Here is a 128,953-nt window from a genome sequence, read left to right on the forward strand (position 1 = left end):
AAGTATGGAGCAGTGTCCCCTGCTTTTTCCTCATTCTGCGGTGTATCGGGGGGCGGGGGATAGGAAGAGAGCAGTGTCTCAGCTGTTATTCCCCATTCTGCGCTGTTTGGGGGCGTTGCTGTTGGGAGCAGTGTCTCTGGTGTTATTCCCCATTCTATGCTGTCTGGGGGCGTTGCTGCAGGAGCAGTGTCTTTGGTGTTATTCCCCATTCTGTGCTGTCTGGGGGTTACTGTGAGAGCAGTGTCTCCGGTGTTACTCCCCATTCTGTGCTGTTGCGGGGGTTGCTGTAGCAGTGTCTCCTGTGTTATTCCCCATTCTGTGCTGTCTGGGGGGGTTGCTGTGAGAGCAGTGTCTCCGGTGTTACTCCCCATTCTGTGCTGTCTCGGGGGGGTTGCTGGAGCAGTGTCTCCTGTGTTATTCCCCATTCTGTGCTGTCGGGGGGGGTTGCTGTGGGGAGCAGTGTCTCCGGTGTTAGTCCCTATTCCTTGTTCACTACCCTCGGGCGCCTGCGGGCTGTGGACGCTCTCGGCCGCCGCTGTTATTCCTCATTCCTTCCATCCGTGGCCGCGCCGGCAGCAGGTGAAGGCAGGTAGGGCAGGGGTGGGGGCGGACGGACCCTACAACAAGGGGGGGGAGGGGGGCTCCACATCTGGAAGGGGCTACAAATCCCGGGGCGGGCGGGGGGGGGTGCAGAGGGACTCTACTTCCAGGGCAGTGGAGGTTAAGGGGTCGATGCTCTTCACGTGTTCTTATATGTTCTTAACATGTTCATCGCATGTTCTTCATTCTTGCACCGGTTCCTGCGCTCGTGCCCGAGGGCCCCTGCTCGGTATTTAGAAGTTCCCCTGCTGACGTCACCGGTGTCTTCAAAGGCCCCGGGCCCTGCAGCCAACACGTTCGGCCTCTGTCAGGCGCTGGCCCTGGGCACCGGCAGGACCCGGCCCACATAATGCCCTGCGCGGGCCTGTGTCAGGGATGGAGAGGAGTGAAGCCCCCCTCCTGGGGAGACCCGGAAGTCCTGCAGTGAGGCAGTTGCAGGTAGTGCCTAGTCATATACCGAGATGGGGCCCCCAGGGGCCCCACCTTCACTCTCATTAGCTGCTCTTGTGATGTGCTGTGGTGTTTGCATAGCGCCAGGGCTTCAGGGCGCTGTACTGGCAGGAGAGGGGGAGCCAGAGCTCCCACCCTCGAGTACAGACCACCTACCAACCAACCAATCAATCAATCAGGTGTTTGTTAAGCACGACTACTCACCTATAGGGGTCTCAAGGCGCTATGAGTGGAGGGTCTGTCGAAGAGCCCAGTTTTGACGTTTCTCGTGAAGATGGTGAGCGATGTTTTCTGTCTGAGGTGGAGCGGAAGGGTGTTCGAGGCTCGGGCCGTGCGGAAGGAGGAGCGGCCTCCCTGGTGCGGAAGAGCTGGCCTGATCATAGGGTCCTTTGGGGTGCGTGGAATTGGAGTCGGCTGTTCAGGTGTCGTGGAGGGCCGTGTGAGCGTGGGTTAGCATCTTGAAGGTGACTCTAGCTTCGATGTGGAGCCAGTGGAGTGTGCGCAGGTGCTGGGTTTGTTGGATAAGGAGAGGATGAGTTGGGTGTCGTCTTCGTATGACACAATGTTGAGTCAGTAGGTTTTGACGATGGGGGCGAGCGGAGCCATGTAGGCGTTGAAGAGCCTAGGGCTGAGGTAGGACCCCTGGGGGACTCCGCAGGTGGTAGGTGTAGGGTCTGAGAGGAAAAGCAGGGAGTCTGACCCGCTGCGTTCTGACGGAGAGGAAGGAGCGGATCCAGTCGAGGGCCTTGTATTGGATCACTCCGTCGTGGAGTCTGCATATTAGGGTATGGTGAGCGACTGTGTCGTACGCCACTGGGAGGCGTACGACACAGTCCAGTAAGGTACGGAAATCGTCTGTTGCGGCGAAGAGGGTGGTTTCCGTACTGTGTTTTTTTCTGAAGCTGGATTGGAAGGAGCCGAGGATGTTGTGCTCTTCGAGGAATGTGGCGAGTTGCCTGTTGACACCTTCCTCAACGACCTGCGCTGGCAACGGGAGCAGGGAGATGGGTCTGTAGTTTTTTAGGTCAGTGGGTTCCGCCGAGGGTTTTTCCGGGAGGGGGTTGACCTCAGCGTGTTTCCAGTCGTCAGGGAAGAGGCGATTGCCAGGGAGTGGTTGATGGTGTGGCAGAGCATGGGTGTGATGGTGTCGGCGGCTCTGTTGCAAATGTGGTGGGGGCAGGGGTCCGTGGGGGCCCCGGAGTGGTTTGACTTCATCATCTTCAGTGTGTCTTTGGTGGTGGGGGCTGTCCAATTGTCGATCGCTGGCTTCAGGGTGTCGGGGTGGTTGGTAAGGGTTCAGTGTGTTGGTTGTCTACGTCGAAGTTGTCGTATATGCTCTTGATTTTGTCGTGAAAGAGAGTGCTGAGTTTGTCGTAGAGGTCTTGTGAGGGAGGGATGTCAGTGGACTCGCTGGTGGGTTGGGCGAACTCCTTGATGATGTTGAAGAGTTCTTTGCTGTTGTGTGCATGAGTGGAGATTCTGTCTTCGGTCGCTTTTTTCCTCGTTTTTCTGATGAGTTGATGGTGGGTGTTGGTGGCGGCTCTAAAGTTGTTGTGGGCTTCTGTGGATTGGTGTTCCTCCAGGCCTTTCCGAGGCAGAGGCAAGTGCGTCTGGACTCTCGAAGTTCGGTGGTGAACCATCTAGCTTTCTTGGTGTAGGTGTTGTTGTTTTTCTTGAGGGAGGCTATGGTATTGGCGCTGTCGGAGATCCATCTGTGCAGGGTTCTGGCTGCGGTGTTGGGGTCGTCGTTTTCCGTGATGATTGGGGTGGAGTTGCTGGGTGATGAGGTTAGCTGGTTGTCAGTGATTCTGGTCCAGTTTCTTCATGCGAGCAGGTACTGGTGTGTGTGGATGGTGGTGTTCTGAAGGTGAAGTGGTCACATCGATGGTCAGTCCAAGGGAGTTCGGAGGTGTGGCTGAAGGTGATGGAGTTTTCTGTTGTGAAGAGGGGGTCCAGGGTGCGTCCTGCTGAGTGCGTGGGTTCGGTCACGATCTGGTTCCCTATGGAACTGAAGCGAAAATAGCTCTGCCATTCCAGGCGCCCATGTGCTCCATCTACCAATTCATCTCTGTCTTGACCTCCTCTGCCAGATGAACCAGCCAATCGCCTTCCTGGAGTAGGTCTCGTAATAAGTGTATGCCCTCCATTTGGAAGTGGCGATACACGATCCAGGCATTGAATACTTTTAGATTGAGTACGAGTTGGTAACCTTGATCTTTTTTTGGGAACCAAAAATATTGTAATGGAGAAGTGTGGCTCACTGGTTAGAGCAGACCCTGAAGCAGAGGTCAGACCCGGGACCAGGGTTCAATTCCCGACGCGGCAGGGTCTTGAGCTCAAATGTCCACGGACTCGATAATTCTCGCTTCGGTGCCTGACCTAATCATGGGTTCACACTCTGCAACTCTGGGCATTAAGCTTGCTTAATCTCCACAACGGCCCCCCACGGCGGGATGCCTGGCTTTTACCTTGGGGATGCCCTGTAGGGGCTATCTCACAGGGGAAAGCCAGGACGGGTTCCCAAGGCAGGCGCTTAGAGACCCCTGGGTGATAAGCGCTATATAAATCCAATATACAATACAATACAATACAATAATGGTGAATCTCTTGGGGTGTAAAGATGTCGAGGTCACTGCTCCTTTGGTTATAAGTGACTGAACCTCGTCGTCTATAAAAGACATCAAAGCATGGGAAAAATGAAGAGGGAACAGTTGGCGTTTCTGGTAGGGAGTTGAATAAAACTCCAGGTGAAATCCCTGAACCATCTGTAAAACGCAAGGATAGTGAAAAATCATCGCCCAATTGTGCAAAAACAATGGAATCCGCCCACTACCGTGACATCTGATTGAGGCAGAAGGATTACCTTCATAAGTGCTGTCAGCGCTGTTGTCTCCGCCTCGGTAGCCTCCACGGCGGCCACGACCCCTGCCACCTCGATTCCTGGTAGGGTAGAAGTTTGACTGTCTTTGGGGGACTCCTCCTTCCCTGGGAGCCTATCACTTGCGGCCTGTTGAAAGCCATGGACTGGCTCTCGGCCACATTAGTGTCCGGTCCTAACAAAAAGACTCCTGTTAGAGACTTTTTGCAGAGATGTTTGCGCCTTGTCTAAGGGTGCAAATGTCGACACATACTTTCCCAATCCATTGACAAATTTATAGCCAAAAAGTAGGCCTTTGGCCAAAGTACCTGCTTCACTGGAGGCCAGATCTGCCAGTCAAGGGTCTATGCGCATCAAAACGGACTTACGGCATTCAGTAGATAGAGCGCAGTTGGCGTTGCCTAGGAGGCAAAGGGCCCTCTGTGCCACTCCAATATGTCCCGTTGGGTTTCCGCATCTTTAGCTTGCACTGCCAAATCAAGTATTTCCGTAAGGGGACCGTAAATATCTAGCACCTTGTCGTGACAGCCCCTCCATGCTCTGTCTTGACGCTTCTTGGGGTCTTTAGAAAGTTTCTCCATGAATGTGGTCATGTCCGGATCGAGTTTCTGAGTGTCTGCCAACTTCCCTAGTAGTGAGGGGCGTGGACATTCAGAGTGCAATGTGTTGTGCACTTCCTTCTTGAAGCCTTGGCGCAGGTTAGCTTGTACACAGTGCGCCACCTCCATACACGGAACTCATTCCCTAGATCTTAGGTGGATGATTAGTTTTTGCTCAAATAAGAGATTCTTATTAAGTGGTAAATCCAGTTGAGAATTACACACAATGCTCTCACGCTTGGTGGTCCATCCTGAATTTCCTGGGCCTACCCCTTGATCTGAAGGAGAATCCGACGATGACGTAAAAGGATCCATCGTGGCGGTGAAGCTCCTGGAACACTCAAATTGTCCTGTCTCTTTTGTACTCCCGTATTGGTAGAACTGAAGGACCGATTGCGCCAGTTATGAGAGCACCTCGGCCGAGGGTCCTCTAAAGTACAGCAGGCAAATCCTGCATCATGCCAAGCCATGTCATGTTTCGAAAAGCAGCGTTGGCGCGAGCGCACACATCGATGTCCTCCTGAGGCTTAGCCAGGAGAGACCACCGTTTTTAGGTTATTCCTGTAAATCCTGTTGTTTTACTCTGCTGATTTATTGTTCCCAGCACGACGCTGGTTTTAAAAACAATTTGTTTTGCGATTTTGCACAGTGCTGAATGCCGGACTCCCGGTGTCAACTTTCCACATGAGACCGCACCCAGAGCAACACCCATGGAGCGCCCGTTCAACGCAAAGTTCTGTGTGTGAAGGGGCCATATTTACGAGGAGAAGAAAAGTCATGCAGAGTGACTTTTCCTCTCCTTGTAAATATGGAGGAGCCCCCTGTACCACCAGTACGTCACGAAAAGTGGCGTTGGGGTGGCGCAGGGGGCTTGTAAGTCGGCCCTAATTTGTTTTGCAATTTTACACAGTGCTTAGGGCCGGACTCCCGGGGTCAGCTTTACACACGCGACCGCCATCTTGGGGAGGAGGCAAAGTTAGCGCGCTAGTCGCTCCCCTCAATAGCACTTCAAAAACAGAGCTGGCGCGAGCACGCCGCTGGCAGCCGAAGGCATGCCTAAGGCAAGTCCGTCTGCGCCCATCCTCACGCGGCCCACGCACAGTGCCAGCACCCCTGCCCGTTCAGATGTAGGGTTCTCCAGGCTGGAGCCCTATTCAAGTGATAAGCTTCCTAGCCTTAACACTTTCAAGCCCAATCAGAACTGTATATGTATCATGCCCACCACAGAGGTCCCTCTGGGTGTTACAGTTTGCCAGGGGTGCAAAACTAAATTACCTGAATACCTCTTCCAGAGAAGGATAGATGTATCTAATAATCATAAAGCTCAGAAACAAGTAGGAATTAAAGAGATTAAATGTGTCCTGCTAAATGCAAGATCCCTGGTGAAACATTGCATTGATTGCGCCTCCTTAAAAGAGGAAGAGGAAATCAACATTGCTTTCATCACAGAGTCTTGGACGGACCATGCATCCGGGCCAGACTTGGTTAAAGCCACACCGCCTGGTTATCTTGTTCATACTTTAAATAGACCTCATAAGAAGGGAGGTGGGCTAGCAGTTATTTATTTAATGTCACTAAGCGCATTTTTTGTTAACCCTTCTATGGAGGATTGTCCTCCGTAGAAGAACTCTGCTCTATTCTATGGCAGGACGGAGGCGAGAATTATGCATATCTTCCTCCACTTTATTATGCATAGCAGTTTTTGAAGAACATTGTAAAACACACAAAAATACAGTAAAACATGATAGACTACACATCCCATGAACACAGGGGAGTAGTCTCTATGGTCATTACAGTCCCAAGACAGTCCATAATATATATTCCGATGACGTCCCTTCCTCTTCCTCTTTCTTCCCTGCTCTTCAGTTAAGTGTCATTCATTCTTTCCTCGCTTTTCTGACGTGTTAATTGCTGTATGCGTAGAGGTTTTCAGGCACGTTTATCGGGATTACTTGTGCTTTTGCTTTGTTTGTTTAGCGCAGTAGGCTGTTGCCCGAGCGCTTTTCTTTCCGTTTTTCGCGGACCTCGAGGTGCCCTGCGTGCACTGAGGGGATCCCGTGAGGCGCGTCATTGCCGTGTGTGGTAGCTTTGGTGATAGCGCTAGCCAAGGCTTTGAAATGCGATTTGGACCGCGGGGGGGGGGCTGAGCTGATTGCAGACCCACGTCCCAACCAACCCTCACCTTGACACCGCTTTGTGGTGATTTCTGGCCCATTACACGGTCTGGCAGCGCTACCTAGTGGCGTCTGTGTTTATTCCTTGTCGTTTCCAAGGAGTTTGACAGCTCGGGTTTCCCTTGCTGTCTGAGCACCGGAGAGGTGGCTGCCTGGTAGATTTCAAGGGTGATTTCTTGTGCTCTCACCCTCAGGAATATGACTTCTTCTGAAGACCATTTTTACTCCTCCACACAGGAGGCATGTTGGACTTGGCCCTTCTGGCAGGTTCACCCCTAAACTTTTTGCTTATGAATGTGACTTGGTGTTAGTTATTTTTAGGCTTCTGCGCACTTTCACTGTGTCCCAGTGTAAAGTGCGTGCGCACTCTGAGTGCATGTGGTGAGATTGGCCTGCCATCCCATAGGAATGCATGGGGAATGTATGTGTCCATGTTAGTTCCTGATGCATGGGGAGTGCAAGCTCGAGTTTGGTATGTGCGTACTCGTGTGATTAAATGCTGCGCGATGATGTGTGCGGCGTGAATGTGTCTAGTGTGGAAGTGCCACTTCTAGAAGTTGGTGTGCCTGTGCAGTGAATGTGCTGGCTTGTGATTGGCTGGAGCTGGCTGGTGTGCCTGGCTCCAGGAGTCAGGATGGCTGTTTCCCGGTGGTGAGTGGAGAGATCTGCATGTTGATGGTTGGGGAGGAGTGTACCTGGGACCTGAATAGAGCTGGGCTTTCCCCCACACAATGCTGGCTCAGCCCCCTGTTGAGCGACTGATGACCCTAGCCATCCTGTGAATAGGCAGAGGGGCTGAGCAAAACAAAGTGCTCAGGAACCAGTTGGATCTGGTTCGCCCCTTGCCTGCACCATGTAGACAAAGGGATTTACTGTATAAGAAGGGGCTGTGTCCCCATGAAAGTTGTTCTCTTCCTGGATCCTTTTCTTAAGGGGGGCTGCTGCTGCTGGGCGCCAGGAGGACCGCTACTGGGGACTGCCTCCCTGCCTGGAGGACCCTGTGAGCTGGATCCTGGGTCCAGCCTTGCCCCCCTGCCTGCCCAAAGACTTTCCTGGACTTTTAGATTCCTGCCTACCAGCCCCTGGGAAGCGCTAGCCTCCCCCTGCTGAAAATAGTGCATTTGCGCCGCTGGAGCGGTGATCCCTGGCCTAAGGGATTCCCCAGTGTGTGGGGTGATTCCCCCCCTGTCAGCTGATTTACGGCGCGGGTGCCCACCCCGCTTATTTGCCGTTTTTGTGCCCCCTAGCGCTTATTAGCACTTACTTTTAATTTGCTAAGCCCCGTTCTTTTCTTTTCACGGGTGCCACCCCGTTTTAGCCTTTATTCCGCTGGTGCCCACCCCTCATTACTGGCCGCTTGTGGTGCCGATCGAAATCGGTGGCTGTCCCCGTAAGTGTGCCCAGTTCGAGGGAGCCTACCCCTCCTCGTGACCGAAACCTCGCTGCAGTACCTGAAAGGGGCCGCCGCGCTGCCCGCGGCGACCCGGAAGTGCTCTATCCCGAACCGGAAGTCGACGAGAGCCCACCCGCGCTCCGGTGTCAGGAGAAGAAGTGCTGCGGTGCAGAAGGCTCCGTGAGTAAGAAGAGCCTCTGCGACCCCAAGAGAGGAAGTGGCCGGTGAGTGGGAGCACGGGAGCCTACCCCGCCACCCAGGACGTCTCGGCAGCCAGAACAGCCCTGCAGCCTCAGGAGAGGAGCCGCCGCCTGGAGGAACAGGCGGGGCTCCGGTGTGAGGAGCAGAGAGCCTCCGTGTGTAGCCGCCGTCCCAGGAGCAGACCGGTGAGTCCGGGGGCAGTTTCCTTTTTGTTCCTAGAGCGGCCCCAGTTGTCAGAGGGCCGCTCCAATGAGTGGGGCATTTGTTGAGAGCCCTGAGAGGCTCCGGGGACATTGGCGTATTTCGAGTCCCCCGAGTGGGACTCCAACGAAGGCCCAGCATTGTTGAGAGCCCACAAGGACTTCGGGGCATTCTTGTGACTCCGAGTGCCCCGAGAGGGACTCCAGCGAAACAGGCATTTCTTGAGAGCCCATGAGAGGCTCTTGGGGGCATTTTTGGGTGGTAGAACAGCCCCAGCTGGCAGCGGGCCACTCCCCCCCAGTGAGGTGACAGTGTTCAGAGCCCACGAGGCTCCTTTGGCCACAGTTGTTTAGTCAGAGCCCACAAGGCTCCAGGGCCCACAGTTCTCTCAAAGCCCACGAGGCTCACATGTTGTTTTGGGGCCCTATTGTTTCCCTAGAGCCTACAGAGAGCCAGGGGGCACGCTGGTGCCAGGCTCAGTTCTTACAGCTGCCCAGCACTTAGTGGGCAGCTGCCACGTTTAGGCTTTACGCAATCTCCTTGGCTGCCTGCGCAGCCTGCCCTGACTTTCTGGACCAATGGCGTTTCAGACCCTGAGAGGTCAGTTGGCCTGGGGACAGTTCTGGTGTTGTGCCCTTGCGTGGGGTACATGTTTTTGGCCTTATGTGATCTTTTGCGCAATTGTGAGTACCTGCCTAATGTCATTTCTGCATCATGTGTAATGTCTTTGTGCCTATACCTCTGAATGCATGTGATGCTTAGGAGGTTGTCTTTCCTAGTATAGTTATGCTAGTGAGCTCATGATTCCCTGCGTGATATTTTCCTAAGGTGGTTAGGGTTGCGTAGGTGGTACTTACCTCTCGCCAGTGGTTACTGGTTGTGTGCTCTATTTTCTATTTCTGTGCTACAGTTATTATTGTTCTATGTGCTAAGTGATATTCCAACAAGTATCCTAGCTCTAAAAGTGCTTCTTCCTGACAGTGGTCCATGTGGCCCTGTCCTGTACATAATCCCCTGTAAATTCTGCCCGTGCCTGTTGGCACATTGTAAAGTGTGTGTTTTTATCTAATGTGTTTTGGTGTAATACAAAGGCTATTTTTATATATAACCTTGTGAGGAGTTTCCTTTGTGGTGGGCCTTGGGTTTTGTCGCTGGGTGCGCGCGCAAACACTTAACCTACATTGCCTCCAAGATTAGCCTTGCTGCTCGCGCCACGTTACCTAGAGGATGAGCAGGGCTTATCTTTGGCGTGTAACTTCCTTGCCCTGGCTAGAGTGGTGGTTTCTGCCTGACTTTGGCGCAAGCCTCAGCCAACCGGAAAGTGCCATTTCTAACAGAGCAGAAGTGGAATGGCCGCCACAGAGCCTCCCTCCTGCAGTGGGCCACGTCCTCTCGCGAGCTATCTCTAGGGCGCTAAGAAGGCCATGAAGTGTCACGCAGGGCACTTGGAAGGGTTTGACAGATTGAGGGAATCCTTCCTTAAGAGTGCGCATACGCTCAAACACGCAACTGCCGGGAGGAGGAGGAGCCTGGAGAAACTGGTGACACTGTCGCCCCTAATGCGGACCCCGATGGCGGTCTTTCCCTGGAAGGGGAGGGTTTATCGGAGGGTGATTTTTTCGCCGACAAGGACTCGGGTCGTCCCTGGCGCCCGGGTTCTCGGTCCTCTGATTCCCAAGATGGGGACGGGGGACATTCTGACATGTTTGAACCCACTCAGATCTATCATCCTAGGTTGTCCGAGTGGTTCCCTGATACCAAAGTGGCAGACTATGTGGCCTCTAAGATTCGCCAGCCTCTGGAGAGGGAGGTCGGAACTAGGATGAGAAGCGAATGCCCCCGTCCTTCACTCAAACGGAAGGTGGTGCACACTCCAGAGATTGATGACAAACTTTGTACTTTTTTTGCAAAATATATGCGAGACCCTAAAAAAGGTATAGACAGATCCTGGAGGAATTGTCAGGATAAACTCCTTGACGCAGTGGGGCCCTTGACTCAGATCATTCAACTGACGGAGCGATCGAATTAATCGGGAAACCCTTTGTCTACGGACATAGTCGCGGGTTGGGCACAGCGAGCGATATGCCTTCTCGGCAACACAAATTGTGCCCTTGCAGCAGAAAGGAGGAGATTCCTTCTCATAGAGATTGACCCGAAACTAGGGGATTTGGCTACTTCTGAAGCGGGACCCGTGGCTCAGGGTAAACTTTTGGGTGAACCGTTCATCAAAGAGTTGAACTAATTTGTCACCACTTTCTTCGGCACTGGATAAGGCTCGGGCCTCTACAAAAAAGATTTTTCCGGGGCATGTGTTTGCCAGAGCCGGAAGAGGCAGGGGTCGCTCCTCCAGCCGCTCCCAGCAGCAAGACTCCTCCAATAGAGGTTAACAACGAAGGAACAATGGCTGGAACGTTGGTCGCCAGGGAACCTTCTACCCCAGCAGAGGTTCTGGAAGAGGGAAAGGCCAGAACAACAGAGGATGCGTGAACGCCCCTGGAGGTCCCTCTGGTAAGGATTACCCTTTCTTCCCCTCGAGATTTGGGGGGGAGGCTCTCTCTCTTTGCTCACAGTTGGGGAAGGATAACTTCAGACCCGTGGGTATTGCAGACAGTAAGGGGCTTTCACATAGAGTTTTACGGCACCCCAGTTCAATTGGTGCGCCCAAGACCCTTACATTTCTTGGCAGATTTCGGAACTTCTACGGAAGGGTGCTGTTTGCAGGTCAGTACTTCATCCGAATGGTTTTCTCAGCAACCGCTTCCTAGTAGAGAAGAAGGACAAGGGCTTCAGGCCGGTTATCAATTTAGGAGAGTTCAACGAGTGGCTGGTTTACTGCCACTTCAAAATGAAGGGGATACACTTACTTCGGGATATCCTCCTTCCAGGGAATTGGAAGGTACGAATCGACCTGAAGGATGCTTACTTGACGGTTCCCATCTTTTCCCCTCTCAGGCAATTTCTCCAGTTTGCTTGGAAGGGGCAGGTTTTTGAATTTCGAGCACTGCCCTTTGGCCTTTCATCCGATGCGTGGTGCTTCACAAAGCTGTTGCGCTTGGTGGTGGAGATTTTCCGTCAAAGGGGGGTGAGAATGATTATCTACCTGGACGATATCCTGATTTTGTATCAGTCTCTGGTTCATCTTACCCGCAACGTGACCATGACTATTGCGTTACTCCAAGACCTGGGTTTTGTAATCAACGCTCAGAAGTCGGAAGTACGCCCAGCACAACAGATGGTCTTTCTGGGTTTTCTCATAGACTCGGTCGCGGCATCCTTGAGTTTACCAGAAACGAAGGTGACCAAGATACAGAAGGAGCTTTCACATGTTCTACGGAGGGACAAGATTTCACTCTGCAAGCTCGCCAGAATAGTGAGATTACTCTCCTCGTCCATACAAGCCATATTTCCCGGCCTGTTGCATTACAGGGCTCTTCAGAGATTGAAGGCCCAGCATCATCGGAGGGGCCTGACCTACTCGGAGATCATCTCATTGTCAGAGGAGGCCAGGACCGAACTTCAATGGTGGATTGACCACATGTCTGCCTGGAACGGTCGGGCGATTTTCGTGTCGGCCCCGGATTTGGTGATCGAGTTGGACGCCAACAGATCGGGCTGGGGAGCCCGGTGCGGGAACATCTCCATGGGAGGCAGATGGTCGGAGGAGGAACTCCGGTTACACATCAACTGTCTGGAACTGCTGGCGTGATCCTTTGCGGTGAAGTCTCTGACCAAGGACACAATCTCTTGTTGCATCCTTTTGCAGATGGACAACATTTTGGCGGTGCAGTACATCAATCGCCTAGGCTGTCCTTGATCACAGGCCTTATCCATCCTAGCAAAGGATTTCTGGCAATATTGTCTTCAGAAGCAGATCTCAGTCACGGCGGAGTAACTTCCCTGTCTGCAGAACACAGTGGCAGATTGGAACTCCAGACATTTTTCCGATACCAGCGACTGGAGACTCGATCGTGCAGTCTTCCTGGCTTTGATGACCAGATGGGGCCCTTGCAGTCTGGATCTTTTCGCCTCGCGGTTGAACCATCAACTTCCACGCTTTGTCAGCTGGAGACCGGCTCTGGAGCCTATAGCGGTGGATGGTTTTCTTCAGGCCTGGTCGACGGAATATCCTTATGTGTTTCCACCTTTCATGATGATACCAAGAGTGGCAGCTCAGGTTCGTCGTTAAGCAGCGTCCATAGTGTTAGTCACAACATCTGGAGGGCACAGGCCTGGTTCCCGACACTGTTGGAAGTTGTCGTGGGATTGCCCGATTCTACTGCCCTCATTCCCTTCAATTCTAAAGGATCCCCAAGGGGGCCTTCATCCTCTGGTGCTTCAGGGCCATTTGCAACTCATGGCGTGGAAGATTTCAGGGGACGTTGGAAAGACGACCAACTTTCTTCGGACGCTGCACACCTCATCCAGCAGGCATGGGCTTCAGGAACGATCAAGAGGTATCGCTCGGCTTGGCGACAATTGCATTGTTGGTGTCTGGAGAGACACGTGGATTCCATGGGGGCACGAGTTACCCATATTTAAATTTTTGGGGCGGAATTGTACCAGCAGGGCCTGGCTTATCGGACGGTTAACTCTTTTCGGTCTGGCAATTCTGCGGGCCATGGTGAGATTGATGGCAGACCAGTCGGGGAACATCCCTGGGTTTGTAAACTGATGTGCGGCATCCGGTTATCCAAACCTCCGGAGCCTAGATATTCGGGCCTGTGGGATGTCAACCGGGTCCTGAGGCTCTTGTTGGGCTGGCAAGATAATCAACATCTCTCCCACAAGGAATTGTCAGCTAAGTTAGCCATTCTCCTCTGTCTCATTTCATGTAACGAGTGTCAGATGTCAGAGCTCTGGACATTACGGCTAGGGTTTTTACTCCGGAAGTAGTTACATTTACCATTTCTCGGAGGACAAAAACCACACCAGCTCAGTATCCTATCCTTCTTTTCCGGATCATCCTAAGTTGTGTGGTGAGGTGCATTAAAGCTTACGAGGAAATGACGTTGGAACTCCGGCCCCACGGGGAGAAGCAGTAGCTTATTGCCCCGCAGAAACCTTTCAAAGTGGTTTCTTCCCCTGCCATCGCCAGGTGGGTACGAAGGGTTATGTCTGAGGCAGGTGTGGATGTGAGTAGGTTTGGTGCACATTCTACGAGGGGGGCCATGGCATCTAAGGCTGTCCAGGTGGGTGGTAGGTTGGAAGACATTATGAATGCAGCCAATTGGTCTTCTAATTCTACCTTCAAGAGGTTTTACTTTAAACCTTTCTCTGAGGCAGCATCGCTAGTTGTAAGTAAGCTTTGAACTTGCATAAATCTCGCCTCTGTCCTGACATAGAATGAAAAATGTCCTAGCTTACGAGAAGGAAAGTTTCAATTCTATTAAGGACTAGGAGGCGAGGATTATCCCTCCTTAGGACTAATTTCATTATCTTCCCACCCTGGAAGTTTAGTCGTTATTAGTAAGTAATCCTTAAGTTTTGTTGTTGATCAAAGTATTTACATGTGTTGTTATTACTCTGCCGCCTATGTCATTGCATTTGTTGCTTTGCCATGTTATTTTCCGTATTAATTCTGTTCTGGCGTATTGTGATGATTTCATTATGCAAGAGCTGGATATTGGAATTGTTTCTTTATTTCAGGGAATGACCAAAATTCAAGCTATTCTGGCTGAAGACGGCTGATAGCCAGAAACCGGTCCTAGGATGCTTGATTCCGGTCCAGGAAAGACATGGCTTGGCAGTTCGGGCTGGACTGTTCCCATGAAGCACAGGGTCAAGGCTGATTTGCATATGGCCATGTCTGAACTGGGGTGGTGTGGAGTGCAAAAAAACGATGGATTTAGGCCCAGATCTCTGTACTGGGGTGTATGACATTGTTCTGCATTCTGTCCATCAATTGTGTTTTTTGCAAAAGTTCGAATGCAACAGTAATGCCAGCTTAACATCCTCCAGTGAAGAAGAGGAAGAGGAAGGGACGTCCTCGGAATATATATTATGGACAGTCTTGGGACTGTAATGACCATAGAGACTATTCCTCTGTGTTCATGGGATGTGTAGTCTATCATGTTTTACTGTATTTTTGTGTGTTTTACAATGTTCTTCAAAACCTGCTATGCATAATAAAGTGGAGGAAGATATTTATAATCCTCGCCTCCTAGTCCTTAATAGAATTGAAACTTTCCTTCTTGTAAGCTAGGACATTTTTCATTATCAGTGTAATCAGCCATGTTTGAATCAGGCGAAGAGCTGCTGTATTATCAGTGTAATCAGCCATGTTTGAATCAGGCAAGGAACTGCTGTATTATCAGGGTAATCTGCCAAGTTTGAATCAGGTGAAGAGCTGCTGCATTATCAGGGTAATCAGCCATGTTTGAATCAGGCGAACAATTGCTGTAATATCAGTGTGATCAGCCATGTTTGAATCAGGCGAAGAGCTGCTGTATTGTCGGTGTAATAAGCCAAGTTTGAATCAGGCGAAGAGCTGCTGTATTATCAGGGTAATCAGCCATGTTTGAATCAGGCGAACAATTGCTGTAATATCAGTGTGATCAGCCATGTTTGAATCTGGCGAAGAATTGCTGTATTGTCAGTGTGATCAGCCATGTTTTTATCAGACTAAGAGCTGCTGTATTATCAGTGTGATTTTTTGGAAGAATTCTGCCTACTCCTATCCTACAACATATATAAAATAGAGATCATTTGATTAAACTTATTTTCCAGCACACATGCTACTGCTTTCACCCAGGCATGTGCATTCTCGTGTCTAGCAGCATCTCCCTGGCCACATATAGATTCCCAACAGCTTAGATTTATAGCCTGTGGTTACATATGATAGAGCAGAGCGCTCCATTAACCTAATTAGTTGTAGTTCTCACCCTGTAGAAAAGACACAATATATTTCCATGGTGAGAAAATGCAAAAAGAATTTTCTTGATCCATATTTGATAGCCTGTAACCTATTTCTGTTTTTTTTTCAGGTGCCGAGGTCAGGTTAACTCTGCTCAAAGACAGCAGCTTCCTGGACGATTCAGTGTCTCTGCAGAGACCTACCTATTTCCCAGCCCTCTCCAGCCACTATCGACGTTTGTGCCCCCCTGTGAATCAGAGTAGAATCTTTGTGACTATGGCCATGGGAGAGCCACTTAAAAAAGAAAGGCTGAGGTGGTGTCAAGAGCAGTATAAAAGCATCAAACCAGTCCAAGGCACCAAGGCTCCTCGAGGAATCAATCTTGCAAGGATGGAACACAAGGATGACCCAGAAACCTTCTTGGAGGCCTTTGAGCACGAAGCCAAGTGTGCTCGGTGGCCTAAAGAGGTGTGGCCAATGTGTCTGGCTCCCTTTCTGTCAGCTGAAGCCCAGTCGGTTTATCAAGCCCTGCCAATCAGCATAGCTGAGGACTATGACCAGTTAAAACAGACCCTCCTCGACCATCTGGGCTTGGATGAAGAAAGGTACCAAAAGCAGTTCCGCAGTCTGACCCTCAGAGCGGGCGTGCGACCACTGAGCGTGGCCTCCCAGCTGCAAGACCTGGGCCACCGGTGGCTGAAACCAGACACCCGCAGTGCCACAGAAATTGTGGAACTCATCATCGTTGAGCAGTTTGTCCAGATCCTGCCAGCAGGGGCCAGGGAATGGCTGAGCCGTCACCACGTCAAGTCCCTTGCCAGAGCCGTCCGACTCATTGAGGGCTACTTGGCTCAGGAGGATGTCCATCCAGTATCGCGTCCACCAGACTGTGCACAAGAACTCCTGAGTGACGGTACGTAAAACCCCTTATGAGGTTACAGGTCGAGGTGGGCAGTGGCATCAAGGCAAGGAGCAGAGATAAACAACATCTGTTATATTCAATAAAATAGGATGAAGGGTCCTTGTTGTAATGTTCATGTAGTATATTTATTCTTGAGATTAGATAGAAGGTACAGTATTCAGGTAGGAATGTAATATGGTAAGAAACCCCACCAGGAGCAGATAACTTCCTGCTCAGCCCCCAGGGAACTGATAAATCCCTTGAATAGCAACAGGTAGAATCATGGATGACATCACAGAGACATGACATAGACAAGCAGACACTAACACTAAGGAGGGACAAAGAGAGAGGAAGAGCAGGATATAACACACCTCCCTCCTTTAATTGAAAAAATGAATAAGATGAAAGAAAGAACATAAATGCACCAGAAATAAACACCCTCTTCAACATGATGGAAAGAATAGGTAATATCAAAGGGGCAAAAGTACAAAGGTTGTACAAGCACCGTAAGCTAACAAAACAATGTAAGCTTAAATGAAATTTAAAACTGAACATCTCAATTCAAATGAGCAAAGGTACAGTATGGCTCAGTACCGTAGATAGAAAATTAAATATCAACTCCTCAAATTCGAATATTTTCGATTCCTCTAAAATAAAGCACAATAAAAATGAGCCCGACTTCTCAAAGTAAATACATGAACTCCTCTAAACATAGAGCACAGTAAAAGTGGTTCATGACAAAACGGCTCTTCACAGAAAATGCACAACTTCTCTATCAATAGAATAAAACTGAGCCCATGCAGCTCCTCACAGTAGGTAACAGAAAATCAGCAATAAAACTGAGCCCTGCGGCTCCTGACAGTAAATAGATGAACTTCTCTAACCATAGAGCACTATAAGTGGTTCATCTGAAATGACAATAAAATTGAGCCCCTATGGCTTTTAATAGCAAGCACATGAACACCTCTAACAATAGAGCACTATAAAGTGGTTCATAACCGAAATAAACATCAAAATTGAGCATCACTCTAGGTCATCATCACTAAGAATGAAAACAAACTGGAGCACCTCAACATAGTCGAGCACATAAATGACCCCAATAAGCATAACGCCTACAAATCATCTCCAAAATTAAAGCAAATGAGCACCTCAACAAAGGTTGAGCACAAACGTGGCTCCAATAAAGTAGGCAATAATAGAATAAATTATTTCAAAATGCATCACTTGCAAATCCACACGTAAAAGAACATGTAACAGCATACATATAGTCATAGTCATACATTCTTATATAGCGCGCAGTTCACCGCAAGGTCTCATGACACTAGCAGCTAAAGGATGGAGGACATCATATGTAACCTAGAACCAGAATTATAAGCATAGAGCATATAATCAATATTTAGCACAACACAGTACTTAAAAGAAACATCATGACTGACACACACACACTGTAAATTAAAACAATAATAATAAAGCAGGCAAATCCTTCACGCAAAGTTCTTGAATAATGCACTCAAGGATAAATTACAGCGCAAACAACACATTGCATAACTTAGGAAATATGCTAAATTGTTTACAACATCTTAAACATAACAAATCAAAATAATAAAAGTAGTCACCGTTGCCATTTGAATGAAGGGAGACACAAACAGCTCTGTAGAAATCTCCATGGGAAAATGTAAAGAAAATCAAACAGTACCTTGATGGAAAACACCCTTTTTCCCCCAGGAAAATAAATAAATAAATAAATAAATCATGAAGCAGCAAACACCGGTGAGCGATTTCTCACCCGGGTTGTAGAACCAAAAACGTAGTGTAATGTCAGAAGTTAATGGTGTGCAGATCAAGTTCCAATTCTCGAAGTCAGGAATGTAGACAGACTCCCAAATGGTGTAGAGCCATCAATTTATTACAATTTGGCGACGAGGTACAGAACCTGTGCGTGGAAAAAGACTGGTCTAATGGAGTAATGGAGATCTGCAACTAAGGAACTTAAAGAATAAGGAACTAAGGAACTTAAAGACTATTGGAACTACTGCAACTGAAGAATTTTTCAAGCCAAGAGGAGGAAAAGGTATTTTATGAGAGCACCCTGATTAACCCCACCAGTGTCCTGTGTGATCTGGACAGCCTGTTTCCCTTGGGTGTTAGAATTTTTGCTGTGTGATTTGGCTTAAATCTAAAGGAATTACAACTGCATGATCTGAAAAGAACTTAAAGATAGATTTGCTGCACGTTTTATGATTTGGCCTGAATCTCAAGAGAACTTAAAAGATTTACATTTTGAATTTAAGGAGACCTCTTGCAAGAACTGTGTTCATACAAAGCTTTTAACGGTCTGACCAGTAACACACATGGTTTGGATTTATACAAGAAAACACGCATCTACCAACTGTAGGGAAGTGCATGCGCTGTGTTTGCTTGTTCTTCGATATCTCAGAGGATGAGAAGCGTTTTGGCCCTGCGAGAGAGACAGGGATGCTGGCGGTTGTGAGCAAACGCACAAGGTACAGTCTACTGTTGCATCGGAAGAAAAATTTACTATTTTGTTGTGGGGTGCAACATTAGCGGAATTTCTGTGTTTCTAGCACATTTAAAGCAGTGATTTTTTACATGTCAACGTTTTGCTTTTGAGGCAATTTTTGAAATAAAAACGAACGACTCACTTGGGCAATCGCTCGAGCACCGGCATTTTCTGAGCGTTTACTGTGACGTCTGCATTTTCATTCTTGCTGCTCATAGACGTTTTCTAGCTTTGGCGTAAGGAGAGCCACCCGGTGCAGCGTCCGTGTACGTGCCGCCATTTTGCAAGCAGTTCCTGTAAAGTGTTGATCCAAGTTTATGTCCAAGACATCGTTGCATCTGACTACTCATCTCATGGCGGAGCGGAGTCCTGGGGTGAGTTTAATTATCTTTGTACACCAGCGGATATGTACAGCAGCGGATGTTTAACACAAATGAATTTTCGTCAGCTTTGGAGTCAGTTTTATTTGAGGTCATGGACTATTGTCAACAGTGAAGAGAATTGCATGGGTGATGCTTATGAAGTCTTCAGCTGTGAACTTCCTGTCCCAGTGATTTACAATCGTGACCTCTAAACTGTGTTCAAAGAAGAAATTTCAGCGTCTTGCTTTGAACTGCAAATCTTTCTACTTGCTTAAAGGAAGCCATTTGTGAGAGGTCCTCGGGTGAGGGATCGCTCACCGGTGTTATAGATTCATCGTTTGTGGAAAATTAAGACCTTTATTGTAACTTATTTTTAGAGGGAGGTGGTGGATGCTTCATATATGTATTTTTGGGGAGAACTGCGCATTATTTTATTGCCATGTATTGCTTTTCATATGATTTGCTTGCATGTGTGTACTTTGCATGTGTGTACTTTGTATGTGTGTTCTGGAACTTATAGAACACACATGTTCTAAGATGGTTGAGGTGTTTAGTTATACTACAGTGAGATAGTATCGTTTTAATTTTGCAAGGTGTTTAGTTATACTACAGTCAGATAGTATCGTCCTTAATGTGAGAGCCATGTTTATGCTCAACGTATGTTGAGGTGCTCTGTAATTTCTATTCAGACTTCTGGTGTGTTAGTTATTCGATGGAGTGAGCCATTTTTATGCTCAACGTTGTTTGAGGTGCTCAGTTATTTTATTTAAATCCGTCGTGGATTGCATGTTTGACATGTGCATGGGATGTGTACATGTGTATTTTGAAGGGGGGCCACATTTTGTGCTCATTTATTGAGGTGCTCCATTTTTTCATTGTATTTTTATGTGTTTACGGCTTGCATCTTAGGATGAGCCATGTTCATGAGATTGGATAATTTTGAAGAGTTTCCATTTTTTTCATTGTATTTTATGTGTTTACGGCTTGCATCTTGGGATGAGCCATGTTCATGAGATTTCAATATTTTGAGGAGTTCTAGTTTCTTTTGCTGAACCACAATGTGCTCTAACTTTGTTAGAGGTGTTCAGGTATTCGGAATTTGTGAGAGTGAAAGTTGCTCTGTACTAGGATGTGTACCGCTTTAGCGCTCTATTGTATTAGAGGAGTTTCATTTATTTTCAATGTGAAGAGCCGCAGGTTGCTCATTTGTAGAATAGCTAGTGTTTGCTATCTTTGATGTTTAAAGAGCCGCTGGTGCTCTTTTGTAGAATTTATTGTGTTCGCTATTTGTTACCTAGTTATTGAACCACTTTTAAGTGCTCTAAGTTTAGAGGTGTTCATTTTGTTGTGTGTTTTAAGAGCTTTGTTTTTGCTCTGTGATATGGATTCTGTACCATGAGGGTTACAGTATTTTATATAGTACTTTCGCTTTTTGTTGTTCTATCTCTTTCTTTTACTTTACCATAATTCTTCCTGTGTATATGCTATATGTTCTATTGTCAATGTTTTATTCTCTTTTGTTTTCTTATCTTATTTTATTTTGTCAAGGGGGGAGATGTGTTACATCCTGCATCCTGTGTTACATCCTGCTTCTTTGTCCTTCCTTTGTGTTTCTCATTTCTATCTCTGCATGTCTCTATGATGTCATCTGTATTCCAATTGTATTTGCTTGAAAGCTGGAACAGTTACATCTGGAGGCTGAGCTGAAGTCCATCTGCTCCTGGTGGGGTCTTTTCTATCATTATACAAATTGAATATAACACTGGCGACGAGGTAAAAAAGGACCCATTTAAAAGAAAAAGGACTTCATTGAATTTAAAAAGGACATCATTGCAACCAAAGACAAGAAGAGAAACGTTTAATGTTACTTTCCTGCTTCTGGGTACCCCACCGGTGTCTGGTTCCAACGGACAGTCTCAACCCAGAGCATTGGAATAACCTTTGCTGAAGTAATACTACTACTAAATCATCTGGCACTAGAGCAAACTTAAAGGTCTCCCTGTTTTCATCTAGTGAGTCAGCGTTTTACGTGAGTAACGTTGCTGCTGCTGTCAGTCCTATGTGTGCCTGTGCTATTTCAGGAATCTGCTGTTCAAAAGATTGTCAGCTCACTTTGTGACTTCAGTTTATTGCCTGCGCAACTTGTGCCAACCTGCTGTTTAAAGGTCTCCTGTTTACAAAAGCGCTACTTACTGGGACCGTTACAACCTGCACTTAAAATTAAAGTCTGCCTGCATCAATCTGTGTGAACTCCGTGTTTCGGTACCTTGGAGGTTGTGCACTGGCAGTTTGAGTGAAGAGAGGGCTATTCTACTTTGTTATTTGGCTTGCCTTGTGGCCTACGCTGAGACCTGATGCCTATTTCTTGACAACTTTCTTTTTTCAAAAATTAAAAATAAAGATGTAGCTCGAGCTCAAGGGCACACTCACCTTACTTCTAGCGTCGCATGGAGGCAGAGTGCTTCTGTTATGTCTTTCTCTCCTCGTTCCTCCATGACGCCTGTTCAGCTGCCTATCGACGCCTGCATGTTTCTGCGTGCCTTGAGCCACCCAGCTTGTCGTCAAGAAACGTACCGCCATGTTGTGGTTGGTACTGTCATTGCAGTTTGCCTTCTTGCCAACCACGTCCTGCGCATACTCTGCAGCAGTACTGCGTGTTCTTCTGGTGTGTACTTTTGTCAATTTCTCTGTCATGCAGCACTACGGCGTTACTTCTTTAACTTCCAATCTTCGATATTTGTGCTCTGTCATCTGGAATTCACATGCCAGCGCTTGGCTTTACAGCATTTGGGAGTCTGTCTACATTCCTGACTTCGAGAACTTGATTTGCAGACCATTTCACTACGTTTGAATCTACAACCCGGGTGGGAGATCGCTCACCGGTGTTTGCTGTTTCATGAATTATTTATTTATTTATTTATTTATTTATTTTCCTTAAACAAAAGGGTGTTCTCCAACAAGGTACTGTTTGATTTTCTTTAAATTTTCCCATGGAGATTTCTACAGAGCTGTTTGTGTCTCCCTTCATTCAAATGACAACGGTGACTACTTTTATTATTTTGATTTGTTATGTTTAAGATGTTGTGTACAATTTTGCATTTTTCCTAATTTATGCAATGTGTAGTTTGCGCTGTACTTTACCCTTGGGTGCATTTCTTCCAAGTACTGTGGTGTGCTAAATATCAATTTATATGCTCAATGCTTAGAATTCTGTTTCTAGGTTATGTATGTATGCTGTTACATGTTCTTTTCTGTGTGGATTTGCAAGTGATGCATTTTGAAAAAATGTATTCTATTATTGCCTACTTTACTGGAGCCACGTTTGTGCTCAACCTTTGTTGAGGTGCTCATTTGCTTTCAATTTGGTGATGATTTGTAGGTGTTATGCTTATTGGGGTCATTTATGTGCTCAACTATGTTGAGGTACTCCAGTTTGTTTTCATTCTTAGTGATGATGAGCTAGAGTGATGCTCAATTTTGATGTTTATTTCTGTTATGAACCACTTATAGTGCTCTATTGTTAGAGGTGTTCATGTGCTTGCTATTAGAAGCCAAAGGGGCTTAATTGTATTGTCATTTCAGATGAACCACTTATAGTGCTCTATGGTTAGAGGAGTTCATCTATTTACTGTCAGGAGCCGCAGGGCTCTGTTTTATTGCTGATTTTCTGTTACTTACTGTGAGGAGCTGCATGGGCTCAGTTTTATTCTATTGATAGAGAAGTTGTGCATTTTCTGTGAAGAGCCGTTTTGTCATGAACCACTTTTACTGTGCTCTATGTTTAGAGGAGTTCATGTATTTACTTTGAGAAGTTGAGCTCATTTTTATTGTGCTTTATTTTAGAGCAGTTTTATTCTATTGATAGAGAAGTTGTGCATTTTCTGTGAAGAGCCGTTTTGTCATGAACCACTTTTACTGTGCTCTATGTTTAGAGGAGTTCATGTGTTTACTTTGAGGAGTTGGGCTCATTTTTATTGTGCTTTATTTTAGAGGAATCGAAAATATTCGAATTTGAGGAGTTGATATTTCATTTTCTATCCACGGTACTGAGCCATATACTGTACCTTTGCTCATTTGTATTGAGATGTGCAGTTTTCATTTAATTTAAGCTTACATTCTTTTGTTAGCTTACGGTGCTTGTACAACCTTTGTACCTGCTCCCCTTTGATACTCTTATTTCCATCATGTTGAAGAGGGTGTTTATTTCTGGTGCATTTATGTTCTTTCTTTCTTCTGCCTTTCTGCTTCTGCCTTCTTTAGTTTCATCTTATTCATTATTTCAATTAAAGGAGGGACAGTCTGTTATATCCTGCTCTTCCTCTCTCTTTGTGCTCTTCCTCTCTCTTTGTCCCTCCTTAGTGTTAGTGTCTGCTTGTCTATGTCATGTCTCTGTGATGTCATCCAGGATTCTACCTGTTGCTGTTCAAGGGATTTATCAGTTACCTGGAGGCTGAGCAGGAAGTTATCTGCTCCCGGTGGAGTTTCTTACCATATTACATTCCTACCTGAATGCTGTACCTTCTATCTAATCTCAAGAATAAATATACTACATGTACATTACAACAAGGACCCTTCATCATTATTTTACTGAATTTAACAACATCCGTGGGAGTTTATCATTGGTCCAGGAGTAGCGCATCCATGCCAGATCTTCAGGACATCCACTCCGAATATAGTACACTTACATACTGTTCCTCCAATTAGAACTAATTTACATAGTCAGTGTTTATCCTAAAGATCAGTTATGGATCCAGCTCTCCCGGATCTATGTTGGACACCCCTTTCCTAAAACCTGCAGGTTTTTAATAGAAAAAAGTGAGCACATTCTTTATTTTTCTATCTGTCTTCAGTCATTGAGCAACAGGATTGTCCAGCCTACTGCTGAAACTGGAATTTTCCCCTTAATTTTATTTTTAAAGTATTGTATTTTACTGTATATACAGTTTATAAGAACCTCATTGTGAGAAAGTGGCTCCATATATACTGGACTAGAAGGAAGTACAGTGTGTATAGAGTCCACCAACCCCAGAGGTATAACAGAGGTTAAAGTCAGGGTTGACCTTACTCTCCAAAGTGGTAGCTTGGTCGAGCAGGAAGGCAGCACCAGAGGACAGTGTAAAGTATTTGTTGTACACACTCAGTCAGCAAAAGGTTTCACACACTCGGACTGAACTCCAGGCCAATTGTTTGTATTTCCAAAGATATGGTTGTTTCATTTTTAGAACCAACAGTTATAAAAATATACTTTTCAGGGCACGAGTACTCTCATGTAAATACTTTGCAGAGGAGCAATACGTTTGTACACACAATAATCACAGGTAAGCTATTAAGCAACACAGTTCTGAGCCACACTCTAGCATTGAGCTCAATGGGTTTTCATAGGAAAGTACAATTGATTACTTAATGGATGACTTTGGTAGTTCCAGGACTAGATCTTGGATTCAGTCCTGGGGTCTAAGCTGAAACCTGATTAGCAAAAACGTTTTAGTTACAGTGATGATTTTCCCTGAATATAAAGCTGTTTTAAAAGTTCACACTTAGAAACGTTTCGAGGTGATCCTCACAATGTTATTCAAAGGGAGGAAATTCAGGTTACAGGTAAAGTACGATTGCGTTACTTTTGTAACCCAGCACTAGTCTCCTAGGGCCAGCACTGGGGGCTTAACTCAAAACAGGTAGGTAATTGCGTTTCAGTGTTTCGTACGATTTTTAAAGAATATTTGCAGTTTTCAAAAGTAGACACTTAAAATAAATTTCATAGAAAAGCAGACAGTGGGTTCCTATGGAGAAAATACAGATTACTAGTAAACCCGCTAGGGATTACTTTTGTGGTTCAGTACTGGGCTGAAAGGTACAGTACTGGCTTCTCTCCTGATTACAGGTGAGTATTTTAGAATTCGGACTTTGGCTGATTTTATAGGAATATTTTCAGTTTTCAAAACTTCACACTTTTTCGAGTCAAAAATGGATCAATGTTATCCAATGGCAGGTAAGTGAATTACCGATTTCCAGGTGAGTACTTGGTTGGTGAAGTTAGGGCTCTGGGCACAGACTCAGGGGTCCCCCAGGGTCAGGTGAGTACAGTTAGGTCAATCCCAGCGGCGCAGGGGCGGCCGGGTGCAGAGGTAGGTAGGCCCAATGTTATCCAATGAGGGAAACGGTGAAGTTAGGGCTCTGGGCACAGACTCGGGGGTCCCCCAGGGTCAGGTGAGTACAGTTAGGTCAATCCCAGCGGCGCAGGGGCGGCCGGGTGCAGCGGTAGGTAGGCCCAATGTTATCCAATGAGGGAAACGGGGCCTTCGGTTGGTGGCTGCTGGCGAGCAGGCTACGTGGCTCTGGGAGCTGGGCTCCTGGTCACTTGCTCAGGGCAAGAGGGAAAGTAGGATAGGGTAAAGAGGTCACAGCCAGCGGCACTCAGGCGGCTGGGTGCAGGGTGCTTTTGAGCCGTCAGGCGCTCAATGTTATCCAATGAGGATCTTGAAAAAGGAACAAAGGCTGCAGGCTCGGGGACGGTGACTCTCCAGGGGCGACCAGCACTTCGAGAGGTAAGTTGAGATGATGGAGCACAGGTAGGTACCCCAAAGGGTGGCACAGGGGGCCGCGGGGCTCCGGGTGCAGGGGTGTCCTTGGGTGTCGGTAAAGCTTACCCTCGGCTGGTCGCGGTTGGGGTGGCCCCTGGTTCTGAGTCTGCAGGCGTCGGCTGGTTCGTCGAGTGGGTCTTTGGGCACTGGACTTCGGGTCCCAGCCGATGGGGGGACGTCATCGTGGTCTTGGTTTGGTTTGGGTTGGCCCGGCCCGGGCTCGGCTGGTGCAGAGTGGGCTGGTCCGGAGCTTCCTGGCTGGCACCAGGTGGGTTGTTGCAGCAGAGCCTCTGCTGATAGGAGTCCCAATCGTCGAGAGGGTCAAGGCAGGCAGGTCCTCTGGGTGTCCCAAGGTTGCTGTCCGCTGAGGTCGCCGGGTTTAAGCAGGAGCAGGTTCAAGGATCAACAGGCCGGTAGGGCTGAGGCCAAGTCAGTTGTTGTTGTCCTGTTGTTAGAAGCTGCACGGCGGGTCTGAGGAAGGAAGGTTCTGGGAGCCCCTAAATACTAAATTTAGTGGCTTTTCAGGTAGGGCAAGGGCAGGGACCAATAGGTCCCTGTCCTGTGGTGGGTACACCCCCTATCCTGCTCCTCTCCTGTGGGAGGGGGGCAGGAGCCTAGCTGGGATTGGGCAGGACTCCCCATCTACAAGATGGCCGGGGCCCGGGGTCGTGCTTCACCTCGCCTCCTCCTCCTGAGGGATGGAGTTGGAACAGGTTGGCACACCCCCCCTTGCTGACGTAATTTTTCCCGCCAAACTTCCCGACAGAGTGATGGTAGGACTGGTGGGGGGCTGGTTGCTGGGTACAGCAAATGGTCTAGAGAAGCTCTCAGAGGCGGTATGCCTTTAAAGCTTCCCCCTGTGCATCCTTGGGGAGGAGACATAGCACCTCGCCCAGGATGTGCTTTGTTGCAGACCCAGGAGAGCGGGGGGCTCTCCACCCAGGGGTCCAGCAACATGTCTTGCTGTGAAGCAGCCTCTGCAGCCACTCACCCCAGACATAGATTGTACGTTCGGGTTTTTGGAGAGCATCTCTAAGATGCCCTCTCGCGCATTTTACATTAAATCCCGCACTGGTATCAGTGCAGGTTTAATGTGCTGAGAAGTTTGGTACCAAACGTGTCAGTCTTCAGTAAAGCCATTATGGTGCTGTGGAGTTCGTGAATGACAATCTCCCAGCACCATATACTCTTAAATGGCAACACTGCACTTACAGTGCCCAGAAATGGTCCTGGGTACTGTAGGGGCACAGGGGTCATGCACCTGGGCCCTCACCTCTGGCATAGGGCACCCAGCTAGAGGGGTGACTGAAGTATGCCATGGCAGTGGGTTCTGGGGGGCATGGCACACAGGGATGTGTGCCATGTCTTCTCTTGCTTTAGTTTTGTACTTAGGCACTCAGCCTACAAAGGCAGTGTGTGAGTGTCAGGGTACAGGGCCCCTGAGGGTGGCACAATAAGTGCTGCAGCCCTCAGGGGTCTTCTCTGGTCACCATGCCCGGGGTACCTTGGGTACCATTTACTAGGGGCTGACAGGGGCCAGAGATGCCAATTGGGTATTTTGTTTCAGCATAGCTTTTCTTTGTAGGGAAGGAACACAGGCTCTGGGTACCTGATTGGCAGGGACCCAGGGCACACTCAGTCAAAGCACATCAGCAGTTCAGAAAAAAGTGGGGGCATACCAATGCAAGAAAGATGGCACTTTCTCACAATCATCAATTCAAACACCTCTACTTCAGTCCCATGCATCACTTTTCATCCTAACTTTACAACTGAGATACTGTTTGTGGTTTTCATTAAAATAAAATGTCAGTATGAACTGTTGCACACCTGCCTGCTGAGCTGCCTTAACCGTCCCCTAAATTCATCCACCAAGGCTCATCGCATCCTACTCCTTCAATGGAGCTAAACGTTTACTTCTTGTAATCCACATAACATACTCTTTACATTTGCCTCCACTCCCACAATCTCCACCAAATCTGTACATTTGCCTCCTTTTCCTGAGTCCATATACAACACTCCTTCAACATTCAACACTCCGAGTGGCTCGGTTGGAAGCACCCAAAATGCCCCCACTCATGACTTGGTACCAGCGCGACTAGTGCTCACTCGATGTGCTGTATGGCTGCAACGAAAAGTGATTGTTGATCACACATCGCAAGATTCCGCTGCAAAGAAAAGTGTTCATTGACCACTCATTGCGTGCTACTGCTGCGACTAAAAGTCAATCAATCAATCAATCAATCATAGCATTTGTAAAGCCTGTGAGGGTCTCAAGGTGCTAGGGGCGGGGGGTGCTGCTACTGTTCGAAGAACCGGGTCTTGAGGAGTCTCCTGAAGGTTAGAAGGTCTTCGGTCTGCTGTAGGCGGATGGAGAGGGTGTTCCACATATTGACAGCGATGTGGGAGAATGATCTGCTGCCGGCGGTCACTCTTCGGATGCGTGGGATGGTGGCGATGGCGTGGTCTCCAGGGCAGAGCTTTTGGGCGGGGTTGTAGAGACTGAGCCGTCTTTGGAAGTACGCTGGTCCGGTGTTGTGGAGTGCCTTGTGTGCGTGGGTGAGAAATTTGAAGGATATTCTTCTGTGGATGGGGAGCCAATGCAGGTCTTTCAGGTGGGGTGTGATGTGGCTGCTGCGGGGGGTTGTCCAGGATCAGGCCAGTGGAGGCGTTCTGGATGCGTTGGAGTAGTTTCAGGAGTTTGGCCGGGGCACCTGCGTAGAGTGCGTTGCCGTAGTCCAGTCTGCTGCTGACGAGGGCGTGGGTGACCGTCCTTCTAGTTTCGGTGGGGATCCACTTGAAGATCCTGTTAAGCATGCGGAGGGTGTTGAAGCAGGAGGAGGAGACGGTGTTGACCTGCTTTGTCATGGAGAGTGTGGAGTCGAGGATGTCCGCTAGGTTTCGTACTTAGTTTGTGGGTGTAGGCGGTGCTCCTAGTGCCGTCGGCCACCAGGAGTCGTCCCAGGCCGAGGGGGTGGAGCCGAGGATGATGACCTCAATCTTGTCTGAGTTCAGCTTCAGTCAGCTGTTCCTCATCCAGTAGGCGACAGCCTTCATTCCTTCGTGGAGGTTGGTTTTGGCGGTGTGGGGGTTCATGGTGAGCGAGAGGATCAGCTGGGTGTCGTTGGCGTAGGAGATGATGTTTAGGTTGTGCTGTCTGGCGGTGTGGGCGAGGGGTGCCATGTAGATGTTGAACAAGGTTGGGCTGAGAGATGAGCCTTGGGGTACGCTGCAGATGATCTTGGTCGCTTCGGAGCATAAGGGGGGGGAGGCGGACGCTCTGCGTTCTGCCGGAGAGGAAAGAGGTGGTCCAGTCCAGGGCCTTCTCTTGGATTCCGGCGTCGTGGAGGTGTACTTTTAGTGTGCGGTGGCAGACTGTGTTGAAAGCGGCTGACAGGTCCAGGAGGATGAGGGCCGCGGTTTCTCTGTTGTCGAGTATGATCCTCATGTAGTCGGTGGCGGTGATGAGGGCAGTTTCGGTGCTGTGGCTGCTGCGGAACCCTGACTAGGATGGTATTCTCTTTGAGGAAGCTGGTCAGTTGTTTGACAAACTTTTCGATGACCTTCACCAGGAACGGGGCAGGGAGATGGGTCGGAAGTTCTTGAGGTCCGCCTTGGGTTTCTTGAGTAAGGCGTTGAGCTCTTCGGGCTTCCAGCTCTCTGGGAAGGTCGCTGCCTCAAAGGAGATGTTGATGGTTTTCCGGAGGTGTGGTGCGATGGTGCTGCTGGCTTTTTTGAAAATGTGGTGTGGGCAGGGGTCTTCCGGGGATCTGGAGTGGACGGTGTTCATGATCTTGATGGTGTTGCCGTTGTTGATCCTGGTCCAGGCGAGCAGGCAGTTGGTGCGGGTGGTGGTCGTGGGAGCGGGGTGTCAGCTGTTGCCGGGGTGGTGACTGGGTCAAAGCTCTTGTGACGGTGGGATGTCGTTGGTGTTGGAGCTGGGGTTTGAGAATTCCTCCACGATGCTGAACAGCTCTTTGCTGTTGTGTGCGTTGTTGTCTAGGCGGTCTCTGAAGGCGGTCCTTTTGGCGGATCTGACGAGTTGGTAGTCTCGGCTGGTAGCGTTCCTGTGGGCTGTGTAGTTTTCCGGTGTTCTTTTGCGGGTCCAGTTTTTTTCTAGTTTTCTGAAGGTTCGCTTGGATGCCTGGAGGTCTTCAGTGCACCAGCTGGCTCTCTTGCTGGTGTGGGTGTTGTTTATTTTTTTTAGCGGGCGGGATTGTTGGCGCAATATTGATCCATTGTTTGAGGTTGTGGGCTGCAGCGTCGGATCGGTTAGGTCTGAGGGCGGCGGTTAGCTGGTCCTCTGTGATCTTGCCCCAGCTGTGGCGAGGCATATGCAGGGTGCGGTGGTATGTGGTGGGTTTCCGGAAAGTGAAGTGGATGCAGCATGGTTGGTCCAGTGGAGTTCGGTGGTGCGGTCGAAGAAGACGTGGGTGCTCGCTGAGAAGATGGGGTCAATCGTGTGGCCGGCGGAGTGTGTCGGTGCTGTGACGAGTTGTCTGAGTACGAGGTTGTCGATCAGGGGGGAGGAGTTGGCGTTGTTGTTGTTCTGAGGTGGCAGTTCAGGTCCCTGAGGAGGATATAGTCCGTGGAGGCGAGGGCGTGTGTTCTGAATAGGTCAGTGATTGAGTAGCTGAACTGCGGTCGGGGTCCAGGGGGTCTGTAGATGAGGTTACCTCTGAGGGTGGTGTTGGGGGTCAGTGTGGATCTGGAAGTGCAGGTGTTCGGCGGTGCAGAGGGTGTCGTCGGCGTGTGTGGAGTGTTTCTATGGACGATGGCAATTCCTCCCCTTATTCCGTTGGTGCGGTCCTTGCGGGTATTGTTGTAGCCTTCCGGTATGGCTATGGCGATGTCAGGTGCCGAGGAGGGAGTCAGCCAGGTCTCTGTCAGGAAAGCGACGTCTGGGGCATTGGGGTCGAGTAGGTCCCAGAGTTCTACTGCGTGTTTGCGGGCGGAGGGGGTGTTGAGCAGGATACATCTGAGGAAGTTGGTTTCCATGTTGGGCAGGTTGGCGAGCCGGATGCTGGTGAAGCTGCAGTTCCGGCAGAAGAAGGGTCCTTGGGTGCGTTTCGGGGTGGCCTGGCAGCAGGTGCGAGATCGTCCGGTGTTGAGTGCGTGGAGTGTGCTGGGGTCTTAGCGGAGGTGGGCGTCGTGGTGTGTGCGGGGGCCAGGGTTCCTGGTGCTGGGTGTGGTTCAAGCGCGGACGGGTGCAGACGGGCTTGCCTTAGGCGCGCGCGCGCAGTGTCCGGCATATATGGCGAGATGGGAGGGAGGAGCAGCTGGGAGGCGCGGGGTACTAGTGCAAATACAGATGATCTTTGATCACTCATTGTGTGGTACCAGCACAACTAAAGATGATCGTTGATAACTGTTCGCGTGGTACTGGTGCAACTACAGATGATTGTTGATCATTCCTCGCGTGGTATAGGGACAAGTAAAGATGATCGTTGATCACTCATCGCATAGTACTAATGCAACTAAAGATGATCGTTGATCACTTATTACGTTGTAGTGGTGCAGCTAAAGATGATCATTGTCCACTCATCGCATGGTACTGGACCGACTTAAGATTATCGTTCATCACTCTTCGCGTGGTACTGGTGCAACTAAAGATGATAAGTGATTGATCTCTCATTGCATGGTACAGGTGTAAACTAAAGATGATCGTTCATCGCTTATTTTGTGGCATCAGTGCAACTAAATTTGATTGTTGATTACACATCACATGGCACCAGTTCAACTAAAGGTGATCATTGTGTGGTACTGGTGTACCTAAAGATGATCAATGATCACTCATTGTGTTTTACAAGTGTAACTAAATATTATTGTTGATCACTCATCACGTGGTACAGGTTCAACTAAAGAGGATTGTTGATCACTTATTGCGTGGTACCAGTGCTAAAGATGATCGTTAAGCTCTCATTTTGTGGTACCGGTACAACTAAAGAGGATCGGTAATCACTCGTATGGTAACAGTGCAACTAAACGTGTTCTTTGATCACTCATCGTGTTGTACCGGTGTAACCACAGATAATCATTGATCACTCGTCACGTGTCACCAAGGCAACTAAAGATGATCTTTGATCACTTATTGATTGGTACTCGGGCAACTAAAGATTATTATTCATCACTCCTTGTGTGGTACGGGTGCAACTAAAGATGATCATTGTTCACTCATTGCGTGATACCAGTGCAACTAAATATGATCGTTGATCAATCGTTGCGTGGTACAGGTGCAACTAAAGATGATTGTTGATCACCCGTTGCGTGGTACCAAGGCAACTAAAGATGGCCATTGATCACTCTTTGTGTGGTGCAGGTACAACTACAGATGATCGTTGATCACTCTGTGCGTAGAACCAAGGCAGCTAAAGAGGATTGTTGATCACTCATTACCTGGTACCAAGGCAACTAAAGATTATTGTTGATTAGTCATTGTGTGGTACAGCTACAGATGATCACTGACCACTCATCCTGTGGTTGTTCACTCATTGCATGGTACAGGTGCAACTAAAGATGATCGTTGACATAGGCGACTGCATAACATGGCATGGAACAACATCTCCTCATTGTGCTCATTGTTGACCTAACTGCAAATCTAGTGTACCTGGAGCAGAACCATCTCTTACTCTTGGATTTTTTTTTTAACACTTACTTGGAGATTATTCTCTCCAAAAAGATATCACCAGCTCTAGCTTGGGGAGCCATCTCGGGTAAACACAGCATTACATTTGTTGATTGTATTAATCTCATTCCAAACCCAACGTGATTTGTCGCCTTCTCATCATCAGTTTGTGGTGCCAGGTTAGCAGAGATTAAGAGAATTATGCCAGCAGAACACATACCCACTTTCAGTCTGATGGCTTCCACCAGGGCAGCATTCTGAAGCCCTCCACAGAGTGACTTCATCAGAACCCAGACGCACTATCGTAGGAAAACCAAGATGTATCTGTGAGATTCTCTTTGTGTCTATGACTTCTTCAGTGGTGCAGTAGGCACCCCAGGAACTTTAAATCTGCCTCCCACCTTGTATCGCCACTATGGCTGCTCTCTTCATCTGACATACCAGTTTACCGACCTTTGTTAACTCAGAGAACTGGGCAGCAGTACCAAGTAACTTCCAATGTACCCCTATAATTGGCACCTAATTGATTACTTTCCCACTTGATCTTCGTCAGACTCACTATTGGTTTAATTTTTGCAGCATGGATTTTAATTGCATTTATTAAGCCCTGTAGGCAAAGACCACCTGGTTAGAATCATAGAATATGGGAGAGCGGTCTTCGTTATCCAACTGAGGCTCCTCCCCATATATCCAACAAAAAAACTCTTTTGAAGATAACAGCCGAACAGGCAAATGACCCAGGCATTTTCCACGCACGTAGTGCCTCTCGCGTCACTTTGTAATTATTTGTCAGTCTCACTGAAAAAGTTTGCAGATTTTTCCAGTCAGTTACCAAAGTGAGTGCCCGATCAGTCCTCTCAAATGCAGTGTTGAATTTGCACTAGATCACAACCCTCATAAGAACACAACGCACCTTGACAGTGTGGACATACCCCCTGAATCTCGTTTGAGTTTTCACACAGTTATCAGACATCTCCACCCATTCCACTAAATGGTCATTCATGGCTCTTAAACAGACTCGAATACACCGACAACCAGTAAACACTGGAGTTGAACAGAAACACCTTTTGAAGACCTGGACCAATATAGTACCTTCCATTTATCTGGGACTTCACATAGGTTTAATATGAGATAACTTGCTATAACCAAGCTGGATGCCTGATTGGTTGGCTGTGCCCTCGTGGGAATATTAAACTCTGTATCTTTGCCCACTGCCTTGAGGTAATTGAAATTTTTATGGTCAGGTATGTCCCCTAACGTGTACCCCAACGTCTCCATGTACGAGTTTAAAGTGCATGTAACTTCCCTCCGCAACCGAATCTGAAGACGCAAATACATTTGCGTCCAACGTTAACATGTCCTTTATCAGATCCACCATGAATGGATTGATAATTCAGTTCCTAACCATGCCTTGCCAACGTCTTTACATGGTGCACTTTCACGTTTTTCCTGGCTCTGCAGAGCTAGGCCCTGATTTCTGCCTCGAACCACTTTTGTCTCTGTCTCTGAAAGCTGCAGCCTGGAGATGCATCCCTGACCTCTGCCTTACTTCCTGCCAAGCGAAGCGGTGCCTGGCTCGGCCTGGCCTGCCTGCCAAAACAGTATTTTGCCTTCAAGTTATCAGCGTAGCCAGTTCAGCCTTCTCGAAAACACATTCCAGTCTAGTGAAATAGGTAAACATATCCCCGGCTGCAGAGCAAAGGGCCAAGCCTTTCCTGTCTCCTTCATGTAATTCATTGCTCCCGTTACCATGGTAGGCCCATGGCCCCGCGCATTGCACTTAGACACATATGCATTTTAGTATAGAATAGCCTCTGCCCGAGAGACCTTTTACTTCAGATTAAACATCCCCCAAACACCAGATATCAGACATGTTACAGGAATAGGTCAATCTGACATGCCAGACTTTTGTCTCCCCTACTAGTGCTGAAGTCAAGCCCTCAGTTTTCTCCAGATACACGTCAATCACACGTCATACCAGCTGCGCGCGCACCCAGGTCATAGGTTTCAGCTGACTCTGCAGAATCCTCTATGCATCCACCCACTTATGACACGTTTCTGTGACGTTTCCAGCACACACCTCCGTGCACGCCTTTGTACACGCCTTTTTGCTACGCACATGTGTTCTTATCATATTCTTTTCACTTGTCACGCCTACTGTATTCATTGCTATTGCACAGTTTTACTACATATGTCATGTACTGTTAATAAATCGTTGACATCTTTTTGTCATCATTGCATATACCCCCGAACCCTTGTATTGATGGAATTGATTTCCATGGCTCGAGCCATCCCGAATTAAAGCCCGTATGACTCAGACACCCCGGACTCTGCCTCTCATTTGATTGAGCTATTCTTTTACTTGTCAGTAATTATACGGAAAAATAGACCGGTAAATTATATTTACCACATAATTTGGCGCCCGAATAGGGACCCCTCCCCCACCCCACGCGCCGGCGATGCGTCGCAGGCCTTGCCCCCTACCACAGCCGTGACGGACTCCTATGCGCATCTGCAGGTTTTCCTGTATCTCCCTCAGGCCTACGGAGGTGACGGAGACTGCGGTCGACATCCAGACGAGGCGGTGAGGAGTGCGGAGGATCCCGACCAGAGCCCAGCCGAGAGAACAGTGTCCGATGTGTCCAGAGGCCCACCTGTCCGAAGCGTCGAGGCGCATGCGTAGTGCGCAGCAGCAGTGACGTCGTAGCGGTCCAGTCCAGTCGAGTTTCCGAGGCCTTCCGTTCCGTGCTACCCGGTGAGTACCGTTGCTGGGGACGCATCAAGACGGGTGCATTGATTTGTATCCGGTCAAGACGGGTTTGGGTACACAGATCCGGTCTGCACTGTTTTAGCAGTGTATCTGTGCTGTTTAGCAGTACATCTAGTAATTCAGTTATTCGGCGATTCAGTATTGTTTTCGTTATAGAACTCGTTAATAGTCAGTATCTGTTCGAAATGTTTCAATGTGTTTAATGTCGTGGTATGAGTGATTGTTTGCATTTCTTTACTGTGTTTATTGTGTTCACGTCCAGAGTAAGGTAGCGATGCCTTTGTTCTCGAAATTACGACAGATAGGAACTAGGAAAGGGATACTTGAAGAAGCAGTTCCCATCCCACCTAGGGACACTCCAGGACATTTTATGTACCATAAGCATGGCTTAGATGCCATACTGTACTTAGACTTATGGGTGGACTATACGAAAGACTTGGCAGAGAATCAGAGATGGCCCGTTACAGGGACATGGGATGCCGAGTGCATCATGAGAGTAGAAGAAGCGTTATGGAAAAAGAAAGCCAGACAATCACAGAAAGATGCCATAGAATTGTGGCGCAAAGAATCGCATAGACGGACAGAGAAGTCACTCAGAAAAGCAGAAAAGAGTGGAGAGGATTCCGAAAAAGCTAGAGAAAAAGAACTACTAGAAGAAGGACAGCGAGTCAGAATGGAACAACATGATAGACAGAGTAATACTCTTATAACAGGACTGTATCCAGTTCTGGCCGAGGGCCTGCCCAAGGCGACCCCGGAAATACCAAATGATCTGCCTACTCCATTGGTTCCGACTAAAGTACGTCATAAACAGACCGCAGCAGATATTTTTCTTTCTTCCTATTTAGATGATGTAGCTCCCGCATATACCAATGTACCTCGACAACCTGCTAATAATAATCTGCCACAGCATATTCCTGCTGATCAAGCCACGACCCCTCCACGTCACCAACTTCCCGCACCTGTTGTCACTTCCCCTACTGTTCCCCCTACTACTAATCCACTTAATCCTTTTGGGTCCGCTGCTACTCAGGGATCAATCCCGTTACATATACCTGCCACACAGTCAGCCTATGCTCATGCTTCCGTCTCAGGAGACGCCGTGGGTGGCCTCCCCCACACCCCGCCACAATTACACCGAGTGACAATGAGAGAATTAGCAATGCAGCGTACACCTAAAGCAAGCCCAGCCGAAAAACTTAAACAGTACCTTACAGATTGTAGATATGATCCAGTACCTGGCAAGACAGGACCCATGATGTTAGCCTCATTACGTCTACGCCGTGTTACAGATTATCTGCTGTTATTACCAGAAATGCCAGAACATCTAGACAATATATATCATTTTATTAGAACAGGAGAGAGGCCAGGTTGTGTTCGTGAAGCCATGGCACATCAGAAAGTTGAGACACAAGGTTTGATATTGCGATTTCTGATTAATTGTTTGATAAGGGAACAAGACCAGCCAGGCTTTTCGCAAGAAGAGATGGAGGGATTGTCGAAGTGGAGTCAGAATATTGCAGATTGTAAGCATGATAAAGAGAAATGTATAGAGGCCATGACTAGAAAGATCCGTAAAGAAATAGTAGCAATACATGCCAGACGGGAGGCTGAAAGGCCTCTCGAGTCAGACGATAAAGACACCTCAGAGGAGGAAGAACCAGAGAATGCCGCAGAGACTCAAGACCTGATAGCGTACGTAGGTAGAGAAAAACTCCCTAGACAGTATCCTCTTGATAGGCCCTTCGACAGACCCATTCGTTTAGAAAACAAGAAACGTTACCTTTGTCCGATACCAGAACGATGTTCCCTTGAGCATATTTTCCAAGTTACCGATAAAATCCTGAAAGAAAGAGTAGGATATCATGAACTCAATACTTTACGTGATCAGGAACTAGCCCGGTCCGCTGTCCAATGGGCCGGGGATGACAGTATATATAAAGATGATTTAGTAGTGCAAACATTTTTAAGTCTTACTCCAGAAGAACAGCGACTAGCTGGTATATACATGACCCAACATCTTATTGTACAGTACGAGAATCAACAATCTGATCCAGGTCCGTTGTATAATCTATTGCAAGACTTACTCCTGAATAGATGGAGAGGCCTAGGTACTGATTTAATTAATGTAATTCTCGAACAACGTCATAAATACAGAACGTTCTTGACTCCACGTTTTGTACCTGTTCCACCCCCAGTAAGCAATCCTTTTCACCTAGATAGACAGAATCCTTTACGAGAAGTACACCCCATCCGGAAACCAGATGATACACTTGAACGCGTATTTGTATACACGCCCATAACTAAAATGGAATTATTAGAAATGAAGAAAATAGTGCCAAGTCATGATAAAGATCCAGCAGGGTTTCACCGAGAAATAAAAGACATGTTACTCATGGGAGATTACACATATCCCGACATTATGAAAATACTGAAAGTATTATTGCCTGCCGGTATTTACGAGAAACTCAAAGAAAAGGAATGGGAGGTGGGAGATAAAAAGATTAATTGGACTGAATTGGAAGACGAAGAAAAGGGTTGAACCCCAGGTTTGGGTCTTGGGGATAAGACCAACGCATTACCAGGATTATTAGTTTAGGTTTTGCCAAGACTGTTGACAACTAAAAAGGAGGACTGGGATGCAATCTCAGCCTGCAAACAGAAACACGATGAAGACACTAGTGATTTTTATTCTAGATTCGAGAAATGTTTTATTATCAATAGTGGTCTGAAAACTAGTAGCGAGTCTTACCCACACCTATTTGTGACCAAATTAGTCGAGAATTCCTTACCCCAGGTTAAGAACCGTGTATTGAAAGTCGAGAGTACATGGCAAGCAAATACGCCTTCCCAAATGTTACAAATGTTACAGTATCACTATAACAGAATTAGGGAGGAACATGACCACGAACACAGACGTATGAAAGACACGAAAATGAAAATGCTAGTTGCTCAGTCAGTTCCAGCTGATGGTCAGAAAAAGGGTACGACACAGTCCAATAATTCGACGGCTCCCGTTAAAGGGACATGCAACTATTGTAAACAGCCAGGTCACTATGTAAACGATTGTGCAGTTCTGAAACACAATATAGCCACAGGTAAAACTAAAGAGAGACCACGTCCACCTAGACAGGACCAGGTCCAACAACATATTCCACAGAATGTGCAGCCTATGCATGTTCCACAACAGACCGTAGCGGTACCACAGCCCCAGCCCATTGCCGCGACACAGCATGTCACACAGCAGATGTACCAGTATGCACAATCCGATTACCCCGATTATCAGCAGTACACATGAAACAGCCTAGAGAGGGAGGTTGGCTTGCCTCCTATTGAGGTTCCTGTAGATCAAGAGGGTCCTTATGTACATAGTCGGGTATTAGGAAAGGATAGAAAGTTTTTGATTGACACAGGGGCAAGCAGAACTACCATTAGTCATGACGAGGTTCCAGGGGCACCCCTCTCAGGCTCACAGAATGTTTCCCTTGGATTTTCAGGAAAGCCTATTGTTAATGAAGTATCGAAACCTGTTCCCCTTGCAGGTGGTCCATTATCCCGTACTACAGATGTATTGCTCACGAAATCATGTCCAGAAAACTTGCTTGGTATCAAGACTCTGAAAGCTCTAGGAGCTGTAATTTGTTGTTCTCCGGAAGGAGTAAGGCTGTTCCTTCGTGATTTCAAGGGTCATTATGTGTTGAGAGATTTTGATCCCAGGTTACAGAATGTCCCTGCACATTTATGGGCACAAGGCCCCACTGATGTAGATTGTATGCACATTACACCATACCGTGTTACACTCAAGCCAGGAGTTGTACTGCCCTGAATCCGACAATACAAGTTACCACCTGATGCTGTAGTGGCTTTACTGAAAATCATTGACGAGCTCATTGCACAAGGAGTGGTTGTAGAAACCGACTCCAATGTTTGTAATTCCCCTATCATTCCGATTCTTAAACGCACTGATCCGAATGCACCTCCAGTTTATCGACTGGTGATTGATTTACGAGAATTGAATAAATGCATTGTACCACAGTATCCTGTGGTCCCAGACATCTCTTCATTATTGACAGCTATTGATTCAGAGGCGACGTTCTTTACTGTAATCGATCTCAAGAACGCCTTCTTTAGTGTCCCCATTGATCCGGAAAGCCAATACCTTTTCGGATTCTGTTTAAATGGCCGTAGCTTCAAATTTGCACGCGCCCCTCAAGGATTCACAGAAAGCCCCAGCATCTACAGCCAAGCATTGAAACGACAACTTGACAGTATTCACATGCCTCCCAACACTGCCCTACTCCAATATGTCGATGATCTATTGATCACCGCCCGAAGTGAGCAAGAGTGTGAACAAGCATCACTGACAGTTTTGTATTTCCTGGCAGACAAGGGACACAAGGTGTCTCCTTCGAAGTTACAATTCTGTGCCCAGCAAGTTGTGTACCTTGGGCACTTGCTGTCCAAGGAGGGGAGACAGTTGACACCTGATCGTATCCAGTTAATTGCACATCTCCCGCAACCCAAGACACAGAAAGAAGTACGAGCCTTTATTGGACTCACTTCCTATTGCAGACAATGGATTCCCCAATACGCATTTCTAGCTAAACCACTTATACAGTTGACAACACAAGAGGCAGCGTCTTCGTCTGTCCTCCCATGGACTCAGGAACATACACAAGCTTTTGACGAATTAAAGAAAGCCTTATGTCAAGCACCTGTTTTAGCGACACCATGTTACAGCAAACCTTTTACACTTTTTGTCACAGAACGCGATGGCACAGCGCTATCAGTTCTCACTCAGGTTCAAGCAGACAAACACAGACCGTGTGCTTATTTTTCAAGTACATTGGATCCAGTAGCACAGGCCTTGCCTGCATGCTTGAAATCAGTTGCAGCAACAGCTCTAGCAATCAGACAAAGTGATTCCATTGTATTAGGACACCAATTGACAGTACAGGTTCCACACTCTGTGGAAGTCCTCCTAAACAGAACACAGACTCAGCACTTGACCATAGCACGACTGTCAGGTTATGAATTGACATTATTCCAACCACACATAGAAATCAGACGCTGCAATACACTGAATCCTGCTACACTTTTACCATCGAGCACAACAGATCCTACTCCACATGACTGCGTGGATGTCATTAACACAATCACGAAGCCCAGACAAGACTTGACAGATGTTGCATTACCCAATCCAGACCTGACACTTTATGTGGATGGTTCATGTATGAGAACAAAAGAGGAGAGCTAGTGGCCGCATATGCAGTGACCACTGAAACCGAAGTCTTAGAAACACATCGCATTAACACTCTGTCAGCTCAAGCAGCAGAGCTCATTGCTCTGACCCAAGCCTGTATACGAGCCAAGAACCTTAAAGTAAACATATACACAGATTCACGTTATGCATTTGGAGTCGTACACGACTTCGGTGTCCTCTGGCAAGAAAGAGGTTTCCTGACCTCTCACGGAGCCAAAATTCAGCATGGTCCCCTCATCCAAGCTCTGTTGGAAGCAATACATTTGCCTACAGCCATAGCCATCATGAAGTGCAAAGCACATACAAAGGTTACAGACACTATTTCCCAGGGTAACGACCTGGCAGATCGAACAGCGAAACATACAGCCCAGACCCATACTCATACGACTGATATGACAAAGACTGACGTATCTTCACTGACACATTGCATGACAGTTAGGGACCCCACACAAGATGTCATTGACATACAGACACATGCTACTCCAGATGAAATAAAGAAATGGACTGAACAAGGAGGGGTCCAGACTGAACAGGGATGGATGACGAGGGGAAAGACCACATGGTTTCTCCCCGACTCTATGGTCCAAGTTATTATCAACACTGCACACAGTCCCGCACATTTAGGAGAGAAAGCCATGTTAGACAGTCTACAGAACCTCTGGTTCAACAAACATTTACGAGCAGCAGCAAAACAGAAAGTGCGTACCTGCATGATCTGTTGTCAGTTCAATCCAGGAAAAGGTATTCCCGTGGAACGAGGTGGATTTCATCCTCCCGACCATCCTTTTGAAGTCCTCCAGATGGATTATATCCAGATGGACAGATGCCGAGGATTTAAGTATGTCCTCGTAGTTGTATGTGCCCTATCCCGATGGACAGAAGCATATCCCGTCCCGGATTACACTGCTCCGACCACTGCCAAGCAGTTGGTTCGTGAATTCTTCCCACGGTACGGTTTGCCCCATGTCATGTTTTCAGATAACGGTCAGCCATTCTCGTCCGAACTCATGAAGCAGGTTTCCCTTCTATTAGGCTATCAATGGAAGTTTCACTGTGTCCGACATACCGAGGCAGCAGGTCTCGTGGAGCGACACAATCAGACTCTGAAAACTCGTCTCGCCAAAGTGTGTAAAGAAAAGGGCGTAAATTGGATAGTAGCTTTGCCAGTTGCCCTCTTTTATATGCGAATGGTAGCCCATTCTAGGACAGGGCTATCCCCGTATGAGGTGGTCTTTGGTAGGCCTCCTAATATGTGGGGGACGCCTATGCCACGAAAAATAACTGATGTTGATAGTACTATGCTGACAGATTACCTTGCTTCCTTGATGTCTGCACTACAATCATGTCGTTCACAGGTTACGGCAGCCTTCCCAGACAACACCGAGGTGAAACCGCATGAGCTGGTCCCAGGAGACGTGGTCGTAGTTCGCAACTTTGACCGGTCAAGCCCTCTGGAGCCCCGCTGGAAGGAGCAGAAGATCGTCTTGTTAACCACCAGGACTGCGGTGAAACTAGAAGGAAGAAAAGGTTGGCTCCACTCGAGCCATGTGAAACGATTTTATGGACTTCCGCCAAAGACTGATTGCCAGCCCTACCGCATTCCAGACACTGATACTAAACTCCCCCTGGTAGAGAAAACTCCTCAACAGGAGTACCGCATGAAATTGAGGTCTAGTAAGTCAGACAGTTTAATTGTTTAAGTCCCCCTCGGGTGAAGCGGTTAGACAGTTTCTTGACATGTACAAGTTAGACCCCAATAGAGAGAGAGATAGACAGGAGATCAAGAAAAGAAATTATTGTAAAAGTCTCCGAAGTCGTTGTATCTGCACGTTACTTATTATGTTTTTCTGAGTCTTACGTTAATTTGCATCAGTTGGATGTTATATATGTACTTTCCCATTGCACATTCTCTTTCTAATGACACTGCAGAGCACACGTTTAGTGAACTACCCCCACATGAATTGTCTTATCGACTTGCGCTGCGCAACAATACATTCATTCGTATGTTACACCATTCTCACCAGATCAACAATGCTACTAATTGTTGGATATGTGGCCGACTCCCTCCCTATCAGAACTACAAGGGAGCTCTGCCCCTCTTTCCTTACCCGTTTACACATAATGGTTCCAGTGGTGCATGGTTTAGTTTAATATCCTCTTTGGACACTGAATCCAGGATTTCCCAAGGCAAATGGATATGGGGAAACCTGAACACAGTCATGAACAAAGCATGTTTCCCAGATGAAGAAGGTCTTCCACAAATGACAGGGACCGATCTAGAAAATGAAGTGTATGGATTAGGAAATTTTACACTTAACCTCATGATTCTAAATGTTCAGTCAGAAACTAGTCCCGACTTGCCATCCATATCAGTTTTACCAGCGAAAGGTGTATTATGCGTCAGAAAGAATGGTTCAGTACATCTAGGCCATAGTGACTGTACTACTGTGGTCGAATTCAGTGATGAAGGCAAGTCTACATTCAAAGCTTCCCGACATTCCTATTTCATTTGTGGTCATACAGCTTATGTACGTTTACCTCTAGATTGGGATGGTACTTATTTCATTGCATTCCTATTGCCACCAGTTTTCCTAGCCCCATCTGATTATCACAGGAATTCCCGCCTCAATCTTGTTAGACACAAGAGAGATCTTCCAATAGTTGATCAGACTGAAACCGCATGGGAACAATATACAGATTTCAATAAAGGATTCTTTCCCTATTTAGGCACTGTCTCAAATAGTAAACTGATACGCAAATTAACCAGAATTCTCGAAGCAGTAGTGAATGAGACTACTTCCGCTTTGGGCAACTTAACAGAGGAGCAGTCTGCTATGAGACTTGTTGTTCTTCAGAACCGCCTTGTCCTTGACGTCATCCTGGCCGATCGGGGCGGAGCTTGTAGAGTCATCGGATCCAGTTGTTGCGTGTTTATTCTTAATAACGCGCCATCAGTCTATAAGGCCATCACCAGACTTCATGAAATTGCCCATCAGATACATCAGAACCCAGGCTCCTGGACTTGGTCTGGTTGGCTCTGGAGTGTAATAACAGCCTGGGGATGGAAGCTATTGTCATTCCTAGGGATTATATTGGCCATAGTATTCAGTTGTTGTTTATGTCTTCAATGTGGGCCAGCGATTTGCGGCTTGTGCGCCACAGCTTGTATTCCCCGCTCTAGTTCACGTTCCCATTCCCGAATAAAGAAAGAAGAACAGATGATGTTATATGAACAGATAGATGGTCTCATGAAAATAGATATATCTTAATGGGTCCGTAGGGGACAAGGAGGGAATGAGGTAATTGAAATTTTTATGGTCAGGTATGTCCCCTAACGTGTACCCCAACGTCTCCATGTACGAGTTTAAAGTGCATGTAACTTCCCTCCGCAACCGAATCTGAAGACGCAAATACATTTGCGTCCAACGTTAACATGTCCTTTATCAGATCCACCATGAATGGATTGATAATTCAGTTCCTAACCATGCCTTGCCAACGTCTTTACATGGTGCACTTTCACGTTTTTCCTGGCTCTGCAGAGCTAGGCCCTGATTTCTGCCTCGAACCACTTTTGTCTCTGTCTCTGAAAGCTGCAGCCTGGAGATGCATCCCTGACCTCTGCCTTACTTCCTGCCAAGCGAAGCGGTGCCTGGCTCGGCCTGCCTGCCAAAACAGTATTTTGCCTTCAAGTTATCAGCGTAGCCAGTTTAGCCTCCTCGAAAACACATTCCAGTCTAGTGAAATAGGTAAACATATCCCTGGCTGCAGAGCAAAGGGCCAAGCCTTTCCTGTCTCCTTCATGTAATTCATTGCTCCCGTTACCATGGTAGGCCCATGGCCCCGCGCATTGCACTTAGACACATATGCATTTTAGTATAGAATAGCCTCTGCCCGAGAGACCTTTTACTTCAGATTAAACATCCCCCAAACACCAGATATCAGACATGTTACAGGAACAGGTCGATCTGACATGCCAGACTTTTGTCTCCCCTACTAGTGCTGAAGTCAAGCCCTCAGTTTTCTCCAGATACACGTCAATCACACGTCATACCAGCTGCACGCGCACCCAGGTCATAGGTTTCAGCTGACTCTGCAGAATCCTCTATGCATCCACCCACTTATGTCACGTTTCTGTGACGTTTCCAGCACACACCTCCGTGCACGCCTTTGTACACGCCTTTTTGCTACGCACATGTGTTCTTATCATATTCTTTTCACTTGTCACGCCTACTGTATTCATTGCTATTGCACAGTTTTACTATATATGTCATGTACTGTTAATAAATTGTTGACATCTTTTTGCCATCATTGCATATACCCCCGAACCCTTGTATTGATGGAATTGATTTCCATGGCTCGAGCCATCCCGAATTAAAGCCCGTATGACTCAGACACCCCGGACTCTGCCTCTCATTTGATTGAGCTATTCTTTTACTTGTCAGTAATTATACGGAAAAATAGACCGGTAAATTATATTTACCACAGCCTTCAACCTCGTACCAACCAGTAATCCTGATCTGCTTTACCAGATGACTGTACAGAAATATCAGAGAAGTCAGGAGTGGACCAATGCACTGCAATTCATTCTCAGCGTAAAAATAGTAAGCCGAGCTGGACCAAGCGTACTCAATGAAGGAATATCTTACTCTTTACTCAAAGATCTTAGGGCAAAACATTTCAAAGATGGTTTATGTGAGATCTGGCTTCTTTTGGCGTGTTTCCCCTGTCTTTCTGCTTTCTGACCTCCTGCCTTTGACCCTTTTTTGCTGGTTTAGTGTCTCTGCCCCCTTTCTCATTGCTGTTCAGTGTTACAGTGCAAGTGCTCCTATTGTAAATTGATTTATGGATTGGTGTTTCTCTGATTGGCTGATTTGATTTTCTAATAAGTCCTTAGTAAAGTGCACTGAGTGTGCCGGGGCCTGTATATCAAATGCTGCTGGTGGGCCTGCAGCACGGATTGTGACAACCACACGAGCAGCCTTTCAAAGAGTTCTCAGGCCTGCCACTGCAGTGTCTGCACATATTTTCACAATTGGCACTCTCCCAGTAGACCATTACCTTCTTCGTTCCATATGCAACTATCTGTACCAAGAAGAAGAAGTGGGGAGACAGGGCATTCTCGTGGCAGCAAGCAAACTCTGGAATTCCCTACCCCTTGCTCTCAGATCTATCCTCCTTCTGTTCCCCTTCAGAAAAGCCCTCACAATACCTAGTTTTCTACTTTCCGGGGTATATACGGCTGGTCTCAAGCGCCTTGATTGACTGTCTGGTTTTTGAGTGACAGCTGCTGGGGATGTGCATTCTCTTCAGACAGCCACCGGGGGATCAAGGTGTGTCCTGCCTTTCCTGGATGAGTCAGGGCTTGACTAATTAGACCTGGGCTGCAGTTAGAGTACTGGGAGTAGATTTCCTTGCTCCTGAAAATGCCTGGTCTGCCTTGGACAATGCTGTCTCCACCTCCTTCCGGGAAGCTGGGCAGAGAGGACTAAACTGGTTAGGACTAAGCACAGACACTTTATGCCCAAGAGAACAAAAATAAATGTAGTATAAATATGGGGGCCCAAACCCTAGAACTTTAGAACTCGCTGGAATCAAGGAACCTGTCACGAAGAAGAGTGGGAAGAATTGCCAGGAGGAGTACTGCCCCCTATGCTGTGTTGCTCCTTTGCTGGGTTGGCCTGCAGTTGCTGCTTCTGCCTTGGGCAGTGAAAGGACTGGACTGAACTTTCTTTACTTGTGCTGAGTATCTCCAAGAGCTTGAAGTAGAGCTTGCCTCCTGCTCACAAAGTCTCAGGGATAGCAAAGACTTCACTTACCTCTAGGTACCACCCCTGGAACCTTGGGTTTCAGTTGCCACAGCGGGCAAAAGCAGCCAACACCAACACCGTTGCGGGCTCTGTGTCCTCAAGGCACTGCAGAGCGCACCACTGCACTCCTCACCACAATACCAGAGTAAAGGTTCCCATTCCCAGTATATAAGAAACAAAAGGGGTCTCTTCATGAAAGCCTGCGAAACAGGTCCTTCACAAGTGCTATGCCTGTGGAGCAGATGGGTCATTTGAAGGGGGACCCCAAGTATCCCAAGAGGGCACAGCCACCACCCGTGGGCAGTCCAAGGCATTGGCTAGTGTAGCGCTTGGGGAGGAGGGGTACCCCCAGGAGGTTGCGGATCCAGCAGAAATGTCTCACTAAGGGACAGCGAGATGGTCTCAGGAACCCAGGTGCTGTCGAACACAAAAAAATACAGCACCTGGGGGACCATCAATGGGAAAAGGGTAGAGGCTCTCCGGGATACTGGAGCCAGTGTGACCTCAGTCCGGTGTCACCTGGTCTCGGAGAAGCAGGTAGTCCCCGTGGCATTCTACCAGGGAGCATGCGTGTCTACTCAGTCAATGGCAGCCAGGAATGGTGATCAGAAGGACCTGGAGCCTGAAACAGTGGCATAGGTTCTTGCCGAGAGAAAGGGCAGGGCTGCGGAAAACCAGCTGTCAGGAACAGTGCCAAATCCACAGGAGCGAAGATGAATCCCTCAACTTCCAAAAAGCAGCACTTAAAGGAGAACCTTGAAACTCGCTCCAAGATGCTGCTCTCTAAAAGTATGGGGGAATATAACCAAGGAGTGTCCACCACTCTCCCCATAGGATGAGGATTGGGGTCGTGTAGAATGGCAGCCAGAGGACGTAGATGCTAGAAGGAAAGAACAATAAGCACCCTTAATTCCTATGCCAGTTTATAAACACTCTAAACATTGAGCTGTGATTATTGTCACCTCACACTCACCAGTGCTCGTTTTAGAATTATTCCTTGAAGCGGAGGTCCTTTAAACATTCAAGAACCTCCTGGTCAATGGCTGGAATGAGGGTAGGATAATGATAGGATATCCAGAGGTCTAAATGGAGAGACCTAAACACCCACTCAGTCACCATTCATACAGTAGACACTGGGGGGAAAGGTAAAAAATCTAACAAGAAAATAGAGGGGGTTGAGGTGTTCCGACCGGCCAGCTTAGGAGAGGCGTGGCGGAGCAGATACACGCTCACGAAGGTGTGCCGTCCGGCTCCACGGGGAAGTGTGGAGCGGAACAGCGACTCCCTTACCGACAGGAACGGAATCCGAGGTGTTTTGCCCGGCCCTGATAGCCACAGCAGGGCGGAGCAGAGACACACTCGCCGAGGTGTGCCGTCCGGCTCCAATGGGGGAAGCAGAGCGTAACAGCGACTCCCTCAAAGAGGAACAAACAAAAGGGTTGAAAAAAAAAACAAAATGCTGTGAGCCTTACAGAGACCCAAACAGAAGACGCAGATATAATGCCGGATACTGCAAGACGGCACGTAACAGTAATGGAGGAGGGGAAATGCAGCCAAGGGGGAGATAGCTGCCACGAAATAAATACCGCTACACCACAAGGAGGAACCAACACCAAGGAGAGTGGGGTCAGGAACCAAGGCGGCGGATAGGATTCTCGAAGACGCCACAGGAGCTTGCTTCAACGGGACTGGAACAACACGGAAGTGGAAGGGGGCGTGGTCACGAACAAGTCAGTAAGCCAAGCGTCAAGCTACGTGCTCGGCGTCCCTTTTGAGGAATAAGGGAGCGTGTGAAAAGTGTGTTTTCCTCTTCTGTGATCCGACCCTAACCACAGCTCAAGGTGTCCTTCTTCTCCCTCGAACCCTAACACCAGCCCCTAAAGTTCCCATGGACCAGTAGGAGGCTGACCTTGAGGGGGATGCCCCGGTACCTACTGGGAAGCAGGTAGCTAAACTGGGGGACTTATCTGAGCTGACCCATTGACAGCAAGAGGGTGGCCCCACCTGGGAAGAATTCTGCAGGGAGCAGAAAGAGTGCCCTTCTCTGGAGGGTTTGCGGCTGCAGGCTGCAAACCAGGCAGCTGGTGATCAGTCTAGATCACACTGGACCTACTGGGAGAATGATCTCCTATACAGTGAGCCTAAGGTCGCTGAGCCTGGGTCAGCCTGTGTGCTGGGGGTACCCCAGCACTTCAGGACCTTCTTCCTGGGTCCAGCTCATGACGTGCCTTTGGCAGCACATTTGGGGCAGGACAAGACCTTTGACAAGCATGTCACTCACTTTTTCTGGCCCCAAATGTGAAGGCAGTCATATGGACATTGCAGGTCTTGCCAATCTTGCTAGGCAAGTAGTAAGAGTGGGAGGAAGGTCAAAGCTCCTCTCCAACCTTTTGCAGATGTTGGAACACCCTTTGAAAGGGTAGGGATGGCCATTGTGGGGCCACTGGATCCCAAGACTGCCATGGGCAACAGGCACATCCTGGTCTTGGTGGACCATGCCACCCGGTACCCGGAGGCAATCCCTCTCAGGACAACAATGGCGCCAATGGTTGGCTGGGCATTAATGGGGATCTTTTCCTGCGTGAGTTTCCCCAGAGAGGTAGTTACGACCACAGGACCAATTTCATATCCAAGTATATTTCATCCCAGTGGGAGGATAGCTGTGTAACCTACAAGTTCACCACTCCTTACCATCCACAAGGTAACGGTTTGGTGGAGAAATTCAACCAAACCTTGATGGGCATGATCAAGGGTATACCAGAACCTATGAGGCATAAGTGGGACGTCCTCTTGCCCTGCCTCCTCTTTGCATACAAGGAGGTACCTCAGAAGTCTCTGGGGTTCAGTCACTTTGAGCTTCTGTATGGGCACCCTGTGAGAGGACCTCTTAGTTTGGTTAAGGAAGGCTGGAAGGCAGCTCCCAGGAAAACTCCCAGGATGGGTTTAGTTACATGCTGGCTTTCAGGAACCAAACTTCTCGCTTCAGGAAACTCTCTCAGGTGAACCTGGAAGCAAGTCAGGAGGAGATAAAACGCTGGTACGACCAGAATGCCACTCTGGTAGAGTTTCAGCCTATCTAGATAGTGTGGGGCATGGCCCCAGTCGAACCTTGTGCCTTGCAGAACAAGTGAACTGGACCTTTTGAGGTGGTGGAGCGCAAAAGTAATGTCACATACATCAGTCAATTTGCAGACTCCCAGGAACCCTTTGAGGGTCCTCCATGTGAACCGCCTCAAGTATCAGTTTGAGACGTCTGAAGTGAGCATGCTCTTGGTGACAGATGATGGGGTGGAAGAGGAGCGTGAGCCTCTCCCTGACCTCCTGTCTACCAAGGAGCACGATGGGTCAGTGAAAGGTGTGATCGTCTCCCCTACACTGATCCCAGAGCAGCAGGGTGACTGTCACCAATTGTTGGGGCAGTTCCCAACGCTGTTCTCCCTGACCACAAGTGTTATTGACTGGTGTACCCATGACGTGAACACTTTTGACAGCCCTCCTGTGATACAACATTTACAGGTTGACTGACCGGGTCAGGGCCAGCATCAAAGAGGAGGTCGTTAAGATGTTGGCGGTAGGGGTGATCAAGCCCCTCAACAGTCCTTGGGCCAGCCCAATGGTTTTGGTTCCCAAGGCTGTGGCCCTGGTGCCACTACAGAACTGCAGTTCTGTGTGGACTACCGTGGGGTCAATGCCATCACCAGGACAGGCGCACACCCCATCCCCAGAGCTGATGAGCTCATTCATTGTGTGGGAGATGCCCGGTTCCTCAGCACATTTAATTTAACGTCTGGGTAGTGGCAGATTGCCTCAAGTGTGCCAAGGAGAGGTCAGCATTTTCAACCCCATAGGGGCACTACCAGTTTTGGTCAACCAGGTGTTGGCTGGGCTGGACGATTTCAGTGCCGCCTACCTGGACGACATTGCAGTGTTCAATTCCAGCTGGGAAGAACACTTACAGCATCTCTGGGAAGTGTTGAGGGCTCTGCAGACTGCACGTCTCACGGTCAAGGCCAGTAAGTGCCATATCGCACAGGGCTCTGTGGTGTACTTGGGAAACCAGGTAGAAAGTGGCTAGGTGGCGTTCCTACAGCCCAAGATAGACACCATTCTGGCTTGGGAGCCCCCCAGACCCAGACAGAGGTGGGAGCCTTCTTAGATCTCACCGGGTACAACTGGAGGTTTGTTAAGGGCTACGGCACCATTGTTGCCACCTTAACAGAGCTGACTTCAAGGAAGCAGCCAAGGAAGGTGATCTGGACTGATGCCTGCCAGAAAGGTTTTTATGCCCTGAAGGCGCCATGTGCACGGCGCCCGTGCTCAAGACCCCCGACTCCTCCAAGGAAATCATTGTGCAGACTGATGCTTCAGAGCATGGTGTGGGAGCGGTGCTCTCACAAATTAATGAAGACGGCCTAGACCAACCTGTAGTCTTCCTTAGCAGGAGACTACTCCCCAGGGAACAGAGGTGGAGTGCCATAGAAAGGGAAACTTTTGTTGTGGTCTGGGCGCTGAAGAAGCTGTGACCATACTTGTTTGGGTCTTACTTCCGGGTTCAGACCGACCACAGGCCCCTCAGATAGTTGATGCACATGAGGCGTGTGAACCCCAAACTGTTGAGATGGTCCATCTCCCTACAGGGAATGGACTTTAGGGTGGAACACCGCCCTGGCACAGAACACGCCAACGCCGATGGTCTGTCCAGGTTCTCAAGGGAGGTTGGGTACTTCTCCCTACTTTCAGCTGGAGGGCACATGTCTTAGACCTGGCATCTTTTGGCGTGTTTGCCCTGTATTTTTGCTTTCTGACCTGGTTTTGACCCTGTTTTTGCTGCTTTACAAACAACAACTGTGCATACCATTACCACGCTTGTACATCCATCAGCACTAAAAGTACACCTCCCACGCAAAACAAGCACGCACACGTTCGCTACACATACCATTTCTGTTTCTGTGCTGTAATATTTTTTTTTTTTTTATAGAATATAATGTAAACTTACTTACCTGTACGCGGCATCCTCTGTTCCAATCGCCTTTCCCGCTTCAAAGTGTTCTATTCTCTGTAAAAAGAGACGCTCGAGCCCCTATGTCCTCAAATATTTATTAAAAGTGAAAAGGGACTATTGAAGTGACACAGATATCTGCACCTGGAGTGTACTTAAACCGCAAGGGGTAATTACATCTTTACCTACTTTACCTCTTTTTGGTTTTCATTGCATCTTTCTAAATACGGTGTGCGCTGGGGAGCCTGAGTCCGTAGAATGAGACCGTAGTTCACATACTTTTCAGAGGTGCAAAACAAAAAAGAATATTAAAATATTAGAATATTGTAGAATAATACTAGCAAAATTCACCTAAAACACTTAAACAAAGCCAAATCATATATTTGGACAAAACAAACACATGCCCTGATCCTAAACGCAGGAACCTTAGCCCCCACCAACTCTAAGCCTTAAAATCTTGCCACACAAGGTGAAACACTGCCGCCTCCTCCTCAATTGAGTGGTAAAATCTTGCGTAATTAGGTCTTAGGTGGTACCAGCCTATTCAAAGTAAAACATGTGTGGTAAATGGAATCTGAAGTAAAAACCTCAGAGCAAAGGCTGTTCTTCCTCCAGTGAGGGGCCAAGATTCCGCACTGCGAGCTCGCCAGGTACCGGGTCAGCATATTCTGACGGTATGAGCAAACTCCGTCCCATATAGTTTTCAGGCTTATTGCCCAAAATGCTGAGTTTTACTGAGAAAGTAGAAACCGTACGACACTGTTAGCCGTGACCTTCTTTGTGCACGTTTAAGACCTCAGACTAGCAGCTCTACGCACCCAGTTTCATGAGTGGAACCCTCGCTTGGTCTTCCTTGTTACTCCTCTGCAGCAGCGCTGGTCACTCCTTGTTGGAGTTGCAGAAAACATGGAAAAACAGCAATAGTACCTACACCACACACATTGTCCCTGAATTTCATTGTGTGCACTTGTATTTGTAGTGCTACGCACATTTCGCATGACTGTGCCTCCTCAGATGCTTTTCCTGATTTCTTTTCCCTTTTTGTTGTGCTCAGAGATTGTGATTGTGAAAGCCGAAGAGATGTCTGATCTGGATGAAGGCGTGGAGGATTCACCTGTATGGATTCACATGGACAGCGAGGAGAGCGGGAAGTCTCAGTCCATGCCCAGAGGTAAGAAGGCTGTAGTTATGACCTGGGCATCTAGTCTTAGCAAGCAGTGCAATGCGTGTCGGCTCACCTATTCTAGGGAAGGGCCTTCAGCTGGGACACCCAGCATTGGTGATTCCTGGACTCTCAAAGCTAAAGAAGTTAGACCTGAGGAAACCCAATGAAACAAACTACTGGCTAGCATCAAATGTGACGTCACCGGGCAACAAAACCTGCTTAAGGAAGTTAGGTAGGTTAGTGCAGAGGTTCCCAACCTTTTGATTTCTGGTCCCCCGTTAATCATTACTGGAACCCGGGGACACCCCGCGAGTCATTACTCGAAGCCGAGGATCCCAGACTAATCATTATCGATGATTCAAACTGCAAAACAATACACAAAAAATACAGAAAAAAGCATTCATCAAGCTAATATACAAAAGATGACATATTTTATTAAATTTACAAGCACATAATTGAAAAAGATCAAACTGTGATTTTAATCGAAAGGTTGCAGCTTTTCTGAATTCAATTGAGGCCACTCATCGTCCATACTATATTTTGTTTGGCGCTCCCGCACTGCGCCCATGAATCATTCGGAGGATACTAATGAAATAGTAAACCTCCAGTTTCAAATTCCTTCACTTTTACAGTACATTTAAAAATGTTCAATTATACCTTTAGCTTCTTTATTAATATACACTTTATTAATCTGTTAATATTATTTAATATTTTAAGTAGACTCTGAACGACTGATGAGGCTTCTTGGACCCCCAGGGGTCCTTGGACCGAGGGCTGGGAACCACTGCTGTCTAGTATTTGGGATCTCCGATAGGACGTGTTTGGATTAATTCTCAAGAGCTAGAACCTGACATTTGCCTGTAGACCAAGCCCTCTGCCTACCAGGCCTCTGCGCCACCCTGCCCAAGGGTCTCCAGTTTACAGGACTTCCGTAGGTGACAGGTGCTGTTTTACTGATAAGACAAGCTAGATTTTGTCATCTTGCATTCCTCCTCTTTGGATTGGGGGTGGTGGACATAGTCTTTGAAGACAAACCTTCGGTGTGGCATCAGAAGGGCCGGGGCAACCAGACCAGCTGGTTGGCGCGAGAGATGGTCATCGACTTTTCGCCATCCACTGATTGAATATATGAACGTTTCTGTGGACATTGTTTTTAGTTCGGGCCTCATCGGCCTCAGACTTCAGCACAGACAAGATCATGTGCCGGATGTATCCCGTGTGTATGTACCCCGAGGATGTGCTGGATGTATCCCGTGTGTACGTACCCCGAGGATGTGCCGGATGTAACAAGTGTGTATTTTACCCGAGGATGTGCACGATGTATCCCGTGTGTATGTACCCTGAGGATGTGCCGGATGTATCCTGTGTGTGTACCCCGAGGATGTGCCAGATGTATCCCGTGTGTATGTACCCCAAGGATGTGCTGGATGTAGCCTGTGTGTATGTACCCTGAAGATTTGCCGGATGTATCCTGTGTCTGTACCCCGAGGATGTGCCAGATGTATCTCGTGTGTATGTACCTTAAGAATGTGTCGGATGTATCCCGTGTATATGTGTGCCGAGTATCTGGCAGATGCATCCCGTGTGTATGTACCTCAAGAATGTGTCGGATGTATCCTGTGTATATGTGTGCCGAGGATCTGGCAGATGTATCCCGTGTGTATGTACCCCAAGGATGTGCCGGATGTATCCCGTGTGTAAGTACCCCGAGGATGTGCCAGATGTATCCTGTGTGTATGTACCCCGAGGATGTGCCGGATGTATCCTCTGTTTGTGTACCCCGAGGATGTGCCAGATGTATCCTGTGTGTATGTACCCCGAGGATGTGCCAGATGTATCCTGTGTGTATGTCCCCCGAGGATGTGCCGATTGCATCCTCTGTTTGTGTACCCCAAGGATGTGCCGGATGTATCCTGTGTGTATGTACCCTGAGGATGTGCCGGATGTATCCTGTGTGTGTTTGCCCCAAGGATGTGCCAGATGTATCCTGTGTGTATGTACCCCGAGGATGTGCCGGATGCATCTTCTGTTTGTGTACCCCAAGGATTTTCCGGATGTATCCCGTGTGTATGTACCCCAAGGATGTGCTCGATGTAGCCTGTGTGTATGTACCCCAAGGATATGCTGGATATATCCTGTGTGTATGTACCCCGAGGATGTGCTGGATATGTCTCGTGTGTATGTACCCCGAGGATGTGCTGGATATATCCCGTGTGTATGTACCCTGAGGATGTGCTGGATGTATCCTGTGTGTATGTACCCTGAGGATGTGCCGGATATATCCCATGTGTATGTACCCCGAGGATGTGCTGGATGTATCCTGTGTGTATGTACCCTGAGGATGTGCTGGATATATCCCGTGTGTATGTACCCTGAGGATGTGCTGGATGTATCCTGTGTGTGTGTACCTTGAGGATGTGCCGGATATATCCTGTGTGTATGTACCCTGTGAATGTGCCAAATGTATCCTGTGTGTATGTACCCTGAGAATGTGCCGGATGTATCCTGTGTGTGTTTGCCCCAAGGATGTGCTAGATGTATCCTGTGTGTATGTACCCCGAGGATGTGCTGGATATGTCTCGTGTGTATGTACCCCGAGGATGTGCTGGATATATCCCGTGTGTATGTACCCTGAGGATGTGCTGGATGTATCCTGTGTGTATGTACCCTGAGGATGTGCCGGATATATCCCATGTGTATGTACCCGAGGATGTGCTGGATGTATCCTGTGTGTATGTACCCTGAGGATGTGCTGGATATATCCCGTGTGTATGTACCCTGAGGATGTGCTGGATGTATCCTGTGTGTGTGTACCCTGAGGATGTGCCGGATATATCCCGTGTGTATGTACCCTGAGGATGTGCCGAATGTATCCTGTGTGTATGTGTCCTGAGGATGTGCTGGATATATCCCGTGTGTATGTACCCCAAGGATGTGCTGGATATATCCCGTGTGTATGTACCCTGAGGATGTGCTGGATGTATCCTGTGTGTATGTACCCCGAGGATTTGCCGGATGTATCCCGTGTGTGTACCCCGGGGGTGTGCCGAATGTATCCCGTGTGTATGTACCCTGAGAATGTGCCGAATGTATCCCCTGTGTATGTGCCCCGAGGATGTGCTGGATATATCCCGTGTGTATGTACCCTGAGGATGTGCTGGATGTATCCTGTGTGTATGTACCCCGAGGATGTGCCGGATGTATCCTGTGTGTATGTACCCCGAGGATGTGCCAGATGTATCCTGTGTGTATGTACCCCGAGGATGTGCCGGATATATCCCGTGTGTATGTGCCCCGAGGATGTGCCGGATGTATCCTGTGTGTAAGTTTCTCCGGCTGAATCAACCCTCTAGGATGGAATTCTGTCCAAAAGAGATGGCAATGGCGATCCCAATATGTTACTGTATGATGCGTTTAACTCAGCTCCCCTTAGACACAGGACTGTACGCAGAAGGGCAGAAGAGGATGTTGACTAGGAATCCAACAGGCAGCCATGCCGTATGGTAAAAATATCAGGTTGGGGAAAGAGCTTGTTGTCTCTGAGGAGTGCTTGTGGCTTACAGTTCATGAAGAGCCATCCTGACACACCTGCGAGTGAACGAAACCTATTATGTTTTGTTGAAAAGTAAAGCTTGGCTCTTGTCAAGGATGTGGTCCCAGAGCCAGGACTACAAAGTGACCACGATCCACTAATATACCCCCTTCTAAATCATGGGTACTCACAAACTTTCTCTCTGGGCCAAATTTACAGTGTGGTTTGTGGCTGAGGTCCGCACCGGTGAGGACGGGGTCAGAGGGGGAGGGGGCGGGGCTAAATTTTAAAAAAATGAGACCATGAGGTTGAACACAGGTCTCTGCAGCAGACGCGTTCATCCACTGAGCCGCCTGACCCGGCATACACACATCTCCCTCTCCCTCTCCCTCGCCCTCTCCCTCTCCCTCTCCAACGTCGCCCTCCTTACTCTGTCTCCCTCTTCTCTCTCTGTCTCCCTCTCTGTCTCCCTCTGTCTCCATCCCTCTGTCTCCCTCTGTCTCCTCACTCTGTCTCCCTCTGTCACCCTCCTCCCTCTGTTTCTCTCTGTCTCCCTCGCTCTGTCTGTCTCCCTCTGTCACCCTCCTCCCTCTGTCTCTCTCTGTCTCCTTCCCCCTTCCTTCCGTATGTGTGTCTCTGTGTGTGTGTGTGTGTGTCTCTGTGTCTGTGTGTGTCTCTCTGTGTCTGTGTGTGTCAGCCCGGGCTGGGATAGCTTCCCTGGCGCACACACACAGCCACACCGAGTTCTTCACAGGTCTTTAAAAGACCATTTACATGTTAATAAAGCTTTGTTGTATTTCACCTCTTAGCGCTCCTGCATCTCCACTCTGACAATCACTGGAATCCCCCCGGCCCCCACAGTGCAGAGTCTCTCAGAGTCCGGGCTGCTGCAACCGGCAGTGTTTGCTGACACAATGTAATTTTGTTTTTTTAATTAAAACATAGGTACGATGTCTTAGTGGTCCGCGGGCCGCCAAGGAAGGCTTGCTGGGCCGCTGGCGTCCCTCAGGCCGTACTATGAGTACTCGTGTTCTACATGGTTCAAATCTAACAATGTCTTAATTAAGGCATCTGAGGGAGAAGGGCAGTTATTGGCACAGGCTCAGTGGCGTAACAATATCTCCCTTGGTGTGAGGGGGAGCTCGAGCTCCAGGGGCCCCCTACACACTGTGCACGAGCAGCAGGCCCCTGGCCTGAGAGCTCTTTACTGGGTCCGGAGTGTGGAGGCGCCTCTCCGTGTACTTTGTAGGGGCCCCTGCTAGGACTGTCCATAGGCCCCTGGCCTGTGAGCTCCTGACGGGGTTCGGAGTATGGGGGATCCCCTCCATGCACTTTACAAGGGCCCTCTCTGGCACTGTGCTTGGGCCCCCCGGCCTGTAAGATCCTGGCTGGGTCTGCAGCAAGGGGGACCCCCTTTGTGCACTTTACAAGGGCCTCTCTGGCACTGTCTATGGGCCCCTGGCCTGTGAGCTCCTGACTGGGTCCAATGTGTGGGGGACCCCCTCCATGCACTTTACAGGGGCCCTCTCTGGCACTGTACTTGGCCCCCCCCGGCCTGTGAGAACCTGACTGGGTCTGGAGCAAGGGGGACCCCCTTCGTGCAGTGTGCTGGTCGCCCCTCAAGTTTTCTGATGCCGCTGCAAGGGCTCCAGATTTTGCAACCTCTGAACACCAATGATAGAGACTAGTGTGACTGGTGTGATGAAGAATGAGGGTTCAGGAAGTGAGAGCCTCAAACCGGCACAGCACCCCAGAAGAAGGGCAGATCCTGGAGAAGCTCAGGAGAAATGATAAAATCGTGGCAGCCAACAAAAAGCGTAAGGGGCCACGTGGGGCATGGGAAGACCTGAGACAGAGTGCCCAGGAGAAACACTCTTAAAACTATGGAAACTCTCCTTTACGGGATACTGAGAGCAAGTCGATCGCACTGAATAACATGCAGGAGCTCAACATTTAGTTTGACATTTTAATCTTCTCTATTCCAATCTGAGGGCAGCCTAAGGATTCTGGTGAGCGCCGGTGCCATACCCAAGCCCGCAGGAGACTAGAGGAAATGTTTGGTGTTTTAGGTTCCTAAGGTTAGAAGACCATCCTGAATCTAAAGCCAAAGTCACTGTTCCCACAGTGTCCCTGTGGGTACCGTCTCCAAGTCAAGAGCAACGATTGTCCTACACAGAACCCTGGTCCTGCAGAGCCTGCGGATTACAGACCAGGGTCTCTGTGGGGCAGAGCGGGCAACATTTACGGAAACGTTAATTAGTCCAAATGCCTCCAACCAGTCGATCTTGCGCTACCAGTAACCCGCAGACACCTTCAGAGCAGCTCACAGCCTTGAATTCCTTTCTAAATCCGCCCGGGGTCGCATCATCCTTTAGAGTTAAGGGAAGGCTGTGTTTATTTGACATTCCCATCATCAGGCTGCAGATAGCAGGGCCTGGTAAGGAGCAGTCCTCATCCGATTCATGCCCTCGCCCGGGGCACAGAGGGCAGAACAGCAGCACTGAGGTATTCAACGCTTAACTCTTAAGTCCTTGTCTACTCCACATTGGAGCACGAGAACAAAATGATGCTTCTGAATGCTTTTAAATAGGAGAACATTAAAAAGAAAAGTTACCTTAGTGATTAAATGAACTCTTCATTTTAATTTTCCCCCATTTGAAGGAGTTGCAAATGCAAACAGCAGGGCTCTTACTCCCAGCAGCCAGAGACGCTGTGCCAGCGGGGCTCTTACTCCCAGCGGCCAGGGACGCTGTGCCAGCAGGCCTCTTACTCTAAGCAGCCAGGGACGCTGTGCCAGCAGGGCTCTTACTCCCAGCGGCCAGGGACGCTGTGCCAGCAGGGCTCTTACTCCCAGCGCCCAGGAGACGCTGTGCCAGCAGGCCTCTTACTCCCAGCGGCCAGGGACGCTGTGCCAGCAGGGCTCTTACTCCCAGCGGCCAGGGACGCTGGGCCAGCAGGCCTCTTACTCCCAGCGGCCAGGGACGCTGGGTCAGCAGGCCTCTTACTCCAAGCGGCCAGGAGACGCTGTGCCAGCAGGGCTCTTACTCCCAGCGGCCAGGGACGCTGTGCCAGCAGGCCTCTTACTCCCAGCGGCCAGGGACGCTGTGCCAGCAGGGCTCTTACTCCCAGCGGCCAGGAGACGCTGTGCCAGCAGGGCTCTTACTCCCAGCGGCCAGGGACGCTGTGCCAGCAGGGCTCTTACTCCCAGCGGCCAGGGACGCTGTGCCAGCAGGGCTCTTACTCCCAGCGGCCAGGAGACGCTGTGCCAGCAGGGCTCTTACTCCCAGCGGCCAGGGACGCTGTGCCAGCAGGGCTCTTACTCCCAGCGGCCAGGAGACGCTGTGCCAGCAGGGCTCTTACTCCCAGTGGCCAGGGACACTGTGCCAGCAGGCCTCTTACTCCCAGCGGCCAGGAGACGCTGTGCCAGCAGGGCTCTTACTCCCAGCGGCCAGGGACGCTGTGCCAGCAGGGCTCTTACTCCCAGCGGCCAGGAGACGCTGTGCCAGCAGGGCTCTTACTCCCAGCGGCCAGGAGACGCTGTGCCAGCAGGGCTCTTACTCCCAGCGGCCAGGGACGCTGTGCCAGCAGGCCTCTTACTCCCAGCGGCCAGGGACGCTGTGCCAGCAGGGCTCTTACTCCCAGCGGCCAGGGACGCTGTGCCAGCAGGGCTCTTACTCCCAGCGGCCAGGGACACTGACCCAGCAGGCCTCTTACTCCCAGCGGCCAGGGACGCTGGGCCAGCAGGCCTCTTACTCCCAGCGGCCAGGAGACGCTGTGCCAGCAGGGCTCTTACTCCCAGCGGCCAGGGATGCTGTACCAGCAGGCCTCTTACTCCCAGCGGCCAGTGGAGTTCTGGACTTTTTGGTTCCGTCCAGAGGTGTCAGGGTACAACACCCAAAGACCCCGGAGTTCCACCTGCCTTGGTGCACAAATGAACAGAAACACGAGCTTCTCGATGGTGGCGTCAAAGACCAAAGGTTTATTACTGCAGGGACACAGAAGTCACAGAATCTACACACGGGCAGAAACCAGGAGCCTGTTCGATTTGTACAAAGTGGGTTGCTCCTTATATACTAAAAATTGTGCTCTAGGCAAATATTTCACATGTCGGTACATTCCCAAACCTTTTGTGTCTCTAAATAATAAATATTTGGCGTTACACAGGAACTGTCGATAATATCTAATACCAAACATCACGAAGAGGGGTTCCCACCAGTCCATCACAATCCCTTGTCAATATTGCATTCAAGAGCCGGACCGCCTCATCGTAAAGTTCGTTACCTCCCCCTAATAAAGGCCCAGAAGGAAAGGAGCAGAGCCAGGTGCAGAAGATAGAAAAGCGGGATAAGAGATGTTTGTGGGTTGTAAATGGGCAAGGCTACCGGCTTCGGCCGCCTAATCATGATCAGGACAATGGACAGGAAAACCAGTTCAGGTGGGCTGGCCTCGGGCAGAAGAGGCAGCCTTTGTCGAGTCATGCAGCTTCAGCGTGATCTGGTTTAAGGTGCACGTGTCATGTAAGAGGTGAATCTCCGGCTAAGGCTACGTGTCCTTAATCAAAGTGGAGTTAATGAAATGATCAGGGGCTATTGCATATGTGAGGGCAAGGAACCACAAAATGGCGGCCATGATCTAAGATGGATGCCATGGGTAGATCAGAAATGTGTTCATAACAAGAGTGCTCTTGCTCGTAGCGTAGCGAAAACACTAGGATATACTAAATGGATCATTTGCGGTTCACTGATACCATTTTTATGTATTTCCGACAAACTTGAAAACACGGGTTCAAGTCGTCACGGAACCGTCACGGAACCTCAGACCCTCCTTTTGCCCTTACATAGGCAATTACTCAATCTATGTCTGAATCTAGTTCTATGTTCATCAGGTCAGTGACATGCTGTTGTATCATCATCCTTTCTCGTGTCTTTTCTCCAAACGCAGGTGGTTTTCTGAGACAAGTTGCAGCGCAAAGACTACACAGAGCAGGACCACACTGGATAATCAGACAACATGAGAATAGGAATACTAAGATGACACCAATGACCATTAGAACCTTCCATCCCCACGCTGAGATCAGAGTCCAAACCCACTCCATGAAGGACCAGTTTCCCTTGTCTACATGTATGGAGTCCGAAATCTTGTGCAACTTAGAGATCGCCTCGTAAACTGTTGGAGCATTATTAGGAATAAAGACACAGCAGCTCGATTGGATCATTCTGCATACCCCACCTCGATCTGCAAGTATAACATCTAGAACCATACGGTTCTGCAATGTCATGAGCCTATCCGCCTGAAGCTCAGCTGTCAGATTGCTAAGGGCACCAGCAGTTTCGGTAATAGTAGATTCAACTACCCGTGTTAACTGACGTATGTTTCTACTATTGGCCATAGGCCCCCAGAACGGAAGGAAGCCTTTGAAGAAGTCTCCAGCTTCCTGACCAGCGGTATCTTCTTTGCTGAAGATACCTCTCGCTACTCTGGTTCTGTGGTAATCAGATGAAGCAGTGTATGTTGGAGGCAACAATCGAGCAATGTAACATGATCCTGAGAAGTCGGCAGGCAACCATGTATAAGCTCTGTCTCGACAAATGAAATAGGTACCCCTAGCAGTGAGGAAGGCAGGGGAGGAGTTAGCCGAAAACACATAAGTTTCTACGCACTCACTCCTCCCTAGCTGAGCTCTCGGATTTCTCCCATTACCTTGCAGACAGACCTGACCTCGGTGAGGTACGACCCAGATTGGAGTTGAGCTTTTACGCTTGCTTTCTCCTAAACTAAGGCGATACTCTGAAGTATTCCAACTTAAATATACTCGCAATTCGTCTCTAGGGTAAGATGGAGTATTATTGACGTCCTTGACCATGTCAATAATTCCCTGGACTAAAGCTTTGTTGGCAGAGTTATATTTAGTGGAACGTGGTGGACGTGGAGGATAGGTTTCGAGGGCATAAGCAAAGATGGTTTGGAAGGCCTGAAATGATCCATTATAGCTGTAAGGCAAAACCAAATAGGGAATACCTTTATCCATAGTGTGAGGTATCAAGCCACACACCCAGCAGTCTGTAGTGTTAACTACCAGTTGGTGTTGGTGCAAGAGCTGTACAAAAGTGTTGTTAATGAACTCTGTACGTCGTGCTTGCTCATGTTCTGGAAATGAGTGAAAAGAGTGTATAGAAGAGACAGTAGAAGTAACAGGATCAAGGGGAGGTACTGTAGTAACTGGCACAAAAATCAAATTTATGCTAAAGACAATTCCACCCACCAATGTTGCTAAAACAATCAAAAATGTAATGGCACATTGCATCAAGAAACATTTGCTGTGAAGAATTCTATTTAGTCTGTTTCTGCGAACGTAAATCACATTTTCTTGTTGCAGCGCAGGAAGTTCCATCTTCTACAATCCGCTCGCGACCACTGATGATGTGTACGTAGATGAAAATGCCTCTGTCAGCCCTGGGAGTTCCCAGTACTAACAGAAAGATCGACCTTGTGTCAGACCCCTGCAAATTCAAACTAGGCACACATCCACGACCCTACGGCTACCCAGACGGCAAGGCAAAAAACAATAAACAATAGCAAACTTCCTGGCTGAAAAGCAAAAGTTCAATGTATATAAATATCAAAATCACAATATGCAGTTGCCTGCTTTATTAGTTCGTTTTATGGCTTCTAAGGTTGTATCTCTTCTTCGCTGGTACTGTTTGGTCGGAAAATAGTGTATCACTAGCAGCTGTTGTAGAGTTTAAGTTCGCAGATGGCAAAGTTTCTTTTGATGCTGGAGACAAATGTTCAATGTTCAAAGCAGTCTTTTCAGGAGGAGAGTCACGTTTCAAAGTGTCAATAATCAAATCGGCATCGCTGAAAGGGACAAATTTCGGAGTTGCTTCAGACTCGGAGGCACCAATTCCCTTCTTCACCCAGTCGTCGTAGGGCAGCGGCAGTGGAACACGCTTTACGTGAGAAGCGTGGATCCAGTGCTTGCGGCCAGCAACACGTACAGCTGTCCTCGTTGCCAGCAGGATTTGGAAGGGGCCGATGTAGCGAGGCTGAAGATTCTTTGTCCTCGCGAAGTTCCGGACCACAATGAAGTCACCCGGTTTCAGTTGATGCCCTGGACTCTCCGGAGGCTTTGGCAAAGCATCAAAAACCTGTTGATGAATAAGACTTAATTTAGCAGTCAAGTCGTAAAGGTAGTCTATCAACATAGGATATTCAATGGAGCAGAATTGTTTTGGCCTTGGCACACCCCAGACATTTGCCGGGCGGCCAAACACAATCTCATATGGAGAAAGCCCTATTCTAGAATGTACTGTTGCTCTCGTTGATAACAAGGCCAAAGGAAGTGCGTCTGGCCAAGCCAAACCTGTGGATGCCTGTATTTTGGCTATTTTAAGCTTGAGGGTGCCATTGTAACCCTCGACTAAACCAGCAGATTGGGGATGGTTTGCACTATGAAATTTTTGTTTCAATCCTAGACCAGCACACACACTTTGCATAACTTTCCCTACAAACTCACTTCCGTTATCTGACCATACAATCCGTGGCATTCCGTACCTAGGGAAATATTCTTTTAGAAGAATTTTGGCAGTTGATAGAGCAGTGTTGTCCTTTAGTGGGTATGCTTCTATCCACCTGGAAAAAGCACAAACCACCACCAGGACGTATTTTAAATTATTACAGCGTTCCATGTGAATGAAGTCTAACTGTATTACTTCAAAGGGACAGGAAGGAGGAGCAAAATGGCCAGCTGGAGTTGGAGTTCCCTTGCCAGGATTATGCATCAAGCACACCATACAATTTTTCACCACTCTCTCTGCACACTTACTGATTCCCTCATTCTTCCAGACCGGAGCTAACATCTTACATATCCCTTTAGAACTTATGTGCGCCACTCCATGCGCCATCGTCACTACTGCAAGCACATACGCATCAGGCAACATCCAACGCTGCTGTTCTGTCAAATCGATCCAACATCCATTCGAGTCCAATTTGCCCGTACTTTCTCTCCATACGCGTTTCTCTTCCTCAGTCGCTTCTTTCTGAATCTCTTTCACACTTTCCATTGTATCCTCACACATTCCAGACTCAGCAATCCATCTTGCAGACGTAGCAACATACATTCTACTCATCATGTCTCTAGCTGTCTGTTTAGCGGTTTCATCAGCAAAGGCATTCCCACGACCAACATCATCCGTGATTGCTTTATGAGCACTGCACTTTACAATCGCAACTTCAGTCGGTAAGGTTAGAGATTCTAACAAGTCGTTAACTAGCTGACCATGTTGAATCTTAGTCCCATGGGACGTAATGAAACCCCTTTCTCTCCACAACCGGCCAAAACTATGGGCCACGCCAAATGCGTACTGACTATCTGTAAACACATTCACTCTCTTTCCCTCAGCTAAAACACACGCTCTCGTAAGAGCTATTAATTCTGCAGCTTGGGCAGAATTCTGACTCACTCTTGCAGTCTCCACAATCGTCTTCAAAGTCGTTACCGCGTAGGCAGCAGTCACATCACCATTCTCCAACTTAAAACATGACCCGTCCACATACAGCGTACCATCCGGGTCGGATAGAGGAGTATCCCTCAAATCGATGCGACCTTTTGTCTCTTCCTCCGTTTTGAAATAACAGTCATGTGGCTCAGAATCACTCGACTCTTGATCAGTCGGCAATAATGTTGCTGGATTCAATACATTGCATCTTTTGATCTGAATATGACTCGCTAATAACGTCAGCTCGTAACCAGATAATCTCGCACTAGTAAGGTGTTGTGTCTTCGTTTGGTTCATGAGTGTATCCACTGCATGAGGAACCATGACCACTAGCATATTGTTCATCACCAAACCAGCAGATTGCCGAATGGAAGCTGCAGCTGCCGCTGTAGCCCTCAAACAACTAGGCAATGCTCTAGCTACCGGATCTAATGTTGATGAGAAATACGCACAAGGGCGTTGTTTGTCACCAAATTTCTGTGTCAGAACACTCAACGCGCAACCTTCTCTTTCGTGAACGTAGAGCGTGAATGGCTTGCTATAATCAGGTGTACCCAATACAGGAGCTGAACACAGTGCTTTTCGTAACTCAATAAAACTCTCTTGACATTCATCAGACCATGGCACCGGACTCGGAACATTTTTCCCAGTCAAAGCTACCAATGGCTTCGCTAGAAGAGAAAAATTTGGAATCCACTGCCTACAGTAGGAGGTAATACCTAGAAAGGCACGTACTTCCCTCTGTGTGCGTGGAACACTCATTTGCATAATTGCTTTTATTCTTTCTGGGGTCAACTTCCTTCCCTCCTTTGATAAGAGGTGACCTAGGTAGGTTACTTCTTGGCAGCAATATTGCATTTTGGAAGGTGACACCTTATGATTCAAATTAGACAAATGATGCAATAGTGAAATTGTAGCTGCTTTGCAAGTTTCCTTGTCATCGGCAGCCACTAAAAGATCGTCTACGTACTGTACTAGGGCAGAACCTGGAGGAAGGACAAAAGAATCTAGCTGACTTTTTAATGCTTGACTGTAAATAGATGGACTCTCACAGTAGCCTTGTGGAGCGCGTTTAAATCTGAAACTGCGACCTCCTAAACAGAAGCCGAAAATATCCCTACTTTCTTCAGCTATCGGAATGCTGAAAAATGCATTCTTGAGGTCTATAACTGAGAACCACGTAGCTGTGGCAGGAATCAATGTTAACAAGGCAGTAATGTCTGGCACTACAGGAAACTGCGGAATTACAATCTTATTAACTTCTCTAAGGTCTATGACAAACCTATAAACTGGAGGCTTTGTAGGATCAGTTCGTTTCAAGATCGGTAATACAGGACTGTTACAGACATTTCCTCGCGTTTCTTCAACCACACCTTTCTTAATCAAATCTTGCACAATCAATAAGAGTGCACGCTCACCTTCACTCGATATTTTATATTGAGGAATTCTTGGAAATTTTACATTCGCTTTCAAAGTCACTATATACGGTGGAATCTCTAGTAGACCTACATCATTGGGACCAGTCGCCCAAAGAGAATCAGGGAGTGAACGTAGCTCCGGCGGGAGTGCGTCCATTGACAAGTACATCGGAGAGGTGATATTTTTGCCCAGTGTAAGCTGTACTCCTTCCGGAGAACAGTACAATGTCGCATATAGTCGTTTTAACAAATCTAAACCAAGCAGATTCTCATTACAACCTGTCGTCAAAATCAGGGGTGCTTTCAATTGACACGGTCCAACAGAAATAGACAAAGGACCAGATATCGGGTTGTACACAGGGGCGCCTGAAAAACCTACGGAAACATTTGTTGAGCCAGACAAAGGTGCGCCAGGGAGTTTCGCATGCATGATAGAACTTTTTGCGGCACCAGTATCCAACAGAAACGGTTCGATTACACCTGATGTTGCTACTGCGACATAAGGCCCACTCTGATCCACTGGAACTGATACTACTCCCTCTCTCTGTCCATGGCTGTCCTAGTAACCATTTTGTTGGAATCCCTCATCAATTTCACAATAATCCTCAACAAGATATTGCTGAGATCTATTCTGTTGAGCTGACTGTACATTTCGCTGATCAAAGTGATTAGAAGGACGATCATTCGTTTGCGGAAGCATAGCACCTCGCCCTCGACCTCTAGAATTCTGCGCATAACCACCACGACCTCTCTGAGCTGCTGCTGCATTATTTTGCGCTAAGATCGGACATTCATTTTTATAGTGACCCTCTTTCTTGCAGTACGCGCACTGATTCCACTGATATTGAGGCCTTGATGTACTATAATCTGTCCTTTGATATGAGTTTTGCTGCGTATTAGTCTGATTCGTACGAGGCGGATACGCCTGCTGCAAAAGAACTTTAGTTTTTAAATCTTTCGTTTTCTTCTCTGATTTCTCCTTTTCCTCTTTATCCCTATTTTCGTAGTACTGTGCAGTCGCAAGTATTTGCGCTGTCGTAGATACAGCCCATGCACTTTCTGAGTCTTTTAATTTATTGCATAATTCAGGTAACAAATTATGCACAAATTTATCGACAAACAATCTCTGTCCTCCTTCAGTGCTCATATCCTGACCACTATGATCTACAAAAGTCTCTTCGAACCTTGTGAAGAAGTCGGAGACACTTTCGTCTTTCTTCTGCTTGCATGCTGATAATTTATCCCAATTAACACGCAATGCTGGCATCAGAGTCTTCATTAAATCAATTATTCTACCTGGCAGATTAGCAATCAAAGGTTCGGGTTTCGCACCACCTATTTGTTGAGCGTCTGCTGCAGTGATAGCTGCCCAATCACCACCTAAAGCAGCCTGATGATCCTCTCTACGAATTTTAGCCCACACTGGTTGCGGAACTACATTACCAAACAACATATCAATGTCGGCTAAGTTCATTATACAAGCCTCAACTGTCTGTGTCAATTCCTTGTAATATCCAGCTGGATTCTTACGTGGATCTGGCAAGGCCTGTTTCACTGCTAACACTTCTGCTCGCTTCCATGGAATATGTATCCATACTCTTTGGAACTGTGCTGGAGCAGCTGCAATTCCTGCATTATCATCACGTTGTACTGCTTCGCGCCAAATTGGAGGAACCTCCCTCATAGGATATTGGCGACTTAGCTTCACTTTACCTTTTTCTAAATCTCTCGGCGAACGAAGAGATGGATCATTTCTAAAATTCAAAATAAGTTCCATCGCTTCCTGTATTTTATCACCCACTATCATTCCAGCAGCAAACTCCTTTTGAACCTTAATTAAATCTTCCAAATCCGATTCGACATCATCTTCTTCTATTTCCTCACGTAACAACGAGCACATCTCGTCGAAGACGTATCGCTGTGTTGGCTCTCCCCATTGCATAAATGTCTCTAACACATCTCTCGTATTATATCTTCTAACTTTCGTAATCCATCTGAGAGCCGTGGAGTCTAAAACTCCCCGTTCCTCAGTACTTGGAAGCTGACTCCGTCTCTGAACAGAGTCAGGAGTAGGAGTCTTAATCAAGGTTTTATATATAGGAGACAGCATATTAGTAACAGAATCAGTGATTCTTCGACGAACAGAAAGTGGAGTTAGTACACTCGCAGACATAGAGAATGCAGTAGAGGTAGGAATAGATGACGAAACAGTAGGAGTATCGAGGAAAATAGTTTGAGGACCAGTAGGTACAGTGGTAGGTATAGGAGCTGGCAGTGCGGGAAGAGGAGGAGCTGTAGGAACATTTACATTCACCACAGGAAGTAAAGGAACTTGATTCTGAGGAACAGGAACACCAGGTTGTCCAGCAACCGGCAATTGAACATTCGAGATGAGTGGAGCCGTAGCACCTTGTGCATACGGTGGAGGCGAACGTAACAGATAAGACAACAGAGGATCGTTTTCGGAATCCTCCAGTATCTTAGCCATTTTCGATGGCAAGGCAGGATAGCACTTGTCAATCGCTAAGTTATGCTCTCTAATGGCTACATCTATGGCCTTTTCACACTCGTTAGCCTGCAACTGTTTAGTCGCTTGCTCTAGAGTTAACTCTTCTAGTTCCTTTTGCTCTTTCTTCAACCTTTTCATTTCTCTCTGTTTGGATTCTTTCCGCCAATAACGAAAAGAGTCAAACATTGCCGGCCGGGCTTTCTTCCTAAACAATTTCGCTTCTAAGTTGTCGAGAATCTCTTGTTCAAAACTACCATGCAGTGGCCAACTAAGGACACCATCCTTCTTACAATAACGGACCCATATTTCATTATAAGTTATAGGACCCACACCATACTTACAGTATAAATCATATAGGAGAGTCCCAATCGGAGGAACCAGACAAGAGTCCTCTAATTGTGAGTCACTGTTGCAACTAAAACAAGACAACATTTTCCGACTTACCATTTTCAGTCCGGAACACAAAACAGACAAACACGGAACAAATATGTGCACTCGAACCAAGAACTTAGGCCTACCAAAACGAACTGATGTATCGATACCCAAACTAAACCAAATAGATTATCGTAACTAGAACAACCAATGATAATCTTACAAAACCAAACCAAACCAAGAACCGATCAAGGATTTTTAACAATCCTCACAAAAGTAACCAGCTAGCTATCACTAAATACTTAACTGAGGCACTGAAGACGTCACCAAAGAGAAACCCGTCACGTTTCGCCGTACTAAGGACTGCACCACTTCGGGTCCAAGACAGGGCGACGGTCAAGGCAACGGCCCACTGCAGCCGTCCTGAACGGGAACCCTCGTGGAAGAGAACTTCAGGGCCACTTTTGCGATATGCCGGGATCGATGAAGTGGGGCGCCTCCCTCAGGAATCTTCACACGAAGCTTCTCGAACTCTTCAGGCTTTTGGACCGGTACCGAATGACGTCGCCCCACGTTGGGCGCCAATTGGAGTTCTGGACTTTTTGGTTCCGTCCAGAGGTGTCAGGGTACAACACCCAAAGACCCCGGAGTTCCACCTGCCTTGGTGCACAAATGAACAGAAACACGAGCTTCTCGATGGTGGCGTCAAAGACCAAAGGTTTATTACTGCAGGGACACAGAAGTCACAGAATCTACACACGGGCAGAAACCAGGAGCCTGTTCGATTTGTACAAAGTGGGTTGCTCCTTATATACTAAAAATTGTGCTCTAGGCAAATATTTCACATGTCGGTACATTCCCAAACCTTTTGTGTCTCTAAATAATAAATATTTGGCGTTACACAGGAACTGTCGATAATATCTAATACCAAACATCACGAAGAGGGGTTCCCACCAGTCCATCACAATCCCTTGTCAATATTGCATTCAAGAGCCGGACCGCCTCATCGTAAAGTTCGTTACCTCCCCCTAATAAAGGCCCAGAAGGAAAGGAGCAGAGCCAGGTGCAGAAGATAGAAAAGCGGGATAAGAGATGTTTGTGGGTTGTAAATGGGCAAGGCTACCGGCTTCGGCCGCCTAATCATGATCAGGACAATGGACAGGAAAACCAGTTCAGGTGGGCTGGCCTCGGGCAGAAGAGGCAGCCTTTGTCGAGTCATGCAGCTTCAGCGTGATCTGGTTTAAGGTGCACGTGTCATGTAAGAGGTGAATCTCCGGCTAAGGCTACGTGTCCTTAATCAAAGTGGAGTTAATGAAATGATCAGGGGCTATTGCATATGTGAGGGCAAGGAACCACAAAATGGCGGCCATGATCTAAGATGGATGCCATGGGTAGATCAGAAATGTGTTCATAACAAGAGTGCTCTTGCTCGTAGCGTAGCGAAAACACTAGGATATACTAAATGGATCATTTGCGGTTCACTGATACCATTTTTATGTATTTCCGACAAACTTGAAAACACGGGTTCAAGTCGTCACGGAACCGTCACGGAACCTCACCAGGGACGCTATGCCTGCAGGGCTCTTACTCCCAGCGGCCAGGAGACGCTGTGCCAGCAGGGCTCTTACTCCCAGCGGCCAGGGACGCTGTGCCAGCAGGGCTCTTACTCCCAACGGCCAGGGACGCTGTGCCAGCAGGCCTCTTACTCCCAGCGGCCAGGGACGCTGTGCCAGCAGGGCTCTTACTCCCAGCGGCCAGGAGACGCTGTGCCAGCAGGGCTCTTACTCCCAGCTGCCAGGGACGCTGTGCCAGCAGGCCTCTTACTCCCAGCGGCCAGGAGACGCTGTGCCAGCAGGGCTCTTACTCCCAGCGGCCAGGGACGCTGTGCCAGCAGGGCTCTTACTCCCAGCGGCCAGGAGACGCTGTGCCAGCAGGGCTCTTACTCCCAGCGGCCAGGAGACGCTGTGCCAGCAGGGCTCTTACTCCCAGCAGCCAGGGACGCTGTGCCAGCAGGCCTCTTACTCCCAGCGGCCAGGGACGCTGTGCCAGCAGGCCTCTTACTCCCAGCGGCCAGGGACGCTGTGCCAGCAGGGCTCTTACTCCCAGCGCCCAGGAGACGCTGTGCCATACACTGATCTCTTTCAACAGGAGGAATGTAAAGGGAAGGAAAATATTTATATGAAACATGAAATCAATGTTTTTCTCTACTTTCAGTTAAGCCAATTATTTTCTTTTTTATGAAGCTTGTGTCTTCACTTTAAATTCCTCCTATTTCAAACAAGCATTTGCAAGGCAATAGGTCTCGCAATTGGCATTGTAAATGACAATGCCTTTTATTTATGTATTTAAAAAACCTGGAACAATAAAAGGCGTTGTTATTTACAGTACCAATATGTGAAAGTTTGGAAAATGCGGGACCTTTTGCACTACAAAGACTCAGTGAAAGAAATCGCACAGCTAGTTGTAATAATGTGTTTTTTTATTTGACTGAGAGGTGCAGATACGAAAGTGAGCATCCGGGCCGGAAAGATACACAATAGTGATAGAACATGAGGCTCTCAAATGTAAATACAGTTCCAGAGGTTTGCATTCATCTGTGTACTGTTTAAGGGTTTGTGCCACATCACTGGGAGGAATGCACACTTCCTAGACCGCTCTCGCAACAAGCAGCGTCCCGCCAATGGTGCAAGGAAAGCACTGCAGAAGGAGAAACTCATTGAAGAAAATAGTGCTCACAGACTAAAAAAGACATACTGTGTAACGACACAAGTAAAAGGGCCAGTCGTTATGAGAGGTAACAAACGCAGACAAGGCGGTACCAAGGAGGGACTGACAATCCTACTGATGACTCGGAAACCAGCGATTACGAAGGACAATATGGACAGAGAGTGGGCGATGCTTCAAAGCCATGCTCCACTACAGCATGCCTTGCAGCAGCGCATGCGCCAGCCAGGCTCGACCTACACTGCCCCCACCGCGCTCGCACTGCTGAACTCTTGGGGAGGGCAGCGTCCTTCCACCACTATGATGGCAGCATTTTGGGCACGCCTCCCAGTCCAACAAGACCACAATTTGTGAGACAGGCCTATGTCGTGGCACACAAGCATGATCAGTGTTTTCCTAGACAACAAAAATCAGCATTAGGGATTCAGACATTGGTACAGCGGCGCTCAGGGCAGGGCTGCATCTCCATTACCACGCAGAGGACATTTCCGACCCAGCGCTGGCTCTCTTGGTTCTCCTGGTCGTAGTATCTCTACCCCCTGCTCCCTGGGGGGTATAGTCCTCATGGTGAACCTTGTCCTCCTCAATCTCCACGAGTCCTTCACCCAGTCGTTCACACAGAAACCGCCTACAAGCGGAATTTTAAACTGGGACTAGAAACCCATGGTGGATATAAAGCGAGCCCCGTATTTGTAAAGCGCAAACTACTCACCCTTACGGGTCTCAAGGCACTGGTGGCCGTCGTGGAAATTAAGTGAGCTATTGCCCAAAGTCACATGGTGCTTGTTAGACGGAGACCCGGAGGGTCGGCCGAGTGCGGGGGGAGAGACCTCCGGTAAGGGCCCTCTCCGGTGATCGTACAGACAAGTAACTTCCCCCCCACAGATGGACACCACACAGAGATGAGTTCTGCACACTTTATATAGAAATCTTGAGGCAAGGTAATAAACGGTACAGCGGGACCAGGATACGAGGATCCTGCCAATTCTAGTCTCTTTGGGGAAAAAGGGGTAGCGGGACAGTCTTAGTACCGGTCCGGTACGGGAGCAGCAGGAGATGGAGCTCACAATCCTCGAGCTTGAGGGTTCGCAAGGATGGGCCGCGGCAGCGCCAGCAGGCTTGGAGATGGTTCACGACGATGAGGGCCGCGGCAGCGCCAGCAGGCTTCGAAGATGGTTTCACGATGAGGAGGGCCGCGGCAGCGCCAGCAGGCTTCGAAGATGGTTCACGATGATGAGGGCCGCGGCAGCCGCCAGCAGGCTTCGAAGATGGTTTCACAATGAGGAGGGCCGCGGCAGCGCCAGCAGGCTTCGAAGATGGTTCACGATGAGGAGGGCCGCGGCAGCGCCAGCAGGCTTCGAAGATAGTTTCACGATGAAGAGGGCCGCGGCAGCGCCAGCAGGCCTAGAAGATGGTTTCACGATGAAGAGGGCCGCGGCAGCGCCAGCAGGCCTAGAAGGTGGTTCCTGAGAAGGAGCCGCGGCAGCGCCAGCAGGCCTCCAAGGATGAGTTCGTCTCGGTGTCTCTCGACTCCAGGATACAACTCCTTTCTGCTCTGGAGCTGCCCCAGTTATAGGTCTGGCGCCCTTTGATGTCCGGACCCTCGCACTTGGAGGTCGGGAGGTCCGGGATGAGGGAGTCCAGACACCCAGCAGGGGGGTGGAGCCAGCGACCGGGGAGGCTGGGAGCGATCGGCACCTGGCGGAGGGGAGCCATCGACGCTCCTTCTCCCATTGACCGGCCAAGTGGTCTCTTCACCCCGTGGGTGGAGGGTGGTGCCTCGATGTCGGGGCCTGGCCAGGCCCGGGGTTGGGGTCGATCCGAGGCCACGCGGCCTTGTCATGTAGTGTCCAAAATGGCGGCTGGGCCGGGGGCAGTGGTCGTGGAAGGGGCCCGGGCCAGCCGATATCGGGGTGTTCAGGAGCTGGAGTTCTGTCGGGGACGGGCCGTGGGTTGTTCCGGTGGGTTGCCGGGATAGTTCTTGTTTAGGACACAGGGGGAGCAGGGGTCCGGGCCCCGCCATGCGGTGAGGGATCGGGCCTTCTACGAGGCCTGTCCAACATGCGTCCCCCCCAGCTGAAGGCAGGGAGAGTCACCCATCCTCTTGGGTACTCTCCTCGCCGAGGCGGAAGAAGCGTGACAGGCCGTCTGCGTTGGCGTGGTCTTGGCCTGGACGATGCTCTACAGTGAAGTCCATCCCCTGCAGGGAGATGGACCAGCGCAACAGCTTTGGGTTCTCTCCCCGCATCTGCATCAGCCATTGCAGGGGTCGGTGATCCGTTTGCACCCGAAAGTGGGTACCGAAGAGATAGGGCCGGAGCTTCTTGAGGGCCCACACCACGGCGAAGGCCTCCCGTTCGATGGTGCTCCAGCGCTGCTCTCGGGCCAGCAGGCGTCGGCTGATGAAGGCCACTGGTTGGTCAACTCCCTCGGTGTTGAGTTGGGAGAGGACGGCCCCCACGCCATGATCTGAGGCGTCCGTCTGTACTATGAACTCCCGGCTGTAGTCGGGGGCCTGGAGCACGGGGGCGGTGCACATGGCGGAGTTCAATTTCTCAAAAGCCGCCTGACATTCAGGAGTCCAGTTGACTGTTTTGGGGTTTTTCATGGATGTGAGTTCTGTGAGGGGCCCCACAATGCTGCCATAGTCTTTTACAAAACGCCGGTAGTACCCGGTGAGCCCCAAGAAGGCTCGGACCTCTGTTTGGGTGACCGGAGGTTCCCAGGCCTGGATGGCAGCGATCTTGAGCTGGAGGGAGGCCACCAGGCCGCTTCCCACTTGGTGTTCCAGGTAGGTCACGGACCCTTGGCCAATCTGCCATTTGCTGGCCTTGGTGGCAAGCCCGGCCTGCCGGAGGGCGTTCAGGACCTCCTGGAGGTGGTGGAGGTGTTCTGCCCAGTGGCGACTGTACACAGCAATATTGTCCAGATAGGCGGCGCTGAATTCCTCGAGGCCCGCCAGTACCTGGTTCACGAGTCTCTGGAAGGTGGCGGGGGCGTTTTTCATGCCGAATGGCATCACCTTGAAGTGGTAGTGGCCATCCGGGGTAGAGAAGGCGGATCGCTCTTGGGCCCCTGGGGTGAGGCCGATTTGCCAGTAGCCCGCTGTTAAGTCGAAGATGCTCAGGTAGCGGGCGGCCCCCATGCGGTCAATCAGCTCATCTGCCCGGGGGATGGGATGAGCGTCGGTCCTGGTGACGGCGTTCAGGCCCCGATAGTCCACGCAGAACCTGAGCTTGGGGGCGACGCCCGGGGCGGCGGCCTTGGGGACCAGCACGACCGGGCTGGCCCAGGGGCTGTCAGATGGCTCAATTACTCCCAGAGCCAGCATTCTGGAGACTTCTGTCTGGATGCAGGCGCGTACTCGATCCGGTACCCGGTACGCCCTGTGTCGAATAGGGGGGCTATCCCCGGTATCAACGTCGTGAAGGCACCAGGGGGTGACCCCTGGGATGAGGGAAAACAGGTCGGCAAATTGGAGCAGAAGGTCTCGACAGTCTTGGCATTGCTCTGGGGACAAGGCATCGGAGAGTCTGACCCCTTCCACGGAGCCGTCCTTTTCGAGCGTTTTCAGCAGGTCAGGGAGGGGCTCGGAATCTTCTTCAGTCCCACTGTCGGTAGCCATCAGGAGGCTAAGTTCCGAGCGTACAAAGTGGGGTTTGAGTCTATTGGCGTGGAGGACCCGTAGGGGGTTTCGCGGTGACTCCATGTCGATCAGGTAGGTGACTGGACCCTTGCGCTCTACTACTTTGAAGGGCCCCATCCATTTGTCCTGTAGGGCGCAGGGTTCAACCGGGGACATCACCCAGACCTGTTGTCCCGGCTCGAACTCGATGGAGGAGGCATGCTGATCATACCATCTCTTCATGTCTTCTTGACTGGCTTCCAGGTTGGCCTTGGCAAGTTCCCTAAATCGCCGGGTCTGGTTACGGAGGGTTAGGAGGTACTTGTATACATCCGGAGGAGTCTTCTGAGGGGCCACCTCCCACCCTTCTTTGACCAGGCTGAGGGGGCCTCGGACGGGGTGTCCATACAGTAGTTCGAACGGACTGAAGCCCAAGGATTTCTGGGGGACTTCCCTGTAAGCGAACAGGAGGCACGGGAGCAGCACGTCCCATTGGTGACGTAGGGGTTCCTCCAGGCCCATGATCATCCCCTTGAGGGTGCGGTTAAACCGCTCTACCAGCCCATTTCTTGCGGGTGATAGGGGGCCGTGAATTTGTAGGAGACCCCACACTGTTGCCATAGGGACTTCATGTACTTGGAGATAAAGTTCGTGCCCCTGTCACTGACGACTTCCCGGGGGAAGCCCACCCGCGAGAAGATCCCCATCAGGGCCCGGCCCACCACGGGCGCCGTCACGGTCCGAAGAGGAATGGCCTCGGGATAGCGGTGGCGTGATCCACCAGGACCAGGATGAAGCGGTGTCCTTGTGCTGTCCGGGGCTCCAGGGGCCCCACAATGTCTATTCCCACCCGTTCAAACGGGGTGGTGACGATGGGAAAAGGCTGCAGGGGTGCTTTGAGTTTTCGGCCGCTCTTCCCGCTGGCCTGGCAAGTTGGGCAGGCCCGGCAGTGGTCCGCTTCATCGTTCCGCATCTTCGGCCAGTAGAAGTGGGTCACCAGGCGGCTGTATGTTTTGTCCTGCCCCAGGTGTCCGGCAAGAGGCACATCGTGTGCCAGGTTCAAGAGGAAGTCTCTGAAGCGGAGGGGGACCACCAGCACCCGGCTGGCCCCCAACTCGGCAATCTTTTGCTCACTGTAGAGCAGGCCATTGTCCCAATAAATCCAGTGGGCCCCCGAGGTGTCTCCTGCGTTCTGGGTGAGGGCTTGCTGTCGGAGTCCCTCGAGGGAGGGACACGTTCTCTGCTCCTGTCGGAATTGTTCCTGAGTAGGGCCACCCTCTTGACGCCACTGGGCCAGTTCTGGAAGGTCCCGGAGCCGATCAAGTCCTTCTTCGCTGGACTCCGGGGAACCGGGCTCCGGTGCTGCTCCTTCGGCGACGATCGGCGGAGGGGGCTCCGGCCATTCTGGTTCTTCGGGGCTGGAGGTGGCGCGGGCGGCCATGGACCGGGTCGTTACGCAGACCCATTCAGGGAGGCCCAGCATCCCCAGGTGCTCCCTTCGCTCCACGGCTGACCAGGGGGAACTTTCGAGGTCGTTCCCCAGGAGGCAGTCTACTGGGGCATCGTCGCGGACAGTCACTTTTAGCATGCCGGATACCCCTCCCCACTCGAAGGGGACGCAGGCCATCCGACACAGGCTTTCGGAGTTGTCGGCCGATCTTACTGGGCAAAGTACATTTGGTAAGATCTGGTCTGGAGTCACCAGATGGCAGCGGACCGCGGTCACAGTGGCCCCGGTGTCGCGGAGGGCTTCAGCCCGGTGCCCATTAATGGTGACCCACTGGCTGTACTTCTGCGTGTTGGCGGGAAGGGGCGCCCGCGGAACCAGGTCTCTTTCCCCTAGACAGACCAGGGACATGGCGGCGGGTTCCCACTCGGGCTGGTCTGGCTCGTATTCTTCGGTGTCTTCTTGGGCCTGTTCCTCCCCCAGGGCGGCGGCAGTGACCTGGCGGGGCATGGGACTCTGGTTCTTCGGGCAGTTGGGACCATTTGCGTAGTGGCCGGGTCGTTGGCATCGGTGGCAGGTCACGTTGGCGCGGAACCCTGGTCGCGTCGGAGGGCTTCCTCTGCCGGCCGGGGGCGGGGTGTTGCTGGTGGTGGCCACCGGGACGGTGTCTCTGCCCCGACCCTGGCCTCCTCCTCCCCCTCGGGGGCGGTGGGGCCCTTGGGAGGCCCTGTTCTGTTCGCTGGGCCAGCTTCGAGGAACTCGTGTGCTCTCCCATCGGTCTGCTTCGATGGCGAGTTTCCGAGGTTCAGTCAGTTTACTGTCAAGGAGGTGCTGCCTGAGCTCGACGAAGCAGTTATTGGAGAGGTGCTCCCATACAATAAGGTTGAATAGCTGCTCGTAAGTGGTCACCTGGCTGCCCTTGATCCACCCCTCGAAGGCTCGGCTAAAGAAGTTCACGTACTCCACCCAAGTTGTACCCGGGATTCGTTTGCAGTCGCGGAACCTCTGGCGGTACATCTCGGGCGTGAGCCCGTATCGAGTGAGGAGGGCGGCCTTCATGTGGTCGTAGGACGTCATCTGATGGTCAGGTAGTTGCAGCAGGGCGTCTCGCCCTTCGTTGACAAACCTCCCCCATAACCCGGCTCCCCAGTCGCTCCGTGGGATCCGGTGGGAGGTCATTGCTACTTCGTAAGCTTTAAACCATTGCTGGATATCATTGTTCCGGTAATATTCTCTGACGACATCCCTGGGGATGTGGACCTTGGGGTCCGTAGGGACAGGGGGGCTCTGGTGCCCGGAGACTCCGAGGTCTTTGTTCTGTCTCCGAATTTCTAGTTCCTTCAAGTTGCGCTCATGCTCGTAGGCTAGTCTTTTCTCTTCCAGCTCCCTCTGACTCTTTTTCTCTTCTCGCTCCTCTCGGAGTCGTAAGTGTTCTAGTGTTATTTTTTGTTCCGCCAATTTGAGTTCTCCATCTAAGCGAAGTCGAGCCAGTTCCAATTCGTGGAGCCGGCTCTTCTCCCGTTCTCGGGCCTCCTCGGACGAGAGGCCCGGTCTTCTTTCCTCTATAGGAGCGGTGCTTGTTTCGGTGGTCTCGAGGCTTTGATTTTGGGGTAAGGGCGTTTCCGTCTCTGCCCAAGACTCCAAGGCGTGCTTGAGGTCATCTTTCATGCTCAGTCCTGTGGTAGCAATGCCCAGTTCTATACAGAATTGTTTTAGTTCCTTGTGGCTGTATTCTTCTAGTTTCTCCATCAGGAATTTTTCCGTTGTTCCACTCTCCTTTGTCGTCATGGTGGCTGTGTGTCGTGGGGTGAGTTACTCTCTGTACGATTATGCGTCGGCTCGGATCGCGCCGCTGGCCACCAATGTTAGACGGAGACCCGGAGGGTCGGCCGAGTGCGGGGGAGAGGCCTCCGGTAAGGGCCCTCTCCGGTGATCGTACAGACAAGTAACTTCCCCCCCACAGATGGACACCACACAGAGATGAGTTCTGCACACTTTATATAGAAATCTTGAGGCAAGGTAATAAACGGTACAGCGGGACCAGGATACGAGGATCCTGCCAATTCTAGTCTCTTTGGGGAAAAAGGGGTAGCGGGACAGTCTTAGTACCGGTCCGGTACGGGAGCAGCAGGAGATGGAGCTCACAATCCTCGAGCTTGAGGGTTCGCAAGGATGGGCAGCAGCAGCGCCAGCAGGCTACGAAGATGGTTCACGATGATGAGGGCCGCAGCAGCGCCAGCAGGCTTCGAAGATGGTTAACGATGATGAGGGCCGCGGCAGCGCCAAGCAGGCTTTGAAGATGGTTTCACGATGAGGAGGGCCGCAGCAGCGCCAGCAGGCTTCGAAGATGGTTCACGATGAGGAGGGCCGCGGCAGCGCCAGCAGGCTTCGAAGATGGTTTCACGATGAAGAGGGCTGTGGCAGCGCCAGCAGGCCTAGAAGATGGTTTCACGATGAAGAGGGCCGCGGCAGCGCCTGCAGGCCTAGAAGGTGGTTCACGAGAAGGAGCCGCGGCAGCGCCAGCATGCCTCCAAGGATGAGTTTGTCTCGGTGTCTCTCGACTCCAGGATACAACTCCTTCCTGCTCTGGAGCTGCCCTAGTTATAGGTCTGGCGCCCTTTGATGTCCGGACCCTCGCACCTGGAGGTCGGGAGGTCCGGGATGAGGGAGTCCAGACACCCAGCAGGGGGGTGGAGCCAGCGCCCGGGGAGGCTGGGGGCGATCGGCACCTGGCGGAGGGGAGCCATTGACGCTCCTTCTCCCATTGACCTCCCAAGTGGTCTCTTCACCCCCTGGGTGGAGGGTGGTGCCTCGATGTCGGGGCCTGGCCAGGCCCGGGGTTGGGGTCGATCCGAGGCCACGCGGCCTTGTCGTGTAGTGTCCAAAATGGCGGCTGGGCTGGGGGCAGTGGTCCTGGAAGGGGCCCGGGCCAGCCGATATCGGGGTGTTCAGGAGCTGGAGTTCCGTCGGGGACGGGCCGTGGGTTGTTCCGGTGGGTTACCGGGATAGTTCTTGTTTAGGACACAGGGGGAGCAGGGGTCCGGGCCCCGCCATGCGGGGAGGGATCGGGCCTCCACGAGGCCTGTCCAACAGTGCTGAGCTGCTGCCGGAGCCAGGGATGAAACCGAAGTCAGCTGCCCTGGCCGCTGCACCACACCTCTTTTTTACAGTGTGGGTTCTGGCAGCTTAGCTCCCAAAACAGACGAACTGCCAGCAATAATCACAGAGTGGGCTTAAGGTTTGCCCCTTTCTACCATTGGCTTTCATCAGCTTTTATCAGCCAGCCTCTCTCAGACACTGGCTGCAGAGCTGACCAATGTCTTGGCCAAGCCCAGCGGAGGATTGCTTTCACGCCTCATACTTTATTATTGATAACAATCTCTCAATGCAGCAACAGGCGGTTAGCGTTGCCGCCACCTGTTTTACCATCTTAAGGTGGTTGCGGAAGATCATCTGGATGCTCCCAGACTCCACTAAAAGAACGGCAGTCCAGGCACTTGTCACCTCTCGCCTGGACTACGGTAACGTTCTTTATCTGGGTGAAAGTCAGGAGGTACTGAAGAAGCTCCTGGTGGTCCAGAATTCCGCAGCCCGCCTCCTATGTCACATCCCAAGGAAAATATCCATCTCTCTGTTCCTTCGGGATCTGCATTGGCTCCGCATTGACGGGCGTATCAAATTTAAGACCCTGTGCTATGTCTTTAAAATCAAACAAGGGACCACTCTGTTCTATCTTCAGGAGCTTATCCATCCATATGTCCCTCTCCGGTCTTTACGCTCAACCACTCAAGGTAATTATATAACACCCAGCTGTAAACTAACCAGAATGGGATGTCGCTCCTTTTCATATCTCAGACTAGGCTATGGAATTCCCTCCCCAGTTCCATGATACATGAATCCTTCTACCCCAAGTTTCGGTGAGATCTTAAGACCTGGCTTTTCTCTCAGTGATCAGCTTTCCATTTACTCAGTCTGTAGTAGTGGACATGCCTGCGCCGGGAAACCCTGTCTAGGGTAGCTGCGCGCATTATAAACTTAACTTAATAATAATAATTGTTGGACTTTTTGCTTTGTAAGGTGACTTGGTGTTAGTTGTTTTTGGCTTCTGCGCACTTTAACACTGTGTCCCAGTGTAAAGTGCGTGAGCAGTCTGAATGCGTGTGGTGAGATTGGCCTGCCCTCCCATAGGAATACATGGGGAATGTATGTGTCCATGGTAGTTCCTGATGTGTGGGGAGTGCAGGCTCGAGTTTGGTATGTGCGAACCGGTGAGATTAAATGCTGCGCGATGATGTGCGTGGATTCATTGTGTCTGGTGTGGAAGTGCCACTTCTAGAAGTTGGCATGTCGGTGTAGTAAATGTGAATTGACTGTCTGGCTTGTGATTGGCTGGAGCTGGCTGGTGTGCCTGGCTCCAGGAGTCAGGATGGGTCTGCCCCGGTGGTGAATGGAGAGATCTGCATGTTGATGGGAGGGAGGAGTGCACCAGGGACCTGAATAGGGCTAGGCCTTCCCTCCACAATGCTGGCTCCGCCCCCTGTGGTGTGTCTGATGTCCCTAGCCTGCCCTGTGAATGGGGAGAGGGGCTGAGTACTACAGAGTGCTCCAAAACCAGTTGCATCTGGTTTTCCCTTAACCCTGTGCTACCAGACAAAGGAAAGATGTGTATAAGAAGGGGCTGTGACCCCATGCAAAAAGTTCTCTGTCTGATCCTGACTTGAGGGGGGCCTGCTGCTTTAATCCCTAGTGGATGCCCACCCCGCCAGGGACTTGAGCATCCATACGGGTGCCTACTCCGTATTTTGCCAAAGGAATCACCGCCACCTCCCGGGGGCTTCATTGAGAAGGCTGCGCCATCATTGGCTAATGCGCCCCGGAGCCTGGAGGCTCGTCTGGAGGGCCGCGCTACGATTGGCTGCCCAAGCCAGCCTGCACCTCGAGCCGGGGGAGCTTCCCCGAGGTGAGGCTGCGCCGCCTGGAATCCAAACCACGAGGAGCCTCATGCTACCCCCACCACTGACCGGAGAAGGCCACCCATCCTGCCCGAGCCGCAGAGGGAGCGGAGACAAGGCCGCAGAGAGCCCGGTGAGTGAGGGCTCCTCCTTCTCCTTTTGCCTGTTTTTGCTGACCAGACCCGCGGGTCGCTCCAACATTGAGGGGGAGAGGCACGTTACTTACGATAGCCCCAGAGCGGGACCGCTCCAACGTGGAGAGCATTTGTTATATTTGGAGCCCACGAGGCTCCCACGTATGCCGCATTTAGTGAATCAGAACCTGCGGGTCACCAACGTTGTTTTGAGGGCACATTGTTTCAGATGCCTTCGTGGCTCCCACGCACACGGGGGCATTTCAGAGGGTAGAGTGGCCCCGGTTGGCAGCGGGCCGCTCCCACAGTGTGGCAGAAATGTTTCATTCAGAGCCCATGAGGCTCCAACGTGTGGGGACATTTTGTGTTTAGAGCCCCGGAGGAGAGCCAGGGTGCACCCTGCTACCAAGGCTCAGTTCCCCAGCTGCCCAGCAATTAGTGGGCAGCTGCATCGTTTAGGTCCTAAAAACCCTTGCGCCTTCTTCTTTGGCTGCCTGCGCAGCCCAGCCCTGACATTTTGGACAAAGGGCGTTTGAGCCCCTGAGAGGCCAAGTTGGTCTGGGGGTCAGTATCTAATGTAATTCTATGCAAGGTGATGGTATTTGCGTTCATGTTGGTAATGACCTGATGCCTAATGTGATTTATGCGTAATGTGCAATGCCTTTATGCTCGTGATACCTCTAACTGTGTTTTATGCTTAGGAGGTTGTTTTGCCTAGTATAATTTAGGCTACTGAGTTTGTTTCCCTGCGTGATCTATGCCTATGGTGATTAGTATTGCGTAGTGTGTACCTACCTTTTACCAGTGGTTACTGGTTGTGTTCTACACTTGTTCTTTGGTACTACAATTATCCTATGTTCTAAGTGCTATACCTACAAAGTGCTATTCCTACAAAGTGCTATTTCTACAAAGTGCTAGTACTACTAAGTGCTGATCCTGACGGTGGCCCATGTGGCCCTGTCCTGTGTATATAATCCCCTTTAAATACTGCCCAGTGCCAGTTGGCACAGTGTAAATATGTGATTATGATCTAATGTGTTTATGGTAATACAAAGGCTATTTTTATATATAACCTTGTGTGGAGTTCCTTTTTGTGGTGTACCTAGTGTGTTGCTGCTGTGTGTGTGTGTTTTGCAAATGCTTTACATATTGCCTCCGGGATAAGCCTGTCTGCTTGTGCCAAGCTACCAAGGGGGTGAGCAGGGGTTATCTTGGCGTGTAACTCCCTTGCCCTGACTAGAGTGATGGTTTCTACCTGGCTTTGGCGCAAGCCTTAGCCAACCAGAGATCGCCATTTCTAACAATAATAATAATACTACTGGCTGCCTGGTGTATCCTTCCACTCCCACTTGAGGGCTTGCATTGAGCTGGGTGAGGGATTCCTTTCCTGCTCTGTCCTTTTCTATCTGTTGCTGCTGCTTCCGTCCTTGTATCTCTCTAATGTGTTAGCGCTGCATGTTTTAGAACCTTCACCCCAAAGCTGCTTCATTGCCAATGTGCTCCTTCCTTTACGTAAACAGCACCTGTCCACAGGAAACCCTGGGGTTAAGGCACCTGCTGCAGAGATCTCTGTTTATGTAGCACGTTTCCAGGTGTGTAATGGCCAGTTAGCTCAGGCAGTTCATGCACCTGCAGGAGAGGAGCCCCCGTTATTCGGCCACAGGTTTGAAATGTGATTTAGCACAGATACTTAATCTGCTTTTATGAAGAATAGCTCAGTGGGCAAGGGGCCTACTTCCTGTGCTTGCATTAGTGCCCCTGACACCCTGCTAGGCAAGAGGGACATGAAAAACCAGTAACCAATAAAATAAATGGACATAACCCAGTCTGCTCTGCCCCCTACAGCCATTGAGGGCGCGGTATGTAGTCCAGGAATAGCAGCTGTGCTGGGTCCTGACTGAGGTGTGCGCATGCCCCGTTCATTTGCCCCCCCACCACCCCCAGCAAGGTACGGGGAGGGGCCCTTCAGGACTAAAGCAGGAGCTCTCTGGCCACAATACTGTGCTGAGGGGGCCCCCTGGGGCCTGCCACTCCTCCACCCAGGTCAGGCCAGGACAGAGGGGCCCTGGGGGGCTGTGTGTGAGTCCCAGTGCTGGCAGGGTGTCGGGGGGGTGTGTGGGTGTGTGACCTGAGCCCCCCTGCAGAGCCCACCACAGCTTGGAGGTGACCTCTGGGGTCAGGGGGGTGCGCGACCCATCATGCAGGGAGCGGCTCAAGAGCAGTACCCCCCTTCTTGCAATGACCCTCTTGGCAGTCCCCCCCACCCCCCAGGATTTATCTGGAGCACCGGTGAAGAGTGAGAAAAGGGAGGGGCTGACAGGAAGCAACAATGGAAGGACTTTAGTCCCTGCATGAACTCCCTCCTCTCACAACTGCTGCCCCCCCCTATACCCTGAGTTTGAACCCTGCCAACATCCGGGGCACCCTAGCGCTTTACCCTGAAGACCTTCAGCGGCTTGCTTTACCTTTGGGAGTAAGGAAGGTATCGATCTACAATCACTGGCCTCCCTGTGCCTCTGGGGTCAGTGGTTTGTGAGTTCTGCCCTTTACTTCTGAGGAAACACCCAAGCGAAATACAAGACATTGACAAAGTAGCAAACTTTGAATGCAGCACAGCTCTATTATTGAACCACTATCAGCTAAACAACCTCGTCCATACACGTCCTCCTAGCATTACTATACATTTAAATACCTATGCAAAAAAAACCTTTATTGATCCCCGAGGACCCAATCAACTTGGCCAACTAAATCGAAGCCATTTTGCGAACAATTTGTGCCAGGGAACCTGTGACATGCAAGCTTTCTATTTTCTCTTGTCTGGATGAAATGACGTCTTGTCCGCTGTCAGTAAGTCTTCATTACATAAAGGGTTGGCCCGAAAGTACTGGGACCTGGGTATTCGATGTTGCAGGGAAAAGTGGTCCCAGTGCACACTCGTAAAAGAACAAATACGATTCTTTGTGCTGTACAAAAGGAAATTATACATTAAATTTGTGAGAGATGTTATTTATTCATATCCTCATCAAAGCAAATATATGAAAAAACTTTTCATTCCACATGAACGTTGTGCCCGGAAGAGAGGGGGAGGTTAGGGTAGTGGGGAAGGTAAATGGTTTTGTGAGGATTGAAGTAGTGTAGATAGTTCAAAGGGTTTGGTGTAGTCACAACATGAACAGTTGACATCCCATAGACATATCATTAGGCCACATAAAAACTTAGACAGTTGTTAACCATGCCCATATAGTAAAACACAGTCACAATGATCTGTTGTTCATGGGTTTGGCAAGAAATACAAAAGTCGACGTTTCGACCTCCGAGCAGCGTAGGCTGAATTCCACCTTACCATGGGGACTTCCTCAGGGCTAGGACGTGTTGAGGGGGAGTGGGGCACCTAGCGTAAATTAAAGCACAATAAACTAACGAAAATACACCTAATGAAGCAATGGGTGATGAAACTCCCAATAATTACCAGTGAACAGCCCTACACGGAGGGCTGAGTTGAGGGATGAAGGGCCCACAGGCTTCTAAGACCAGAGAGTGCGATAAAACCTGAAAAATAAGGTATTGTATAAGTGGCCTATACAGAGAAAAAGTGCCACCTGGAAAAGGGCCTATACATTTGCCAGTTCCAAAGAGGAATCGTTGGTTTCCTACACCCACGCTATGTCCAAGAGTATGCTCACAATTGTCCACACGAGGCATAAAAAGGGAGACCAAGGACACGGGCAAAGGAAGCGTTAATCTTCCGTCCCGAGATTAACCACATTGTACATAGTACGAAACATACTTTTGGACAGGTACTGAATAATGGCTTCCCTGTCTCTGGGCCGTATGTATCAAAGGGTTCTACCCATTCTGTGTCTATGGGAAAATGTGTTGATACATATGGCCCTATGTCTTGTCTCTAAGCGCTTGGCGATTTAGTTGGTCTAACTGGTTTAAAAACTGACATACTCACGTCTCCGTTTTTTAGAAACTTCGATGCAATGACCGGTATATTAATTTAATCGGCATTGGTGTAGGAAACCAACGGTTCCTCTTTATGTAAGTAATGTTCTTAGCCATTGGCATGAGTTTTTCCGTGCTTTGGAACTGGCAAATGTATCCTTGCGTGGGGGAGTTGGGTAACAATACGCAAGTTGCTCAGTAGCTCGCGATGATTTTCACAGATCGGAAGTGGCTATCACCTCAGAAAATGTTAGATTCGTCTCTCCTTAGTTTGTACCGGATGTGACCGCGCAGGAATCCCCAAACAAGTATTTTTCTTAGTATCTCATCGAGTTGTTTCTCTTGTGGAGACGACCAAAAGCAATGATTCTCCATTGTAGAGACTTTAAAGGTATGGGTTGGTTCAAACTGTGGTCTGTTCTCACACTCATTAATGCTCAGGCTACAGAGGCGATTAAGGAACGGCACCTGAGAACCCTCCACAGCATCACACGCACTTCTTTGGCATGTGCATACCATGTTCATGAGGAAACTGTTGGATTTGTGCCGTCGTACCAGCAAGAAGCTCTTTGCACTGGATCATGTTCAGACCTGCTCAGACCTGGTGCATTGCATGTCCAAATGGAGCACACCTAGGGGTTGGTGGGGGGCCAGGGCGTAACGCGAACCCCTGCGGTGTGGGGGGCTGACCATTCAACCTTTAGAGGGGACCCCATTCAGGCCTAGACCCATGAGTAGCTGTGAGACATGGAAGACCCAGGGACCCTCTTCACATTTTGTGGGGGCCCCATCAGTTTTTGTTATACCACAGGGCGAGAACGCTACTGAGAGGTCAGATTGAGAGGCAGAGACACTGCCCTTGATTTTAGGTTCCTACATCGCTTGTAGGAAGGGGCTGCAGGCCCCGTCGAGTCCTCGCCAGTTACAGGATCCCACAGGCTTGCATACCAGGTCTGAATCTCTTCCGGTGTACTCTCCAATCGGCTGCTTATTAGTGGTATACTTGGGGGGCTGCTAGTATGGCTCCACAGGAGCAGAAGTGTACTCTAAAGCTAATGTAACTAGAATATCTTGGATAGAATTTGTTTTTAGATAATATACTCGATTTTCTATACTTGTAATTGTTGTGGTACTTTTTGCATGTTGGTATTTGTGTCTGTTATGGTATTTAAGCTAATAACAAAGAAGACTGGTCAAGTGATTCATGTACACAAAGATTCCTAACAAGGGGGAGGAGGAGAGATATAGTTTTGAGGGAGCAGTAGCTGTTGTGAAAGACTGTTGAGATTTGCAGAAAGGCCCAGAAGCCCCCCCTTATCAATCCAGTGGTGCAGATTAAAAGGCTTGTATCCCACAACTATCACTCAGCTGCCACCAGCTGCCGGCTACCGGATGGTCTGGGCAGGAGGATGGTAGATTCCTATATGGAATGGTAGCTTCCTATATGGAATGGTAGCTTCCTATATGGAATGGTAGCTTCCTATATGGGATGGTAGCTTATTATATGGGATGGTTGCTTCCTATATGGAATGGTAGCTTCCTATATGGGATGGTAGCTTTCTATATGGGATGGTAGCTTCCTATATGGAATGGTAGCTTCCTATATGGGATGGTAGCTTTCTGTATGGGATGGTAGCTTCCTATATGGGATGGTAGTTTCCTATATGGGATGGTAGCTTCCTACATTGGATGGTAGCTTCCTATATGGGATGGTAGCTTCCTACATAGGATGGTAGCTTCCTATATGGGATGGTAGCTTCCTATATGGGATGGTAGCTACCTAAATGGGATGGTAGCTACCTAAATGGGATGGTAGCTTCCTACATTGGATGGTAGCTTCCTATATGGGATGGTTGCTTCCTATATGGGATGGTAGCTTCCTATATGGGAAGGTTGCTTTCTATGTGGGATGGTAGCTCCCTATGTGGGATGGTAGCTCCCTATATGGGATGGTATCTTCCTATATGGGATGTTTGCTTCCTATATGGGATGGTACCTTCCTATATGGGATGGTAGCTTCCTATATGGGAAGGTTGATTTCTATGTGGGATGGTAGCTTCCTACATTGGATGGTAGCTTCCTATATGGGATGGTTGCTTCCTATATGGGATGGTAGCTTCCTATATGGGAAGGTTGCTTTCTATGTGGGATGGTAGCTCCCTATGTGGGATGGTATCTCCCTTTATGGGATGGTAGCTCCCTATATGGGATGGTATCTTCCTATATGGGATGTTTGCTTCCTATATTGGATAGTAGCTTCCGATGCTGAAAGGAGGATCACTTCACGTGACCCCCCTCCCCTCCAGCCCTCTGGCCCTGGGGCCCTGGGCTTGGACACACTCCACAAGTACCACTACATCCACACATCCTACTGAGGCAAGTACTCTGCTATGAGCAAAATAAACAATTATGAATGCCACTTACTAGAGGAATTGAACCCTGAGTCTCTAGCACAAGAAAACACTCTGCTTCTGACAGAAATAGGCAGACACGTATGAAGTTAAAGCGGCAAGGAACTTCAATCCTACGCTAGTTATGAGGGAGTACTGAGCTGCTGTGTTGGTGTGCTGAGATTGTGTTAAAGAGAGTGTTATTGTGAGTGTGGTCTCTTGTGAGAGCAATATTTGTTTCAGTGTTGCCTCTTGTCACTATATTACATCTGGATAATGTGCATATTCTGTTTGATCTTTACAGGGGCAAAATATCAAGAAAGAAATTGTGATACATTTACTACAGAGTTGCAGTCATCGTTATCTGGAAAAGACACCGATAGCATGTTTGAAGGTTCAGAATTCGAAAAACGCAACCATATACTGATCGGATCGCAAATGAAGCCAAGAAGGCGGGAACAGAACATACTGTATGAGCTAAGTGATTATGAAACAGACGTCAACAAATCAATAAGCTCGAACACAGAGAACACAACAAGCACAGGAAAAAAGGTGTCTTATAAGTGTGTGGCTTGTGGAAAGATATTCAGCCAATTAATAAAGCTCATGACACACGAGAGAATACACTCTGGAGAGAAGCACTTCTTCTGTGCTAAATGCGGAAAGCCCTTTAGTGACCGTGTGGCCATGAATAAACATCAGCGAATGCACACAGTAGGGAAGCCTTATGCCTGCGATACATGTGGAAAGAGTTTCACCCAGTCGTCACACCTGACTATACACAAGCGGACGCATACAGGTGAAAAACCATATGCATGTACTGAATGTGGGAAAGGTTTCACTGACTCTTCGTCCCTGAAGAAGCACATACGAATTCACACTGGGCAGAAACCATATGTCTGTCAAGGATGTGGCAAGGGTTTTAGTGACTCATCTAACCTTACAAAACACATGAAAATACACTCAGGACTGATAGTCACCAAGGAAAGAAATGGCCAACGTCAACAGAAGATGGAAAATAGACCTCAAGTTGTCATAACGCTGGACGAATAGAAAATACGAATCAAAGCTTAGAAACCAGAAGGGAGGTTCTGAAAAACATGAAAGTGCTGCACCAGTTTCATGTTGGTTCGTTCTGCACATGTGGGAGGATTTTATAAGACCTACGAAGCAATTCATATATCTATAAAATAAAGATGCAAAGAAAACCAGGAGTGCACCATTCCTGCTGTACAGAATCCACTACTATCCTGTGAGCTGTAAACAAAAAGAAGGTAGAATGTAGCGTACCCATTAAACTGTTTGTAAACACAGACCAAAACTATCACCAAAACTAAACTGTTCATCTTTAACCAGAAGGGATTTCCCAGCGCCAACGGGGAATGTGATTGGTATAAAAATAGTGTTAAGAAAACCCCACAGCTGTTTGTGTTTACTGGACTGTGACTTTACCAATTGGTGCCAGTGATGTGCAATGCTTTAATGTATTGTTGGGTTAAAGTTAATACATTGTTGGGTGTGAGTTCATTCATTGTTGGATGAGAGTTAGTGCATTGTTGGATGAGAGGTCATGCATGGTTCGTTTGAGGTGACGCATTGTTGGCTGTGAGTTCATGCATTGTTGGCTGTGAGTTCATGCATTGTTGGCTGTGAGTTCATGCATTGTTGGCTGTGATTTCATGCATTGTTGGGTGTCAGTTCATGCATTGTTGGGTGTGAGTTCATGCATGTTGGGTGTGAGTTCATGCATGTTGTGTATGAGTTCACGCATTGTTGGGTGTAAGTTCATGCATTGTTGGCTGTGAGCTCATGCATTGTTGTATAATAATAATTCCTATTTGTAAAGCGTGAACAAATCACCCCTCAAGGGTTTCAAGGCGCTGGTGGTCGTCAGGGAGTTTAAGTTGGCTATTGCCCTGAGTCACATGATGCTGAGCTGAGCTGCCACCGGCGATCAAACCACGAGCCCTGCAGTCCGGAGTCAGCCGCACTGGCTGCTGCACAGCACTTCTCCTCTTGTTGGGTGTGCGTCAAAGCATTGTTGTGTGTGAGGTAATGCAATGTTGAATGTGTGTTCATGCATTGTTAGGTATGAGTTCATCCTTTGTTGGGTGTAAGTTCATATATTGCTGGATGAGAATTCATCAATTGCTGACTGTAAGTTAACACATTGTTGGGTGTGAGTTCATGCATTGTTGGGTGTGAGTTCATTCATTGTTGGGTGAGAGGTAATGGATTGTTAGGTGTGAATTAAAGCATTGTTGGGTGTGAGTTCATGCATGTTGGGTGTGAGTGTATGCATTGTTGGGTGAGAGGTAATGGATTGTTAGGTGTGAGTTCATGCATTGTGGGTCTGAGGTCATGCATTGCTGGGTGTGAGTCATTCATTGTGGGGTGTGAGTTCATACATGTGTGTGAGTTCATGCATGTTGTGTGTGAGTTCATGCATTGTTGGGTGTGAGTTCATGCATTGTTGGGTGTGAGTTCATGCATGTTGTGTGTGTGTTCGTGCATGCTGCGTGTGAGTTCATGCATTGTGGGGTGTGGGGTGTGAGTTCATGCACCCTTGCCCTGTTTGCACCCTTTCCCTGTTTGCAGGCAGCTCGCTCCCCACGCCGTGCAGCTCCACCTGACTGCGCCAGTGTCTTGAGCCCAGTTGCTTCGGAGGGTGTTCGAGGCCCGCCTCCACCCGCAGGCTACCCCCTGAGCCTCATCCCTGGTGGCCAGTGGTAGGCCTTAGGTTTGCTTTTGCCGTTTTTATTGTGCTTGATTTTGTGCTCTCTGCCTGATTAGCATTGTTTTATTGTGCTCATTTTTGTGCTCTCTGCCTGATTAGCATTGTTTGTATTGTGCTCGCTTTTGTGCTCTTTGCCTGTTAGCATTGTTTTATTGTGCTTGTTTTCTCCTCTTTTCCCTGTTGTGCCCGTTTTGCCTTCTGTTCCCTCGCCAGTCCCGCTTCCCGCCACTGCGTCCTCTGTGTCCCTGCCCCCCGCTCCCATTCATCTGCTCCCCCCTCCCACCTCTGCTTCTTATGGCGGCCGCTGGTACCCCTAAGGCAAGCCCATCTGTGCCCGTCCACGCCTGGACCGCACCCAGCGCAAGAACCCCTGACCCCCACAAACACCTCGACGCCCGACTCCGCTATGATGCCAGCACCCTCCGCGCACTCAACACCGGACGAGCCCACACCTGCTTCCAAGCCGCCCCCAAGCGCACCCGAGAACCCTTCTCCTGACGGAACTGCAGCTTCACCAGCCCAAGAGCCGCCAAGCCGCCAACCAGGACCAAACTCAACCACCTCCGCTGCATACTCCTGAACACCTGCTCCGCACGCAAACACGCCATTGAACTCTGGGACCTGCTCGACACGTCCTCCCTGGACGTCGCCTTCCTGACAGAGACCTGGCTGAATGACACCTCAGCACCCGATATCGCCATAGCCATCACGGAGGGCTACAAGATCACCTGCAGAGACCGTACCAATGTAGTTGGAGGAGGAATCGCCATCATCCACAAGTCCACCCTCAAGTTCTCCACCAACTTCGACAACACCGCCGAACACCTGCACTTCCAGATCCACACCGACACCCAACACCACCCTCAGAAGAGCCTTGATCTACAGACCCCCCGGACCACTGACCACAGTTCAGCGACTCCAATGCCGACTTCATCAGCACGCACGCCCTCATATCAACAGATTACGTCCTCCTAGAAGACCTGAACTTCCACTTCGAGAACAACGACACCAACTCCTCCACCCTGATCGACAACCTCGCCAACCTTGGACTCAAACAGCTTGTGACAACACCCACCCCTTCGGGCGTCCACACGCTGGACCCCATCTTCTCCGCAAGCTCCCACATATCCTTCAGCCACACCACCGAACTCCACTGGACTGACCACCCATGCATCCACTTCACATCCTGGAAACCTACCACACACCATCCCACCTAACAGATCCCCTTCCGCTGCTGGAGCAAAGTCACCAAAGACCTGCTAACCATCACCCTCACCTGGAGTCCACGTGCCAAACCCACCAACCCTGTGCCGCCACCAGAAATCTCAGACGCTGGATCGAGGGCTGCGCCAACACCCTCACCCCGGTCAAGAACCCCTCCAGCAGACGCACCAACAGGAACGCCTGCTGTTTCACCGCTGACCTCCAAGCAACACTGGCGGAAATTGGAGAATAAATGGCGCCACAAACAGACACCGGAGAACCTAGCAGCCCTCAGGAATGCCATGGGACAACAACACAACTTCATCAGAGCCGCCAAAAGGACCTCTTTCAAGGACCACCTGGACAACAACACACACAACAGCAAAGAGCTCTTCAACATTGTGAAAGATCTCTCCAACCCCATCTCCAACACCTACAACATCCAACCATCGCAAGACCTGTGCAACTCCCTGGCCACCTTCCTGCATCGCAAGATCACTGACATCCATGCCAGCTTCGACAACCAGACCACCAGGACACCCAACAACAACACCTCGAACACCACCCACAGCAACCCCCTGCTCACCTGGACCAACAACAACGACGACGACACTATCAAAATCCTGAGCACCATCCACTCCGGCTCCCCTTCAGACCCGTACCCTTACCACATCTTCAACAAGGCCAGTGCCACCATCGCACCCCACCTCCACAAGGCCATCAACCTCTCCTTTGAGACTAGGTCCTTCCCAGAGAGCTGGAAGCACGCCGAAACCCAAGGCAGACCCTTGGGACCTCAAGAATTTCTCGCCCATCTGTTACCAGCGAAGGTCATCGAGAAGACAGGTAACAAATAGCTGACCCACTACCTCGAGGAGAACAACACCCTGAACCCTTCCCAGTCTGGGTTCCGCAACAACTACAGCACCGAAACGGCCCTCATCACCGCCACCCATGACATCTGGGCCCTGCTGGACAATGCCGTGGCCCTCATCCTCCTGGACCTCTCAGCCGCTTTCCACATGGTCTGCCACCACACCCTACGAACTCGCCTCCACGACGCAGGAATTCGCGGCAGAGCACTGGACTGGACCTCCTCCTTTCTCTCAGACAAAACACAGGGCGTCCGACTCCCCCCCCCCCCTTCCGATCCAAAGCCTCCAAGATCTGCAGCGTACCCCAAGGATCATCCCTCAGCCCGACCCTGTTCAACATCTACATGACCCCGCTCGCCCGCGTCGCCAGACTGCATAACCTCAACACACCCTGACAACACACAGCTGATCCTCTCCCTCACCAAAGACCCTGGCACCGCCAAACCCACCCTACACCAAGCAATGACAGCCATCACAGATGGATGAAGGACAGCCGCCTGAAACTGAACTCGGACAAGATGGAGGTCCTTATCCTCCGCTCCACCACCTCAGCCTGGGCCCGACACCCACCAACAATGCATGCAACCTGGGATTCATCCTCGACTCAACTCTCTCCATGACCAAGCAAGTCAACGCCATATCATCCTCCTGCTTCACAACCCTATGCATGCTCCGAAAGATCTACAGGTGGATCCCCACAGACACAAGAAAAATGGTCACTCAGACCCTCGTCAGCAGCAGGTTGGACTACGGAAACCCCCGCTGAGCTGGAGTCCCGGCCAAACTACTGAAACAACTGCAACGCATACAGAACGCCTTGGCACGCCTGATCCTCGACATAGCCACATCACACCCCATCTGAAAGACCTGCTCTGGCTTCCGGTCAACAAGAGGATCACCTTCAAGCTCCCCCCCCCCCCCCCCCCCCCCCCCCAGCGCCTTGAGACACTCACGGGTAAGTAGCGCGCTCTATAAATGCATTGGTTGATTGATTCATGTTGGGTGTGAGTTCATGCATGTTGGGTGTGAGTTCATGCATGTTGGGTGTGAGTTCATGCATGTTGGGTGTGAGTTCATGCATTGTTGGGTGTGAGTTTATTTATTTTTGGGTGTGAGTTCATGCATGTTGGGTGTGATATTGAGTGGCAGCGACTGACTCATTTGATCTGCCGCCTGAAGTGGTGGATCTCATCTTTGCCACCAAGCACCCTTCCACACACTTCATTTATGTGCAGACACATTTCAGGCATTGTGTGGTGCTTGTAAGACTGATCTCTAACAAGCAAAGATGGCAGACGTCTTTTGTCTATCTTTGACTGGGCAGGACTTTGCATTGGGCGTTACTAAAGGTAATTTATCTGCCCTTTTGACTTCTCTGTGGATAAACCACAGGCTGGAAAGAGGTTTATTAACAGTTTGACACACATGTTCCCGCCCTAGCCGTTTGTGGTGCCACAGTGGGACCCTAACTTGGTCTTGACATTTCTTATGTGTACGTTGTGCTGCGTCTCCTGACCTTAATGACTGCTGTGCTCATGGAGAATATGTCCCTCATTGAGTAAGTGTATTGCAGAGGCTTCCAGTGCCACCGCCAGGCACCTCAGTCTCCTTGACAAGTTGCTGTTTATGGCTCTGTTGGAGGTTTTGCCAAAAGTCATTATTCCTTTAGATATTAGGCGTGCATCCCTCGACCTGCGTCCTTTGCTCCTCCCCACCCCTCAAAAGAGAAGGGAAGGCTCCACTGGGTGGACCCCAAAAAGACTATGAACTTTGATCATACCCAGGAGGTATGATCAGCTTTTCGTGTGTTGTCCAGGCAAAGAAAGTGAAGGCTGCCCCAAGGGGGACAGTGCACTCCAACAAGATCTGCGGCCAGGTGAGGAATTTGCGGTTAGAAGTATCCATCTGAAGAACAAGTTACTTACCTATGGTAATGCTCATACTGGTGAATGCTCTCAATGCTGATTCAGCGCAACCCTCCACACCTTCGTTCTGTGGAGTAGCCTCTTTTTAACATATAAAAAGGTCCCAGGTTAGTCTTAGGCGTCTGAAGGCATGGAGATGGAACAATAAGAAACTTACGTCTGAGAGCATGGGCGGCTCACTTATGTGGCTCAGTGCCGTCACTTTCAGGGACTGAAAAGCTGACGGGGAGCTGCACAGCGCCCCCTAGCGGCACACGAGAGCCCTGCTGAAGAAAGGTGTCCGCATCCAGTTTAGCACCTGGGGAATATTCTAAGGTGACGATTCTGTGGTTATATAGATTATCCATCGGAAAGAGCATTCCCGAAGGTAAGTAGCTTGTTCTGGTAGATCGATCCAGGACTGTGCGTGGAAGAGGCAGTCCTGCATTCTCTTCTTTTAAAGAAAGGGTACATCTCATCCGTCTACCTTCAGTAGCTGTAGAAAGCCACAACGTTATGGGGCGATCTTTCCTTTGTGTCCTGTGTAATGTGTCGTTCCTGGGCTGCATTTATTGTTGTTACTGATATTTACTGTGTTTCCGAGCTTTAGATTATTCCATTTGGATACCAGAACTATTGATTTTGTAAACTTGTCTCTGAAAGAGGCGATAGTGAGCAGTCACGTCCCACTCCAGGAGACGGTACAGAGAATAAATTCAAAGTATGACATAGAAATTGTACCCTATGAGATCAACATCTGTCTAAGTTACATGTTACAAAAGGGGGTATGGAGTGAAACCTCAATGATGTGCATCGATACCCTGCCCCCCCCCCACCCCTCAACAAAGGTCCTCTGAATCTCTGCAAACACTGAGGCCCAAATCTATCAAACTTGGAAGCAGCGCAACGCAGTGAAACAACCTGGTGGGCTGCGCGGAATGGAGAGTGCAGGAATGCGCCATATATATCAAGATATGTGCATCCCTGCTCTGTCCGTGCACGGGCGTGTGATGCGTAGCGCCAATGCAGGCACCCTCGCATCCTGGTGCTTGGATGTCTTTGTTTGCCGGCAGGATTGTTTTTGCGAAGAAAGGGATAGCTTCTTGCACAAAAACAACGCTGAGAGGCGTTTTCCTCTTTGGAAGCGTGCCGTCAAATGCAAAGTGGAAACAAAAAGGAGAAATAAAGATATTGTTCCTCTTCTTCCCTCCATCGGGAAGGCGTGCAATGTTGACGCATTCTGAGGTTTACCAGTCCTTGAATGCGCCAAAATCCATGGATGGATGCGTTGGAAGAACCGCGTCCACCAGCGCTCGACCCCTGTAACACCGTTCCTGCAAAGAGTCATGCGCGGCAGTGACTTGCACTGCCTTGTGTTGCTCTCGATTTACCAAGCTGCGTAGGGGCAAGCAAGGGGGCTTTGTGTGGCTTGGTAAATCTGATCATTATGGATTGCCATACCCTAGCGACACCATGCGTGACGCAAGGGCAAAACAATTCGACCATAAATTTGCCCAAAGCTTCTCCACGCATGCAATGTGTCCTGTCAAGTGGTAAAGGAAAGTTATTTATCCGTCAATAACCAACATCTTTAACTGCATGATGGTTAATCAAACAACTCTAGTCATTGATGGACGTTTCGATCGTTAGCTGGACTCCTATTGGCCTTCTTCAGAGTGAGGTGTGGTCTCCTTCCCAGGTCACCGTGAACAAAGTCACGGATTAAAGATTGATAATGACCTCTCGCCTCCTCTCTCTGATCTCTTCATGCTCATTCCACCTGCAAATCATTGAAAAGATCACCTCTTTCCTTGGGAGAATAGTGTGCAGAAAGCTGAAATAAAAAGGATTTTGTGCATCATGAAAACAGCAGCTTCCCAAAGTGCAAGTGAGGGAGGGCAGTTTAGAGTCAGGGCATTCGCTAGCACTGGCCCCAATTAGGATAGAGTCTGCCGTTTCCATGATAAGGCTGAGGGTCAGTTGCTGCAGCGGAGCGTTGTATGGTGCCCGGGGTATTTATGCACCAGCTGCCCTTTAAAGATCCATCGCTTCGACTTCAATGTCCTTAACAGTTCTTGCAACTGCTCTGTGGTCTGGTGAGTTCAAGCAGGTTGGCATGGCTTCGCTGCAGGTGCGCACCCCTTGCTGGTTCCAGTACGGGCGGAGTCGTTTGCGTCATATGTCCAGGGTGGTCTTGGAGAGGCAGATGGTGTGGACCAGGTTTTTAGCTGCGAGGTCACAGAGCCGGCAGGTCGCGTCTCCTTCTGACCTCACCCAGGGTCAGTTATGCAGTTGCAACTGGAAACTGCACAAGCAGCAACACAGAAAAGAGCTTTTTGTCCTAGGATTTTGAAGTTCACCTAGGTACTGCTGGGGTCTCAAGGATTTATAGCTGTTTAGTATGACCCAGGCATGTGAGCGTTTTGCTAGGGCTGCCCTGTCTTCTAGCTGCCCTGTCTTCTAGAAAGGCTGCCCTGTCTTCTAGCTGCCCTGTCTTCTAATATTTTGAATGATTTTGATGCTATGTTTTTTTTATTGCTTGTGGCTTGCAGTCACCATCCAAATTTCAGACAATCCTAGCAAGTCAGTGGTGTTGTTGAGGTATATCCTCTTTTCTATCCACTCCTACAGCCTGATCCACATTTACGGCTATAACATAGACATTAGTGTGCGGCCATCTCCCATGTCCAGCAGAGATCGCTGCACAGAAAAGACAGGGTAGGTGGAGGCGGAGACCCCCACACGTAGGTTTGTGAAAGCCAATTTGTACTATGTTATTAGTACTAATCTACCACAAATGCAGTTTGTGGATCGCCCCCTAGTATTTTGCTTGCCTCCTGTAATCTCCATTGATTTGTTGCCGTGTGGGAAAGCGTATGCTGAATAGAGCGGCCCTGAGCTGGTCAGTTATTTCAGATCATCTATTTATTATGAAAGCATACGACAAGGGCAGTAGGTATGATGTATTCAGTATGAAACATATATTGGGCCTTTAGGATTTCATTGCTTTTGCATCTTGTTGTGTCCTGCAGACCAATATTTTCTAAATTCTCACAGGTTATCCTTTGTAGGTAAAGATGTAGGTGGTGATTGCCCGCTTTGGCAAACTGTAGTGCTAGACAATTTACACTGCAATGATTTTTGCTAGAAGATCTTTGAAAGGCATAACAGGCTTAGTTGTCTGCAAGTATCTTGTAATAAAAATACATTAATTAAGAAATGAATATGATCCTATGTATATATTAATACATATGCGTATACTTGTATAGAGGGGCTTTGGGTCAGCCCTTTACAGCTATTGGTCGGTACGAATGCCATTTACACTCTGCTTCCATCCATGACCGCATACAGCGTGGACCAGGGACCAACCCACCTCAGCCGCTGGCTGTCTTGCCCTTGGAGTGATCACAAATGCACATTCTTTTTTTTTTTTCTTTTTTTTTATTTTTTTTTTTTATTCCCCTTTTTATGCAAGCAAAACAGAATACATATTACAACATGAGGCATAGAAAAGAAAGACAATACATCGCACACAAACGCAAATATCATACGGCGTTACTCAAAGATGAAAAAATAATCATAACATAGTAATAATTTTTTCCTAATCAATGACAAAAAACACAGACAGGGAGAGAAGGTCACAGCTAGTACAAACACAAAATTTCAAATACCCCAAAGAGGACATATATAATCAGTCCAACTCCCCCCTGAATCCACTGCCGAACGGGTGCCCAGATCTTCATGCCAAGAGCTCTTTTTTTCCGGCCCTTCGTTCTATATATAGCCGCTTCTATATTATATGAAGCTAAGAGGCGAGCTCTCCAGGTATCGAAAGAAGGGGGAACTGGATTGATCCATTCTTGGGTGATACATGCCCGTAATATTGCCATACAAATAAATAATAGATTTTTTTCGCAACCGGTAATGTATCAACAGTTACCCCTATGACTAATTCACCTGTTAGAGTGACTGTGGCCCCAAACAATAGTCCCAAAAATGTCTGAATTGCAGCCAAAAATGATGATAACTGAGGACGAGAAAAGAACATATGTGGTGCATCGGCTACACGATGTACCCACAGTCGACCCCCATTTAGAAATTTTTGAAGGCGTATAATATAAGTCGAATAAAGCCATTTAATGCTGTGTGCGTGATCTGCCTGTAATCAAAATGGAATTCGCCAATGCAATGGATTCCTCTATCTGGATATCATCGCTGCCCAGCTTTTCTGCCCATCTCATATAATGAAACTGTAAATCATCTAAACATGCAGCGATAAGCAGGTTATAATAATAACCTATCGATTTTTAAGAGAACATGCTGTCGATGAAAGGAATCCTACACAGCCCAGAGCGAACCTGCGGCTGTAGAGTATTAAAGAAACTATGAATCTGAAGATACTTAAAGTAATCCTGGGTTGTTAAATTATACTTATCTATAAGCTCCGAGAAAGAGATTAGTTGATGGTTCTGCCACAGATCACCCACAGAATGAATTCTGCAGTTACGCCATCTGGTCATTACATAATCTTGAAAAACTGGGGGACAAATGCTAGATGATGATAAGGGTGTATATAACAGGATTTTCTGAATCCCTAATTGACGTTTGACTATCTTCCATACCCCATATGCGGCTTTCAAGGTCTTAAATTTAGTTTTTTTTATAGTAGCTTGGCTCTATGTTTTTACCAAGACAACCACAGCACTCCTCTCCCAGTGGGAATTCATAAATTGATGGTGAGTGACTCACTGGAATTCGCGCCTTTCCACCAATTATCAGAGGACTGATAAACTGTAAAACTGCTGCAAAATAATAATACAAAAAATGTGGGATTCCCCACCCACCCCGAGCCTTTGGTAGAATCATCTTCTTATATGATCTACGCTGACGTTTATAACCCCACAAGAATCTGGCTGCCGTTCTTTCTAATTGTTTAAAACAACTCAAAGGGAATTCAAGAGGAATTGTCCGAAACATATAAAGACATTTTGGGAGCATGATCATTTTTAAAACGTTATTCCGACCAAATAAAGATAGATGGTGGTGGTCAATGCGCTCAAGCGAGGAATTTCCTTTTTGAAGGACTGTCTTTAAGTTTAACTCTGGGATAGCAGAGACTGGAGATGTAATTTTGATGCCCAGGTATGTTGCTACTGCCTGTCTTAAGGTGTGCGGAGGATTCTGACCCACAAATAGGATTTGGGTTTTAGATATGTTCAGTTTGTACCCTGAGAAAGCTCCAAACTGAATTGCCAGATGCTCTATTATTGGCAGTGCCCTCTGGATATTGGTTGTAGTCACTACTATGTCGTCCGCGTAAGCGAGAGCTCTATAACTAGTACGGGCGACTTGTACAGGCGCTATATCCTCTGCTTGGTTCAATTTGTTAAAAAAAATATCAATATGAAGGGCAAACAAAAGTGGTGTAGAGGACGGACATCCCTGTCAAGTACCTCGTAGGATAGAAAAAGAGGCCGATTTTTAGTTCCAATTTTAATACATGAAGTAGGTAGAACATAAAGTACTTTTAGGGCTGAGATCATCTGAGGGCTGAAGCCCTTCAGTAAAAGCAAATAACAGAGATACGACCAGGCTACCCCGTTGAATGCCTTCTCGGAATCCAACAGGGTAATGCCGAGTGCAGTCTTGGTACCTTGAGCCCAATCCATTAAGGCAATAATGCGCCGAACATGGTCAGTGGTATCCCGATTAGGGATAAAACCGTGCTGCCAATGTGATACAATTGACGATATTATACCTGAGAGACAAGTTGGTAAAATATTTTAGAAGATCTTACTGTCAGCATTGATCAATGAAATCGGCCTAAAGGAGGAAGGGAGAAGGGGAGGTTTGTCTTTTTTGAGAAAAGCCATAATAATCGATTGCCGCCAAGATACTGGTGCTGCCCCTTTTTGAGCTTCTAAAAAAAGTTAGAAGCAGATCTTGTTTTAGGACATGCCGGAACACCCTATAAAACTCTAACGGGATGCCATCCGGCCCCATGGCCTTACCAGCCGCAAGGGAAAGAATAGCTGTCTCGAGTTCTTCCCATTTAATGTCTAGATCGAGTGCAGCCGATTGTGCGGTAGTTAATTTAGAAATGTTAGCAGGGCCACAAAAATTTGGAATAGATTCAAATGAATAGGATGAAACTTCCTCCGTATACAATTTACTATAAAATGAACGGAAACACCTCTAGGATTCCTGTAGGTTGTTGATGAATCTGTCCCGTCTCATCGTGAATCTCATTAACGCAATTGAATGCTTCCTTTTGCCTGATTTTTTTAGCCAGAATCCATCCTGACATTTCCCCAACTTCATACTCTTGTGAACGGAAAACTGCCACCTGTTCAGCTAGCCTTGTGGCAAAAATCTCATACAACCTGGATTTATGTATGGCAAGACTAGATTTGATATGTTCAGTGTCTTGCGAGGAATTAATAGCTATAACCAGTTTGGCTTCCCACTCCTGCACTTCCTTATAATAAGAAGCAAGTTTATCCAGGGACGTTCACAAGTGCACATTCACTTGAAAGGGGTATCAATGAAAGAAAGATGGTAAAGTAATGGATGGGCCTACCAATCCTGGCACTACATTGCAATTATTTACAAGCGCACATTCACTTGAAAGGGGTATCGATGAAAGAAAGATGGTAAAGTAATGGATGGGCCTACCAATCCTGGCACTACATTGCAATTATTTACAAGCGCACATTCACTTGAAAGGGGTATCGATGAAAGAAAGATGGTAAAGTAATGGATGGGCCTACCAATCCTGGCACTACATTGCAATTATTTACAAGCGCACATTCACTTGAAAGGGGTATCGATGAAAGAAAGATGGTAAAGTAATGGATGGGCCTACCAATCCTGGCACTACATTGCAATTATTTACAAGCGCACATTCACTTGAAAGGGGTATCAATAAAAGAAAGATGGTAAAGTAATGGATGGGCCTACCAATCCTGGCGCTACATTGCAATTATTTACAAGCGCACATTCACTTGAAAGGGGTATCAATGAAAGAAAGATGGTAAAGTAATGGATGGGCCTACCAATCCTGGCACTACATTGCAATTATTTACAAGCGCACATTCACTTGAAAGGGGTATCGATGAAAGAAAGATGGTAAAGTAATGGATGGGCCTACCAATCCTGGCACTACATTGCAATTATTTACAAGCGCACATTCACTTGAAAGGGGTATCGATGAAAGAAAGATGGTAAAGTAATGGATGGGCCTACCAATCCTGGCACTAAATTGCAATTATTTACAAGCGCACATTCACTTGAAAGGGGTATCGATGAAAGAAAGATGGTAAAGTAATGGATGGGCCTACCAATCCTGGCGCTACATTGCAATTATTTACAAGCGCACATTCACTTGAAAGGGGTATCAATGAAAGAAAGATGGTAAAGTAATGGATGGGCCTACCAATCCTGGCGCTACATTGCAATTATTTACAAGCGCACATTCACTTGAAAGGGGTATCGATGAAAGAAAGATGGTAAAGTAATGGATGGGCCTACCAATCCTGGCGCTACATTGCAATTATTTACAAGCGCACATTCACTTGAAAGGGGTATCGATGAAAGAAAGATGGTAAAGTAATGGATGGGCCTACCAATCCTGGCGCTACATTGCAATTATTTACAAGCGCACATTCACTTGAAAGGGGTATCGATGAAAGAAAGATGGTAAAGTAATGGATGGGCCTACCAATTCTGGCGCTACATTGCAATTATTTACAAGCGCACATTCACTTGAAAGGGGTATCAATGAAAGAAAGATGGTAAAGTAATGGATGGGCCTACCAATCCTGGCGCTACATTGCAATTATTGACAAGCGCACATTCACTTGAAAGGGGTATCAATGAAAGAAAGATGGTAAAGTAATGGATGGGCCTACCAATCCTGGCGCTACATTGCAATTATTGACAAGCGCACATTCACTTGAAAGGGGTATCAATGAAAGAAAGATGGTAAAGTAATGGATGGGCCTACCAATCCTGGCGCTACATTGCAATTATTTACAAGCGCACATTCACTTGAAAGGGGTATCAATGAAAGAAAGATGGTAAAGTAATGGATGGGCCTACCAATCCTGGCGCTACATTGCAATTATTTACAAGCGCACATTCACTTGAAAGGGGTATCAATGAAAGAAAGATGGTAAAGTAATGGATGGGCCTACCAATCCTGGCGCTACATTGCAATTATTTACAAGCGCACATTCACTTGAAAGGGGTATCAATGAAAGAAAGATGGTAAAGTAATGGATGGGCCTACCAATCCTGGCGCTACATTGCAATTATTTACAAGCGCACATTCACTTGAAAGGGGTATCAATGAAAGAAAGATGGTAAAGTAATGGATGGGCCTACCAATCCTGGCGCTACATTGCAATTATTTACAAGCGCACATTCACTTGAAAGGGGTATCAATGAAAGAAAGATGGTAAAGTAATGGATGGGCCTACCAATCCTGGCGCTACATTGCAATTATTTACAAGCGCACATTCACTTGAAAGGGGTATCAATGAAAGAAAGATGGTAAAGTAATGGATGGGCCTACCAATCCTGGCGCTACATTGCAATTATTTACAGGCGCACATTCACTTGAAAGGGGTATCGATGAAAGAAAGATGGTAAAGTAATGGATGGGCCTACCAATCCTGGCACTACATTGCAATTATTTACAGGCGCACATTCACTTGAAAGGGGTATCGATGAAAGAAAGATGGTAAAGTAATGGATGGGCCTACCAATCCTGGCACTACATTGCAATTATTTACAAGCGCACATTCACTTGAAAGGGGTATCGATGAAAGAAAGATGGTAAAGTAATGGATGGGCCTACCAATCCTGGCACTACATTGCAATTATTTACAAGCGCACATTCACTTGAAAGGGGTATCGATGAAAGAAAGATGGTAAAGTAATGGATGGGCCTACCAATCCTGGCACTACATTGCAATTATTTACAAGCGCACATTCACTTGAAAGGGTATCGATGAAAGAAAGATGGTAAAGTAATGGATGGGCCTACCAATCCTGGCACTACATTGCAATTATTTACAAGCGCACATTCACTTGAAAGGGGTATCGATGAAAGAAAGATGGTAAAGTAATGGATGGGCCTACCAATCCTGGCACTACATTGCAATTATTTACAAGCGCACATTCACTTGAAAGGGGTATCGATGAAAGAAAGATGGTAAAGTAATGGATGGGCCTACCAATCCTGGCTCTAAATTGCAATTATTTACAAGCGCACATTCACTTGAAAGGGGTATCAATGAAAGAAAAATGGTAAAGTAATGGATGGGCCTACCAATCCTGGCACTACATTGCAATTATTTACAAGCGCACATTCACTTGAAAGGGGTATCGATGAAAGAAAGATGGTAAAGTAATGGATGGGCCTACCAATCCTGGCACTACATTGCAATTATTTACAAGCGCACATTCACTTGAAAGGGGTATCGATGAAAGAAAGATGGTAAAGTAATGGATGGGCCTACCAATCCTGGCACTACATTGCAATTATTTACAAGCGCACATTCACTTGAAAGGGGTATCGATGAAAGAAAGATGGTAAAGTAATGGATGGGCCTACCAATCCTGGCACTACATTGCAATTATTTACAAGCGCACATTCACTTGAAAGGGGTATCGATGAAAGAAAGATGGTAAAGTAATGGATGGGCCTACCAATCCTGGCGCTACATTGCAATTATTTACAAGCGCACATTCACTTGAAAGGGGTATCGATGAAAGAAAGATGGTAAAGTAATGGATGGGCCTACCAATCCTGGCGCTACATTGCAATTATTTACAAGCGCACATTCACTTGAAAGGGGTATCGATGAAAGAAAGATGGTAAAGTAATGGATGGGCCTACCAATCCTGGCGCTACATTGCAATTATTTACAAGCGCACATTCACTTGAAAGGGGTATCGATGAAAGAAAGATGGTAAAGTAATGGATGGGCCTACCAATCCTGGCGCTACATTGCAATTATTTACAAGCGCACATTCACTTGAAAGGGGTATCGATGAAAGAAAGATGGTAAAGTAATGGATGGGCCTACCAATCCTGGCGCTACATTGCAATTATTTACAAGCGCACATTCACTTGAAAGGGGTATCGATGAAAGAAAGATGGTAAAGTAATGGATGGGCCTACCAATCCTGGCGCTACATTGCAATTATTTACAAGCGCACATTCACTTGAAAGGGGTATCGATGAAAGAAAGATGGTAAAGTAATGGATGGGCCTACCAATCCTGGCGCTACATTGCAATTATTTACAAGCGCACATTCACTTGAAAGGGGTATCGATGAAAGAAAGATGGTAAAGTAATGGATGGGCCTACCAATCCTGGCACTACATTGCAATTATTTACAAGCGCACATTCACTTGAAAGGGGTATCGATGAAAGAAAGATGGTAAAGTAATGGATGGGCCTACCAATCCTGGCACTACATTGCAATTATTTACAAGCGCACATTCACTTGAAAGGGGTATCGATGAAAGAAAGATGGTAAAGTAATGGATGGGCCTACCAATCCTGGCACTACATTGCAATTATTTACAAGCGCACATTCACTTGAAAGGGGTATCGATGAAAGAAAGATGGTAAAGTAATGGATGGGCCTACCAATCCTGGCACTACATTGCAATTATTTACAAGCGCACATTCACTTGAAAGGGGTATCGATGAAAGAAAGATGGTAAAGTAATGGATGGGCCTACCAATCCTGGCACTACATTGCAATTATTTACAAGCGCACATTCACTTGAAAGGGGTAGCGATGAAAGAAAGATGGTAAAGTAATGGATGGGCCTACCAATCCTGGCACTACATTGCAATTATTTACAAGCGCACATTCACTTGAAAGGGGTAGCGATGAAAGAAAGATGGTAAAGTAATGGATGGGCCTACCAATCCTGGCACTACATTGCAATTATTTACAAGCGCACATTCACTTGAAAGGGGTAGCGATGAAAGAAAGATGGTAAAGTAATGGATGGGCCTACCAATCCTGGCACTACATTGCAATTATTTACAAGCGCACATTCACTTGAAAGGGGTATCGATGAAAGAAAGATGGTAAAGTAATGGATGGGCCTACCAATCCTGGCACTACATTGCAATTATTTACAAGCGCACATTCACTTGAAAGGGGTATCGATGAAAGAAAGATGGTAAAGTAATGGATGGGCCTACCAATCCTGGCACTACATTGCAATTATTTACAAGCGCACATTCACTTGAAAGGGGTATCGATGAAAGAAAGATGGTAAAGTAATGGATGGGCCTACCAATCCTGGCACTACATTGCAATTATTTACAAGCGCACATTCACTTGAAAGGGGTATCGATGAAAGAAAGATGGTAAAGTAATGGATGGGCCTACCAATCCTGGCACTACATTGCAATTATTTACAAGCGCACATTCACTTGAAAGGGGTATCGATGAAAGAAAGATGGTAAAGTAATGGATGGGCCTACCAATCCTGGCACTACATTGCAATTATTTACAAGCGCACATTCACTTGAAAGGGGTATCGATGAAAGAAAGATGGTAAAGTAATGGATGGGCCTACCAATCCTGGCGCTACATTGCAATTATTTACAAGCGCACATTCACTTGAAAGGGGTATCGATGAAAGAACGATGGTAAAGTAATGGATGGGCCTACCAATCCTGGCGCTACATTGCAATTATTTACAAGCGCACATTCACTTGAAAGGGGTATCGATGAAAGAAAGATGGTAAAGTAATGGATGGGCCTACCAATCCTGGCACTACATTGCAATTATTTACAAGCGCACATTCACTTGAAAGGGGTATCGATGAAAGAAAAATGGTAAAGTAATGGATGGGCCTACCAATCCTGGCACTACATTGCAATTATTTACAAGCGCACATTCACTTGAAAGGGGTATCGATGAAAGAAAGATGGTAAAGTAATGGATGGGCCTACCAATCCTGGCACTACATTGCAATTATTTACAAGCGCACATTCACTTGAAAGGGGTATCGATGAAAGAAAGATGGTAAAGTAATGGATGGGCCTACCAATCCTGGCACTACATTGCAATTATTTACAAGCGCACATTCACTTGAAAGGGGTATCGATGAAAGAAAGATGGTAAAGTAATGGATGGGCCTACCAATCCTGGCACTACATTGCAATTATTTACAAGCGCACATTCACTTGAAAGGGGTATCGATGAAAGAAAGATGGTAAAGTAATGGATGGGCCTACCAATCCTGGCACTACATTGCAATTATTTACAAGCGCACATTCACTTGAAAGGGGTATCGATGAAAGAAAGATGGTAAAGTAATGGATGGGCCTACCAATCCTGGCACTACATTGCAATTATTTACAAGCGCACATTCACTTGAAAGGGGTATCGATGAAAGAAAGATGGTAAAGTAATGGATGGGCCTACCAATCCTGGCACTACATTGCAATTATTTACAAGCGCACATTCACTTGAAAGGGGTATCGATGAAAGAAAGATGGTAAAGTAATGGATGGGCCTACCAATCCTGGCACTACATTGCAATTATTTACAAGCGCACATTCACTTGAAAGGGGTATCGATGAAAGAAAGATGGTAAAGTAATGGATGGGCCTACCAATCCTGGCACTACATTGCAATTATTTACAAGCGCACATTCACTTGAAAGGGGTATCGATGAAAGAAAGATGGTAAAGTAATGGATGGGCCTACCAATCCTGGCACTACATTGCAATTATTTACAAGCGCACATTCACTTGAAAGGGGTATCGATGAAAGAAAGATGGTAAAGTAATGGATGGGCCTACCAATCCTGGCACTACATTGCAATTATTTACAAGCGCACATTCACTTGAAAGGGGTATCGATGAAAGAAAGATGGTAAAGTAATGGATGGGCCTACCAATCCTGGCACTACATTGCAATTATTTACAAGCGCACATTCACTTGAAAGGGGTATCGATGAAAGAAAGATGGTAAAGTAATGGATGGGCCTACCAATCCTGGCACTACATTACAATTATTTACAAGCGCACATTCACTTGAAAGGGGTATCGATGAAAGAAAGATGGTAAAGTAATGGATGGGCCTACCAATCCTGGCACTAAATTGCAATTATTTACAAGCGCACATTCACTTGAAAGGGGTATCGAATGAAAGAAAGATGGTAAAGTAATGGATGGGCCTACCAATCCTGGCACTACATTGCAATTATTTACAAGCGCACATTCACTTGAAAGGGGTATCGATGAAAGAAAAATGGTAAAGTAATGGATGGGCCTACCAATCCTGGCACTACATTGCAATTATTTACAAGCGCACATTCACTTGAAAGGGGTATCGATGAAAGAAAGATGGTAAAGTAATGGATGGGCCTACCAATCCTGGCACTAAATTGCAATTATTTACAAGCGCACATTCACTTGAAAGGAGTATCGATGAAAGAAAGATGGTAAAGTAATGGATGGGCCTACCAATCCTGGCACTACATTGCAATTATTTACAAGCGCATATTCACTTGAAAGGAGTATCGATGAAAGAAAGATGGTAAAGTAATGGATGGGCCTACCAATCCTGGCACTAAATTGCAATTATTTACAAGCGCACATTCACTTGAAAGGAGTATCGATGAAAGAAAGATGGTAAAGTAATGGATGGGCCTACCAATCCTGGCACTACATTGCAATTATTTACAAGTGCACATTCACTTGACAATAATTGCAATTTAGTGCCAGGATTGGTAGGCCCATCCATTACTTTACCTTTTTTCTTTCATTGATACCCTTTCTTTTCTTTACTTTTGCTCTTTTTATTTACATCTTTAGCACTTACTGCTGCTCCCCAGACAGTGCTTATGTATGGTTTTTAACTGACTTAACTATTTCTACTGGATTCTAAACAAAGAAAGAGGACACTGAGATGCTGTGAAGGGATTATATAGGGCAGTGTCTTTATGGTTGGTCACATGATATTATGGTATCACAGGAAATGTAGTATTGTTTAAAACTGTATTGTGATTGCCTGTTGTTTAAAAGTAGTAAAGAAAAGAGTTACATAATCCTCACCTTTGTGTCCTTAATAGAGCTGAAAATTCTTTTTACAAATGTTTGCAATTTTTTTTTATTTCACTGAAATTATGAAAATGTGACTCATTAACAATCTGAAACCTTGGCAGCTCCAGGAAAGCTAGAAATATTTGTTCTGTTTAATGTTTAATCTGAGAAATCTGGTATTTGCTTTCAGGAAACATGAAAAGAATAGAAAGTGGAAATACAGAAAATTGAAAACTGATTACCTTAAACCTACATAATTCTTTGTCAAGACCGGAGGTGAGGATTATGCTTAACTTTCTTCACTTTTTATTAACAACAGGTTCAAAGTTAACAAACGAAAAACACTGTCCACACTACAGCTCCCATGAGTCCTTGAGAGGAGTTCATGTTAACCATGACCCAATAGCAGTACAGTCCATTCCAACATTTATATTTCTTCGTTGTCAGCAGTCCTTCCTCTTTCTTCACTGCTGTGCCACTTAAGTCCCTCTTTGCATTCACGCCTATCTAGGTTATCGTTGTGTTGGGGGAATTATAAACTGAGTATTGATTACATTTTATTGATTACCGGTGATGTTTGATAACCTGTTGTTTTATTACTGTTGTCATACCTGCGGCAGTTACTCATCGCGAAGCAGGCTCCGGCCCAAGCGCTCATTTCTAATACTTCGGGGGTCTGCTGGGGATGCTGTTTCGCGCCGTCCGAGACCTGTCAGGTGCTTTACGGCTGTGTGACAGTGCGTTTGAGTCCAACTGTGCACCCCAGGTCCGCGAGCACATTATGGAGTTGCTGTGAGCCTGGTAGGTAATTCAAAGGCTCTTATACGCTGCATGGACGCGGTCCCTCCCTACCAACCCTTGCATGACACTGCGTCCCCACTGCAGTAAGAAATAAGGCCCTTGGCCATACGGGGAGGCTTTTCCTGCTGCCTAAATACCACAGCACTTTACCAGAGTACCTGTCAAGGGTCTGCCCTCAATATCTATAGGGCAAGATTTTTAATCTGGTGCTCACACCCTCAAACTGATGGATCCTTACAGGGATCATGATTATTCTTCAGACTTAACCTTAGAGGAGGAATGGCCCCCACAGTGCCACCTCCCTGCAGGGTTGGACAAGCACCTTTCTCAGGCAATTTCTGAGCTTTGGTGCCCCTGCAGGATAGTGTGGACAAGCTCTCTACACATGTCTATGGAGGTCCAGGGATACTAGGGGATATGGGGGCAGAACCTCGCGGTGTTTCAACTGTACTCTCTTCAAAGGCCCATAAATGTAGTGCAGGGCATCTGGAAGGATTTGACCGCTTAAGGGACAACTTCCGTATGAATGCGCGCATGTTGCAGAATGCACCCTACCGGGAGGAAGATTCACTCAGAGACACTGGCAACACTGTCGCTCATATGACAGACCTTGATGAGGGGCTCCCCAATCCGGGGGAGGGTGGTATGGATGAGGAGGGGTCCTCGGATGAAGGGGACTTAGGCAGGCCTTGGCGACCTGGATCGGCGGCCTCAGGCTCCTTCGAAGGGGACACCACCTCCTCTGACTTGTTTGAGCCAGAGGGAATATATCACCGAGATCGCCAGAGTGGCTCCCAGGCCCTAAGGTGGCGGAGTCTGTGGCCTGAAAAATCTGCCAACAAATGGACAAGGAGGTACGATCTCACCTTTGGGGGGAGTGCCCTAGGCCATCCTTAGAAGTAAAGGTGGTGGCCACCCCCGACATTAACCCCATGTTAAGTATGTTTTTTTTTTCTAAGTACATGAAGGACCCAAAGAAGGGTACTGGCTGTTACTGGAGGGTGTGCCAAGACAAGCAGCTAGATGTGGTTGTGTCCCTTACCAAAATTATAGAGCTAGCGGAGCGTCCTTTAGTTTTTTCTGGGCAGATATGGTGCTGATCGACACGGAGGTGCAGGATCTTGTCTCCAAGGGAGCGATTCGGAGGTCGATCCTGCACCCTTGAAGTTTCCTGAGCATTCTCTTTCTGGTAGAATAGAAGGACAAAAGGTTTCGACCAGAAATAAACCTAAGAAACTTCAACGAGTGCCTAGTTTATTGCCTCTTCAAAATGGAGGATATCCACCTCCTAAGAGACCTGATATTACAAAACAACTGGATGGTGCGGCTGGACCTCAAGGACGCCTATTTGACGGTTCCCATTTTAATGCCTCATCGCCGGTTCCTTCAGTTCGCCTGGAGGGACCAGTTGCGTCTCTACCTTTTGGCTTCTCCTCAGCACTGTGGTTCTATACAAAACTGCTCAAACCAGTCATGGAGACAAAGGGAATACGGTTGATCATCTGCCTCAATGATCTTCTCTTGACAGACCAATCGCGATCTCAGCTTGTGTCCCATTTGAACACGACTATTGCATTACTCCAGGAGTTGGGGTTTGTGATCAACAAGCAGAAATTGGAATTAACTCGGTCTCAGAACTTGGCATTCTTTGGATTCCTCAAAGACTCCACGACGACCACACTCAGCCTACCGGAGGCGAACATACAAAAAAATCAAGAAGGAGCTGACCAAAGTCTTAGGCAGGGACAGGATCTCCCTCATGCAGTTAGCCAGGATTGTTGGCTTATTCTCATCCTCGATCCAAGCCATATTTCCAGGTCTGCTACACTATCGAGCATTGCAGCGACTGAAATCTGCTCATCTCTGGAAAGGAATTACATACTTGGAACTTATCTCGCTGACCGACGAGGCCAGGATGGATCTGCAATGGTGGACAGACCACATGGAAGCGTGGAATGGGAGGGCGATCTTCGAAGCTCTCCCAGACTTGGTGATAGAGTCGGAAGCCAGCCGGGCTGGGGAGCCAGATGTGGGGGATGTCTCCATGTGAGGATGTTGAATGGAGGATGAATTGGGCCTACACATCAATTATCTGGAACTCTTTGCGGGTTCCTTTTCTATCTGCTCTTTGACAAGGGACAAAGTCTCCTGCTGTGTGCTATTGAGGATAGACAACATGACAGCAGTCCGTTACATCAACCGACTGGGAGCTACTAGATCGAGGGCATTGGCAGAGATGGCCAAGGACTTCTGGCACTACTGCCTTCAACAACAGATCTCAGTGATGGCAGAGTACCTGCTGGGCTCTTTGAATACAGTAGTGGACTAGAACTCCAGTCACTTCATGGACGCCAGCGATAGGCAACTGGATTCAGAGGTCTTTTGAGCCCTGATGGACTGGTGGTGTCCCTGCTCAGTGAACCTGTTTGCATCCAGACTGAATGCACAGATTCCTCTATATGTCAGTTGGAGACCGGACCCGGGGGTTGCAGCAGTGGACGCTTTTCTGCTGGAATGGATGAGGGGGCAAGCTTACACGTTCCCACCTTTTCTCATAAAACCCGGAGTCCCCTCTCAAGTCCGACGTCAGAAGGTGTCTTTGATTCTGGTGACACCGACCTGGAGATCTCAGACATGGTTCCCTTGCCTCGTGGAACTTTCATGAATGGCACATCTTCGACTTTCATTGTTCCCCGAGCTCCTACAGGACCCTCAGGGCTGTCCTCATCCAATGGTACTACAAGACCATCTACATCTCATGGACTGGAGGATTTCATGCGACGCTGGCAAGACGGATGGCTTTCCGATGACGCTGAAAGACTCATCCAACAGACATTGGTACAGGGACCACCAAGAGATACAGATTGGTTTGGAGACGATGCGTTTGTTGGTGTGTGGAGAGACACCTGGATCCCGTGGGGGTGCAAATTACAGATATCCTGAAGTTTCTAGCACAGCTGGCTGGCTCCGGCCTAGCTTACTGCACGGTCCATTCCTTCCACTCGGCCATTTGGGCAGGAAACCTGCCCATTAAAAACATCCCAGTAGGGAATCGACATTCACCACTTTGGGGCTCACTCAGCTCGAGCAACAATGGCCTCCAAAGAGATTAATGAAGTGTTTTATTCCTGGGCTCTGATTCCACAGCGGAGTGACCTCACACGATTCTATTACAGGACCGGAGGATTCAGATTATGCTTCTCTTATCTTTACTGCAAAACACAGCAGCCAATGAAAACACATATTTTCTTGTATAAACAACTACATTGACAATGATGCATATTTATAAGCCACACCTCCATAGTCCATAAGAACCCTCTGGGTGGTCCCATCATCCTCTTTCTTTGCTGCTCACAGCAAGAGTTAAGTGCACATTTCAAGTTTCCTCACTCTGCTTTGCATGGGGATTTTCATTGTTGGTTAATGACATTGTGGATGTTATGGTGATTTTTATGTTACGGAGGATTGGGTCACGAGTTTTCAAGGTTTAGAAGCGAGCGCTTCGATATTTCCATGTTACCTGACCTCCGTAGGTTCCTTTGCCTTTGAGCGATTTTCAGCGCAGATTTCAGTGCCCTTTCATGGTTGTAAGCGACGCTTGGTCGCGTCTGTCATTTCGGTCTTTGACCGGGTAGTTGCGGCGGCCGTTTCACTATTGAGCCTTGGTCCCGGTCAAAGTCAGTTGTTTCTCCGTAGTTGTGCGCTGAGCGCCGGCGTCTGGGTTCCCCTAATCGCCTTCCTCCGCCACACACGCCGGGTGGCTCACGGCTGATGCGCCCTCCCCAACGCCTCGCAATTAGGCTTGTTTTGGGCTCCTTTTTGGTCGCGTTTGGGCGGCGCGCCTCAGCGTGAAATTCCAAGGCTAAAGAGCACGCATTTCGTGTGGTTTGCCGCTCTACATAAAAGCGCCTTATCAGGTTGTAAAATACTGGCCATTAGAGTGTGCACACGCTCATTATATTCCTTCTGTGCTTGGCCTAGGTCTCTGACCTGTGACTACAGCTTTTCTGAGGGGGTCTTTGGACACTTTTAAAGTGGTTTTGATCTTGTGGGCTGACCCCCCCCACTACCCCTCCTAGTGGTTGTGAGCCTTACTGTTCATCTATATTTATATTCACACCACCTGTCAATATCGAAGACTGGGTTAGATACCCCAATGAGGATGACGAACAGGAGGAGGTTTATGACGGACAGCAGGAGGCTGTCCTGTAGGATAACTTGGTGGAAGCCTTGGACGCCTCGGTCCAGTCCTCTGTCAATAGGGCAATGGAGACCACGGTTCCCCAGACCATTCAGCAGGCACTGGCAGCAGCCCGGCGGCCTATTAAAAAAAAACTGGAGAGTTTTGCCAGGTGACACGGCTATGGCAAGCAACCTCAGAAGAGGAAGTCTGAAGCTTCAACCTCGGGTGAGGGCACGCTTCCCACAAAGCAATGGCCACATGCCCAGGCACTGTCAACGTTGCCCGCAAGTGGGGCAGGCGACCATTCTTATTCAAGGGCCAAGGCTAAGGCTAAACAAAAGGTGCATACTGACACGGACACCACCACAACTGGCATGGACACAGATACGGACACCTCCGAAGAGCCTCCTCCCCCCAAAGAAAGCGAAAACCTCTCTTCCATCGACTCCAGAGCCTCCTAACACCCCTTTCACGTTCAATCCTACAGAGATCATGCACCCACGTTCTTCAGACTGGGCCCCGCCTCCCGAGGTCTCGGACTACTTGCATGAGAATCTCGGGAAAGGGTTTTCCAGAGAAGTTCGCAACCGGCTGCGGTCGGCATGTCCACGCCCGGATCTGCCGGACAAAGTGGCGGAAACGCCAGAAATAGATGCGAGTCTCCTCACCTTCTTAAAAAAGTTCTCTAAGGACCCCAAACGAGGCATCGGCCGCACCTGGCGCGGCTGCTAAGATAAGATGCTGGACGTTGTTGGTCCCTTCGCCATAATCTTAGAGATGGCGCTCGCAGCCAAGGAGAGTGCTACTCCGGTAGACCCTGATATCCTGGCAGGCTGGACCCAACGAGCCATATGCCTGATTGGTAATGCCAATTGATCGATTTCAGTGGAACAACGTAAATCGTTGCTCATCAGGATGGATAGCAACCTTACTGAACTGCATGACGCCAAACCTGGCCCCCTGGCAGGCAGACAGCTCTTCGGAGAGCGTTTCGGGAAAGATGTTTCAAAATATGTTGCCACCTTTTCATCCCTGGATAAGGCACAGATTGGCATAAAGCGAGTTTTTCAACAGGGTGTTTTTAACCGGGCCGGACGAGGCAGGGGCCGCTCGTCAGGCTGTGGTTTCCAACAAGGCTGTCAGAGAGGCGACTTAAGTCGCGGCAGAGGGGAGTGGGACTCCACACGTGGTGGTACATTCTGCCGTGCCGAAGATTCAACAAGGGACGATTCCAGGATGGCAACAACAGGGCAAATTCCAAATCCCAGCATTCCGCAGGTGAATGTTACAGATCATTCTAATCTTCCTCTGGGGGTCGTACTCAACACTGCCTCATGCAGTGGCAGCAGCTGACTCAGGACGCGTGGGTGTTGCAAACCGTCAAAGGTTTTCACTTAGAATTGTATTCTTCTCCTTTTTAGCGCGATCTCCCCGCAGATCTCCATTTTTCCCTACAAGATCGCAATTTTATAACCAAAGAAATTGCAGAGTTGCTACAGAAGCACGCGATAGCGCCGTGCAACGAGGGACCTCACAGCTTTTGCAGCAACGTCTTTATTGTGAAGAAGAAAGGGGGTGGGAACAGACTTGTTCTGAATCTCAAAGACTTCAATCAATTTCTCACCTACAACCATTTCAAGATGGAGGGGATCCATCTGTTAGCAGACTTGTTGCAAGAAGGGGATTGGCTGGTCAGGTTGGACCTCAAGGACACCTACCTCTCAATTCCGATCTTCCCGCCACACTGTCGCTTCCTCCAATTCCGGTGGGACGGTCAGTGGTACGAATATTTGGCCCTTCCTTTCGGGCTCTCATCGGCTCCTTGGTGTTTCACCAAGGTGATGAAACCAGTGGTGGCACATCTACGGGAGCGAGGGGTAAGACTAATAATCTATCTGGACAATATTCTGATCATGGCGCAGAGCCCAGTGACGCTCCTTCAGCATCTACGTCTTACAACGAACCTGCTCCAGAGTTTGGGGTTCGTGATCAACCTCGCGAAGTCAGTGGTTCTCCCGACGCAATTGATAGACTTTCTCGGTTTCACGATAGACTCCAAGGCAGCTCAGCTGTGCCTTCCCAAGGCGAAGTTGAGAGATCTCAAAAAATAAATCCTTGCCTTACTGAGCAAGCAGACGGTCTCGCTCAGGGCCATTGCCAGAGTAGTGGGGATTCTTGCTTCGTCGATTCAGGCAATATTTCTGGGTCTCTGCATTACAGGGCCCTCCAGTGTCTGAAGATCAAGCACCTTCAGAGAGGGTTGTCTTACGCAGACAACATACCATTGTCTCAGGAAGTCAGGACTGAACTACAGTGGTGGCTGGGCCATGTAGACGCTCGGAATGGCAGGGCCATCTTCGGTTCTCAACCAGAAGTGGTTATCGAGTCTGACGCCAGGCGCTGGGGCTGGGGCGCGCGCTGCGGCGACATCTCCACTGGTGGAAGATGGTCTCCGCAAGAGTTGTCATTGCACATAAACTGCCTGGAGCTACTCGCCGGGTCTTTGGCAATTCGGACACTATCCCTGTTGCATTCTTCTCCGCATGGACAACGTGTCCGCAGTGCAGTATATCAACAAGTTGGGAGGCACAAGATAGTCTCTTCTAGTCGAAATAGCCAAGGACTTTTGGCATTACTGCCTCACTCACCAGATATCAGTGATTGCGGAGTACATACCGGGCCAGTCCAATCAGGTAGCGGACTGGAATTCCAGACACCTCAGGGACTACAGCGACTGGAAGTTTCTGCCCAAAGTGTTTTGGTGGCTTCATAGAATTTGGGGTCCATTTCAGATGGACCTCTTCGCGTCCAAGCTCACGTGCCAGATCCCTCAGTTTTTCAGCTGGAGGCCGGATCCGATGGCACGGGCGACCGATGCTTTTCTCCAGGATTGGTCGGGCGCCATTCAGTATGCATTTTCCCCATTCTTGCTGATCCCCAAGGTGATGACACGGGTGATCAGGCAACGGGCAGAGATAGTCCTGGTGACACTGTGGTGGACGTCTCAGCCGTGGTTTCCAAAGCTGTTACAATGGAGTTGCGACCTTCCCAGGTTGCTCCCAGAGTCGAACTCGTTGTTGCTGGGCCCTCTTCAGGAACGGCATCCCATGATTCTGGACGGGCGACTCACGATGATGGCATGGAGACTTTCATGGAACAATGGCACTTGCCAGGAGTTTCTGACAAGGCTTCTGAGTTTATCAAGCAAGCCTGGGCACCTTCCACCAGGAAGCGTTATTCCTCAGCCTGGAAAAGCTGGGTGGATTAATGCTTGAAACGACATTTGGATCTCGTGGGGGCAGAATTACCCCACGTGTTAAATTTCCTGTCGGACAAAGCAGCAGAAGGCCTGGCTTACCGCTCAGTCAACAATTTTTGATCGGCCATTTCAGCGGTGCATGCGCTGGTAGAGGGCAAACCGGTGGGTATGCACCCGGTTGTATGCAAACTTCTCAAAGGAATTAGGGTCGCTAATCCACCTAAACCCAGGTATTCGGGTCTTGTTCAATTGTTGGCCTGTTAATGCCCTCCTATCTAGGAAGCAGCTCTCGGCCAAGTTAGCTATGTTGCTGTCCCTGTCGTCGTGCAGACGTTCATCGGATGTGAGAGCCCTCAACGTTACAGGTAGAGTATTTACCCCAGAAGGGGTTTCTTTCACTATTAATGGACGTAACAATTCATGGTCTCGTCATATTGATTACAATGCTTTCCCAAAAATTATGTGTGGTACAATGTTTAAAAAGTATGAGGACTGTACAAAGGTCTTGAGACCACAAGGTTGCTCTCAGCTGTTGATTGCACTGCAGAAACCGTTTAAACCAGTAACAGCTGCTACCATTGCCAGATGGCTTTGATTTATAATGCGAGAGGCTGGTATTGATATCCAAATGTTTGGTGCTCATTCTGTAAGGGAAGAATAACGAATGCCTCCAGACCTAGTAATATCATCACTAACACCTTGCCCCAGTCATCCACTTATGATGATAGTTCGCTAATGATGTTCCCTAAAGTCAATGACTCTGATTTCACCTCCTTAATTAGTCACATTAAAACAGGGTCCCTGATGATTTTATACCTGCCAAAATGGCTGCCTCCCTGAGCACGTTGCTCAGGTCAGAGATGCTATCGGTAATGAATCTCTCCCTTAAGGAGGGAAATGTACCCTTAGAGTGCAAGAAAGCCGTGGTGAACCCTATTCGCAAAAATACAACGCTGCCCTGGACAGACCTTTCTAACCTCAGCCCCATCTCCCTTTTGCCATACCTCAGCAAGATGACCAAGAGGCATGTAAACACCCATTTGTCCAAATACATCGAGGCAGCAGGAGGTCTGGACTATTCCCAATCTGGGTTTAGACCTAACCACAGCACTGAATCTGCCCTCCTATTCGTGACCGATAACATCAGGATGGTGCTGGATAGTGGAGGCTCTATGATTCTGGTGCTGTTAGACCTTTCCGCTGCCTTTTGCACTGTTGGACCCGGCCTCGTGGAGTGGTCCCCCTCCTCCCGCATGGCGGGTCCTGGACGACATCGACCCCTGTCCTCCGGCCTGAAGCTACCCCCCTCCAACCCTCACGAGAGCCGCCACTCATGGCCACCCCCGGCTCTCCCCCACCAGAACATGGCGATCCCTACTCGCCCCACGCTGCTGGTCTGATCCCTATCCCGGGCCACCCTTTCAGGCCCGACCCCATCTTGGGCCTTCCCTGTCCGGACCCCGTGGCCTCGGCCCGACCTCGGCCTCGGCCCCAGCAAAGCACCGACATCGAGGCACCGAGATCCGACCAGGTGGTCAAACGGCCACTTGACGGATCAAGGAGGGGAGTTTTGATGGCCCTCCAGCCGTCCCCGGACGCCTGGTTTTGATCGCCCTCTGGCCTCCCTGGGCGCTGGCTCCACCCTCCTGCTGGGTGTCTGGACACTCTCATCCCGGCCCCTCTGACCCCCAGGTGCGAGGGTCCAGACATCAAAGGACTCCAGACCTATATCTGGGGCAGCTCTGGAATGGGTCAAGAGTTGTATCCTGGAGTCGAGAGACCCTGAGAAGAACTCGCCTACTTCGAACCCTGTAACCATCTTTGGAGCCCTGCTGGCGCTGCCGCGGCCCAACCTCACTGAAACCATCTTTGGAGCCCTGTTGGCGCTGTCGCGGCCCGACCTCGCTGAAACCATCTTTGGAGCCCTGCTGGCGCTGTCGCGGCCCGACCTCGCTGAAACCATCTTCGGAGCCCTGCTGGCGCTGCCGCGGCCTGACCTCGCTGAAACCATCTTCGGAGCCCTGCTGGCGCTACCGCGGCCCGACCCAGAGGAACCCCCCAGCTCGAGGATTGAGAGCTGAGCGTAGGGTATCCCTGTACCAGGCTGGTACCAAGACTGTCCCGCTACCCCCTTCCCACAGTTACTAAGACCTTAAGGATCCCTCGATCTATTTGTACATATATTGCTGAGATAACCTGCCTTGATTGCTGATAAAGACATTAAGAATCTATCCTTGTGTGGTGTCCTTCTGTAGTGGTGTGATTGCTCGCCTGTACGATCTTAGGAGAGTAACCTCGCCAGGAGGCCTCTCGACGGCGCTCGGCCAGTTCCATAAGGAGAGGTGGGTCTCGGGGTGGTCGGCCAGATAGCCTCTGCCTCCCCCCTAAGACCGCCTTTCTACAAATTGATATGCCACAGGAACCATTGTTCTTTGGATATATATTTCTAACATTGGTGGCAGGCGGTGCGATCCAATCCGACGCGAATCGTATAGAGAGTGACTCACCCACTACTGACAGAAAACCACTACGACCATGACTATCAAGGAAACCAGACCGACCGCGGAGTTCCAGAAGGAACGGTTGGAAGACTATAACCACAAAGAATTGAAACAATTCTGCAAGGACCTGGGCATCGCTACCACTGGACTAAGCACCAAGAACGATTTCAAGCAGGCCCTGCAAACATGGGTAGAAACAGGAGCAACGCCGCCCCAGAACGAGGATATCACGATCCCAGATAGGCACCCGGAAACCATCACAACCACAGCAGAGGAAAGAAATACCAACGTAAACACAGGTAAGCATGAGCGAATTTTGCGGATCTCGCGTTCGCGAATTTTGCGGATTTGCGGATTCGCAATCCGCAAAATCCGCGAATTCCCGCGAATTTGCGGATTTTTTTTTTTTTGTGTTCGCCCGTGTTTCTGCCAGTTCGCGAGGGTTTTGTACACTTTCGCAAATTGCGAACTTACCTGTTGGGTCGCAAGTTTCGCGAACTTGTTGTTTCTACGTGTCCAGCCTGTTTGGGACACTCTTCTTCATCACTGCCACTCTCTGTCACCACTGCCACTCTCTGACTACTCATGCCACCCTCTGGCCCACCCATGCCACCCTCTGTTTCATCACCACACCCTCTGGTTGTCCAGTGTACATTATTTTCGGCAAAGCAAAGCACACCTTCCCTGCCCCAAGTGACCTGAATTAATTTGGGGCTGATTAATGTGTCACTGAATATTTTTTTAGCTGGCACCTGCTTCCTTAGTGCGCCCTGATTAGTGATCTTTTGCACTTGCTAAGTGCTTTCATTGTTGCAAAATTAGTTACAACACCTGCCCTGCCCCAACTGACAATAATGAATTAGGGGCTGATTAATGGATTTTAACTTCCAGCCTGGCTCCTGCTTGTCTCCCTTAGCTGTAATTCAGGACCTTTGTGGCATATGTGTAACTATTCTGAGGTTCAGAGCAGGGTCACATAATAGTTTCAACTGGCAACTGAACTCTGGAGGGGCCCCTCAGGAAGCACTACAGGAAATGGCTACTAATGATGAGCCTGAACTTTTGAACCTGGTAAGTAGTTACTTTCAGTTTTGCTAAGATCGTATTTCTGCAATTTTGCACTTATTCGCGGGGCGCGAACTCACGCGAACTCACGCGAACAGTGCGAGCAGTGCGAGCAAAATCCGCTGCTCGCGGATTTGCGGATTTTGCGGGAGATTCGCAAATCTCGCGGATTGCGGATTTCCCGAAAATCCGCAAAATCCGCGAGCGGAACGGATTTCTCTCCCACGAAGACGCCCGAGAGCGAGAAAAGAGCCGGCTCCACGAATTGGAGCTGGCCCGACTCCGTCTGGATGGAGAACTACAGCTGGCCGAGAAAAAGATAGCCCTTGAGCAACTACGGCTGCAAGGGGACCTGGAGGAGAAATGTAGGCAGAGGGACTTAGAGGAGAAGAGGCTCACGTACGAGCACGAGCGTGGTTTAAAAGAACTTGAGATCAAGGCCAAAAACAGGGAGGCCAGCGCATCCAGGAACCGGAGCCCACCTCCTCCGGCGGACACCAAGGTCCACATCCCCAAGGATGTCATCAGAGAATACTATAAAAACGACGACATCCAACAATGGTTTAAGGCCTTTGAGGTAGCCATGACCTCGCACCGGGTGCCGCAAAAAGACTGGGGTGCCGGCTTGTGGGGAAAGTTCGTCAACGAGGGGAGAGACGCCCTGCTACAGCTCTCAGACGCCGAGATGACCTCTTACGAACACAGGAAAGCCACCCTCCTTACCCGCTATGGACTCACCCCCGAGATTAACCGGCAGCGATTCCGAGACTGTAAGAGACTCCCCGGTACTACATGGGTGGAGTTTGTGAACTTCTATAGTAGAGCCCTAGAGGGGTGGATCAAAGGCAGCCAAGTCACCACCTACGAGCAGCTGTTCAACCTCATTGTATGGGAGCACCTCTCCAACAACTGTTTTGTCGAACTCAGGCAGCATCTCCTCGACAGCAAACTGACCGAGCCACATAAACTCGCTGTCGGAGCCGATCGTTGGGAGAGCACCGGGGGCCCCCGGAACTCGATGGGATACCACGGCCGAGCTACCCAGGGGTTCCACCGTCCGCGAAACGGCGGAGGAGGCCAGAACCGGAACCGGGATGCCCCCGCGGTGCCTCCCCCGACCAACACTTCACCCTCCCTGGCCAGAAGAGGGGCCCCCCCAGCACAGCCGGTGCCCCGCTCGAACGTTGTCTGCCACAAATGCCAGCGACCTGGTCACTATGCCAATGACCCCAACTGCCCAATGAACCAGTGATCCAGCACCACCGGTCCGCCAAACCGCCAGATCGCCGCCGCCTCCCTGGGAGAGGAGAGGGGCGAAGAAGAGGACTATGACCAAGACCAGACCGAGTGGGAGCCCGCCGCCATGTCCCTGGTATGTCTGGGCAAAAGAGACATGGTCCCCCGGGCCCCAATCCCGGCCAACACTCAGAAGTACAGCCAGTGGGTCACCATTAATAGGCACCGGGCCGAAGTCCTCCGTGACACGGGAGCCAGCGTGACGGCCGTCCGTTGCCACCTGGTGACCCCTGACCAGATCCTGCCCAATGTACTGTGCCCAGTGCGGTCAGCGGACAATTCAGAGAGCCTGTGCCAGATGGCCCGAATCCCCTTTGAGTGGGGGGAGTGTCGGGCATGCTGAAAGTGACCGTCCGGGACGAAGCCCCCGTGGACTGCCTCCTCGGGAATGACCTGGAAAGTTCCCCCTGGGCCGACGTCTAGCGGAGAGAGCATCTAGGGATGCTAGGCCTCCCTGAGTGGGTCTGTGCGACCACCCAATCCATGGCCACCCGGGACACCACCCCGGACACCACCCCAACCGAAGAACCAGAGTGGCCCGAGCCTCCACCGGCCACCGTGCGCCAGGACGCTCCTTAGCTGGAGCATCTGTGCGCAAAATAAATGTTGATAACATAACATAACATAACCGTCTCCGAAGACTCCGACCCTGAGCCCGGTCCCCTGGGGCCCAACCGTGAAGAAATTGCCCTGCTCAGCGACCTCCCGGAACTGGCCCAATGGCGCCAAGAAGGTGGCCCCACACGAGAGCAGTTCCGACAAGAACAGAAAATGTGTCCCTCCCTCGAGGGGATCCGACAGCAAGCCGCTCAAACCGCCGGAGACCCCTCGGGGTCCACTGGGTCTATTGGGACAACGATCTCCTCTACAGTGAACAAAAAGATTGCCGAGCTGGGGGCCAGCCGGGTGCTGGTGGTCCCCCTCCGGTTCAGAGACTTTCTCCTGAATCTGGCACACAATGTGCCCCTCGCCGGGCACCTGGGGCAGGACAAGACATACAGCTGCCTGGTGGCCCATTTCTACTGGCCCAACATGAGGAATGATGTAAGCAATCACTGCCGGCCTTGCCCCACCTGCCAAGCCAGCGGGAAGAGCGGCGGGAAGCACAAGGTCCCCCTGCAACCATTCCCAGTCGTCAACACCCCCTTCGAGCGGGTGGGGATCGACATCGTGGGACCCCTGGAGCCCCGAACATCTCAAGGTCAAAGTTTTATTCTCGTCCTGGTGGACCATGCCACCCGTTATCCCGAAGCCATCCCTCTCCAGACCGTGACGGCTCCCGTGGTGGGCCGGGCACTCATGGGGATCTTCTCCCGGGTGGGCTTCCCCCGAGAAGCCGTCAGCGACTAGGGTACGAACTTCATTTCCCGCTACATGAAGTCCCTGTGGCAGCAATGCAGGGTCACGTACAAATTAAAGACTCCCTACCACCCCCAAGGGAACGGACTGGTGGAACGTTTCAATCGAACCCTCAAGGGGATGATCATAGGCCTGGAATAGCCCTTACGACGCCAATGGGACGTGCTGCTGCCTGTCCTCCTCTTCGCCTATCGGGAGGTCCCTCAGAAGTCCCTGGGGTTCAGCCCCTTCGAACTATTGTACGGGCACCCCGTCCGTGGTCCCCTAAGCTTGGTCAAAGAAGGCTGGGAGGTCGCCACACGAGATGCTCCCCCCAACGTATACCGGTACCTCCTGACCCTCCGCAACCAGATTTGGCGGTTCCGGGAACTCGCCAAAAACAACCTTGAGGCCAGCCAAGAAGAGATGAAACGCTGGTATAATCAAAACGCCTCTTCCATTGAGTTCGAGCCGGGCCAACAGGTCTGGGTCATGTCCCCGGTCGAACCATGTGCCCTCCAGGACAAGTGGACTGGGCCTTTCAAAGTGGTGGAGCGCAAGAGCCCTGTCACATACCTGGTGGACATGGAGTCTCCCAGGAACCCCCTTCGGGTCCTCCACGCCAACAGGCGCAAACCTCACTTTGTCCGGACGGAACTTAGCCTCATGTTGGCTACGGACAGCGGGGCCGAAGACGACAACGAGCCCCTACCGGACCTCCTGAACGCCTCCGAGAAAGATGGCTCCGTGGAGGGAGTCAACCTTTCCTCCGCCCTGACCCCAGAACAACGCCAAGACTGCCAAAAGCTGTTGGGACAATTTGAGGACTTGTTTTCTCTCACCCCCGGAGTCACCCCGTGGTGCGTCCACGATGTCGACACCGGGGACAGCCCGCCTGTGCGACACCGGGCCTACCAAGTTCCCGATCGAGTTCGGACCTGCATTCAATCGGAGGTCTCCAAGATGCTGGCTCTGGGGGTGGTCGAACCCTCTGACAGTCCATGGGCCAGCCCTGTCGTCCTGGTCCCCAAAGCCGCCGCCCCGGGCGCTTCTCCTGAACTAAGGTTTTGTGTAGACTACCGGGGATTGAACGCCGTCACCCGGACCGACGCCCACCCCATTCCCCGGGCTGATGAACTGATCGACCGCCTGGGGGCGGCCCACTACCTGAGCACATTCGACCTAACCTCCGGCTACTGGCAGATCGGACTCACACCAGGCGCCCAAGAGCGCTCCGCTTTCTCAACCCCCGATGGCCACTACCACTTCAGGGTGATGCCCTTTGGGATGAAAAACGCCCCGCAACGTTCCAGAGACTGGTGAATAAGGTGCTGGCGGGGCTAGAAGAGTTCAGCGCCGCATATCTGGACGATATCGCGGTGTACAGCCTCCAATGGGCCCAACACCTCCAGCACCTCCGGGAGGTCTTGGCGGTCCTACCTGGGACACCAAGTAGGGAGCGGCCAGGTGGCCCCCCTCCAACCCAAGATCGATTCCATCTTAGCCTGGGAGCCCCCGGTCATCCAGACAGCGGTCCGAGCCTTCCTGGGGCTCACTGGATATTACCGGCGCTTTGTCAAGAATTATGGCAGCATTGTGGGGCCGCTCACTGAACTCACTTCCAAGAAGCAGCCACAGAAGGTACACTGGACCCCGAGTGTCAGGCCTCCTTTGAGACCCTAAAGACCCCGATGTGTACCGCCCCCTGGCTCCAAGCCCCCGACTACAGCCGGGAATTCATAGTCCAAACAGATGCCTCCGAGCACGGTGTCGGGCAGTCCTGTCCCAAATCAACACCGAAGGAGTCGATCAGCCGGTGGCCTTCATCAGCCGACGTCTGCTGGCCCGAGAGCAACGCTGGAGCACCATTGAACGAGAGGCCTTCGCCGTGGTGTGGGCTCTCAAGAAGCTTCGACCCTATCTCTTTGGCACTCATTTCCGGGTGCAAACTGACCACCGCCCCCTGCGGTGGTTGATGCAGATGAGAGGGGAGAACCCGAAGTTGCTACGTTGGTCCATCTCCCTACAAGGGATGGACCCACGCACACAAATCACTCTACAATATCGGACCAGATTGCCTCAACTCACGACTGTCCTTCTACACCCCCTCCCGCCAACTACGTTCTTCCAGCCAAGCCCTCGCCACTGTACCTCGCATCAACAAGACCACCATGGGAGGCAGATCCTTTTCATACCTGGCTGCTAAAACATGGAACTCACTCCCCGCTTACCTTCCCCTTACCCAGAACCACCTAGCATTCAGAAAGCAACTTAAAACATGGATATTTGACAAGTAATCCTCCTCCCCTTCCTAAGCGCCTTGAAACCCTATGGGTATGTAGTGCGCTATACAAATTCCATGACTTGACTTGACTTGACTTCACTGTGGAGCATCGCCCCGGCAGTGACCACGCCAACGCTGACGGCCTGTCCCGCTTCTTCCGCCTCGGCGAGGAGAACCCCCAAGAAGATGGGTGACTTGCTCTGCCTTCAGCTGGGGGGGACGTGTGTTGGACCCGGCCTCCCGCATGGAGGGTCCTGGACGACATGGACCCCTGTCCTCCGGCCTGAAGCTGACCCCCTCCAACCCTCACGAGAGCCGCCACTCATGGCCACCCCCGGCTCTCCCCCACCAGAACATGGCGATCCCTACTCGCCCCACGCTGCTGGTCCGATCCCTATCCCGGGCCACCCTTTCAGGCCCCGACCCCATCTTGGGCCTTCCCCGTCCGGGCCCCGTGGCCTCGGCCCCAGCAAAGCACCGACATCGAGGCACCGAGATCCGACCAGGTGGTAAAACGGCCACTTGACGGATCAAGGAGGAGGGGAGTTTCGATGGCCCACCAGCCGTCCCCGGACGCCAGATTTCGATCGCCCTCCGGCCTCCCTGAGCGCTGGCTCCACCCTCCTGCTGGGTGTCTGGACACTCTCATCCCGGCCCCTCTGACCTCCAGGTGCGAGGGTCCGGACATCAAAGGACTCCAGATCTATATCTGGGGCAGCTCTGGAATGGGTCGGGAGTTGTATCCTGGAGTCGAAAGACCCTGAGAAGAACTCGCTACTTCGAACCCTGTAACCATCTTTGGAGACCTGCTGGCGCTGCCACGGCCCAACCTTGCTGAAACCATCTTTGGAGCCCTGCTGGCGCTGCCGCGGCCCGACCTCGCTGAAACCATCTTTGGAGCCCTGCTGGCGCTGCCGCGGCCCGGCCCGACCTCGCTGAAACCATCTTTGGAGCCCTGCTGGCGCTGCCCGACCTCGCTGAAACCATCTTTGGAGCCCTGCTGGCGCTGGCGCTGCCCGACCTCGCTGAAACCATCTTTGGAGCCCTGCTGGCACTGCCGCGGCCCGACCTTGCTGAAACCATCTTCGGAGCCCTGCTGGCGCTGCCGCGGCCCGACCCCGAGGAACCCCCCAGCTCGAGGATTGAGAGCTGAGCTTAGGATATTCCTGTACCAGGCTGGTACCAAGACAGTCCCGCTACCCCCTTCCCACAGTTACTAAGACCTTAAGGATCCCTCGATCTATTTGTACATATATTGCTGAGATAACCTGCCTTGTTTGCTGATAAAGACGTTAAGAATCTATCCTTGTGTGGTGTCCTTCTGTAGTGGTGTGATTGCTCGCCTGTACGATCTTAGGAGAGGAACCTCGCCAGGAGGCCTCTCGACGGCGCTCGGCCAGTTCCATAAGGAGAGGTGGGTCTCGGGGTGGTCGGCCAGATAGCCTCTGCCTCCCCCCTAAGACCGCCTTTCTAACAGACACGGTATCACATGGCATTCTTCTTAGTCGTTTGCGGAAGGTGGGGATAGGAGGCCAGGCTCTGTCATGGCTGGAGAGTTTTCTCTCCAATCGCTCACAAAGTGTCAGGCTGGGCTCCCTACGTTCCTCCTCTAGGGAGCTCACCAAGGGGGTGCCACAAGGCTCATGCCTAAGCCCTACACTCTTTAATGTGTATGTGGCCCCCTTGGCGGACATTGTGAGAGCGTATGGGTTGACCCCGGTGTCGTACGCTGACGACACCCAGCTTTTGTTCCCATTCCAAACCCTCACACCCTCAATTAGGAAATCTTTTGCTGAAGGTATGAGAGCAGTGTCGGATTGGATGGCTTCCAACTGCCTCCAATGTAACGTAGGCAAAACTGAGGTTATGCTGTTTGGAGAGGCACCTCTCCTGTGGTCACCAGATTGGTGGCCTTTGGACCTGGGCCCGTTCCTTGTCCCAAGCAGATAACAAAGAATCTTTGAGTACGCCTAGACAAGGCCTTGTTGCTAAGAGAACATGTCAATCAGGTGACTGGGTCTTGTTTCCATACTATCGGACTCTTAAGACGTATCTTTCCATTTCTGCCTGAAAGACCCTTGTTCAGACCCTTCTTCAGACCCTTGTAATAAGCACACTAGACTACTGAAATGGCCTTTACATCTCTGCCAATGAGGAACAACTTAGTAGACTGCAAGTGGTCCAGAACACCGCGGCAAGACTGGTCCTTAATGCCCCGGCCAGATCTCCCTCCTGTCCCCTCCTTGATACACTTCACTGGTTACCAGTGCGGCAACGTATCAAGTTTAAGGTTTGCTGTACCATATTTAAATGTCTCTCTGGTTCTAGACCAAAATACCTGACAGAAAAATTCATCACCTACAGGTCTGAACGTGTTTTACGTTCCAGCAACCAAATGCTCCTTCAGGTACCCCGTGTGAGGAAAGTAAGACAGGGAGGTCGAGCTTTGTCCTACAAGGGTCCCATATTATGGAATTCCCTCCCCTTTATCTTGAGACAGGGTACCGACTTCTAGGTCTTTAAGAAATCCCTCAAAACCCATCTTTTCCTATCCTTGTAATTATAGTACATCTCCCTTGCGCAAGATTAGGCAACACAGCTTTGGCACAAGCGCGGAGATACCCTTTAGGGGATCGAATTCTGCGCTATATAAGAAAATAAATAAATAAATACGGTTGTCTCATTTCCGGATCAGACAAGAAGTCTGAATGGAAGACGATGGATGGCACGAGCTTACGCGTGAAGACTTGTTTATTCTTCCACGTTGGAGGATGTTTTTGGACTTATTCATGTTGATGTTTGGACTTGCGTTCTCGAAAAAGAAAGAGGATGATGGGACCACGCAGAGGGTTCTTATGGACTATGGAGCCGTGGCTTCTGTGTATGCATCATGGGCAGTGTAGTTGCTTATACAAGAATATATGTGTTTTCATTGGCTGCTGTGTTTTGAAGTAAAGATAAGAGAAGCATAATCCTCGCCTCCGTGTCCTTAATAGAATTGAAAATTCTTGGCGCGAATGCCAGCAAATTTTTGACTCACATTCCGCAGCAAAGAGGAGGACTGATGGCAGCCGGGATATTTATGTCAGGACGGCTGTGCTGCTATTGGCTCCTCGTTACCATGGACGCCTCCCAAGGACTCCTGGGAGTTGTAGTGTGGATAGTGTTGTTCGTATGTTACCTTTGAACCTGCTGTTTATAAAAAGTGAAGAAAGTTGTGCAGAATTGCATAATCCTCGCCTTTTGGCAGGAGCCAGGAGGTAAAAAGGGGCCGAAGTGCAGATTGTTTAGCCCATCGGCTCCTGTGGGCGGGGACAGTTTCGGTCTTCTTTCTACAGCAAGTGGTGCGTACCCGAGTAAGACGCTTTCTGCCACTGACCTCGGTGGGCGGGGAGGGTTCCCGTCATTTTTCCACGGCAGGTTGTGCGTGCCCGGAGGCGGTACCCTGGTATTATTGTTTACCCTTTCGACGTTTGTGGGCCGAATCTGTTTCGGTCCTCTTTCTATTATGAGTAGTTTGTACT

General features: G+C 49.2%; 1 protein-coding gene across 2 annotated transcripts; it reads left to right on the forward strand.

The window, feature by feature from the left end:
* Positions 1 to 498: 498 nt before the first annotated feature.
* LOC147669082 (uncharacterized) lies at positions 499 to 89,307 on the forward strand. 2 transcript variants are annotated; one of them, XM_086948242.1, is made up of 4 exons: positions 499 to 579; positions 15,480 to 16,262; positions 52,230 to 52,346; positions 88,194 to 89,307. In XM_086948242.1, the coding sequence occupies exons 2-4, from the start codon at positions 15,626 to 15,628 to the stop codon at positions 88,940 to 88,942; spliced, it is 1,503 nt and encodes a 500-aa protein (XP_086804368.1). In that variant the 5' UTR covers positions 499 to 579; positions 15,480 to 15,625; the 3' UTR covers positions 88,943 to 89,307. The 2 variants fall into 2 exon arrangements, with proteins under 2 accessions (XP_086804368.1, XP_086804369.1); XM_086948243.1 differs by having other exon boundaries at positions 504 to 589.
* Positions 89,308 to 128,953: the final 39,646 nt, after the last annotated feature.

This window comes from Lissotriton vulgaris, unplaced genomic scaffold (genome assembly GCF_964263255.1).
Source record: "Lissotriton vulgaris unplaced genomic scaffold, aLisVul1.2 SCAFFOLD_227, whole genome shotgun sequence".
In the NCBI taxonomy this organism is placed as follows: domain Eukaryota; kingdom Metazoa; phylum Chordata; class Amphibia; order Caudata; family Salamandridae; genus Lissotriton; species Lissotriton vulgaris.

Bases quoted from the DNA above. Each gene is read 5' to 3' on its own strand.
- LOC147669082 (XM_086948242.1), top strand. From the start codon at position 15,626: ATGGCCATGGGAGAGCCACTTAAAAAAGAAAGGCTGAGGTGGTGTCAA. The intron at 16,263-52,229 runs GTACGTAAAACC...TGTTGTGCTCAG, and splicing joins ACAAGAACTCCTGAGTGACG to AGATTGTGATTGTGAAAGCC. The intron at 52,347-88,193 runs GTAAGAAGGCTG...TGATCTTTACAG, and splicing joins GTCTCAGTCCATGCCCAGAG to GGGCAAAATATCAAGAAAGA.